This window comes from Glycine soja, chromosome 7 (assembly GCF_004193775.1).
Source record: "Glycine soja cultivar W05 chromosome 7, ASM419377v2, whole genome shotgun sequence".
Taxonomy (NCBI): domain Eukaryota; kingdom Viridiplantae; phylum Streptophyta; class Magnoliopsida; order Fabales; family Fabaceae; genus Glycine; species Glycine soja.
Genome location: NC_041008.1, coordinates 17,107,626 through 17,226,482, shown reverse-complemented (window position 1 = coordinate 17,226,482; position 118,857 = coordinate 17,107,626). Strand labels below are relative to the sequence as shown.

The 118,857-nt window shown below is 31.4% G+C and overlaps 5 protein-coding genes and 3 pseudogenes across 5 annotated transcripts; 3 read left to right on the top strand and 5 right to left on the bottom strand.

The window, feature by feature from the left end:
- Positions 1-863: 863 nt before the first annotated feature.
- On the bottom strand, positions 864-5,055 carry LOC114419019 (E3 ubiquitin-protein ligase HAKAI homolog). Its single transcript, XM_028384592.1, has 3 exons — positions 4,681-5,055; positions 3,096-3,154; positions 864-2,047 (listed from the first exon to the last, which is right to left on the bottom strand). Exons 1-3 carry the CDS (start codon positions 4,933-4,935, stop codon positions 1,042-1,044), a joined length of 1,320 nt encoding a protein of 439 aa, XP_028240393.1. The 5' UTR covers positions 4,936-5,055; the 3' UTR covers positions 864-1,041.
- Positions 5,056-7,380: 2,325 nt separating this feature from the next.
- LOC114419075 (mitochondrial uncoupling protein 1-like) lies at positions 7,381-12,033 on the bottom strand. The gene is made up of 9 exons (XM_028384675.1): positions 11,793-12,033; positions 10,432-10,650; positions 10,252-10,330; positions 9,932-10,065; positions 9,733-9,831; positions 9,536-9,640; positions 9,125-9,199; positions 8,524-8,610; positions 7,381-7,767 (listed from the first exon to the last, which is right to left on the bottom strand). Exons 1-9 carry the CDS (start codon positions 11,874-11,876, stop codon positions 7,732-7,734), a joined length of 918 nt encoding a protein of 305 aa, XP_028240476.1. The 5' UTR covers positions 11,877-12,033; the 3' UTR covers positions 7,381-7,731.
- A 23,822-nt stretch (positions 12,034-35,855) lies between these two features.
- Positions 35,856-64,439, top strand: LOC114419018 (receptor-like protein 15). Its single transcript, XM_028384591.1, has 7 exons — positions 35,856-36,198; positions 36,312-36,452; positions 36,608-36,766; positions 36,899-37,048; positions 37,196-37,510; positions 61,787-61,933; positions 62,089-64,439. Exons 1-7 carry the CDS (start codon positions 35,856-35,858, stop codon positions 64,251-64,253), a joined length of 3,420 nt encoding a protein of 1,139 aa, XP_028240392.1. The 3' UTR covers positions 64,254-64,439.
- A 3,631-nt stretch (positions 64,440-68,070) lies between these two features.
- On the top strand, positions 68,071-69,645 carry LOC114420442 (annotated as a pseudogene).
- Positions 69,646-83,363: 13,718 nt separating this feature from the next.
- LOC114420441 lies at positions 83,364-88,107 on the bottom strand (annotated as a pseudogene).
- Positions 88,108-92,254: 4,147 nt separating this feature from the next.
- Positions 92,255-92,893, top strand: LOC114420440 (Werner Syndrome-like exonuclease). The gene has a single exon (XM_028386335.1). It carries the CDS (start codon positions 92,255-92,257, stop codon positions 92,891-92,893), a length of 639 nt encoding a protein of 212 aa, XP_028242136.1.
- A 10,421-nt stretch (positions 92,894-103,314) lies between these two features.
- Positions 103,315-108,143, bottom strand: LOC114420439 (annotated as a pseudogene).
- A 4,026-nt stretch (positions 108,144-112,169) lies between these two features.
- LOC114419015 (receptor-like protein 13) lies at positions 112,170-117,821 on the bottom strand. Its single transcript, XM_028384588.1, has 6 exons — positions 117,727-117,821; positions 117,450-117,590; positions 117,136-117,294; positions 116,709-117,008; positions 114,734-114,883; positions 112,170-114,588 (listed from the first exon to the last, which is right to left on the bottom strand). The coding sequence occupies exons 3-6, from the start codon at positions 117,164-117,166 to the stop codon at positions 112,418-112,420; spliced, it is 2,652 nt and encodes an 883-aa protein (XP_028240389.1). The 5' UTR covers positions 117,167-117,294; positions 117,450-117,590; positions 117,727-117,821; the 3' UTR covers positions 112,170-112,417.
- Positions 117,822-118,857: the final 1,036 nt, after the last annotated feature.

Genomic DNA, 118,857 nt, shown 5'->3' with positions numbered 1-118,857 from the left:
CGGATATAAGAATGTCTCTGACCAGCATCACTACTGGATAGATTAGAACGGTTAATGTGTGTTTGTATAGTTGTGCTCATCTTCTCCGTACACGTGCCTGCTGTTCCAGTGCCTTCTTTTACTTACTTTTTTAATTATCAAAGTAACAACTTCATAAAAGGCAACTTATACCCACAAGATATCGTAATAAATTGAATTTATTAGCAACATAGATCGTGTTCTCTATTATACTCAGCAAATATTCATATATTGCAACAATGCTTTTAAATTTAAGAAAATATAACATAAATTTAGGGAAATGTTCAGGAAAAAAATATTTATAAGAACTAAAAAGAAGGAAAAACATTTAAAGTTATAATCTCTACATAATTAATTTAATTAAAAATTAAAAAAAATATGAACTAAAAGAAAATATTTAAAAGTATAAAAAGATATGTATTATCAATATGGTTGAGTGTTTATATTGTGTAATGTTTTCTTAAATCGGAAGCTAAGAGAAAAACTTGAACTGATGGGGAAGAAAAAGTTAATGAAAGTCAAAATACGTCGCTATGTTTGGTGGTCTGCTAATTCAGTCTCATTTGAACTGAAACTTCTTAGTTCTTAATGAATTGCAAATATTTTACTAATAATTTAAAAACTATAAACATCCAATTCCAAAGTTTGAAACCTTTAATTTAAAACTTTCTTAAAAACTAATTTAACTAATAAAATATTGTTTTAAATTTTAATAGTAATTTATTGAAAAAATAATTAATGTACCGAATATTGTCTTGGAAAGACATTTCATTCCGATTCTTGTTATCTTATATTGTTATTCTACTACCAAACAAGACATAAAACTTTCCATTACCTAAGGAAAATGATAATGGAAAAACTCAAAAATCGATTGAAATATACAAATAGAAATTGGACCAAAAGTAAAATAGTTTAATAGCTGTTTAGAGATTTGAATGATGCATGAGGACAAATATGCTAGTAAAAACATCCTCGGAAGTAACTAAACCTAATCCAAGAAAGTATCTGTTGGAAACCTCACTACTAGACTTGGTTACCAAAGTTATCACGGTTATCATGCTGCCACCCATAACCCTGACCATCATGCCCAACCTCCCCAGAATAGTAGTTCTGTTTCCCATGTGACATGTGGGATGGAGGTGGAGGTGGCGGTGGGAGGGGCATGGGCTGTGGTGCCAATATACCTTTGCCCTCCCTTGGATCCACGACCATACCACCCTGCGCTTGTTCAAAAGGCACACCACCCATTCCTGAATTCCAGGGCTGGAGATAATTTCCTGGAAAATTTGGGCCACTTGGGACACCTTGTGGGAAACCCAGTAATGAACTTTGGTCCCCACCTATATCAGAACCCGAGTCCTGCCTAGGCATATCATATGGAGCACCATAAAATGGCTGAGCTCGTTCGTTTGGGTATGGGGGATAACCAAATGGCATGGGAGGGTTCAGCATTGGGTTTGAAGTAACCAGTGAGGGAACATTGGAAGGTTGTGCTGGGTGCATTGTTGGATACTCAGGAAATGGGGTCTCTGGACCAACTGCTTGTTGTCTGTCAGCAAACTGGGAAGATTCTTGTGGGGGATGCTGTATGTCAAAACTTTGTTGATGAAAGCCCTGTTGTCCACCTCCAACAGAGCCAGACATGGTATCGGAAGGGTGTTGTTGTTGACTATAATATGGTGGCTTTGGCTGCATGGTTTGCCTTGAAGGTGGTTGCTCTCTAGGTGTCTGTCTACGAGATTTCTCTTCCAGATCATGTTGCTGGGAATTTGAACCAGGAGAAAAAACTGGTCTTTGGGGACCTCGAGCAGTGGAATCTGAGGCTGTCGATTGCCTAACACTCTGTGCCTCCGACTCATTTCCATCTTCTTTATCTGCATTGGGTCGAAGAAGGCTGGCGTGGCTGTCTTGGATATGAGATTCAAAATCAGCTTTCTTCAAGAAAGACTTGAGACAGTGAGGAGCTGCACAAATGAGGATTCCTTCCATCATTTTTATTGTTTGAATCTTCTGGATTCGATCATCACACCTGTGTTCCAAGGAAACCATTTTTTTTACATTAACATTAGATACTATAAAAAAAAGAGAACTTTTATACTTGACACGGGAAGCTATTAATTGACAAACAAATTCCCATGGGTCAATAATAAAGTCTTATGAACCAACCATCACGAAAGCTTAAGCCATTGGGTAAAAAAAGCACACGAACAGTTTTATACCCAACATGCCTCCTCACACACAAGTCTTTGAACTTGAAGTGTAAACTATACACAAGCCCACCTTGACTAGTGTTAAAATTCAATTTTTAATTCAAATAATGGGAGCAGTAAGAACCGAACACTAAACCAATTGGCCATAGAGTTGGTACTACCATGAATGGTTTTATCTAGCAGTGGTTTTATCTAGCAGTGGACATATCTCACTCCTCAAGTTACCAAAATACAAGGCAAACAGTAAAAATGAATAAATAAAGACACTTAGACATCTCTTCCATGCTTATTTAAATATTTCTAGCATCTCTGCTATTGCAAAAGTATTGCTACAAACTGCTTGCATGCACATCATTCAAACCTATTTAAGCTGGCCGAGTTTGAATTATGTGCAGCTGCCCCCACATAAATGTACAAATCAAAATATGCCCGCCTACCAACCCCATATTAGGTGCAAATGATGTGTGAGCAAGAGGTGCTTACAAAATATTTAAACAATGAATTCTTAATTCTAAAATCAGATTCCCATAGAACTTAAAAGTAATATCAAATTCATGAAAATCAAATAAAAAGAATAGGTTTAATGCAACCTTTAGAAATATAACTTTACAATGCACCTCATGCTTGAAAATTGAAAGGCATATGCAGGTCAACTTCAACTTAGTTAATATGTGAAAGACATTTAGTTAGGATGAAACCACTCCTAAAGTAAGTACTAAGCAAATATTAGGATCCAAAGTGAAGTCCTATATGAACCCAAACAATTAGTTAAATGTTAAAACATACAGTTAGTACTAAGCAAACATTATGATCCAAAAGCCACTGGTGTTCTTTGATTTACAGTCTGAAGATAAGAACTATCCTTACAGGTAGCACATTGAATCACTTCTAGCACAATCCAGACAAAAGGCATGCTCACAAGGGCTCTGCAAAACCATAAATCTGTTAAATTTATTGTAAGCAAACCTCAAGATATATTTAACTGGTTCTAGCACATTTTCAGTGGTTAAAATGACTTGGGAGGTAAAAATTAGAAAAAATCTCATAGCTTTCTAAATATTTGTTTTATGTGGTAACAAAGGAAAGACAACTACTATTTAGAATGAGTGATGCCTAAAGCATCGGACAGTAACAGAGAATTCATATCCGATGGGCAAACATCCCATTTCTGAAACTGAGTTGAAGAGGAAGACCATACCTTTCTAAGTATTTGGATCAACATTACAAAATTATGGAGAAATTAATGAACATGTCACACAAAGCATACAAGTTGGGTAGTTAAAACATGCAATGGAGAAAGACATTGAAAGTTATTTGTGACCACAAAGTACCTACCAAGTTCAAAGTATAGTATCATAATGCTAAATGACTAGCTATATTTTATGGTAGTGAAGGTTAGCCTTTGAAGTGACGAGAAAAAAGTAAGAGTAGCAAAAATGATAATGTTAAGATTAATGAATTGCAACAAAAGAAAGGACCAAATTTGGAATGATTGTAAATGAGAAGATATTGGTATGTAGGACAACTATCAAGGCAAATATGACAGAAAATTAGTTAATGTACTTTGTACATGTGCAAAGAAAACTACTGGAGACATTGGTGAAGAGAGCAAATTGTATGGTTTTTATCTCTATGAAAGGGATAGAGGGAGACCAAGGACATTGGAGGGCATTATTAAAAGGGATCTCATGGTGCATAATACCTCAATAGCATGGTGAATAATCTCATGATTCATGTAATCAACCTCCCCTAGTAGGATAAGACTGTTGTTTTAGCACAATTTTGGTGAGAAAAAGACAAACACTATGCAAATTTAAGCATGTCGGCCATGTAACTAAACAGGTCTGTCTCTGAAAGCATGTTTTACATCTAGAACCCTAAAATGCAAACATATTAGATAGGAAAAAATGTCTTTGGATGCATTTATAAGATATTTTTTGTTATTTGCAAGCGATTCCAGATAAAAAAAAAATGCAATGGCATCAATTAATAACCAGAGTGCCATGAAGAAATGCTAAAGAATAAAACCAAAATTACATCACATTATGGGAATATACTAAGAGGTGGATGATAAACCTATATAGCAAAAAAAAGAAGCCCATTCATAATCATAGCAATATAACACAACTTATATTCACATGAAAGATCTGGTCAAAGAATTATATGTATACGAAAAGTTTCCACTTAATAACCATTCAGCATTTCAGCTAGCAAACTCTCTTGAATAATTTCCTTTGCTCTTTCTTGCATTATATTTTTAAAAGAAGACACAGGCTGAGACTACACCAAAAATAATATATATATATATATTATAAAAAAAAAGCACTTTTGAAACAAATCCAAAACGAAAAAGCTAAATCGGAACCAAACAAGTTAGATCCTATCATGATCAAAGGCACCTAACAAGCAGAAATCTCAACTGAAAAACATGCTACCACGCATAAGTAGTTACCAGGCGTCCATAAACAGCGATCGGGAAATCACAGCGAACACAGAAATGGACTCGCTCGCCAAGCTGGCGGCGAGATCTACGGCCCAAAGTCTTAACAAGGGAGGCAACAGTGGCGGCGCCAATGCCCTTTGCAACTGGAAGATCAGCAAGGACAAGATGATCGGGGCACGCAACTGTAACAGTCTCAACCGGCGACAGCTTCAACCCTGCCGAACCTTCTGATGCAGGAGCCTTACTAAGCCGAATCTGAAGCATGTTTCAATCACACTTCTTCTTCTTCCCCCAACTCTCTAAATCTTTCAAATCACTGCTCCCAATTGGATATAGGGTTTTCACAATATATGCCCCCACCTCTTCTAACAAATCAATATCAATAATAATCACAAAAAAAAAAAAACAGATTTATAGTCTATTTATCATAAATAAAATAGAGAAAAATTATTATGCACGGGAAAAAAATTGTTTATTAGATACACTGTAAAATCATTTTTGATAGTTTTAATCTTCTTAGTGTGTAAATATTAAACTTTAATAAGTATACGAATCCAAAAATAAATTCAATATGCTGAAAAAATCAGATTTATAAACTATATAAATATATGCCGAATAATATATGTTAATATGCTGAAAAATATATTTATTCATGTTAAATTTTTCAATAATATATGTTGAAATAAACGGGTTAGTATTTTATTGTGTTCTGGATGAATATATGTTGAACATATATGTGAACAATATATGCTGAATAATTTATTTTTTCACGTAAGTTTTAATAAGAAGGTGAAATAATATTATATTTATTTGATATAATTTTTTTATCGTAGAAATTAAACATAATAATCAAGGTTTGTAACATATATAGTTTGTGTTCAACCAAAAGTTAGATTTTTTTATATATTTAATATAACTTTGGTATATGTATGCACATATATTTTTTATATGCAAACATTTTTTTATATGTAAATAGTAATTTATTAGAATAAAAAATAGATAACTAAATACTGGATTAAGAAATATCATGATTCAGCAAATTAGTCTCTTACATGAACCGCAATTCTGATTACTTTTATTTTTCTCCCAAAATCTTGCCATTGTCGATTATATACTTTTTGAATGATAAAAAAATATCGATTTTATATAGTTTCCTCCAAGATTTTAAAAAATATATTCAAGTGTTTTATAAACAAAGTTGATAAATAAATATTTTAAAATTAGTATTTTTGGGAGGAAAAATGTTTTTTATATAATTAAAATTTGCAACTAATAAATGTTTTTAAGTATATAAATTGTACTATGGTTAAAATTATAATAAGTAAACATTTTTTAAGATACAAATTATATTTAAATTTATAATAAAGGAATTAAATTGTAATATGAAATTATTTTTAAAAAATCATTCAAATTCAATTTAGAGATAAAGATTAAAAAACAAAAAATTAAAAGATCTTAATGCTTATAGAAAAACAAATCATTTTACTTACAAGAGTTCTTATGTATCTATTTTTTTGAAAGATTCTTATATTTTTGCTATTATTACCTTTTAATGAGGGTTTGTTTAAAAATATAAATACAAAGACATTTAATTTTAGGTCCAGGATGAAAAGTAAAGTACAGAGACTAATATCCAACTTTACCGAAAATATAGTGACTGAGAATATATTTTAGTTTAAAATTAAATATGTTTCTAGTCTTTATATTTCTTTTTATTAAAAAATAATATTGGTCTTGATACTTTAACTTTCATCAATTTAATCTTTGAACTTAAGAGTATGCATGACAATTCTTCCCGTAATTCGGGAATCCCGTGGAGATTGTCCCATTGTAGAACATGAGGTAGGGAAAAATTCCCCACACGAAAGGGAATGAAAAACCCCATAGCTAATTCGGGGTCGGGGTTTATGCTTCCTGCCCTGCAGGGTCCCCGCATCCCCGCTATATAAAATTTTACTTATATACCCTCATAACTTATAATATATATAATATAAATATAAAGATTAATATAATATTTTACTAATAAAAAACAAAATAAAATTATCATATATATAAGTAATATCTCATAAGTTATAAAGACAGAAACATTATACAAACCTTAAAACATTACACAAACGTTATCCAAAGATACAAACTTGTATGAAGACTTGTAATACTATGCTAGTTTTATTGTTTTTATTGTGTAATTTAATATGTACTTGGATATTTCTTGGATGCTTTTATGCTTGTGTAATTTTATTATTGTTATTATTGATTTATTTTAATATTTTTAATCATGTTTTAAACTTAGAATTAAACATTAAATTTATTATTGTTAAAAAATTGAGATAAAACAAAAAATTGTATTTTTTTTAATAATTTTTTAACATTTTTTAATGCAAAACTGGATTCTCACTCCGCGGAACGGAGACGAGAAACAGAATATGGTTCGGGGACTGAAAACGGTACTCCCTGCCCTCACCTCGCGCGGGTGCCATGCCTACTTAAGAGAATCATGATTTTCTTATCCCTCCTCACATATGATATTTATGGTGAAAAGGCACAAAAATCATTGTCTTTGTAATACTCAAAAATTAAATTTGATAAAATTTGAATTTTAAAGATTAAAACTAAATTTCACTAAAAAAGGTAAAAATACAGCGAATAGCCGAATAAAATATATTTTATCCAAAAATAAAATTTTGTAACTCAGTCAAACTAAAAGACAACTTTTTTTTTTTTATCAATGTGCCTTGTGCTGTAACGAAAATTTTGCACTAAAAAAAGCATATGCTAAGCTTATTTTCACTTGGATATGGAAACATACTGCTAGGCTTGGACTTTTAAAGGAAGTCCCTATGCCCAAGCCCAAGCCCAACCCCAGAACCAACTAATAAAATTTTAAATTGCAGGGGGATCGCATAGCTCTTCTCATTTATTACTACAAATTCCCCCGCCCCCCCAAAAAAAATTGTTTTGGTACGTTCCAATTAACAAAATGAAGACAAGTTTTTACTTGACAATTTCCATTGCATTTGGGGGAGTCTCCTCAAAAAATTCTACTGATAAGTTTTTTTGAGGTCAAGCTGATTCTAAACTTTTGACGAATTTTTTAGCCTGTCACGAGAAACAAAAGATACAAATGAGATACAAAACAGCCCAATTTAACAGTTTAAAGCAAGACGTGTTTTATGAGAATGTTTGTAGGAACAGAGTCAATCAACAATTTGATTTAATATGTTATAAAATAAATTTACGAAAATAATCATATTTTTTTTTCAAAAACTCAAATTCTTGAATACTAATCTAAACGTATACCTTGTCAAAAAAAATCCAAACGTATACAAAAAATATGCTTTTTTTGTTTCATAATATTAGTTGTTTAAAGAGAAGAAACATTGTTTCATTTTAATTTTCACTTTAAAAATAAAAATAGAGAATACTTTTCTTAAAAAAACTTTTATCCCTGTCACATTGTTAACAAAATTGTTTACTAAATTAAATGACATGTACGTCTAAGTCAAATTTAACACATAATGAAAGTTATAGGATAGGACAACGCAAGTGTGAGGATTTTGAAATATGAAGCCAAAGTTGACCTTAGAAAAGGTTAAGAAGTGAGTTTGGAGAAAGGGTTTTATCTTTGAAAGAAGCAAATAATAGTTTGTCAATATACTTACACTAAACCATTATCAATACATTAGCTATCTTTGATATTAAATAAATAAATAAAAACTGCTTTTGCAAATTTTGGGTTTTCTAACCTCTACCGCAGCAGACAAGTATGGTAAATAAAGTAGAACTCCATGAGATACTTGATAAGATAATAAGATAGGAAAAATGGAAAGCTATCACAAAGTATTCAACTTGTACCTGTTCTAGAGTTAAAAACATGATCACATTCCAAGATCCTAGCCGTCCAAAATTTGGTATGAACCCCATATAAAAGGCAAAAGGTCCCTGCAAATCATTACATTCCATAGCCAATTAGATGCGATCAATGAAATGATACCCACTGACAACATAGTTTCTTGTTTAACAAGTTCATACAAAATAGACAGAGACAAGCTATGTGATCATCTCCTATATTGACACATTCAACAGTATTGAAAGAGTTTTCTTGGATAATGCCTGATGCCTCCCCCTCTCATTCCCCAACAACTAAAGCCAAATAAAGGAAAAAAGGCATATAATGATGATGTCAAAGATCACTTTTGTTTTGGCATATTTGGGTGAAAATGAGAATGTATAATGATATCATCAAAGCTAAAAATTCACAAGGGAGTTTGTTCCGCACGTGCTTGTGGATTATGCATAATATACACCAGTCAACAACAGCTCACAATCAGATATGATCAAATTCTATGATGCATTTTGTTAAAAAACCACAGCAACGATGCTCAGATACAGTTAATATTTATAATTAAGGAAAATGGGGAAGAGAGAAAATAATAATAGTGGAGAACAACCATACATCATTTTTTAATGTCTTAATGAAACAATCAAGGGTGCTTTTGTAACTTGAATCTCCCATCATTCTCGACTTAACCTGTACATAGAAGGAAGATAGCACAATGGATTAAGGGAATGACAAGACTATTGAATAACTAAGATGCTTACTGAGCAGCCAAAAGAAGAAAGAATAACAAAAGATGTCATATAAATCCACCCCAATTGATCTCAAGATCAGCTTGTCAACAAGAAATCCTTATTATTATTAAACATTAGATGTATTTACTAATTCAACCATTTTTTAATATCCCTGGATTTATCAGTTTAATATAGTTGAATAAGAAAGTCTAAAACTTATAGAAAATTGTAGAATATTAGCACACTATGTATAAAATGATGATACAATAAAATGCAATTAACACTAATAATTTACCACATCAACAGGGGAGCCAGCACAGACTGCAAAAAATCCTGCTCCTAGACCAGCAAGAAGGTGAGTTACAACATTGTCGGTGAATCCAGGAATTTTCAAAATAGTCTGCAACAAAAGTAAGTTAGGTTATAAAAAAATAAAAGAGGAAAGATTACAAGGTTTTACTCCAAAATGCAGTCTAGTGTCTTTTTCATTACCTGTTTCACTTGATCATAGCTGGCTAGTTCAGCAGCATTAATAATACCATTCCTTGCTATGTTGGGACCAATCCCAGTCCAAAGTGCTCCAACTCCTTCCTGTGTGTAGGAAGCAGATTGAACAAAACTGATTATAACCTGAAAAGGATTGAATAGATCTTCCCATTTTCACAAATCATATCAAGTCATACGCAAATACCTGTCTCATAATTGTTGAATAAGCATTTAATGATCCAGAGTAGCGCTTGGGCACGCCAGGAGGCAATTTTCCTTCTGCTTGAAGTCTAACTTTCACAAGATCAGTTGGATTTGCCACTGCAATTGCCATAGCACCTGTTGATAACACAAGTTCAAGTGGCTCAATGCAGAGTTTTGCATAATGTATCAAGAATTCTTGACAAAAATAACGTATGCTCCAGCTAGCAAGAAGTTCACACTCCGCACATTAGGAAACAAATTCACATATTGGCATATAGAAAAAACCATCACTACAATACAATGTCCAGAATTGGGCTTTACCAGTTGTAAATCCAGCGAGAATTTTCTTAGACAATGGAACATCTCCAACATGGTCAGCCCCAACATAGAAATTCTTAACCTGTTAAGAACCCCATGAAGTTTAGGCCATCAGATCACAAGTAAATGGTAGAAATGAACTGAAATAAATTAACATTCTTTGATACAAGGTTCCAAACTCACAGGCTCATATAACGCAATTCTTAACCCCCCATTCAAACATTGACGATGTAGCCCTGGCACAATCCCCTTCCAGAGTGCTGAAAAACCTTCTTCCCTGGCAATGGTTCCAACCGTTCCCAGCAAACCCCTATATCTAGGTAAGGTCACTGCATCACCAAGTACTGCCTGTTTTTGAAGCTGAAGCCTAACTTTAGCAGTGTCCAAAGGAAGAGTGCACACCTACAACGAATTGAGATATAATTTCAAACATAGAGTTATATACAAGGATTAAGTACACGTAAAAGCAGTATTACATCTGACAAGTGAACTGAACAAGCAAAACAGTATAGTAAATAGTAAATAGTAAATATATAACAAGCAGAACCAATCTTCACACAGAGCAATTCAGGACCAAAATTCACAGCTTAGGAAAATTTTGGAATAATTCTATAACAGTTTCATATAAGATATTGTATGAAATACTATTTGATTCTTATGCAATATTTCCACTGCTGCCAAAGTTCAAAGACATAACAGGTTACCCTGCGAATACCACAAACAATGCTTTCAGAAATTTCCCAGCCAAACAGGTACTATGATTTTCAAGTACATCTATTTATCCCATACATCATTAACCAAGGAATAATCAAGGTTTTAAATTGCCGTTGCAGTCATGGTTTTGTCGCGATCCATGGCATTGTTGGAAATTGCATACAAATGCAGCTGATGTGGCCACAATTGCGGTCAGAGTCCAAAAAACCTCAACAGTACGGCGAAAATCACAGCCGTCGACCATTTTTTAGAAATCTTGGGAATAATCATCATCCGTGTTGAACCTTGAAAATCAAGAAGCCGATTGTAAAAAGTAAAGGCCTTTCATCTTCATATCAGTGTAAAATACCGTTCCTTTGTGACCATTCTCTATTATACTAGGCACTTATTAACATACAAGAAAATCATATTTTTTCACTAAACACAGTTGCACCACCCCACAATTCAATTGAATTCTGATCGAGCAAGAGGGTATCGAAATCAACGACGCACAAGTTAACCACCACCAAAAAAAAAAAACTCAGTTGCTCATCGCGTGCATGATTTGTCACAACACAAGCACAAACACATTCACCTAGAACTTTAAGAAAATGCATCAAACAAAGTCCATTGCAGTGAACACTGTAGTTGGACCCGTTACTATACGTAACAACAAATAACGGGTCTAAATTCAATACCGAAAAGACGGGGTTTTAACACAAGATCACGCCAAAGAGAGGTTACCCAGAAAACAGAACTTTGAGAAAATGAATGCCCAGATGAGAGTTTTTGAAGAGAGAGAGAGAGAGAGAGAGAGAGAGAGAGATGTTACAGTGACAGGTAATGAATACCTCGGCGAAACATGCAGCGAAAGCACTGCTAGCGTAAGTGCCAGCAAAGGAGATATCGGATTTGGAATTGCCACCCCCCACCATTGCTTCAACGAGGCCAAAAAAATGTTTACTACTAATTGAAGAGAGAGAATTGAAGAAGGAATAGGAAACAAAAAAGGAAGGAAGAAAAAATGGCTTCAGAGGAAGAGAAAAAATGGTGTTTGGCGTAACGGCAGTGAATGAAGCGCTCAAGACAAGGCAGAGGAATTCTTACATACTAACTCTGTAAAATAAGTGAATCTATAATAAAATTTAAATAATATATAAAAAATAATTTAGAATGCAATTTACCACATATCATTATCACGTATACTAATTTGGATAATTTTTTTACTATAATTACTTTAAAGTTCTAATTAGGAAGTCAATATAAAAAAATAGGAAGTCAGAATAATTTTTAATTAATTAACGGTCTAAAAAAATCTTAAGCAGATAGCGCATAAAAAGTAGATATTTGAATCCATGAAGTATATAGAGGTTTGAGCTTCCACTTTTGTGTATAGAGAAAATCTGATTGAATGAGACAGATTTATCTACGAGTGGCCAATTTATCATCTGAACGAGATTAATTAATTTACAAAAAAAACATCTAAAACTTATTAATTATAAGTAAACACTATATTTATTACAAATTGCTTTCTAATCCATTCATTTAGGTAGTATGGGTTGAAAATTTTCTATAAATCTTATAAAATATCAAATAAGCATCATAATATATTACGTCATATTATTAAGAGGTTTTAAGGAATATCTGGATCCATAGAGAGCTTGATCAACACACAGCGAAATATAAAATCTGACAGTGGTCACCAATAATTATTTTAATGATCTTCCTCAACCAAATCATCTTCTTCCTTATGCGACCTTCATTTTCTCTTTAGATGAGGAGAAGAGTAACTGTTTATTGATTTGGTGTATTAGGGACTATAATCATGCCTTATGTTTTAAATCTATTAGGGTTCACATTATCCCCTAATGGGTCAAACTGGTTTCTGCTCATTAAGCCCATATCAATTTTCTGACCGTCTAATGGGTTCACTTAAATAGATCACTTTATATTAAATTCATTTAAATGTAAATAACTAATATAAATGTTATAATATAATATGTAACCCATATTAATTAATTAGGAATTATAAAATTTCTAACAATCTTCCACTTGGGCTTCATATTAACCTTAGACATTTATATCACAAAATTCTTTAGGCGCACAACCGTATGTTATTTATTTTTAGACTTCTTTTATACAACCTGGTCCATCTCATATAACAACAGGAAATCATTGCAGTTTTCATCACAATTTAGCTTGACTAAGCCACAATGATCACCACTGTTACTCATACTCGATGACATAGATAAAATATGGATAAGCGGCATGAAAATTACATACAATGTGATCTTAATCATGTCTACTTCCAACTAGTCCAAACTTTATTCTTTATAGAGATCAATCCAAAATGCAATACAAATATTGCACACAAACAAACTTATAATGAAATGATAAACTTCAACTTTATTTCTGCAGAAAATCCAAATAATAGAATGTTTGCAAATCGTAAGATATAGAATATGAGTAAGACTCCCACTAAACTAAGGTACTATCAAGAATTACACCCATATGAGCAGTGTGCTCGTGAAAAAAAAAACATTAGTATCATACCTTTAGTAAGTGGATCAGCTAGCATGGAATGAGTTCCTATATGTTCTATACAAATCTATATTTTCTGGACAAATACTTTATGTCAACAACCTTTTATTTGGTTGAATCCTTAATAAGACTGCTAAGATATTGTCTCAATAAACACCTGATGGCTACTTAATGTTAGCGACAACAGGCAAACCAGTTACAATAATTTAGCAATAATAAATTCTAGTATGATGTCTCATAACAAAATATTGACTCCACCAACATGGTTAAATGTGGATCCTTATGTAGAGTGATTGCTATTAAGACATTCTGAAAAATCGAAGTCAAAATACCCAATTATCTCTAAACTTCTAGACTTTCGATATGAAAACACGAAGTTTCTTGTTCTCTTCAATTAATGCATAATGCGCTTTACTAATTCTAGTGTTACATACCAAGATTACTCATATATCACCTTAGGACTCCCACAAAATAATTTCAAACTCTAAATTTTATACATGCAGATTTGGGATTCACATATGAGTAATTTAAACCATAGTAGTAACAACAACAATAATTATAGAAGAGAACAATAAACATGTAATGCACAAATAATATTTATGGTAAATTTCAAGACCCAAACAAGATACTTGACACACCATTAATCATCAATCTTTGGATTGAAAAAGACTAACTGCAAGTGGTACTCTCAACGCATTGATCAAACATTGGTGATAAGTCCCGTCAAACAAAGGTTATCTTTGGACACTCCATTGCTCACATGGAAATCTTATATGATGATTATTTCGGTCAAATAATGATTGTCTTTGAACATTTCATTATTCACATGGAAAATCACACTATTTATAATCATCATATGTTTACCATTGCAAGCATATAATTATTCTGTCAAATTGTGTCTTCCTTTGGGCCGAGCACACTTCACATGAATAATTCCATGCAACATTCATGTAAATTCAATCAAATTAACTTACGCAACAGAGGTTACTTTGGCAACATGTTGTTTTAATCAATTTAACCAAAAAATACAAGACAAATTAATATAACAAATGGGAGGTCTTAAAATTACACAATTTAACCAAAAGAATCCTTTGAAGATACTGGAGAAAAGGCTTCTTTATAGTCAATGTCTTCCTTCTGAGTAAAGTCTTTAGCAACTAGAAGAGCCTTATATCTCTCGATATTACCCTTTGAATCCTTCTTGAGGTTGTTGAGGTTGCTCTAAAGGTATTTGAGGGAGAACCTCATTGTTGTCTTGTTCTGGAACAATGTCAATAGTTTGAACATTGTCTTCTATTACTAGAGTTATGTCTTGAACAGTAATAGGTACGAGGACTTGATTACTGCAAATAACAGGTTCTTCCTCAAAGACAACATTCCTTATGTTCTCTTCCGTCCCAAACTCAACTTCCTCAAGAAATCTCGCATTTCCCGTCTCGAAAAAGGATCTTAAGGTGGGATTGTAAAATTTATAGCCCCGAGAGCGTTTAGCATAGCCAACAAAATAACATCTAATTATTCTTGAGTCCAGCTTTCTTTCATATGGCCTATAAGGCCATGCCTCAACTGGACAACCCCAAATGTGCAAATGTTTAATGCTTGGCCTTTTACCAGTCCAAAGTTCATAAGGGGTTTTATTAACTGCTTTACTTGGCACCCTATTAAGGATGTAAACTGCGGTCTTTAAGGCTTCTTCCCAAAGTGACTCTGGAAAAGAGGAATGACTAATCATACTTCTCACCATATCCTTAAGAGTTTGGTTTCTTCGTTCTGCTACACCATTCATGTTGGGTTTGCCCAACATAGTGTATTGCGGAACAATTCCACACTCTTTGAGAAAAAACACAAAAGGTCCTGGACGTTGTTCTCTTGATCCATCATATCTGCCATTGTACTCACCACCACGGTCAGATTTGACAGCCTCAGCCTTGAAAGTCTTAAAAACGTCTAGGGATTGGGATTTCTCATGGGTCAAATATAGGTAACCGTATCTAGAGTAGTCATCTATGAACGTAATGAAATATTGTTGTCCATTCCAAGAAGTTGTAGGAAAAGGACCATAAATGTCTATATGCACTAGTTCTAAGACGTCTTTAGCTCTTTTGGCACCCAATTTCCTTATGTTTGTTCATTTTCCCTTTATGCATTCAATACAGACTTCAAAGTCTGATAAATCCAAAGGGTCAAGAATTTCATCCAACACAAGTCTCTGAATTCTTTGTTTAGAGATATGGCCTAAACGCTTATGCCATAAGGTGGCTAAATTCTCATTCAATTTTCGTTTTGTACCATGTGAACTTATTTGCAGTATTTCATTATAGGAACTAACAACATCAAGCATGTAAAGATTATCAATTAAAGAACCAAAATCAACCATATTTGAATTTTGGTAAAGACTAACTTTATTATTTCCAAAATGAACAAGAAAATCCAAATTTGTCCAAACTAGAAATAGAAATCAAATTCCGTCTAAAAGACGGCACAACAAAAGTCTCAAATAAATCCAAATAAAATCCAATTTTTAATTGTAATCTAAAAGTTCCAATAGCTGCCACTACAACCTTCTTGCCATCACCAACAAAGATGAATCTTTCATCATCACTTGGTGGTCGACTCCACAGGCAACCTTGCATAGTCATACTTATGTGAGTAGTAGCACCAGAATCTACCCACCAAGTATCTTTAGGTACAAAAGCCAAATTAACTTCTGAACAAACTAGAGTAAGAAATTTACCTTTCTTCACACGCTATGCGGCATACTTGGGACATTCTTTCTTCATGTGTCCCGACTTCTTGCAGAAGTAACAGGCAAATTCCTCATCCTTATTCTGTTTCTTTTGCTGAGAAGTCCCTTCCGCAGCACCCTTAGTCTTCTTCCTTTTCTTATTCTAAGAGGTCGAAGTCAAGTGAGCACTTTCAGTACTATCTCTTTGGAGCCTCTCCTCCTCTTGCACACAGTGAGATATAAGCTCATTCAGGGACAATTTGTCCTTCTGAGTGTTATAGCTCACTTTGAATTGTCCAAAGTGTGCACGAAGCGAGATCAAAACCAAGTGCACTAGCAGGTCTTCACTAAGCTCTAACTTAAGTGACTTGAGTTTTGATGCGAGATTGGACATCTCCATAATGTACTTCCTTATGTTTCCTTTGCCTTTATACTTCATGGAGATGATTTTAGCCAAAAGGTTACTCGTCTTCGCCTTTTCATTTTTGGCAAAGTATTGCTCAATTTCTTTAAGGAATTTCTTTGCACTTTGACCCTCAGAAATAGAGCCCTGAAATGCCTCTGGAATAGAGCACTTCATGATCATAAGAAACATTCGGTTGGATCAATCCCACTTCTCAATTTTTACCTCATTAGAGGTTTTCGAAGTGAAAATGGGTCGTTCCGTTCTCAATGCCAAGTCCAAATCCATACAGCCAAGAACAATTTCTACGACTTCCTTTCAGACCTTAAAATTTTTCCCATTTAGCATTGGGATAGAATTCACTTGGGCAGCATTTGCAACACTGATAATATTAACTAAAGAGAGAACAAAAAATAATAACATGTCCACAAATAATCGAGCAAGTCATATAAAGTATATATAACAAGACATGCAAATATTTCCCATATCAGATCCATCACAAGATACTTATCACAACATCAATTCTAATCTTTGGGTAGAGAAATTAATTTATAATTAGTACTCTTAACGCAATGATCAAATATTGACAATTAGTTCTGACAAATAATAGTCTTTCTTTGGACTGACTATTATTCTCATGAAACAAAAAATTTAATAATTGTCACATATTTATCATCACAGGTATGTTATTATTTGGCCAAATTGTGTCTTCCTTTGGGCCGAACACAATTCGCATAAATAATTTCATACTAACATTCATGCTATTTAATTAAATCAATTTACACAACAGAGGTTACTTTGGCAAGATAATGGTTTAATCAATTTAATTAAAATTACAAGACACACAAATAAATGGAAAGGATCCGTAATGGTTAAATTTGCACCCAATTGTGATAGCAGTAAATGCTTGAAAAACTACATCATGGTAAACTAATTACACACCTAAAACAAACATATCACGGTACTATTACAAATTTATACTAACCACATGAATAACATAAATTATCAGTTTATCACCGTTTCATAAAAAAAAACAGTTGGTAAAAAAATAATAAATTATTCATATAAGACAAAAGACCATTGTCTTATTACAGATTCATATAAACAAAAATATATATTTATGAAATTGTGCTACGTATTAAATGTCAATACCAGATACGTAGAACATTTATCCCAAATAGAATAATATGCCAGCAAATGCAACACAAAAAAAAAAAAATTGTACAATCCCGTAAATCAAATGCAGAGCCTTTTATTAATTCTAAAGAGGAGAAAAACTTTATGGCCATAACACATAAATTTAGGAGTTTTACAATTTTATTGATCAAAATAGTTTCTCCCCAAAATAAAAATTAGGGTTCATATAACTAAAAGGATCTAGATATAATAAATATCAAACAAAACTTTAAATTCCAATAATCTAACAGTAATGGTAGCTCTGATATCACTTGTTGGAAATTTTCTATAAACCTCATAAAATACCAAATGAGCATCATAACACATTACACCAGATTATCAATAGATTTTAAGGAATACCTGAATCCATAAAGAGCTTGATCAACCAATTGGTTTAATGACCTTCCTCAACCAAATCATATTCTTTCTTATGGGACCTTCGTTTTCTCTTCAGATGGGAGGAGGAAAAACTGTTTATTGATTTGGTGTATTGAGGACCATAACCATACCTTATGTTTTAAACCTATTAGGATTCCTATTATCCTCTAATGAGCTAAATTGGTTTCCACTCATTAAGTTCATATCAATTTTCTAGCCGTCTAATGAGCTTACTTAAATAAATCACTTTATATTAAACTTATTTAAATATAAATAACTAATATAAATGGTATAATATAATATGTTACCCATATTAATTAATTAGGAATATTATGAAAACCATATAGACATATTGATAGGATTTAGTGATCTACCACTTAACAGGAACGCAGGAGTATATCTCCAAATGTTGGCCGAAGCATCATTCGTTGTTGCAAGCATTTTTCAATTTACAACTTATAACCCTCTTTCGCTTACAGTAAAAAAATAAATAAAATTATACTCATTTACACATGTACACATCCATTATTACCCTTATATGAGTTTCATTGAACCCACATATTAAACCTATGTTTTATTATTATTATTATGATTAGTAGTAATTTGACCCATCTCTCCATGTTTTAAGCATGGTCATATTTTGTATGACAAGCTAGAAAATCCTTGATTTCTTTTACTTATTTTAGACAGAGAGATATGGATAAGGATACACTCATATTTGAATCAGATTATTCTAATTCCCTATATTTGCTTATGCATGTCCATCTGTCTACAGATAGGGGTTAAGAGGCATAAGTAAGATCGCCTGAATGTTTGACCCTCTAAAATTGAGAGGATGATGACAGCACACAACACAAGACACGTTCTAAAGAGTTTATTTATCCTTTTTAGCTAATTCATGATAAGGTTTAATTTTCAACAAAAGCGTGCTAAAGTTTTAGTGGGGCGAAGTGTTAGAAATTGCAAGTGACGGAATTTCACAGAGGTAAAAAGTAAATTAAGTGAGAATTATAAAACTCGTAGTAATCCTTCCAAAAAAAAAAAAAAAAAACTCATAGCAATGTTAGACATGTATTTATACCTACATAATCTTACGTTTTGTATAGATTTCTTTTTTGTTATTTTATTCATTTTGGCTCTTCTCATTCTCTTAACATATTTATATTTTTTTATTTCTATCTATAGAATAATTAAAAAAATGAGTGCATTATTATTGTGTAATGGACATTTTTTCGGTAAATTACAAAGTTATATATAGTTCTACTTAAAGATCAAATGACACTATCGTGTGTTAAACATTGTAGCTTTTTACTACAACTTTTTTTTTTTTCAATCCAATCATTAAATCGATCATGTAATGTTATATAAATTTAATTATCGTGTAATGATAGTATACTTTTTTATACTATATTTAATTATAGATTGAACTGTATCGTAAGATTGTTCCACTTATGTAATAATTTCTCAAAATTTTTTAGACTAAGAATGTATAAAAATTAAAGTCACATTATATATCATAACGATCATATATAAAATTTATATAATTTAGATATTTGTAGATATGAGTTAAATATTATCAACTACTTCATAATATAAGAAGAGTTTCAGTCAAACCCATATATATTTCAAATTTTTTAATTTAGTGGCTTTTGGGCAAAAATAAAAAATTAATTCGTCTCACTATAACACGTGTTCTAATATAAAATTATATGATCGAAAGTAATTTATGCACACATTCTAAATATTTAATAATTTAAATTAATTTAATAAAAAAAATTATCTATAAAAATTGGATATGGTACCAACAAATTTATAACATTCAATTCAATTAATTAAGTTAGATTCTTTTGTATCAATTTTTTTTATCAATCTTTAAATTATTTAATTATCAATAAAATCGATAAATATTGTTAATATATTAATAATATGATTATCCAAAAACTTTAAATTACAAATGTGTTGTTAAACTACTTTAATTATGTAAAATATTTAGATGAAAAACTTTATTACTTATAATAATATTATTTGATTTGAATATAGTTATCTTCTGTGAAGGATACATGTTATTTATGAAAAAAAAAAATATCTTGCATACAACTAATCCACACGTTTATTCAAATTAAGAAATAGATTAGCAAATAAAAAAGTTTGATTTCAATTACCAGCAATCTCTCATACGTCTAGCAACAGCATTATACCCTAATGTTAGAAGTGTGGTTAACCATACTTTAGGTACCAAAATGATCCCCTTAAGATATATTTTATTCCCATGATGAGAGCATCAGATCCAAAATGATTCCCTTAAAGGTAAAATTCCCATACGTTTAGAGAGCATTAGATACTGCAAGGACTAGACCTTTTCTCTAAAAATTGGGACATTATCGGCTTTTACATGAAGCTATTCCAATTAACGAAAGGAAAGGGTACGATTTGGTTTCAGCAAAACAAACAAATCGGAACCGCAGAAGAAAGAACATGGCATCCACATGCACTACTTGCAAGGAGGCAGCTAGTGAGTCGTGACGTGTGTCAATGTTTCAAATATTAGAAGAAGAAAAAAACTCAAATCTCACGTTAATTTTATTAAAAAAATATTTAATTGATTAATATATTTTTTTTGTTTTTGCAACGTCATTTTCCATTATTGTCATGCTTTTAATTTTCATAGCATTTTGATTTTCGCGCCAAAATTACCTATTTATAGGAGCAAAGGCCATGGAGATGAAGGCATGGTTCGATGAGGGAGAGAAGGAAGAGAGGCAATGGCCATGGATATTGAGAGTGGTTGGGATCGTTCGGATCTGACAGAGAAAGAAAATGTAAGTTCAAATTTCACCTGACATGTGTCCAATATATACTATTTACTGAACAAACATTATACAGGTAGATTTAGATTTATATCTTTCTAACTCTCAATAAAAAATAACACATTTTGATTTTTTTTTTTACATAAACTAAAAATGATTTATGAGTATTTTACTGGAATAAAAAATATATTTTAGCATATTTGATTATGTGTAAGACTCTGCATATGGTGCAAATATGTTGTTATTTTCCAATGATAATGCCTACTTGGTTTTATTATAATTTTATAAACTTGTTATTCTATATGTTATATTTATAAGACTTAAATCTTATTTTTTTTTAAAAAGTTATAACTAAAATAAATTTATTGATATCCAACTTGGGATGTACAAATGTGAACTTGACATCCAACATTATTATCATGAAGATGAAAACGAAGAGCCTACGAGTGATTTTAATGATTTTTGTTTCAATAGAAGTGATGCACTGTGAAGGGTGTTGGAAGGAACAGACAGATGCTCTTTTGGGCTTAGATCTCCGTTTTGAGTCTGACACAGATTGTTGTCAATGGGAACGAATCAAGTGCGACTCCTCCACAGGGAGAGTGGCCAGACTCAATCTTTATCACTTGTTGCTTGATGGGTATCTAATAAATTACTCAGATTTTTTTGCCTTCAAAGATTTGAAGAGTCTCAACTGGGGATAGCTGGTTGCGCATACAATGAAGGTTATTCTCGCACAAATTCCATGTCTTGATTATTGTTTACTTGGTAATCCTTTTTTTTTCGTCACCAAACGTTAGTTGCTAGTTTTATTAGAATGTTAGTAGGAAAAATTAGAACACAACCTTTTCTTTTCTTCTTTTCCAATTTTGATCAACCAACAAACCAACCTTATAATAACTCCATCTACTTTGTGAGCATGAGATCTGTTATATATATGTCATAATCATTGATTCCGCTTTAATTTACATACTTTGCAGGCTTGGAAAATCTGGAAGTCTCTACTTGAGTGTTAGGGGATAAAGGAGGATGCAGTGCTGACTTCGAGGACACCAACCTCCAGCAGAAAGAAGAAAAAGACAGAGGTAAGAAAAGGAAAATATCATTTCTCATATCCTCCTTCATTATTTACATAGCTATATATATATATAGGAATTCCTCTTAACAAAATTGTAAATTCTATCCAAAAGGAATCTAATAACGGTTTCTATTTTCATATGATTGCCTACGAGGGAGCAACCACTACAAGCAGGATTTGGGGATGATTCTTGCAATTCCATCTTCCAATTCTGTCCCTTACACGTAGTCAGCCAGGTAAGCCAGCTTTACCACTATTCTCTTGGTCCCTTCTCCTCTCTACACCATTGATGCTGGTGCTTCTTGTGTTTCTGGCATTCTATCATGCTTCCCTATCACTCCCTGCCCCATCAAAAATACCTTGTCCTCAAGGTGTTGGGCATTCAAACTGCAGCTTCCAAAAATAATACCGGGGTCCCAAGGCTTATTCCGATGAACCTGCAATTCCACAAAGTACCCGTAAGGAAGGAATTTCATGCGGAAAAGAGTTGGAGCGGTCTGACAAGGTAAGCGTAGAGAGATCGATAGTGGAAGCTGGAAGAAGGTGTGGGGACTTCTCCCATCAACAAGGAGGACTACTCGAATGCCGGAGAGAAGGCCGGTAAGGTGCAAAATCCCCGGCGTTAGATCTGCTGATAAAGAGTTCAAACCAATTTGGGCCGGGTCCGGTTTGGGTGTGGGGTTTGTGTCCGGGTCGTGTGTGGGTTTTGGCCTTGGGTCAGGTGTGGGTTTTGGGTCTGGGTCAGGTATGGGTTTTGGGTCTGGGTCAAGTGTGGGTTTTGGGTCAGGTCCTTTGGATACGGGTGTGGGTAGCTTTGGGTCGGGGTGTTCTATATTAGGACCCAATGGGTTTGCGGGTTCCTCATTCTCTGCGATGAAGGGATGAACCCTAGAGGCCTCGCGATGGCCGCTATGGAGCTTCTCCTCGCCTGTGAGGCATAGCCCGTGCTCATGGCGCGGGGCTAACTCCTCCGGGGTGAGACGACTAATGGTCGGGGCCTGTAGTGGTCGCGGCGGGGAGGGCAGCAAAGGGGGCAAGGTTGCGATGGGAGGAGGAACCAAAGGGGCTGACGGTGGAGCTACCCGCGGTGGGGTTCACAGTCGCGGTGGATGCAGAGGAAGGTGCGACGTCTGCTGCTCCTGGAGCTTCGCGAGGCTGGCGGCCTGGTCCACAGTCATAGGCTGATGGGCCTGAACTGTGCGGCGGATCTCTGACTACAAACCTGAGATGAAGCAAGGCAACAGGAAGGGGGCTGGCAAGCCGATAATTCTACTGGCCAAGTCTTCAAACTCCTGTAGGTATGTGAGCGCTGAACTCGTCTGAGTGAGTTTGAACAAGGCACTGACGGGATCCTCAAACGGTGATGGGGCGAATTGACCAGGGTGTTGCAGGAGCAAAAGTGGATTGATGAGGAACCGGTGGGGGTTTGAACATGGTGGAGGAAGGCACAGGAGCATGGCGGATGAAAAATGGGTCCAGGTGGCGGTTCATGGAGTGCATGCCGTTGTCCAGACGAGCACGGGCCTCGTCGAGGTTGGGGGAGGCCATGAGGATCAACGATGAAAGCACCAATTGTTAGGGGATAAAGGAGGATGCAGTGCTGACTTCGAGGGCACCAACCTCCAGCAGAAAGAAGAAGAAGACATAGAGGTAAGAAAAGGGAAATATCATTTCTCATATCCTCCTTCATTATTTACATAGCTATATATATATAGGAATTCCTCTTAACAGAATTGTAAATTCTATCCAAAAGGAATCTAATAACGGTTTCTGTTTTCATATGATTGCCTACGAGGGAGCAACCACTACAAGTAGGATTTGGGGCTGATTCTTGCAATTCCATCTTCCAATTCTGCCCCTTACACGTAGTCAGCCAGGTAAGCCAGCTTTGCCACTCTTCTCTTGGTCTCTTCTCCTCTCTGCACCATTGATGTTGGTGCTTCCTGTGTTTTTGGCATTCTATCATGCTTCCTTGTCATTGAGTTACAATCATCTGCATAATATTGCTGCCAGCATTTAAGACTTATATAATTAACCTGATCAATGCAACTACATTCTACGGTGAGGTTGAAATAATTAATGATAATAGTATTTCTGAATATTATTATTATTATGACGATATTGATGATGTTTATGATTTGAGACAATGTAAGATTTTGTTTTTAAATTTTTGGTACGTACTATATATTTTTTATGAAATTTCTTGGCTTCTTATACACAACCTTGCACTAATACGTACATACCTGAGTCTTTGGTGTATTGGTGCTCAACTTGAGGACTCAAAGTCTTTTCCTTCTCCTCTTAATTTGTTGTCACCTAAGTATAATTATTTTCCACAGTGCACATATCATTATCAAAATGATTTTCATTTAACATCACATAGAGAGGTCTTAACTTTCATGGACAAGAGGCAAATTCCTTTATAGTATGTTTGGATGAAGCAATTCAGTAGGAGAATTTATTTTTTTAAAGAATTTAAAATAATTCATGATAAAATAGCTTGTTTGGATAGAATATTTGAACGAAAATTTAATTTTTGATATTTTTATGAATAATTTTGATTGACTAAAACAGTAAGATTTTAAATTTTCTCAAAAAATATAGAATTTGAAACTTTTTTCCAGAGATGTTCACTCTAACTCACTTTCTTGTTCACAACTCTTTCTTGCTCAACACTTGCAACTACGGGTGACCAAAGTTTTTATGGTGTCTGGTAGGATTTTTTAGAACGACATTGGCTAAAAGTTTGTCTTGGTCAATGTCGTTCAAAAAGACTCTAACCAATGTCAGTCAAACAAACCCTAGCCGACGTTGGTAAAAAAACCTAGCCAACATCGGCTGAAAAATAGACTCAACCAAAGTTAGTTAAAAAATAGTCCCGATTGACGCTAGTTGACAAATATTCCCCGCATACTTTGACAAAAAAATCCTATTTGATGTCGACCAAAAAATAGTCTTGGCTGATGTCGGTTTAAAAATATCACTGGTTATGGTCAGACAAAACAACCATAGTTAAAATTATCAATATTTTATATTTTTAAATTATTAAAAATTGAAAAATATTTTTTAATTAATATTTTAAAATTAGATTGTGTTTGTTTTCTATAAAGTTTAGTATTAAAATTTTATCTATTTAAAATATAAAATTAAAATTTTGCATATGAAGAAAATTAAATTGCTCTATCCAAACAAAGAATTTAAAATGGAAGAAATTTGAATTGATTTATCCAAACAAAACATTTGAAAAATGAAGAAAATTAAAATCAAAGCATATCAAATTCTAGACATTTCAAATTCCTTAAAATTTTGAAATTTCTGATCCAAACACAGGTTAGTTTCACAATTCACATATATAAGGTTATTCTCATTCACCTCTTTCACTCCTACCTGGGTATCCAATGGCTTGCTGTCTCCATCTAAGTTTAGTGATCTTAGCATTATGAAACTTTTCTCCTTTTTTTTTTTCTGAAACTTTTCTCCTTTTTTTTTTCCAGTGACCTTAGTCTTTACATTAAGAAAACTTACAATTTTGTTTAATCTTTAATTTTACATATGTTTTATTTCTGTTATCCTAATCTAATTAAATTCTAGGCTTAACATATTTATTTAAAGTATTTTTAAGAGATAATTTAATTTATTAATAATTAAAATATAAAAAATAAATTATACAAATTGAGAATTGAATTAAAATTATTTTTTAAAATATGAAAACTAAAATGATTGTTTAAAAATTATAAGAAGACAAAAATTATAATTTAGCTTATTGTTTTATCACATTAATAATTTAATGTAATTTTTTTCTTTTACTTTTACTATCAATGGTAAAAATAATTATAGAAAGAGGTATACAAATGTAATTTCTTTGAAATAAAAGATAAGTCTAAATGGATTTCGTGTTTAAGTTTTCTTCACGGTTGTAGCGGCTGGAAATGACTGTCTTTGGGTTGACATGAAGTTGGTCTATGGGTTGACAGAGGCCATTGTTTCCTTTTATTTTTATGTTGTGGGGATTAAAAAGTTGAACATCTTTAGTGGTAGATCTCAACATGAGATTTTGAGACACTTTTTGATGGGTTCCATGATGTCACATGTGATTCAAGATTTTCTCCATGTTTTGCTCTAATGATATATCTCATTTTGAGATCTTAAGTCACTTTTTTAGGCCCCACAACAAATCCCACCACTTTTTTAACTTTTATTTTATTTAATTTTTTAATGTTTTTAATTTTTTTCTCTCAACTCAAATGTCAAGTTTCACAGGGACTTTGTTTTATACTTGAGTTGGATAATTTTCAATTTATAAGAGGAAAAAATAAGATGAGGTATATAAGATGAATTTAAAAGACATGATAATAAATATTAATAGAGAACAAAAGAAAATAATAGGAAATTCAATGAGATGAGAATGTTAGAACCTAACATGTCTTATTTGTCTAAGATGTATTGATTGAAAATTTTCTTTATCAGTTAGGTGAATTTTTTCTACTCAATCTATTAGAATATTTTGCCTTGATGTTTCACGATGACAAGTCTATTTTACCTATTTATCTCCTAAATTTCTTTGCATAGATTCAATAGATAAAATGCATGAAGTTCTAATTCTAAATGCTTGCTTTGATACATGGACATAATGCAATCATTCTATGTCTAACAATGATTTTATTAAGATATTTCTTCTTTTTAGTTTTATTAGAAATTACCCTCTGTCGAGTGACTAATTCCTAAAACAGATGCATGCAAGATCTTCCTTGTATTTCTATTAAAGATTACCCTCTGTTGAACACTTAACCCCCAAAGATGATGCAAAGAGAAATGATGCATGAAATTAAAAGTAAGAGGATAATAGGAAATAAAACACTTATTTGTATTGATAAATATGAAGTACATCATATATCTTTTGACTTTTTAGGCCTTTCAAGCCCTAACTAAGGGTTTAACCTCTTATAGCCATAATGAGTCTTACACTAGAAAAAGGGTATAGGAACTGATGGAAGAGAATGGATGCGAAAAGATAATAGAAAATGATGAGAGAAAAGAAAGAATTCCCTAATGAAAAGTTCTCAGGCTTTAAGTGTGTATTAGAGTGTTCTAAGATTCAATGTATCTTTTCTCCTTGTTCCCTTTTTATAGTTGTTGGAGTGGACTTAAGCCTAATGCCAAAAATCTTCATTGATCATATTTTTAATATTTTATGGATCTTTTTTGTTTTTAATCTTTCATTTTCATATCTACAAGTCATAAATAAGAAAAATATCAATTTTTAACATTTAATTGCTAAATAAATATTTTTAATTATATTTCTAATATATTTTTATTATAAAAAATAACTCATATTTAACTGTTATCATTTGTCCTCAACCACTATGACCTCCTCCTCTTCCTGCGTCCCTAACCACCACGGGCCCCCTATTTTCTTTACTCTTCTCTGCACATCTCAACACCACCACACATCATCTAAACACTGACAAGGGCCATCCCCTCTACCTTGGTGTAGCCACAACCTACATCTCTTCATGTAATGTTTCTTCTTTCCCTTTCCCTTGGTTCCCACCTAGGAGAGAGAGTAAACAAATATTTTATTTATATAAATGTGCAGATCTTCAGGGATCTTGTAAAAGACCTCATTCTCCATGAAAGAGATCTTGGCTCTCCCTTTAATGGAAGATCGGTTGAGGACCAAATGTTGAGTTCAATATCATTGCTCAAGATCTGTTGTTAAAGATTTCCAAGTTAAATTATTTTTTTTTCTTTTTGGTTATTTATTTTATTCAATTAGTTGACAATTTTATTAAATGTTTCAATTTAATCTTGTATTTTTTCAAAAATATTGTAAAATGTTGTCTTTTTCATCCAACAATGTTAATGTGTAAGCGAAGCTTCAAAATTTCTACTATTTAAAATTGAATTTAATCATTTTCAAAAGGTTATGAAATGATAAAATAATTAAAAAATATAATGGTGATTAGACTGTGATAAAACATTAAAAATATAGTAAAAATATTCAATTTCATATTATACTAAAATATTTTGTTATTAAATATAGAAAAAAAATTATATATTAATATTTATATACTAATGTTTTTAATATATTATAGTTATTGTCTTGATCTCAAATCAAAGGTATTGTCTACTTGGGTACTTGGTTGCGGTCGTCTGTCATGATTTTGTTCTTAGTAAAAAATGTTTCAATGAGTTGAGAAAAGATGTTATTTATAAGCAATCTATGACATCAACTCCTAAGCGATATAGGACCTAGTGACTACCAAAACAAACCCCCCAATCGAGATTAAGGGATAAAAGTGGTCTAGACTCTCTTTCTAGCATTAATGTTTCAACCTCAAATCCACATACATCGTTAGGATTCCTATATTTGAGGTATTATCCATTAAGATATTCGATAAACTGTCACATTCTTATTCTTAATAGACAAAATTGTAAATTTGGTCCTCCAGTTTGTCTCCAATTTTGAATTTTGTCACCCAGTAAATTAATTCACAAATTTTATTCTCCTATTTTCTAAAGTCAATTAATGTTTGTCCCCCAGGTCACAATTGGACGTTAACCGTTAGCAAATGATGTTGACTGTCACATGTTACGTTTTTATTGGATGATAACTTTTATGTGTCATGTTCTAATTGGTAAATGAAAACAACAATGCATTTCATCTTTCATGGAGTTGACATTCAATCAGAATATAACACGTGACAGTCATCATTCAATAAGAACGTGACATGTGACAGTCAACGTCACTTGCTAATTGCCAACGTCCAACTGTGGTCTGGGGGACCAACATTGCATGATTTTAGAAAACAAGATGACAAAATTTGTAAATTAATTTACTTGGGGACAAAATGTGAAATTGGAAACAAAATGGAGGACCAAAAATATAATTTTGTCTTCTTAATAAAAAACATCTTGATGATTGAGAGGAAAGAATATTTATAAATGATTTCTAACCTCAACTCCTCGGATGTGAGAAACTTTGTGATTATCAAAACAATTATTATTAAAAAAAATAATAATATTCATTTTTAATTTCATAATTTTACATATAATGAATATAAAATTTTAAATATTAATATTAATAGTGCAATAGATATGATATATATATATATATATATATTAATAAAGTATTTATTTTATTCTAATATATTATTTTTATCATATGTAAAAATTAAAAATAAAAGCAAATATATTTTCTTAGAAGAATCTAATGATTTTTATCTGCATAATTTCTCTCTGGATTTTAGTGAGGATGTTGGAGATACCAAACATGGAATAATTTTTCTTCAATACATGTTAACTTTTAAGAACAGCTTTTTGATGAAATTTTTAAGAATGACTTAACAAAATAGTAAGTGTTATTGTCCAACACTGTTTCACGGCTCCACTATTTGACTATCATGTTTCAAGTGACTCATTCACATACTAGAAAGCAAAGAAATAATAATAGCCAACAATTATGGATAAGCGTGCAATTTGGGACTCATAAATTATATTGTTTAAATTAAAGCGCATAATTTATTCATGAAATATATGATTTAAATTTAAATTAAATTTTGATGTTTATACACACAAATTATCATTTAAATTAATTTAAGATAATTATTTTAAAAATAAATAAATTTATCATACATGATATGATTATAATTATAATTAGATGATGGTATAAAACTTTTTACACTATTAGTGTATAATATTTTTTTCTCTTAAAATTAATATACAATTTTTTGTCTTTCAATGTAATTTGATGTGTTAGGTTTTAAAATAAAATTTCAATTTCAATTAGGATTGATTAAAATAAAAAATAATATTTGATAAAAATAAAAAGATATAGACACAAAAATAAATAGATATTTAGTGCATATAAGGGCACAACAATGAAAGTTGCTTAACAAATTTTATAACTTAAAAATTAATTCTTATGCACTTTTACTATTAGAGTTAATTAGATGAGTAGAGACTAAAGACACATATATTTCTTTTACATGAACCTGTTTTTAATATTAAAATACTTTTTTATTGACAAATTAAAAAGTATAAATGTGTAATAACTTGTGAAACCTATTTTAATTTAGATTTAAAGAGTTTCAATATTATTGAAGTGAAAAGTTGATAAATTTATTAATGTTATATAGAGCTCATAAAAATAAAGTTAAGCGACTCTTATGATCTAATGATGATCAATATTTTAGATGCTCATAATAAAGGAATCATGTCTCTTAATTACTTAAGCTATCCTAACCGATTTGATCCCTCAAAGAATCAATTCACTCAAGAATTTAAACCACATAATATATTAATGTTTGGTGGATATTAGTGGATTGTTTGACTAACTCAACACTTCATAGGACTAACTTGCACATCATCAGCTTAAGCACTTAAGCCCCTCATAGAATTGTAGATGTCTAATCGACTCAACCCCATGAAGGATCAGACTTACCCTTAATCCCCTTTATTTTAAGTGTCGATCATTAATTGACTGACTGACTTTAATAGTTAAGTGACTCTCCCTAAACAAGCTTTATATTATCAATTATATACCCCTAAAATTGTTGAGGAATGACAACAACGTCAAGCAACACACCACGTCTCTTAAACAAATCATTCGTCCTAGTACAAAGCTAACAAAATCATGTGTAAACAAACACATAATCTACAAAAAAAAAATGCTAAGAAGACATATGTAAAGGACTCTTGAGAACATCACATATAAATAGATGTGAGTTTTATGACTCTCCTCAAGTTTATGGTTAGATAGAGTTGGAATGAAGAGGCATTGATGGAAACTAAGCTAGTTAAGGGAACAATTTGTTCTCTCTCCCTAACACCCTCTAAAATATGAAGAACACCCTTTATTTATTTGAGTTTAAATAGAGAAGAAAAGAAATAAAGAACTCACGTTAAATAAAAATATCAAAGTTTCAAAGCTTATTTTGATAAGAGAAATAAGAATGAAGAAAATACATTGTGGGTTCACACAAAAACAAAATATTTTTCCATAATTTGTCACTATGGAAGACATGTAGGTTGCATATTATTATTCTTTTTTTCTGTTTTAAAATAAAAGATATTATTTAAATTAAAAAAAATTAATGCACATTAACATAATCTGATGTGGTAGATTTTAAAATAAAATTTAACATTTAATTTAGAATTAATTAAAAATAAAAAATATTTAAGAAAATAAGAAGATATAAATACAAAAATAAATAGATATTTAATGAGGACGGCCCAATGAAAGTTTGTTAAGAACATTTTAAACTTAATAATTAATTCTTATACACTTTTACTATTAGAGTTAATTAGATGAGTACAGAACTCACATACATTTTCTACATGAACATGTTTTTAATATTAAAATAATTTCTTACTAGACCAATTAAAAAGTATAAATATTTGTAATAATTTGGGAGATCTGTTTTGAGTTAGATTTGAAGAGTTACATTATTGAAAAGTGAAAAGTTGTTAAATTTATTAGAGATGATATATATAATAGAGCTCATAAAAATTGAGTTAAGCAACTCTAATGGTCTAATGATGTTTAACATTGAAGATGCTCATCATAGAGGAATCATGACTCTTAATTATTTAGATTATCCGATCAACTTAATCCCTCAAAGGATCGATTCTCGACTCAAGTATTTTACGTCATATATTATATTATTATTTGGTGGACGCTAATGAATTGTTTGACTGACTTGATCCTTTTAATTGAGGACCATTGTCGCACATAATCAACTTAAGCATTTAAGTCGCTCAAAGGATTGTGAATGTTTGATCGACTCAACCCCTCATAGAATTGAATCTTATCGTTAATCCCCTTTATTCTAAGTGTCAGTCATCAACCTACCATTTTTAATAGTTGAGTGACTTATTCTAAATAGGCTTTATAATACCATGTATATACCTCCCAAAATTATTGGAGTGCGACATGTGGTCTACAAAAACCAATGCTAAGAAGACAGGTGTAAAGGAAGGACTTTTAGGACGTCACTTACAAATCAAGATGTTCTAACATTTTAATAATCCTTTATTTATTTGAATGTAAATAGAGAAGAAAAGAAATAGAGAACTGAGGTAGAATAAAAATATCAAAGTGTCAAAGCTTATAAAGAAATAATGAATGAAGAAAATATTTTTGTCAGTTCCACACACAAAAACAATTTTTTTCTCTCCATAATTTATCACTAAGGAAGACATGTACATTGTATATTATAATTCCTTTTTTATATTTTAAAATTAAATAATTCTATAAAATAGAAAATATTAATTTTTAAGTTAAATTTAATTTTTTAATCAGCATAATTTTTTTTATTTAATTTATTTTTTTCACTCATTCTTCCACTTGTTCAAACAAATGCAAAAAAAAAAAAACATTTTCCATTTCTCTCATTTTTATCCATCCAAATAATAGATCTTATATATTGTATTTCTATTTTACTTTTATGTATCTTTCTTATTTTTTTTATTTTTCTGTATTTCACTTTGAATGCAAACAAATAAAAACACTGAAGAAATTAACAATATATTGGATAGCTGATATATGAAGCGTACAATTTGGGGCTTAGATGAAAAATAAATTATGAAGCAATTCATGACCGTAATGGGAACGCTGCACGTAATTTCCTTGATGTGGAAATCAAGGTGCTGCATTTTAATTTGTATGGTATTGAGAAAAGCAATAACAAGAGATCAAAATTAATTAAGCGCGTCAACCACGCAACTAAAACAGACTGTTTAAAAATTATAAAAAAACTAAAATTATAATTTATCTTATTATTTTATCATATTAATAATTTAATGTAAAATTTTTCTTTTACTTTTACTATTGATGGTAAAAATTATTATAAAATAGTTTTCAGAATGTAATTTCTTTGAAATAGAAAATAAATTTAAATGAATTTTAGGTTTAATTTTTCTCGAGGCCGTTAGAGATGACTTCTTTGGATTGACATGAAGCTGATATATGAGTTGACCTAAGTCAACTCGTCTTCTTTCCTTTTATTTTTATTTCGTCGGACTTAAAATAATTTAATTAATTTAAGTTAAATTTTTTGTTTATTTATTTTATTCAGTTAGTTCACACTTTTATTAAATGTTTCAATTTAATCCCATATTTTTTCAAAATTTCTGTAAAATATTGTCTTTTTCGTCCAATAATGTTGATCTGTAAGCGGAGCTTCAAAGTTGTTACTATTTAAAATTCAATTTAATATTTTTGAAAAAGCTATAAAATGAAAAAATAATTTTAAAAAATATAGTAGTGATTAGAAATATGTCATTATGATAAAAAAATTAAAAAATATAAAATTATAGTATAATTTTTTTTATATTATACTAAAATATTTTATTATTAAATATAGAAAATGATTTATATAATAATATTTATATAATAATATTTTTTAATATATTATAGTTATCATATTTTTATCATGATTATAGTTATCATTTAAAAATTAAAATATTCGCTTTTAATTTCATAATTTTTACACACAATGAATATAAAAGTTTAAATATTAATATTAATAATAAGATAAATATAATAATATATATTATATTAGTAAAGTATTTATTTCGTTTTAAAATATTATTTTTATTATATGTAAAAATTTAAAAATTAAAACTAGTATATTTTCTTAGAAGAATCTAACGATTTACCTACTTCACAAAAAAAAAATCTAACAATTTTTACCTGCATAATTTCCCTCCGGATTTTAGTAAGAATGTTGGGGACATGTAACAGTTTCAACTTTTTGATGAAATTTTTAAGAAGAACTTAACATAATAGAAGGTGTTATTGTCCAACATCGATCCACTATTTGAGCATCATGCAAGTGACGGGTTAATACAAGAAAACAAAGAAATAATAATGGCGAACAATATTGGATAACCGTATAATCTGGGACTCAGAAATTGTATTGTTTAAATTAAAGTACATAATTCATTCTTGAAAGATATTATTTAAATTAAAATTAATGCACATTTTTTTGTCTTTCAATATATCATGACGTGTTCGGTTTCAAAATAAAATTTAGCATTTAATTTAGAAATGATTAAAAATACAAAATAATATTTGAGAAAAAAAGAAGATATAAATACAAAAATAAATAGATATTTAAAACATATAAGGGCACGTCAATGAAAATTTCTTAATTAAGAACTTATTAAACTTAACAATTAATTTTTATACACTTTTACTATTAGAGTTAATTAGATGACAAGAGACTACACATATTCTTCTTTTGCAAGAACCTGTTTTTAATATTAAAATAATTCCTTATTAAAAAAATATAAACATCTACAATAATTTATTAGATCTATTTTAAGTTAGATATGAAGAGTTACATTATTAAAAAGTGAAAAAAGTTGTTAAATTTATTAAAGATGTTATATAATAGAGCTCATAAAAATAAAGTTAGGCAACTCTATTGGTCTAATGATGTTTAATAGCGAAGATATACTAATGTTTAACATTAAAGATGCTCATGACAGAAAAATAATGTCTCTTAATTATTTGGATTGTCTGACTACTTCATCTCTCAAATAATTGATTCTCAACTCAAGTATTTACGCCATAAATTATATTAATATTTAGTGGATAAAATATTGAACGTCGGATCAATTCAACTCCTCAAAGGATCAAGTCTTATCCTTAATCCCCTTCATTCTAAGTTCAGTCATAAGCTTGCATCAATGACAGACCATTTTTAATAAATGAGTGACTTGTTTTAAACAAGCTTTTATACTATCATGTATATACCCCCAAAATTATTAGAGTGTGGCAACAATGTCTTTGATAGTACAAAGTCAACAATATAGATAATATGTAAATAAATATGTTGTCTACAAAAATCAATGCTACGAAGACATGTGTAAATGACTCTTGAGAACATCACATATAAATAGAGATATTCTAACATATTTTTATTTATTTATTTAAGTGTAAATAAAGGAGAAAAGAAATAAATAAGATAAAAATATTATTTTTGGTCCGTCTACACACAAAAACAAAAAAAATTCCCATAATTTATTACTAAGAAAGACATGTAGGTTGTGATTATTATTCTTTTTTCTATTTTAAAAATTAAATAATTCTGTAAAAATATAAACATTAAATAATTTGTTGAAGAACAACAAAAACTTTAAAATTTATAAGTTAAATTTAATTTTTTAATTAGCAGAAAAAGTTTTTTTTATAGTTAATTTGTTTATTTTTTCCACTCATTCTTCCACTTGTTCAAACAAGTGCAATATATATATATATATATATATATATATATATATATATATATATATATATATATATATATATATATATATATATATTTTTTTTTTTTTTTTTTTTCATTTCTCTCATTTTTATCCATCCAAATAATACATCTTATTTATTGTATTTCTATTTTACTTCTATCTATCTTTCTTATTTATTTTATTTTTATATCTTTCTGTATTTCACTTTTAATCCAAATAGAACATTAATGGTAGCTAGCTAGAACACAAACAAATAAAAACACCGAAGAAATTAACAATATATTGGATAGCTGATATATGAAGCGTACAATTTGGGGCTTAGATGGAAAAGAAATTATGAAGCAAGTCATGATTGTAATGCAAACGCTGCACGCAATTTCCTTGATGTGGAAATTAAGGTGCTGCATTTTAATTTGTATGGTATTGAGAAAAGCAATAACAAGAGACAAAAATGAATTAAGCGCCTCAAGCACGTAATGGGAACGAAGGACTTGGTGATTACGCTGGTAATTTTCTTATTTAAAGGAGACCAAATGAATTGTGTTACAGAATATGATTATGATGAGGATAATGAAGAGTACTGTTGGCGTCTGTTTCTTGTTTTTCCTTTTATTGGAAGCCATTCGCTGTGAAGGCTGTTGGAAGGAAGAGAGAGATGCTCTTTTCGGCCTTGATTCCCGCTTAGAGGATCATTACTTCCCCTGGAACGGCCCAGATTGTTGTCAATGGGAAGGAGTCATGTGCAACTCCTCCACTGGGAGAGTGGCCCAACTCAGTTTGCGGTTCAGATGGGCAAACAAACTATATATTAATTACTCGGATTTTGTTGTCTTCAAAGATTTGAAGAACCTCGACTTGTCATTCAATGGCATATCCGGTTGTGCAGGGACTGAAGGTCAATTAATCTCTCATACAAATTCTCAGTCTTGATATATATAAATATGATTCTCGTACAAATTATATGCCATACTCATTATTTCAACTTTGTTTTACATACTTTGCATGCAGCGCCGCTCCAAAATCTGGAAGTCCTTGACTTGAGCAGCAACGATTTGGATAATGCTGCCATTCTATCTTGTTTGGATGGCCTTTCATCTCTTAAGTCTCTGTATTTAAGAGATAGTAGGTTCAATGCATCCTCATTTCACGGTGAGGCTACCTATATTTGTCTTTTTTATTTTAAAGAAATGACAATATAAAATAATATTTCTGATTATTATGATCATGAAGCCTCTTCTAATTTTTGGTACTATTTTCCCTCAATTTGTTGGCTTCTTCCACGTACAACACATGTACTATGTAAGTTTTTGAAACTCTGTCATCAAAGTTGCGTAATCTGAAGGTCCTTGACATAAGTTTTAACCCTTTGACAAATGACATCCTGTCATCCCTCGGGGGATTCACATCTTTGAAGGAACTACATCTGGCTGGTATTGATTTGGACTCAGATCTTCATATTCAAGGTAGGATCATTTGTCCATTTCATTATTAATTAATAAAGCTAAGGCATGCTGTTTTAATCGAGGAATTAGTCCATTGCTTCAGGTTAAGTATGTATACCTGAAATGTAACACTATATATTCAATTCCTTGCAGGTTTATGTTCATCATTGAGGAATCTTGAGATCCTTGACTTATCCAGGAACAATTTCAATAATACTGATATTACTTCTGTCCATAGTGGACTTTCATCTCTCAAGTCTTTAGATTTATCAAATTGTCAATTGATTTCAAGATCAATTTTTAGTAAGTCAAATATATTTTATATTAGAAATTTTCATGATTTGTTTCGGTTGAAAAATATATTTAACTGCTATAATTATGTATACTTATTTCTTTTACTTAATAATTTCATAAGATTTTTACTTTATTTCTTGATTCAATTCCTTGCAGGTTTATGTTCATCATTAAGGAATCTTGAGATCCTTGACTTGTCCGATAACAATTTCAATAATAGTGATATTATTTCTGTTCTTAGTGGACTTTCATCCCTCAAATCTTTAGATTTATCAAATTGTCAATTGACTTCAAGATCAATTTTTAGTACGTCAAATACATTTTATATTAGAAATTTTCATGATTTATTTCGGTTGAAAAATATATTTAACTGCTATAATTATGTATATTTAGATATATCAAGATTTACTTCATTGAAGATCCTCGACTTATCTCATAACTGGTTGGATGAGAGTATTCAGTGGCATCAAGGTTTGTTATCATCATTCCAAAATTATATTAAGATTAGACACTTATTTCTTTTACTTAATAATTACATAAGTTTTTTACTTTATTTCTTGATTTTGCTAAATATTATTTAATTTAATCTTTTTCTATGCATAATGATAATGAGAATAAGATGAAAACGATTAAAATAAATAACTTTTTTTTTTATAAAATTAGGAATTAAAAAAAATCAAAGTTAAGACTAAATAACCGATGATATCCATATATTAGATACTACAGTTAATGAATTACTCAATATAAATATAGCTCCAAGATACCATGCTTTTCATTTATTACTTATAATAAAACAATGTTTGGCTAGAAGAAGTATCATCATCTTATAAAAAAAAATCCTCTAAAACTTCTACTTCTTTCTAACTTTTCTCTCTCTTTCTTTTAACTTTTTTCTTTGTATCTTTTTTCCTTTTATATATATATATATATATATATATATATATATATATATAAAATCTTTATCATTTTATTAGAAAAAATTATTATATGTTATTGTTATAACATTGTATATTTTTATGTACTGTAATAAATATTTATGTACTATATCAAAACAATTATTGTATTATACAACAAGAAAATTAGGTTTTGTTTATAGAACACACATCACAATTTAAGGAAAAAAAATTACTGCTCAATTTTTTCTAACTTTTTTTCTCTTTACTTATCTTTTATTTTTTAAAAAATATTTCTCGCTCTTCTATTTTCTAAGAAACATAACTGCTATCTGGCCCAACTCCTTCTCACTTTTTCCCTCTCTCATTTTTTTTTCATTTCTTTTCCTTTTATTATTTTATTCTTACACATTTTTTTAATAACTACTCATTTATATATATTTTATATCCTTTATTTATAAAAATATATTCAATAATTTCAACTATCATGTATAATCATAAAAATAAAAAATATTATGGTTTTGTTGAAATTATATTTAAATAAATTTTTTAATATAAAAATATGTTATTATTATATTAATTAAACCACATATATTATAAAATTAATAATTTATAGACTATAATTATAATATATTTAAATGCTATTATTATTTAACATTTGAAAATTACAAGAAACTTTAAATTTAACAGAAGTTAAATCCGTTTAAATTTTAAACATCAATTTCTCGTATCATTTTATAAATTTTTAAATAAAATAAGAAATAATTGTGGTGATTATAATTAAATATATTTTCTATCTTTGATTTCTCCTACTATTTCTGTTTTTTAAAGTTTAAGTTGTTAACTATGTTTTCTAAAATTATATTTAATCTTTTTATGAGGACATTTTTTTATTGTAATGGGTTGACTTTATCTTGTAAATCATTGCATGTTTTATGGTTTATTCAATATAATGACATTTAAAATTAATTTTAAATTTTAAAATAGACAAAAAATATCCATAAATTTATTATTTTAATGTAATAGTCATTTTTGTTTTTTGGGGTACTTCTGATAAAATTAGAAGTAATAGTCACTCTTAGTGAAAAAAAATGGACAAGGGACATATATATATATAACCCCGAGAGATCGGGTGCATAAATTTTTTTACCTTTTGATAGAGATGCAGGGCGAAGATAAGAGTGAGGATGGAGATGAAAACGTAGGATGAGATATTTATCATCATGCTCTATTATGCATATTGATAATTATTACTTATAAAAACAGCTGAAACAATTATAAAAACCAAAACAATTAAAATGACTGAAACAAAATAACAATTGTTGTTCAAGGTAGTTTCTAATTTCTCTATATAAATTAATGCCCTTTATCTTAAACTAATTAAGCTTTGTATCATTTTCTCTTTTCTGCAGATTTTCATGGTTTAAGTAACCTAGAACATTTGATATTGGACAACAATTATTACCTGCAAAATGAGTTTTTAAAAAATATCGGGGAATTGACATCTTTAAAAGTTTTGTCTCTTCAACAATGTGATATAAATGGCACCCTTCCTCCCACGGGTAATTGCATGTATATTTGATTTTTACTCTTTTGTTATTCATCACATTTATTGTATACAAGTTTTTCTTAGTTTGGTCAATTATTATCGCCCTTTTTCATTATTTCACAAATAAGATGGATTTATTTATTTATTTGTCAAAATTTCATTTTTCAGATTGGTTTAAGCTAAAGAAGTTGGAGGAGTTAGATCTATCCGAAAACGAATTTGAGGGACCACTTCCCTCATCTTTTGTTAACATGACATCTCTTCGGAAGTTGGAAATTTCTTATAATCACTTTATAGGAAATTTTGATTCTAACCTTGCAAGCCTTACATCACTTGAATATTTTGGTTTCATAGGAAACCAATTTGAAATTCCTGTGTCTTTCACTCCATTTGCCAATCTTTCAAAGATCAAGTTCATCTATGGCCATGGAAACAAATTCTTATTGGACTCGCATCATAGTTTGCAAACATGGATTCCAAAATTTCAATTACAAGAGCTTTTTGTGTCTTCGACAACTGAGACTAAATCTCTTCCTCTCCCAAACTTTCTTCTTTACCAAAACAGTTTAACCAATATAGATTTGAGTGATTGGAAGTTGGAAGGAGAATTTCCTCTTTGGTTGTTGGAAAACAACACAAAAATGACCGAAGCTTTGTTTAGGAATTGCTCTTTCACCGGTACTTTTCAGCTACCAATGAGTCCTCTTCCTAACATACAAGCAATTGATGTGTCTGACAATACCATAAATGGCCAAATTCCTAGCAACAATATCAGTTCAGTTTATCCAAATTTGCAATATCTACACTTGTCTAGAAACAACATCCAAGGATCAATCCCTAGTGAGTTAGGCCAAATGAGCTTACTGTATTCATTAGATCTTTCTGGGAACCAATTGTCAGGAAAAATACCTGAGAGCATATTTGGAGATGGGCACCCACTCCAATTCTTGATACTTTCAAACAATATGTTTGAGGGACCTATTTTGACAATCCCTAATGGTTTGAAGACCTTGTTGTTGAACGATAATGGCTTTATTGGTAGACTCCCAAACAGCATTTTTCATGCATCCATCATTTCATTGGATGTAAGCAATAATCATTTGGTGGGAAAGATTCCAGGTCTAATAAAAAACTTGTCTGGGCTGGAAGAACTTTATTTGTCCAATAACCATTTTGAAGGATCCATTCCATTAGAGTTGGGAGAACTTGAACATCTAACTTATTTAGATCTCAGCCAAAATAATTTGACTGGTCATGTTCCATCATTTGCAAATTCTCCCGTGGAATTTATGCATTTGAGCAACAATCATTTAAGTGGATTGTCAAAAAGAATGTTGAATGAAAACTCTTCTTTAGTGATGTTAGACCTTAGCTACAATGAAATATCCAACAACATTCAAGGTTTGATACAGAACCTTAGTTATACAAGGTTGAATTTTCTCTTTTTGAAAGGTAATCACTTTATTGGAGATATACCAAAGCAGTTATGCCAATTGGCAGATTTAAGCATACTAGACCTTTCTCATAACAATTTTTCTGGTGCAATACCCAATTGTTTGGGTAAAATGCCTTTTGAGGTTGAGGACTCTCCCAGATTGTGGCGATATCTTCATGGTTGGCCAATGGGACGTTACCTGGTCCGTAATAAATATAGCAGATTTCAATTATTACCATATGTTCAAGAGAAAGCCAATTTCACTTCAAAGAAAAGAACATACACTTACATGGGGAGCATCCTTGCTTATATGTCAGGAATTGACTTATCCCACAACAAACTGAAAGGAAATATCCCATCTGAGCTTGGAAACTTGACAAAAATTCATACATTGAACTTATCCCACAATGATTTAACAGGGAAAATTCCAGCTACGTTCTCCCATTTGGTACAAACAGAGAGTTTGGATCTTTCTTTTAACATGTTGAACGGTCAAATTCCTCCTCAACTGACCACGTTAACCTCACTTGCAGTATTTAGTGTGGCACACAATAACTTATCAGGTCCAACACCTGAATTTAAAGGACAATTTTCCACATTTGATGAAAGCAGCTATGAGGGTAACCCGTTCCTTTGTGGACTTCCACTGCCAAAGAGTTGCAACCCTCCACCTACTGTTATCCCAAATGACTCTGACACTGATGGACACTATGATACTTTGGTGGATATGTATTTTTTTTTTGTGAGCTTTGTCGTGTCATACACATCAGCATTGTTGGTAACTGCAGCAGCTTTATACATCAATCCTTATTGGAGACGGGCATGGTTTTACTACATGGAATTGGCAAGCATGAATTGCTACTACTTTATCATGGATAATTGTAGCAAGGTTTTTAAAATTTGAAATGTGTAATATATTAAGTTGTATATCTAGAATGAGTTTCATGTTTGTTTGCTCTAAGTTTGATACAATATAATAAAGGTCACATATATGTCGTATGAAAGTAATATGAATTATAGGGCATTGGACATGTTCATCAATGTTTTTATATCACACTAGAAAGACCTTCTTTAGCAAGAAGTAGAGCTTTTCCTCTTGTCCATCGACTTGAAATCCTTTCACGTAATCTACATAAATATGCTATTTGGGATATGTGATAACCTTTCCCGGGAGATCACATTAACAAATATTAAACTTCTTATTAAATAGATTCAACTTGAAATTTTCAAACAGGTTAATTAATATGATTTCAATTCTGTAGTGGTTTTAAAAGATCTAATCCTAAAAACGTTAAACGATTTTAAACGTCAAATCTCAAAAAGATTAAAATATTGAATTATATATAGAGAGCGATTTTTTTTTTCATTTTAATAGTTTAAAATTTACAATAATTTGTATATTTAATCAAGGATGTGACAAACTAAATGTGAGGCGAACAAGTACACATATTTTATGGTGGTTGAAAGGCTTACAAGTTATAATGGAGAATGGCTGTGAGATTGATTACTTGGTATTGGGTGTGGCAGGCAATGTGGGTTCATGTCCACTCTAGGATGTTGTGATGAAATGATCCCTTTGTGCATTTTTTCATGCTACCATTGTGTGTTGTGCTCTCTCTCTTGATTACTTGGTATTGGTTGTGGCAGGCAATGTGGGTTCATGTTGACTCTAGCATGTTGTGATGAAATGATCCCTTTGTGCATTTTTTCATAGCTTGCCCCTCTTTTGAAGGTATGCGTTGTGTTTTAAATTTTCCGCTCAACCCTACTCTTTGAGCCACTTATGTCCACTGCAAAGAAATCTGGACACTCAAACATTCCAGTATTGGCGGGTCTCTGAAACCCTCCACATGAATTCCACTTTGTGGAATCATGATAGGGTTTTGGGGGACTTTCACCCATTCCCTTAAGAGGGGTCTGATGGATTGTTTGGCATATAGCCAATTTCTAAATTTTTTTGCTTATTATTGTATGTATATGGATATTCCAAACTCTCAGTAATCTCCTATGTTAGTTTTCTACTGCTCTTATATTCTTGTTTTGTTTAATGCCTTGACAACATTCGTTTAAATAAGTAAAACGAGACTTTGAAACTAGCTAAAATATTATTTAAAGAAGTATTATAACCTTTCATCTTTTATTTTCTGTTTGACAGGTCCTTGCCTTTAGGGACATAGATCCACAAGCTCCTACCCATATTCTAATCATTCCTAAAGTTAGGGATGCATGGTTAACTGGTCTGTCCAAGGTATTTGTTAATGACTTTTCTGCGTTGTAGGCATATTATGCTGTCTAAGATGTTCATTTGAAGATCATTTATATACATGTGCTCAGCATGCTCAATAACATTATTTATTAATTATTATATGAATTAAAATATATTTTTAAATTCATGTAAAAATTACATAACAATATAGGAAAGTTCACAATAGTGATAGATTTCCTTCAGTATGAGCATACTGGTAGTAAGAAAGGCTTAATTTTTCTGATGAAAAACATTGTGCAGCTTGTACACTCATTGTGGTTAGTCATACTACAACTACAACTACAATAATACAGCCCTCTGCTTCTTGGGTTGATCCACAAGTATCCAGGTCTTGTTCTTTCTCAAGGATTCCATTTCCTCACTCATTGCCTGAAGCCACAGCTGATTGTCTTCACTTTTAATTGCTTCCCTCCAGGTCTTTGGTTTTGTATTTTGAATCTCCTCAGCAACACTCAAGGCATAGCAGATAATATCAGCATGACCATACCTCTTTGGAGGCTTTATCACCCTTTTTTCTCTATCTCTAGTCAATTGATAATTGGACAAGTCATGTTGAGTAGCCAGCTCTTCATTATCTCCAGCTTCTCCTTGATCAGTGTGATCAATAGTATTTCCACTGTCATGATCTAAAATCTCAGAATGCTCCACCTCAAAATTGGTACTCTCACAACTTGATCTGTTATCCTTCTGTTCCTTACTTAGCATTGTCATTCTGTTCTCATCAAAGGTTATATCCCTGCTGATGATGCATCTTGTCTCACCAGGTTCCAATTTCCATAGCTTGTACCCCTTAACTCCTTCAGGATAGCCAATGAACACACACTTTATACCCCTTGCATCCAGCTTTCCTTGTTTAACATGAGCAAAAGCCAGTGATCCAAACACCTTTAATCCTGAATAATCAGGTGGTTCACCACTCCAAGCTTCCATTAGTGTCTTGAAACCTAAGGCTGATGATGGACATCTATTAATCAAATATGCTGTTGTGTTTGCAGCTTCTCCCCAAAAGGTCTTTGGCAGTCCTGCACTTAGAAGTTATGCACCTCACTCTTTCCAAAATGGTCTTATTCATTCTTTCTGCCAAACCATTCTGTTGTGGTGTGTGAGGGACTATTTTGTGCCTTTTGATGCCTATTTTCCTGCAAAACTCATTGAACTGCTCTGAAACGAACTGCAGGCCATTGTCAGTCCTTAAAACTTTTAATTTTGTACCAAGTTGATTTCCAACAAGAGTATGTCATTCTCTGAATTTTTGAAAAGCTTCTAACTTATTTTTCAAAACATACAACCATACTCTTCTTGAGAAATCATCTATGATGGTGAGAAAGTATGAGCTTCAACCATGAGTTTTCACTCTAGATGGTCCTCATAAATCTGAATGCACATACTCAAAAGGCCTAGATGAAACATGAATACCCGTGCCAAAGCTTATTCTATGTGATTTACCAAGCACACAATGATCACAAAATTCAAGTTTATCTAGTTTATCACCACCTAACAGATTTTGTTTCTCAAGTTCATGCAATCCTCTTTCACTAACATGACCTAATCTCAAATGCCAAAGTTTAGTTTTATCAATCAATGTATTACTAGCTACCGATGCATGTCCAACAATCGTGGAACCTTCAAGAATAAACAAGCCATTACTTTTATTCTTGTTACCCTTAGCTATGATTAAAGATCCATTTGAAATCTTAAGAACACCATTTAAAATTCTAGTTGAATATCCTAGATCATGAAACATGTTTATGGAAATAAGATTTCTTTTGAGTTCTGGAATGTACCTTACATTTTTCAGTAGATACTCTCTGTTATCAAACATCTTTAGTCTCACAGTTCCAATGCCTTGTACCTTGCAGGGGTAGTTGTCTCCTAGCAGTACAACTCTTGCTGGTTTTAGTTCTAGGGTCTCAAAATAGTCCTTTCTCGGGCTGCTGTGATATGAGCATCCAGAATCCATAATTCATTCTGTTTGTGTTTTGGTATTAGAAGCTACTAAAACACCTGCACTCTCATAACCTTCAGAGGCTTCAACTATGTCAGCAGAGTCCAAAGATCCTTTCTTGATCTTGTCCGGGCAGTCTTTCTTGAAATGACCAGTTTTGTGACAATTAAAGCATTTGAACTTTGTTTTCTAACCATTCTTTGAATCCCTTGACCTTGATCTGGACTTCTTTCCTCTTGTTCCCTTCTTTTCACTCCTTACCCTTGAAATGTTCAGGCTTTCACCATTATCCTCATATTTGGAGTCTTGCTGTTTTTGCATCTCCTTGGTCCTTATTGAGGTCTGGACTTCTTCTAGGGTAATGTCTTGATCTTTGCCATAAAGAACTGCATCCTTGAAATGTTCAAAGGTTTTTGGTAAGGAATTCAGAAGCAAAAAAGCTTTATCCTCCTCTTTAAGCTTTACTTCAATATTTTCCAAATCATCAAGAATCTTGTTGAAATAAGCCAATTGTTAAGTGGTTGTTCTTGACTCTGTCATCTTGAAGGCGTACAGTTGTTGCTTCAAGCATAGCCGATTTGCAAGGGACTTTGTCATATACAATGACTCCAGTTTCAACCACATTGAGGCTGCTGTCTTTTCTCTTGCAACTTCTCTTAAAGCTTTATCTCCAAGGCATAGAATGATTGCACTTCTGGCTCTATCAATCATCTCTGATTTCTCCTTTGAGCTTAGAGATTCAGACATCCTTTTTTCTCCTTTAAGAGCTTCTACACAGCCATGTTGAATCAAGATTGCTTCCATCTTGATTCTCCATAACCCGAAGTCATTTTCCCCTGAAAACTTCTCAATATTGTACTTTGTTGTTCCTATTTTTCTTGATCTTGATTCCCCACAGATGGCGCCACTTGTTGGTGGTTGTATAAGTTCTGTTTCTCTTAGAACCTGCACAAGATAAAAAAAAAAAAGAAAACACAGCAAACACGCACAGCAGAGCAAGAACCCAAAGATTTACGTGGTTCGACAATGTGCCTACATCCACGGGAAAGAGCAGCTCATCATCATCACATTGATCATGAAATTACAAGTTCAATACAAGCAACAACTAGCTTTGATCTCTCTTGGTTTCTCCTTTCAAAACCTCTCTCAATCACCTAGCTCACTACCTCCTTTTGAACTCTCTGAATTTTCTGCAACTCCTCTGTTTTGCAGTCTAAAAAAACTCTTTTTCTGCATTACAAGATCAAGAGTATATATACACTCTAAAAACTAGTCCTAGGAACAAAGGCTATACTTTGGTGCCAAAACTAATTCAGTTATAATAATTGAAAACAGTTATGACAACACCACTTAACACCTTTCCACTTGTGTCATTTGTGATTTTGAGTCACACACCACACCAAAAAAGGAAACCATGCAATTGAAATTTCCTTTATTATGTGGAAAATGGAAAGAATGCTTATCAGAGAATGAAAGTTGTAAATCTCTTAGACTATGTTATATGATACTGGCCACGAAGCTCAAGCTCCCTCCAACGTCATTTTCCATTATTGTCATGTTTTCATTTTCATAACATTTTGATTTTTGCGCCAGAATTACCTATTTATAGGAGCAAAGGGCTTCAAGGAGGATGAAGGCCATGGAGATGAAGGCATGGTTCAATGAGGGGGAGAAGGAAGAGAGGCAGTGACCATGGAGATTGAGAGTGGTTGGAGATAATTTTTTTTACATAAACTAAAAATGATTTATGAGTACTTTACTAAAATAAAAAATATATTTTAGCATATTTGATTCTATGTGTAAGACTCTACATATGGTGCAAATATGTTGTTAATTTCCAATGATAATGCCTACTTGGTTTTATTATAATTTTATAAATTTATTATTTTATCTGTTCCTATTTATAAGACTTAAATCTTTTTTTTTTAAAGTTATAATTAAAATAAATTTATTGATATCCAACTTGGAATGTACAAATGTGAACTTGACATCCAATGGTTGACCGTTGATATTATTATCATGAAGTTGAAAACGAAGAGCCTACGAGTGATTTTAATGATTTTTGTTTTAATAGAAGTGATGCACTGTGAAGGGTGTTAGAAGGAAGAGAGAGATGCTCTTTTGGGTTTAAATCCCCGGCCGTTTTGATTCTGACACAGATTTTTGTCAATGGGAACGAATCAAGTGCAACTCCTCCACAGGGAGAGTGGCCAGATTCAATCTTTATCACTTGTTGCTTGATGGGTATCTAGCTAATAAATTACTCAGATTTTTTTGCCTTCAAAGATTTGAAGAGTCTCAACTGGGACAGCTGGTTGCGCATACAATGAAGGTTATTCTCGCACAAATTCCATGTATTGATTATTGTTTACTTGGTAATCCTTTTTTTTTTTTTCATCACCAAATGTTAGTTGCTAGTTTTATTAGAATGGGAAAAATTGGAACACAACCTTTTCTTTTCTTCTTTTCCAATTTTGATCAACCAACAAACCAACCTTATCATAACTACATTTACTTGGTGAGCATGAGATCTGTTGTATATGTCATAATCATTAATTCCGCTTTAATTTGCATACTTTGCAGGCTTGGAAAATCTGGAAGTTCTACTTGAGTTACAATCATCTGCATAATGCTGCCAGCATTTAAGACTTAACCTGATCGATGCAACTACATTCTACGGTGAGGTTGAAATAATTAATGATAATAGTATTTCTGATTATTATTATGACGATATTGATGATGTTTATGATTTGAGACAATGTAAGATTTTGTTTTTAAATTTTTGGTACGTACTATATATTTTTATGAAATTTCTTGGCTTCTTATACACAACCTTGCACTAATACGTACATACCTCAGTCTTTGGTGTATTGGTGCTCAACTAAAGGACTCAAAGTCTCTTCCTTCTCCTCTTAATCTGCTGCCACCTAAATATAATTATTTTCCACAGTGCACATATCATTATCAAAAGGATTTTCACTTAACACCACATCGAGAGGTCTTAACTTTCATGGACAAGAGCCAAATTCCTTTAGTTTCACAATTCACATATATAAGGTTATTCTCATTCACCTCTTTCACTCCTGCCTGGGTATCCAATGGCCTGCTGTCTCCATCTAAGTTTAGTGACCTTTGCATTATGAAACTTTTCTCCTTATTTTTTTTTCTGTGACCTTAGACATCAAGAAAACTTACAATTTTGTTTAATTAATCTTTAATTTTGCTATCTTTTATTTCTGCATATCCTGATCTAATTAAATTATAAATTTAATATTTATTTAAAGTATCTTCAAGATATAGTTTAATTTATGAATAATTAAAATATAAAAAATAAAATATATAAATTGAGAATTGAATCATAATTGCATATTTTTTTTAAATATGAAAACTAAAATGAATGTTTAAAAATTATAAGAAGACTAAAATTATAATTTAGCTTATTGTTTTATCAAATTAATAATTTGATGTAATTTTTTTCTTTTATTTTTACTATCAATGGTAAAAATAATTATAGAAAGAGTTGTAAGAATGTAATTTCTTTGAAATAAAAGATAAGTCTAAATGGATTTTGTGTTTAATTTTTCTTCATGGTTATCATGGTTATCACGGCTAGAAATGACCATCTTTGGGTTGACATGAAGTTGGTCTATGGGTTGACACACACCCCTTGTTTCCTTTTATTTCTATGATGTGGGGATTAAAAAGTTCAATTAATGTGGTGAATCTTAACGTGAGATTTTGAGACATTTTTTGATAAGTCCTATAATGTCACATGTGATTCAAGATTTTTTCCATTTTTGTTCTAATAATAGATCTCATTTTGAGATCTTAAGTCACTTTTTTAGGCCCCACAATAAATTCCACTACTTTTTCAACTTTCATTATATTTAATTTTTTTAATGTTTTTAAATTTTTTTTCTCTCAACTCAAATGTTGATTTTTCACATGGACTTTATTTTGTACTTGCTTTTGATAATTTCCAATTTATAAGTGGAAAAGATAAGATGAGATATAAAAGATGAATTTAAAAGGACATGATAATAAATATTAATAGAGAACAAAAGGAAATAATAGGAAATTCAATGAGATGAGAATGTTAGAACCTAACATGCCTCATTTGTCTAAGATATATTGATTAAGATTTTTCTTTATCAATTAGGTGAATTTTTCCTACTTGCATCTATTAGAATACTTTCCCCCGATGTCTCACAATAACAAACATATTTTACTTATTTATCTCCTAAATGTCTTTGCAAAGATTTAATAGATAAAATGCATAAAGTTCTAATTTTAGATGTTTGCTTTGAGGCATGGGCATGATGCAATCACTCTATGTCTAGCAATGATTTTATTAAGATATTCATTCCTTTTAGTTTTATTAGAGATTATCCTCTATCGAGCGACTAATTCCTAAAACAAATGCAAGCAAGACTTTTCTTTTATTTCTATTAAGGATTACCCTCTGTCAAACACCTAACCCCCAAAGATGATACAAGAATGAATGATACATGAAATTAAAAGTAAGAAATGATAATAGGAAAGAAAACACTTGTTTGCATTGATAAATATGAAGTATACAATATATCTTTTGGTTTTTTAGGTGTGTCAAGCCCTAACTAAGGGTTTAACCTCTCATAGTCATAATGAGTCTTACACTAAAAAAAGGGTATAGGAACTGATGGAAGAGAAGGATGGAAAAACGGAATAGAAAATGATGAGAGGGAAGAAAGAATTCCCTAAGGGGGAGTTCTCAAGGTGTGTACTAGAGTGTTCTGAGACTCGATGTGTCTTTTCTCCTTAGCTTGACTTCTTTTTTATGGTTGTTAGAGTGGACTTAGATCTAATGTAAAAAATCTTCATTATAAAAAATAACTCATATTTCTAATATATTTTTATTATAAAAAATAACTCATATTTAACCGTTATCATTTGGCTCTCTCTTTAATGGAAGATCTATTGAAGACCTTACTCAAGATCTGTTGTTAAAGATTTGTGGTTAAGATCAAAATTCTTACTCAAGATCTATTGTTAAAGATGTTCTATAAGTTAAATTATTTTTTTTTGTCTTTTTGGTTATTTATTTTATTCAATTAGTTGACACTTTTATTAAATGTTTCAATTTACTCTTGTATTTTTTCAAAATTACTGTAAAATGTTGTCTTTTTCATCAAACAATGTTAATGTGTAAGCTAAGCTTCAAAATTGCTACCATTTAAAATTGAATTTAATCATTTTTAAAAGGTTATGAAATGATAAAAGAATTAAAAAATATAATGGTGATTATAAATCAACCATTGTGATAAAAAATTAAAAATATAGTAAAAATATTCAATTTTATATTATACTAAAATATTTTATTATTAAATATAGAAAAAAACAATTTATATATTAATATTTATATACTAATATTTTTAATATATTATAGTTATTGTCTTGATCTCAAATCAAATGTATTGTCTACTTGGGTACTTGGTCGCGGTCATTTGTCATGATTTCGTCCTTAGTAAAAAAATATCTTGATGAGTTGAGAGAATATGATATTGATAAACAATTTGTGACATCAACTCCTAAGTGATATATGACTTAGTGATTACCAAAACAAATCCCCCAATGGAGATTAAAGGATAAGAGTGGTCTAGACCCTCCTTCTAATATCAATGTTTCGACCTCAAATCCACATGCATCGTTAGGATTTCTGTATTTAAGATATTGTCCATTAAAATATTCGATAAACTGTCATAATTTTGTTCTTAATAAAAGACGTCTTGGTGAGTTAGTGGGCTGAGAGGAGAGAATATTTATAAATGATATGTAGCCTTAACTCCTAGCATGTGAGAAACTTTGTGATTATCAAAACAATTATTATTAAAAAATAATAATAATCATTTTTAATTTCATAATTTTACATATAATGAATATAAAAATTTAAATACTAATATTAATAGTGCAATAAATATGATATATATATATATATATTAATAAAGTATTTATTTTATTCTAATATATTATTTTTATCATATGTTAAAATTAAAAATAAAAACAAATATATTTTCTTAGAAGAATATAAGGATTTTTATCTGCATAATTTCCCTCTGGATTTTAGTAAGGATGTTGGAGATATCAAACATGGAATAGTTTTTCTTCAATCCATGTTGACTTTTAAGAACAACTTTTAGATGAAATTTTTAAGAACCACTTAACAAAATAGAAGGTGTTATTGTCCAACACTGTTCCACGGCTCCACTATTTGACGATCATGTTGCAAGTGACTGATTTACATACTAGAAAGCAAAAAAATAATAATAGCGAACAATTATGGATAAGCGTGCAATTTGGGACTCATAAATTATATTGTTTAAATTAAAGCGCATAATTTATTCATGAAAGATATTATTTAAATTAAAATTAAATTTTGATGTTTATACACACAAATTATCGTTTAAATTAGTTTAAGATAGTTATTTCAAAAATAAACAAATTTATCATACATGATATGATTATGAGTAGATGATGATATCATGGTTATCCAACTCTCAAGTTAACTCGCTAACTTTTACGAGCTTACGAGTCCACTTGTCCTCTGCGAGTTGACTCTTGAGCAAACTCTTTTTTTAGTAGAGTAAAATCTATAAACTCTAAGTAAACTCGGTAGACTCTCGAGTTTACCACCGAGTCAACGAGTTAGTAAGTTAAAAAAAATTAGACCAAAATATAAATAATTTTTTATTGTTTTATGTGTGTTTAGCATTCAACATATCTTCATTGAACATGTTATTTTCAAATACAAAATTCTCACCTTTAATAATATCAAACCTCTTGTTCTCTAATAACATCAAACCCTCGATAAGAATGATCTATCACTAGTATAACCTTTACAAGTTATTGTCTACTAGTGATGTATTATTACTAGACTTGGTTTAAATATTCAGAACTTTATGATTTACTGTTTTGCTTTATTATATTGTTGAAATGTTTAATTAGTATGTTTTTTTACAAATATTTTATTATTATTTTTATATGAAGAAGATTCTTACGAGTCTAAGAGTTGAGTCTATAGAACTTTCACGAGTCTGCGTAAATTCTCGAGTTTGATAACCTTGGATGGTATAATTTTTTTTTTACACTATTAGTGTATAATATTTTTTTCTCTTAAAATTAATGCACAGTTTTTTGTCTTTCAATATAATTTGATGTGTTTGGTTTTAAAATAAAATTTCAATTTCAATTTCAATTTAGAATTTGATTAAAATAAAAAATAATATTTGATAAAAATAAAAAGATATAAACCCAAAAGTAAATAGATATTTAACGCATATAAGAGCACAACAATGAAAGTTGCTTAAGAAAGTTTTTAACTTAAAAATTAATTGTTATACACTTTCACTATTAGAGTTAATTAGATGAGTAGAGACTAAAAACACATATACTTCTTCTTCTACATGAACCTGTTTTTAATATTAAAATACTTTCTTACTTGGCAAATTAAAAAATATAAATGTGTAATAACTTGTGAAACTTATTTTAAGGTAGATTTAAAGAGTTACATTATTGAAGTGAAAAGTCATTAAATTTATTAAAGATGTTATATAGAACTCATAAAAACAAAGTTAAGCCACTCTTTTGATCTAATGATGATCAATATTGTAGATGCTCATAACAAAGGAATCATGTCTCTTAATTACTTAAGCTATCCAACAATTTGATCCCTCCCTCAAAGGATCGATTCTCCACTCAAGTATTTAAACCACACAATATATTAATGTTTGGTGGGTATTAGTGGATTGTTTGACTAACTCAACGCCTTAGAGGACTAACTTACACATAATCAACTTAAGCATTTAAGCCCCTCAAAAAATTGTAGATGTCTAATCGACTTAACCCGTTGAAGGATCAGGTCTTACCCTTAATCTCCTATATTCTAAGTGTCGGTCATCAGTCTGCATTGATGACTGACCGACTCTAATAGTTAAGTGACTCTCTCTAAACGGGCTTTATACTATCAAGTATATACCCCCAAAATTGTTGAGGAATGGCAACAACGTCAAGCAACACACCCCGTCTTTTACACAACGCATTCGTCCTAGTACAGAGCTAACAAAATCACGTGTAAACAAATACATAATCTACAAAAAATCAATGCTAAGAAGACATCTGTAAAGAACTCTTGAGAACATCACATATAAATAGAGGTGAGTTTCATGACTTTCCTCAAGTTCATGGTTGGATAGAGTTGGAATGAAGAGACACTAATGGAAACTAGGCTAGTTAAGGGAGCATTTTGTTCTCTCTAACACCCTCTAAAATATGAACATCACCTTTTATTTATTTGAGTTTAAATAGAGAAGAAAAGAAATAAAGAATTCACGTTAAATAAAAATATCTAAGTTTCAAAGCTTATTTTGATAAGAAAAATAAGAATGAAGAAAATATATTGTCGGTTCCACACACAAAAAAAAAAAATTCCCATAATTTGTCACTATGAAAGACATGTAGGTTGTGTATTATTTTTTTCTATTTTAAAATAAAAGATATTATTTAAATTAAAATTAATGCACATTAACATAATATGATGTGTTAGGTTTTAAAATAAAATTTAACGTTTAATTTAGAACTAATTAAAAATAAAAAATATTTAAGAAAAATAAGAAGATATAGATACAAAAATAGATAGATATTTAATGCATATAAGGGCACCCCAATGAAAGTTTCTTAAGAACATTTAAAACTTAATAATTAATTCTTATACACTTTTACTATTAGAGATAATTACATGAATATAGAACACATATACTTTTTCTACAAGAACCTGTTTTTAATATTAAAATAATTTCTTACTAGACCAATTAAAAAATATAAATATTTGTAATAATTTGCGAGATCTATTTTAAGTTAGATTTGAAGAGTTACATTATTGAAAAGTAAAAACCGACATTGGAGTTACATTATTAGAGATGTATATACCTTCCAAAATCATTGGAGTGTGACAACAATGTCAAATAGCATATCACGTCTTTTGACACAACACATTGACTCTAGTACAAAGCCGACATGATCATGTATAAACAAACATGCGGTGTAAAAAACCAATGCTAAGAAGACATGTGTAAAGGACTTTTGAGGATGTCACATACAAATTGAGATGCTCTAACATATTAACCATCCTTTATTTATTTAAGTGTAAATAAAGAAGAAAAGAAATAAAGAATTGACGTGGGATAAAAATATTAAAGTGTCAAAGCTTATAAAGAAATGATGAATAAAGAAAACATTTTCGTCGGTTCCACACACAAAAATAATTTTTTTCTCTCCATAATTTGTCATTAAGGAAGAGATGTACGTTGTGTATTCTAATTCTTTTTTTCTATTTTAAAATTAAATAATTCTGTAAAATAGAAATTAAATAATATTTTGTGAAGAGCAACTGATGATGTAGTAAAACGTTTAAAATTTTTAAGTTAAATTTAATTTTTTAATCAGCATAAAATGTTTTTTATTTTACTTATTTATTTTTTTCCACTTGTTCAAACAAGTGAAAAAAAAACATTTTCCATTTCTCTCATTTTTATCCATCCAAATAATAGATCTTATATATTGTATTTCTATTTTACTTCTATGTATCTTTCTTATTTGTTTTTATTTTATTTCTTTTTCTGTGTTTCACTTTGAATGCAAACAAATAAAAACACTGAAGAAATTAACAATATATTGGATAGCTGATATATGAAGCGCACAATTTGGGGCTTAGATCGAAAAGAAATTATGAAGCAAGTCATGACCGTAATGGGAACGCTGCACGCAATTTCCTTGATGTGGAAGTCAAGGTGCTTTCATTTGTATGGTATTGAGAAAAGCAATAACAAGAGACCAAAATTAATTAAGCGCGTCAACCACGTCTCCACCTAAGTTTAGTAATGCAGAACCTTTGTGCATTATGAAACTTTTCTCCATACTTTTTTTTTCTGTGACTTTAGTCTTTACATTATGAAAATTTGCAGCTTTGTTTAATTTTTCATTTTTATTTCTGTTATGCTAGTTTAATTAATCTTTAGACTTAACATATTTATTTAAAGTATCGTCAAAAGATAATTTAATTAATTAATAATTAAAATATAAAAAACAAAGTATACAAATTGATAATTAAATCAAAATTATATATTTTTTAAAATATGAAAACTAAAATGACGGTTTAAAAAACTTATAATTCATCTTATTATTTTATCATATTAATAATTTAATGTAATTTTTTTCTTCTTTTACTATTGACGGTAAAAATAATTATAAAAGAGTTGTCAGAATGCAATTTCTTTGAAATAGAAGATAAATTTAAATGGATTTTGGATTTAGTTTTTCTTGAGGTGGTCCCTACTAGAAAGGATGTTTTTTGGATTGACATAAAGTTGATGTATGAGTTGACCTAAGTCAACTCGTGTTATTTTCTTTTATTTCTATCACGTCGGACTTAAAACAATTTAATTAATTTAAGTTAAATTTTTTGTTATATTTATTATTTATTTATTTTATTCAGTTAGTTCACAGTTTTATTAAATGTTTTAATTTAATCTCATATTTTTTCAAAATTTCTATAAAATGTTGTCTTTTTCGTTCAATAATATTAATGTGTAAGCGGAGCTTCAAAGTTGTTACTATTTAAAATTCGATTTAATATTTTTTGAAAAAGTTATAAAATGACAAAATAATTAAAAAAATATAGCGGTAATTAGAAATATGCCATTATGATAAAAATTTTTAAAATATATAAAATTATAGTAAAAAATCAATTTTATGTTATACTAAAATATTTTATTATTAAATATAGAAAAGAATTTATATATTAATATTTATATAATAATATTTTTTAATATATTATAGTTATCATATTTTTTATCATGATTATAATTATCATTTAAAAATAAAATTATTCGCTTTTAATTTCATAATTTTTATACACAATGAATATAAAAGTTTTAAATATTAATATTAATAATATGATAAATATAATAATATATATTATATTAGTAAAGTATTTATTTTGTTTTAAAATATTATTTTTATTATATGTAAAAATTTAAAAATTTAAACTAGTATATTTTCTTAGAAGAATCTAACGATCTACCTACTTCACCGAAAAAAAATCTAATAATTTTTACCTGCATAATCTCCCTCCGAATTTCAGTAAGGATGTTGGAGACATGGAATAGTTTATCTTCCATCCATGTTAATTATTAAGAACAACTTTTTGATGAAATTTTTAAGAAGAACTTAACATAATATAGAAGGTGTTATTGTCCAACACTGATCCCCTATTTGAGCATCATGCGGGTTCATACAAGAAAACAAAGAAATAATAATAGCGAACAATATTGGATAAGCGTACATTCTCGGACTCAGAAATTGTATTGTTTAAATTAAAGTACATAATTTATGTTGGGAAAACTCAGACTTTCCCACTTTGTGAATTTAGACACTTAGTAATTAAAGGTAGTAATAAGAACATACGATTGTAATTCTCCAATATCAAGATTCTTCCACTATACAAAAGAATAATAGGATTACAATGATATGTTTACAAAATTGACTCACTCCACGTTGACTCACCCAAGCTTTAGGATAAAGATTTTCCAAACTATTTATCTTCTCTCTCAAAGAGACTTACTAACTTTCTAGCTTTTTCATTCTAAGGAGTGGATTCACTCTTGTCTTGGATGGTTAGGAATGAACGTTTCTACCTTTATTTATACTACTTCACCTCCACAAAATTAATTCTCTAGAATACTTCACACATTCTAGGAGTTTCTATACTCTTCTACTCCCTTCCATATCCTTTCATACTCTTTCATAAAGTTTCAGAAGATTCCACACATCTCCAAAATATTTCAAGAGGTTTTCACATTCTTTCACAAGCCTTTAGAGAGTTCTACACTACTCTAGAGTTCTCCAAAACATTCTAGAAAATTCTACACTTTTCTAAAAAGCTCTAGGATTTTCTAGAATCTCTCCAATTAAAGAGGGATCCCAACAAATTATTCTTGAAAGATATTATTTAAATTAAAATTAATGCACATTTTTTTTGTCTTTTAATATATCATGATGTGTTAGGTTTCAAAATAAAATTTAACATTTAATTTAGAAATAAATAAAAATACAAAATAATATTTGAGAAAAATAAGAAGATATAAATACAAAAATAAATAAATATTTAATGCATATAAGGGCACGTCAATAAAAGTTGCTTAATTAAGAACTTATTAAACTTAACAATTAATTTTTATACACTTTTACTATTAGAGTTAATTAGATGACTAGAGACTATGTACACATATACTTCTTATGCAAGAACTTGTTTTTAATATTAAAATAATTTCTTATTTGGCCAATAAAAAAAATATAAATATCTATAATAATTTTTTAGATCTATTTTAAGTTAGATATGAAGAGTTACATTATTAAAAAGTGAAAAGTTGTTAAATTTATTAAAGATGCTATATAATAGCTCATAAAAATGGAGTTAGACAACTCTATTAGTTTAATGATGTTTAACATTGAAGATGCTCATAACAGAGAAATCATGTTTTTTAATGATTTAGATTATCTGACCTACTCGATCTCTCAAAGAATCGATCCTCAACTTAATTTACGTCATAGATTATATTAATATTTGGTGAATGCTATTGGATTATTTGATTGACTTGGCTCCTCATAAGATTCTAGACGTATGATCGATTCGACCCTTTAAAGGATCAAGTCTTATCCTTAATCCCCTTTATTTTAAGTTCAATCATAACCTTGCATTAATGACGAACCATTTTTAATAATTGAGTGACTTGTTTTAAACAAACTTTATACTATCATGTATATAGCCCCAAAATCATTAGAGTGTGGCAACAACATTAAATAGCATCTCGAGGCTTTAATAGAACACATTTGTCCTAGTACAAAGTCAACAAGATAGATAATATGTAAATAAACATATCGTCTACAAAAACCAATGCTAAGAAGACATGTGTAAATGATTTTTGAGGACATCACATATAAATAGAGGTGTTCTAACATATTTTCTTTATTTATTTGAGTGTAAATAGAGAAGAAAAAAAATAAATAGGATAAAAATATTATTTTTGGTCGGTCTACACAAAAACAAAAAAAAATCCCATAATTTATTACTAAGAAAGACATGTAGGTTGTGATTTTTTCTATTTTAAAAATTAAATAATTCTGTAAAAATATAAATATTAAATAATTTGTTGAAGAACAACAGAAAGTTTAAAATTTATAAGTTAAATTTAATTTTTTAATTAGCAGAAAAAGTTTTTTTATATTTAATTTGTTTATTTTTTCCACTCATTCTTCCACTTGTTCAAACAAGTGCTATATATATATATATTCCATTTCTCTCATTTTTATCCATCCAAATAATACATCTTATTTATTGTATTTCTATTTTACTTCTATCTATCTTTCTTATTTATTTTATTTTTATACAATATATTGGATAGCTGATATATGAAGCGTACAATTTGGGGCTTAGATCGAAAAGAAATTATGAAGCAAGTCATGACCGTAATGCAAACGCTGCACGCAATTTCCTTGATGTGGAAATTAAGGTGCTGCATTTTAATTTGTATGGTATTGAGAAAAGCAATAACAAGAGACAAAAATGAATTAAGCGCCTCAAGCACGTAATGGGAACGAAGGACTTGGTGATTACGCTGTTAGTTTTCTTATTTAAAGGAGACCAAATGAATTGTGTTACAGAATATGATTGTGATGAGGATAATGAAGAGTACTGTTGGCGTCTGTTTCTTGTTTTTCCTTTTATTGGAAGCCATTCGCTGTGAAGGCTGTTGGAAGGAAGAGAGAGATGCTCTTTTGGGCCTTCATTCCCGCTTTGTGAATCCTTACTACACCTCGGACGGTCCAGATTGTTGTCAATGGGGTGGAGTCAAGTGCAACTCCTCCACTGGGAGAGTGGCCCAACTCTATATTTCTTTGCCCGAATATAGAACTCTAAATTACTCGGATTTTGTTGTCTTCAAAGATTTGAAATGCATCCTCATCTCTTAAGTCTCTGTATTTAAGAGATAATAGCTTCAATGCATCCTCATTTCACGGTGAGGCTACCTATATTTGTCTTTTTTATTTTAAAGAAATGACAATATAAAATAATATTTCTGATTATTATGATCATGAAGCCTCTTCTAATTTTTGGTACTATTTTCCCTCAATTTGTTGGCTTCTTCCACGTACAACACATGTACTATGTAAGTTTTTGAAACTCTGTCATCAAAGTTGCGTAATCTGGAGGTCCTTGACATAAGTTTTAACCCTTTGACAAATGACATCCTGCCATCCCTCGGGGGATTCACATCTTTGAAGGAACTATATCTGTCTTATATTGATTTGGACTCAGATCTTCATATTCAAGGTAGGATCATTTGTCCATTTCATTATTAATTAATAAAGCTAAGGCGTGCTGTTTTAATCGAGGAATTAGTCGATTGCTTCAGGTTAAGTATGTATACCTGAAATGTAACACTATATATTCAATTCCTTGCAGGTTTATGTTCATCATTAAGGAATCTTGAGATCCTTGACTTGTCCAGTAACAATTTCAATAATAGTGATATTACTTCTGCTCTTAGTGGACTTTCATCCCTCAAGTTTTTAGATTTATCAATTTGTCAATTGACTTCAAGATCAATTTTTAGTACGTCAAATACATTTCATATTAGAAATTTTTATGATTTGTTTTGGTTAAAAAATATATTTAACTGCTATAATTATGTATATTTAGATATATCAAGATTTACTTCATTGAAGATCCTCGACTTATCTTATAACAAGTTGGATAAAAGTATTCAGTGACATCAAGGTTTGTTATCATCATCCCAAAATTATATTAAGATTAGACACTTATTTCTTTTACTTAATAATTTCATAAGATTTTTACTTTATTTCTTGATTTTGCTAAATATTATTTAATTTAATCTTTTTCTATGCATAATGATAATGAGAATAAGATGAAAACGATTAAAATAAATAACTTTTTTTTTATAAAATTAGGAATTAAAAAAAATCAAAGTTAAGACTAAATAACCGATGATATCCATATATTAGATACTACAGTTAATGAATTACTCAATATAAATATAGCTCCAAGATACCATGCTTTTCATTTATTACTTATAATAAAACAATGTTTGGCTAGAAGAAGTATCATCATCTTATAAAAAAAATCCTCTAAAACTTCTACTTCTTTCTAACTTTTCTCTCTCTTTCTTTTAACTTTTTTCTTTGTATCTTTTTTCCTTTTTTATATCTATTAGAAAAAATTATTATGTTATTGTTATAACATTGTATATTTTTATGTACTATAATAAATATTTATGTACTATATCAAAACAATTATTGTATTATACAACAAGAAAATTAGGTTTTGTTTATAGAACACATCACAATTTAAGGAAAAAAATTACTGCTCAATTTTCTATAACTTTTTTCTCTTTACTTATCTTTTTATTTTTTAAAAAAATATTTCTCGCTCTTCTATTTTCTAAGAAACATAACTGCTATCTGGCCCAACTCCTTCTCACTTTTTCCCTCTCTCTCATTTTTTTTCATTTCTTTTCCTTTTATTATTTTATTCTTACACAGTTTTTTTTAACAACTACTCATTTATATGATGTTTTATATCCTTTATTTATAAAAAATATATTCAATAATTTCAACTATCATGTATAATCATAAAAATAAAAAAATATTATGGTTTTGTTGAAATTATATTTAAATAAATTTTTTAATATAAAAATATGTTATTATTATATTAATTAAACCACATATATTATAAAATTAATAATTTATAGACTATAATTATAAAATAGTTAAATGCTATTATTATTTAACATTTGAAAATTACAAGAATATTTAAATTTAACAGAAGTTAAATCCGTTTAAATTTTAAACATCAATTTCTCGTATCATTTTATAAATTTTTAAATAAAATAAGAAATAATTGTGGTGATTATAATTAAATATATTTTCTATCTTTGATTTCTCCTACTATTTCTGTTTTTTTAAAGTTTAAGTTGTTAACTATGTTTTCTAAAATTATATTTAATCTTTTTATGAGGACATTTTTTTTTTTATTGTAATGGGTTGACTTTATCTTGTAAATCATTGCATGTTTTATGGTTTATTCAATATAATGACATTTAAAATTAATTTTAAATTTTAAATTAGACAAAAAAATATTCATAAATTTATTATTTTAATGTTATAGTCATTTTTGTTTCTTGGGGTACTTCCGATAAAATTAGAAGTAATAGTCACTCTGAGTGAAACAGAATGGACATGGGACATATATATATAAACCCGAGAGATCGGGTGTATAAATTTTTTTACCTTTGATAGAGATGCAGGGCGAAGATAAGAGTGAGGATGGAGATGAAAACGTGGGATGAGATATTTATCATCATGCTCTATTATGCATATTGATAATTATTACTTATAAAAACAGCTGAAACAATTATAAAAACCAAAACAATTAAAATGACTGAAACAAAATAACAATTGTTGTTCAAGGTAGTTTCTAATTTCTCTATATAAATTAATGCCCTTTATCTTACACTAATTAAGCTTTGTATCATTTTCTCTTTTATGCAGATTTTCATGATTTAAGTAACCTAGAACATTTGATATTGGACTACAATAACCTGGAAAATGAGTTTTTAAAAAATATCGGGGAATTGACATCTTTAAAAGTTTTGTCTCTTCAACAATGTGATATAAATGGCACCCTTCCTCCCACGGGTAATTGCATGTATATTTGATTTTTACTCTTTTGTTATTCATCACATTTATTGTATACAAGTTTTTCTTAGTTTGGTCAATTATTATCGCCCTTTTTCATTATTTCACAAATAAGATGGATTTATTTATTTATTTGTCAAAATTTTATTTTTCAGATTGGTTTAAGCTAAAGAAGTTGGAGGAGTTATATCTATCCAGAAACGAATTTGAGGGACCACTTCCCTCATCTTTTGTTAACATGACATCTCTACGGAATTTGGAAATTTCTGGAAATCACTTCATTGGAAATTTTGATTCTAACCTTGCAAGCCTTACATCACTTGAATATTTTGATTTCACGGGAAACCAATTTGAAGTTCCTGTGTCTTTCACTCCATTTGCCAATCTTTCAAAGATCAAGTTCATCTATGGTGAAGGAAACAGAGTCGTATTGGACTCACAACATAGTTTGCAAACATGGATTCCAAAATTTAAGTTACAAAAGCTTATTGTGTCTTCGACAACTGAGACTAAATCTCTTCCTCTCCCAAATTTTCTTCTTTACCAAAACAATTTAACCTATATAGATTTGAGTGGTTGGAAGTTGGAAGGAGACTTTCCTCATTGGTTGTTGGAAAACAACACAAAAATGACCGATGCTCTATTTAGGAATTGTTCTTTCACTGGTACTTTCCAGCTACCAATGAGCCCCCTTCCTAACATACAAACAATTGACGTGTCGGACAATACCGTATATGGCCAAATTCCTAGCAACAATATCAGTTCAATTTATCCAAATTTGCAATATCTAAACTTGTCTGGGAACAACATCCAAGGATCAATTCCTAGTGAGTTAGGCCAAATGAGCTTATTGTATTTATTGGATCTTTCCGAGAACCAATTGTCTGGAAAAATACCTGAGAACATATTAGCAGATGGACACCCACTCCAATTCTTGAAACTTTCAAACAATATGCTTGAGGGACCTATTTTGAATATCCCTAATGGTTTGGAGACCTTGATATTGAGCCATAATAGATTTACTGGTAGACTCCCAAGCAACATTTTTAACTCATCAGTCGTTTTATTGGATGTAAGCAATAATCATTTGGTGGGAAAGCTTCCAAGTTATGTAGAAAAATTCTCAAGGTTGCAGGGGCTTTATATGTCCAATAACCATTTTGAAGGATCCATTCCAATAGAATTGGCAGAACCTGAAAATCTAAGTCATTTAGATCTCTCCCAAAATAATTTGACTGGTCATGTTCCATCATTTGCAAATTCTAACTTGCAATTTATCCATTTGAACAACAATCATTTAAGTGGATTGTCAAAAAGAATGTTCAATGAAAACTCTTCTTTAGTGATGCTAGACCTTAGCTACAATGAAATATCAAGCAAGATTCAAGATATGATACAAGACCTTAGTTATACAAGGTTGAATTTTCTCCTTTTGAAAGGTAATCACTTTATTGGAGATATACCAAAGCAGTTATGCCAATTGACAGATTTAAGCATACTAGACCTTTCTCATAACAATTTTTCTGGTGCAATACCCAATTGCTTGGGTAAAATGCCTTTTGAGGTTAAGGACCCTGCCGAATTGTTGCAAGATTTTTATCATTTGATTCCTGAACCTGATAACAGAGATGGAACTGAAAGATATGAACTACCAAATGTTCAAGAGAAATCCAATTTCACTGCAAAGAAAAGAACAGACACTTACATGGGGAGCATCCTTGTTTATATGTCAGGAATTGACTTATCCCACAACAAATTGAAGGGAAATATCCCATCTGAGCTTGGAAACTTGACAAAAATTCGTACATTGAACTTATCCCACAATGATTTAACTGGGCAAATTCCAGCTACATTCTCCCATTTGGTACAAACAGAGAGTTTGGATCTTTCTTTTAACATGTTGAACGGTCGAATTCCTCCTCAACTGACCACGTTAACCTCACTTGAAGTATTTAGTGTGGCACACAATAACTTATCATGTCCAACACCTGAATTTAAAGAACAATTTTCCACATTTGATGAAAGCAGCTATGAGGGTAACCCGTTGCTTTGTGGACTTCCACTGCCAAAGAGTTGCAACCCTCCACCTATTGTTATACCAAATGACTCTGACACTGATGAACACTATGATAGTTTGGTGGACATGAATTTTTTTTGTGTGAGCTTTGTCGTGTCATACACATCAGCATTGTTGGTGATTGCAACAGCTTTATACATCAATCCTTACTGGAGGCAGGCATGGTTTTACTACATGGAATTGGTGAGCATGAATTGCTACTACTTTATCATGGATAATTGTAGCAAGGTTTTCAAAATTTGAAATATGTAATATATTAAGTTGTATATCTAGAATGAGTTGCATGTTTGTTTGCTCTAAGTTTGATACAATATAATAAAGGTCACATATATGCCGTATGAAAATAATATGAATTGTAGGACATTGAACATGTTCATCAATGTTGTTATATCACACCAGAAAGGCCTTCTTTAGCAATTAGTAGAGCTTTTCCTCTTGTCCATTGACTTGAAATCCTTACACGTTATCTACATGAATCTGCTATTTGGGATGTGATAACCTTTCCTGGGACATCACATTAACAAATATTAAACTTCTTATTAAATAGATTCAACTTAAAATTTTCAAACAGGTTAATTAATTTCATTTCATAAATCGTAAATTTATTCATTTCTCTTACAAATAAAATGTAAATAAATATCACATGAGAACAAGCATTAGGTGAAAAGGCAAAAACAAGGATATTGCACCATTAGTCATTAATTCTTAATGGAGTCTCACATGCTCCTGAAATAAAATAAAAAAAAGTGTAATAGATAAAACAAAATAGTATAGGTTTCTTGGCAAAATGCACAATATGAGCAAAATGGACATAATTAACCAGTAATCAGCCAACTAAGGTATCTATCTCACTGGCTCATGAAACACTACTCTAATCATATCATAATCTCAAAAGTCTTGACCCATTGAGATTCAAAAACTGAAGCTACAGCTACTTCCCCAACCGGGGAAGATAATGCTTTATCTCCCTCTCTTTAAAATTGCACATAATTAACTGATTGATTAATATTCACTTGTTGTGTGCATGATGATAATGGATCATTTTCACTGCAAATAGAGTTGGGGTGTTGGAAAATATAAATATTGACCAATTTATTTTGATTTCGGTTTTACTTGCGTGAAACATATTTGCAATGTTGAGCCATAAATCTCAAATTTTTCATTCACTCGTTAATTGCTTTTAAGCAACTTGCACAATGATTTGATTTTATGATAACTGTTCTCCATGCCACTTAATCTTTTAAATAATTTGCCTAACTGTTTTTAAGCATGTTGTGTGGGATTGATTTACTGATTCTAGTAAACCAAAGACAACCTTCAATTAGAACCATTCTGTCTAAAATTAAGATTTTCTTTTTCTTTTCCATTTCCTAATGTATAAACCACCTAAGTATTTGCAAATCTAGAAAATAATTGTAGGACAATAGAACATTTTTAATTCTCAAGGCAAGTCAAAGGACTATAAGTAACTATCCTGCTAAATATAGCATTTGTCCATGATGTGTCCTAAATACAGAACAATATTATTAATTACTCAGTTCTCCTCCTTAACGTGGGGTTAATAAGTGGCCGAGACCAACTGATAGGACTGATGTAGATGTCAAAGATGCTTGTAGTATGAGGACACCCTGCACCAACACAGCAATTCTAGAAAGTCTATTGGCAAATCAAGCTAAGGTAATACAAATTTCAAAAAAATAAAAAACATAAAAGGGATGTGATGTTTTTTTTTTTTTTTACTCTTCTTACAACGTTGATGCCAATGTTTACCACTTTCTCTTCCAAGTCATTAACATGAATGCACACACTGCTTAGTAAAGATATGACAGAAATGGAGGACATGAGTGTCACTACCAAATCATCTGTTGCCATGTACATTATTGGTCCTTTAACATATCCTTTACTATTAGCTGTCTCAGATATGCTATCAACAAACTCCAAAGCCGTACAGCTTCCTTAGCTGTTGTCAATTTTCCTTTGTAGAAGTTAGATAGCAAACAGTAAGGTTTGTTACGTGATTACAGCTCGGATATAATGAGCGTGGCTAAGATTTGTGTAGCTGTTCTCAGTGTAACAAAAATATTTTGAAACATCCTTATAAATTGATGTCATGAGGTTGCTTAATTTGAACTGTGGAGCAAGAACACGATCAACAAGATTATTCTTTACTTCCTTTGAAGTCCAATAACTTCTTCAAAATCAACAACACTCTTATACAATCCTTCAACGCTGCCCAAAGAAGAACAACCTTCTGTCAAGTGTAGCATTCCTCCTAAAGGAATAGTCAGCAAACTAGAAATAAAGTCAGCAAAATCTTCTTTTCCTTGAGCAAACACTATCTGGCCATTTGACTTTCTGTTTATTATTTCCATGTTGGTTTTGCTACTATCACTTGCATTAAAATCACTTTGACTCTATTTTTAATGAATTTTCTGGAAATATTTATATAAAAAATGTAAAGATTCTCCACACTCTGATAGAGTGAACTCAGTGATGCAACTTCAATTGGCTGCACATTTGGCTCCTTAAGCACAAGTCTTGCAACGGTTCTCAAAGGTAATTTTAGAAAGCTAAACAGAGCATCCACAAAGTCCTTCCCTGCCTCCACAAAGAGAACTTCATTTCTACCTATGATTACCACAAGCTTCAAGGTAACCTCAGTTTTAACATCAGCCATGGTAAAGCAGGCAATAGTTAAGTTTCTAAGAGAGTACAAATTATTTTATTCAAGAGTTGAAAATAACTTTCTTGTGTTGCCAAGAGCTTTTCCAGGCACCTCAAATATTTATATCGAAATGTAAAGTCACTTTGACTCTATTTTTAATGAATTTTCTGGAAATGTGCATCGTGAAGAGAGATTCAAGGATAGGAATTGGGAAATGAAGGAAGAAAATTAACGGAGTGTTTCAATTTCAACCGTGTCCTTTGACTTTTCAATTCGTATTTAATCTTGAAAATCTCGTGCCATTTAAGTCACTTGTACAATGAAACGATTTGATTAGGAATGTGCATTGATAGTCGTTTCCAAGAAAGGGAACTGGTAAAGGTTTGATCCTTATTTAAAATACTCTGCCCAATGGTGGTTAGATATAATAACATTACTCCTAAGGGATAATTTTTTAACAAATGGACGAGTAATGGTGTTAATAGTTCAATAAATATATCAATTTTAATTAAGAAAATTAATATATTTTTTCTGATCTGTGTTTTATTAGAACTTAATATCACAAATAAAAAAATCTGAAAATAAAATTAGAATTAAACAAATGATCTTTGAGAATTACATAATTAAATAGGATGAAATTAATTATATTTTCTTATATTTATATTCACTTCATGACATTTTTTAAATTATAATTTAAGTCTATAGTAGTGTTGATACTTCTTTCAAAACACGAATATAAGCAACAAAAAAATTCTTATATTTTGGTTTTAAATAAATACAAATCTCAAAATTAATTGTGCCTTATTTAGTCGAAATTCATTTGTAACAAAATATATTTGTCTCCTTCATAGTTGAGACTAATCTACTTTTTTAGCAGGAAGAGACTACTTATCTACTTTGTCACAATCTGCCTAATTAAAATTTATTTACATTTTTTTAGTTATTTCACATTACATTTTTCGGCTCAAAAAGTCTATGCAGATCGAAAGCCCTTTATTTAGATGAGAATATGATTGATGGAAACTAGCGAAGGAAGTAATTGCAAGTTTTATCATCTTTTAGGGTGTTTTCTATGAGGAGCAATGAATTTCTCTGGATAATAATATTTATGAATTTCTCTGGATAAAAATTTTGTCACATTTAGGCTCATAGTAAAATTTGTTTTGTATTATTGTAGATTTTCATGATTTAAGTAACCTAGAAACATTTGACACTGGACAACAATAGTAAATGACATCCTTCCTCTTGCCGATAATTACATGTATTTATTGATTTATTTTTTAGTTATTCATCAAATTTATATTTTATACATTTTTTTCTTTAGTTTGGTCAAACATTATCATCTTTTTCTTTATGTCACTAATAAGGTGCATTTTTTCCTTTTAAAATATTTGTTTCTCAGATTGGTCAAAGCTAAAGAAGCTGGAGGAGTTAGATTTATCCAGAAATGAATTTGAGAGACCCCTTCTCTCATCTTTTGTTAACATGAAATCTCTCAAGAAGTTGGAAATTTCTTATAATCACTTCATTGAAAATTTCAATTCTAACCTTGCAATCCTTCTTAAATCACTTGAATATTTTGGTTTTATAGAAAACCAATTTTAATTTCATGTTTCTTTAGCAACATTTGCCAATAATTCAAAGATAAAGTTCATCTATGGTGGAGGAAACAAAGTCGTATTGGACCCACAACATAGTTTGAAAACATGGATTCCAAAATTTCAGTTACAAGTGCTTAGTGTGTCTTGACAATTCAGACAAATTCTCTTCATCTCCCCAATTTTCTTCTTTAGCAAAACAGTTTAACTAGTCTAAATTTGAGTAGTTGGAAGGAAAATTTCCTCTCTGGTTGTTGGAAAACAACACAAAAATGAAGCTCTTTTTAGAAATTGCTCTTTCACCGGTGCTTTTCGGCTACCATTGTGTCCCTTTCCTAACGTAAGGACAATTGATGTGGCTGACAATACCATAAATGGCCAAATATCTAGCAACATAAGTTCAATTTATTCAAATTTGCAATATCTTAACTTTTCTAGAAACAACATCCAAGGTTCAATTCCTTGTGACCTAAGCCAAACGAACTTATTGGATAAATGAGATCTATCTGACAACCAATTGTCTGGAAAAGTACCTGAGTTGGTTGTCAGACAATTGGTTGAAGTTAAAGATCTAACTTATTTAAATCCCTGCCAAAATAATTTTATTGGTCGTGTTCCATCATTTGCAAATTCTCCCGTGGCATTTATGCATTGGAATAACAATCATTTAAGTGGATTGTTCAAAAGCATGTGCAATGGAAACTCTTTGGTGATGATAGACCTTAGCTACAATGAAATATCTAACTTCAAGATCTGATACAGAACCTTAGTTATAAAAGGTTGAGTTTTCTCCTTTTAAAACGTAATATCTTTATCGGGGATATACCAGAGCAGTTATGTCAAATGGTAGATTTAAACATAGTAGAACTTTCTAATAACAATTTTTATGGTGCTATACCCAATTGCTTTGGTAAAATGCCTTTTGAGAATAAGCACCGGATTGAATTGTTGGAAATGTTTTCTGGCTATGATGTAGATTTCAGTGATAGTATTTCGGTTGTTTCCCCAAGCGTGGCCCAACTATCAATTCTGCACGAGAAAGCAAATTTCACTTCAAAGAAAATAATAGACACTTACAAGGGGACCATCCTTGCTTATATGTGAGGAATTGACTTATCCTACAATAAACTGAAGGGAAATATCCCATATGAGCTTGGAAACTTGATAAGAATTTGAGTATTGAACTTATCTCATAATGATTTAACTGGGCAAATTCCAGCTACATTTTTCCATTTGGTACAAATAGAGTTTAGATCTTTCTTTTAACATGTTGAAGTGTCAAATTCCTCCAATCCTCAACCGAGTGTCATTTTCCCATTAACTTATGAGGCCCAACACCTGAATTGAAAAGACAATTTAAACAAGATGCTCAGTTTAGTCCAATTATAAGTTGTTTAGCTAGGAGGTTTTAAACAAATATCAATTAATATTAATTTGTTATAACATTTAAATTAAATTAGAGTTTAATATGTATAATGTAATATAATTTTATATCAATAATCATTTTACATTGTATAATTATTATTTTTTAAATTAATTGTTTCAAAATTATTTTATATATATATATATATATATATATATATAAATTAATTTTCAGATCACATCAATCGAATTTTACATATTTTAAATCTTCAAATCATTTGTACTGTTATTTAACGTACGCCAGAAACCTGTCAATTCAATACCACTTTATGATTAATTAATTTACAAATTAATATTATAATGACAGACTTTCTTAATTGATAAGGATCAATTTAATTGTTAACAAATTGAAAAATCATTTATAACTACAAAGAAATTATGATAACAAAAATGATATTCAAGATAAGATAAAGTACCTCTCTTTTGGTGATATCCACAGTTTGGTGCTCAATAGCATCATGTCTTTGATTCTGTTAGCAGCAGCAGTGAGAAGGGAACCCCACCACCTGCAACAACTCACGAAGACAGGCCAAGAAGGAACACTACGCGACCTAAGTATCTAGAAGAATACGTGAGCACGTGACTCCATGCATGCATAGAGTTAAGCCACGTGTTGATAAGCCACGCTTTGTATAAACAAGGGGTTAGTTGGTTAGGCCGTTGGGTAGTTAGTTACGAAACCGTTAGAGTCTGTAACTGTTATCATCGTTAAACTCCATTGTATAAAAGCTTGCTCGGGAATGAGAATAAACAAGGAATATACTTTCAAAAACTAATAGCTTAGCAAGGAGGCCCTTGACCTCGAATCAAGGAAAGTCTATCTCTCCCCATGACCTTCATCTTCTTCTTCCACTCTCTCTCTCTAAAACCAACGCATATCAATTGGTCCGACCTGCCATGGCGGAACATGGCACCAGGCGTACCATTACCGATCGTCTGGAAGAGGCCATTGTCGCCCTTTCAGAAAGACATTCAGACCTCGCTCACAAGGTTGAGGCTATGTGTGAACGACTCTCGCAGTTCACCACCCCCACGCCGCCGGCAACTCAACCTTCCTACCCCTCGAGACCACCAGTCAAACTCGACGTACCTCGATTTGGCGGCCACGATCCGCTTGGGTGGATCTTTAAAATCTCACAATTCTTTGAGTACCAAGGAACACTGGAAGAGGAACGTATTACCGTGGTCTCCTTCTACCTCGACGGACCGGCGTTAAGTTGGTTCCAGTGGATGTTCCAAAACGGCTTCATTACGTCATGGTCGGCGCTGCTTCAGGCAGTTGAAGCTCGTTTTGCCCCCTCCTTTTACGATGATCCACGAGGCACATTATTCAAGCTTGTTCAATGGAGCTCCGTCACAGAGTACCTCACTGCATTTGAGAAGCTAGCTAACCGAATCATCGGCCTCTCCCCTTCGATCCTATTAAGCTGCTTCATCTCCGGCCTAAGTCCAGAAATCCGACGAGAGGTATAGGCTTTTCAACCCATTTCATTACCCCAAGCTACTTCATTGTCACGTCTCCAGGAAGACAAAATAAACGATCGAAGGAGATACCATTCCAGAACCTCACCTTCCCTCCCACCCTCACAATCATCTCTTCCTCCTACCCACACGAGCCAACCACCCAAACATAAACCTCCCTTCATCCAAAGAACCCAGGAAGACATGGCCTACCGGCGCGAAAAAGGCCTATGCTACAATTGCGATGAGAAATGGAGCTCATCTCACCGCTGCAAGGGACGCGTCTTGTTCCTCATCGCAGACTCTGAGGAACCCCTTCCATCAGAAATAACCCTCGAGGACCCACCACGAACCTACCCACTTGAACCTCAACCCGATATCCACGAACCTGAACCCACCTTCGATCCTTCCACACTCCAACCCCACGTTAGCCTTCACGCCATGGCAGGTGTGCCAGCCACAAATACTTTCCGCCTTTATGGGTTCATTAATAAGACACGCGTCACTATCCTGATAGATAGCGGGAGCACGCATAATTTTGTCCAGCCCCGCGTTGCTAAGTTCCTAAATTTACCTGTTGAAGACACCTTGCCCCTTAGGGTAATGGTGGGTAATGGTTCAGTAATGACTTGCAACCAATTGTGCTCCGATACGAAGCTTCTCATCCAAGACCATACGTTCACGGTGACCTTGCGCATCCTTCCTCTCAGTGGAGCTGAAGTGGTTCTAAGAGTGGAATGGCTTCGAACCTTGGGACCCGTCATCACCAACTACGCTTCCTTCACCATGCAATTCTCATACTCAGGCAAGTCCATCAACCTTCACGCGGATGTTCAATCGGACCCCAACCCAGCCTCAGCAAACCAGGTAAAACGAATGCTCTCCACTAGTTCTACCTCAGGTTTATTCCATCTCTCTCTCCTCCCTGCAGACTCCCCTACACCATCGTCACCACCCCTCCATCATATCCCAGCCATTAACACCCTTCTTCACAAATACCAATCCTTATTCCAACAGCCTTCGTCCCTACCCCCTTCCCAACAACACGACCACCACATCAACCTCCTCCCCACAGCAAACCCCATTAACGTAAGACCATACAGATACCCTCACTTCCAAAAGACAGAAATCGAACGCCAAGTCTCTGCCTTACTCGACGCTGGTTTGATCTGGCTAAGCCGAAGTCCATTTTCCTCTCTGGTACTACTGGTTAAGAAAAAAGATGGGACTTGGCGGATGTGTATCGACTATAGGGCGCTCAATGCAATAACAGTCTGAGATCGATTCCCTCTTCCAACTATAGATGAACTCCTCGATGAGCTAGGAAAAGCATCATGGTTCTCTAAGTTGGACCTTTGGCAGGGATTTCACCAGATATTAATGGCAGAAGAGGACACTCCCAAGACAGCGTTCCGCACTCACCACTGTCACTATGAGTATCGGGTGATGCTGTTTGGGCTCTGCAACACACCCTTAACGTTTCAGGCCGCCATGAACTCCCTTCTCTGGCCCTTTCTGCGCAAGTTTGCGGCAGTTTTTTTTTTACGGCATCTTAATCTACAGCGAGACTTTCAGTGATCACCTTCATCATCTCGAGTGCGTCTTCAACTCTCTCTTACAGGCTCGTTATTACTTGAAGCAATCAAAATACTTCATTGGCCAGCAACAGCTTAACTACTTGGGTCACGTCGTCTCTGGAAGTGGCGTGCGACCGAATCCAACAAAGATTCAAGCCATCGTTGAATGGATCATGCCTCGTTCCCCTAAAGACCTTCGCGCATTCCTCGGTCTCGCCGGATTTTATAGAAAGTTCGTGCGGGGGTATGCCGCCATTGCAGCCCCACTCACGAAGCTTCTTTGCAAGAACACTTTCCAGTGGTCCTCGGAATCTCAAACTGCCTTCGAAAAATTGAAGACCGTCTTGACTGCAGCTCCGATATTGGCCCTTCCTGACTTTTCAATCTCGTTTATACTAGAGACGGACGCATCAAACATAGCCATGGGCGCGATCCTGCAACAAAACGGCCACCCCATAGCTTATTTCAGCAAACCGTTTTGTCCACGCCTCTAACACGCTTCAGCCTACGTTCGTGAGTTGCATGCTATTGTCACCGCCGTCCGAAAGTGGTGGCAATATCTCCTGGGACACAAGTTTACCATCTACACAGACCATCGGAGCCTCCGTGAGCTCATGTCTCAGGTCGTGCAAACACCGGAACAACAATTCTATCTAGCTAAGTTGCTGGGCTATGACTACGAGATTCAATATAAAGCAGGATCCTCGAATATAATGGCCAATTCCCTCTCTCGTATCGACCTTTCCCCCCTGCTCAATACCTCATTCTTTCAGCCCCTCACTCCGAGTTCATGGTCCAACTAAAGGCCACACTATTAGCTAACCCAGAATTCCAGAAGCTGCGAGAAGCCATACGTTCCCATCCTCACGAGTACCCCAAGTTCTCCATCTCGGTTGACCTTATCATCTTCAAAGGCGTGATATGGGTAGACTCTAAGAACCCATTCATCCCATCCTTGTTACATGAATATCACGCGACACCTATTGGAGGCCATTTCGGGATGAAGAAGACCTTGCATCGTCTCCGACTTTCGATGGCACAACATGGTCGCAGATGTTAAAAATTTCGTTCATCGTTGCACGGTGTGTCAACAAGTAAAGCACCTCACACGTAGAAGTGCTGGGTTACTCCAACCAATTCCGATTCCCACGGGCACTTGGGAAAACATCTCCATGGACTTCGTAACCCATCTCCCCGCCTCCCATGGGTTCACCGCAGTCATGGTCGTGGTGGATCGCTTCTCTAAAAGTGTTCACCTAGGTGCTCTACCCACTCACTTTACCGCCTTCAAGATAGCTACCCTTTTCATGGATACCGTGTGCAAACACCATGGTTTCCCTCGAAGCATAATTTTGGACCGAGACCCCATTTTTATCAGTTCATTCTGGCGCGAACTCTTCAAGATGACTGGTACAACCTTACGCATGAGTACCACCTACCACCCACAAACGAATGGTCAGACGGAGGTGATGAACCGGACGCTCGAGCAATACCTCTGCTCCTTCGTACATCACCAACCAGCTACTTGGTACAAGCTTCTCGCACTCATGGAGTGGTCCTATAATACCTCGCGGCACACGGGCACCGGTATGACCCCATACGAAGTCGTCTACGGCAAACCTCCCCCTTCTCTTCCAACGTATCTTCAAGGTTCATCCTGCAACGACGCCGTCGACACCGTACTTCGTACACGCGAAGAGACCCACGCAATCCTCCAACGTAAGCTTGTCAAAGCGCAAGAGGCTATGAAACATTTCGCGGATCAGAAGCACCGTGATGTGGTTTATGAGGTAGACCAACTCGTCCATGTCAAGCTTAGACCCCATCGCCAGTCTTCCCTGCGATCCCAGCCAACCAGCAAACTGACCAAGCACTATTTCGGACCTTACCCTGTCGTGGAACAAATAGGTAATGTTGCATATCGTCTGAAGTTACCCGAGGGATCCAAGATCCACCCCGTATTCCACTCCTCCCTGCTTCGACCCCACTGCCCCCGGACGCACTTAACAACCACCCCATAATGGAGCCCTTAGCCATTCTCGACTCACGTGTTGACTCCTCCCCACAGCCACCCACACGTCTCGTACTCGTGCAGTGGAAGGGCTTGGCCCCCGAAGACTCCACCTAGGAAAATTGGATTGACGTTTGCCACGCCCACCACCTTGAGGACAAGGTGGTTTTCCCAGGGGCGGATAATGCTAGCAGCAGCAGTGAGAAGGGAACCCCACCACCTGCAACAACTCACGAAGATAGGCCAAGAAGGAATACTACGTGACCTAAGTATCTAGAAGAATACGTGAGCACGTGACTGCATGCATGCATAGAGTTGAGCCACATGTTGATAAGCCACGCTTTGTATAAACTAGGGGTTAGTTGGTTAGGCCGTTGGGTAGTTAGTTACGAAACTGTTAGAGTCTGTAACTGCTATCATCGTTAAACTCCTTGTATAAAAGCTTGCTCGGGAATGAGAATAAACAAGGAATATACTTTCAGAAACTAATAGCTTAGCAAGGAGGCCCTTGACCTCGAATCAAGGAAAGTCTATCTCTCCCCGTGACCTTCATCTTCTTCTTCCACTCTCTCTCTCTAAAACCAGCGCATATCAGATTCCAAGCCGCCGAAGCAATTCCCACACTTGTTCCAAGAACATTAGGCACATAGGCATATCATCGTAAATTATAAAACTAGCAGTTTTATTGACAAAGCCATTTTCTAATGTAAAATTTGCTGGGGATATTACTCTGCTCATTACTTTTCCACAATGGCATCTTTGATTCCTGAACATGCTCAAAAGGCTCCCACTGTCCTTTCTAATGCATTCCTGGCTCTGGCAGAGAAAATACTTTGTGCTATTCCAGCAGCTGGCAATAGGATTCCATAGGGTTTCTTGGATGCAGTAGCATTTCTTTGCTTGTCTGTGTCCTCAGATACTCTTCTTCAAGATCTGACACACTTTCATACAATGAACTTAGGCTACCAAAACTTTAAATGGTGGAATATTGGAGTCCTTGGCCACGAGTCTAGTAATAGTCCCCAAAGGCATTGTTAAGAAACTCAAATAGAGCGTCAACGAAATCCTTCCTTGCCTCAGCAAACAATACTTTGTTTTTCTCTTTGTCCACCAAAACTTTTAGGGCAACTTTGTGAACTTGCTCATCTGATGGAGTTGCTGTTGCTGCAGCCATTGTAGAAAACCACACAGAACACCACCAAGTCACGTACACTAAACAATCACAGATAACCTTAGCCAAAATCTACTTATAAATGGTTAACTTCTTGAAGTGAACTACTTTTTAACTGGCCGTTTGTTTGTTTTCATTTCATGGAGTACCCGTATACCGAAAATCAGTCATAGTATTTGGTCAGAAGTTAGAAAAAATAACTTTTACAAAAATAGTAACTTTAAGAAAATTAGTAATTATTTTTCCTTTATTGCTAGCTATTACGTACTGGTATAAACTGTAATCGTTTGGTTTTTAATGGTTTATTAATTTATGGTTTTTATTAGAGTCTGCTCATGTTATGGAAGCTCTGCAGCTTCTCATGCCTCGGGGGAACGGAGTGGATGCTTCATTAATTAAAACCTGAAAAGAATAACAATGAGTATACTTTTGTCCAAATCCCAGTGATAAAATTTTATTGCATAAGAAAACTAAGAAAAGAAATAAAAGCTAACTCTTCGTTTTCTGTTTATCTTTCTGTTTTCGTAAAATTTAAAAATTACTCTTCGAGTTTTTTTATAATTTCTCTCTAATATTCACATTTTCTTCCATTCATTTACTTTGAAAAACTCAGGTAGACGGGGGAGTAAGATAGTATTGGCTTCCCTAAAGTAGGAGTAGGATTGGTAAAATGGGTCTATCCGGCCGCCCGATGTGTAGGTTGCTATTTTGATCGGTAGATTGTCATATTTTTATTATGATTGATAACTAATTGTAATTTGTAGTTGACTATAACCTTAATTGATTGGCAGATTACAATTATTAAGCATTAAGAAATTGTATCTGTTTTATTCTTAAATATAGCGGATAGGATATTTTAAATTTTTTTATATAGAATTGTTACTTTAATTTTTTTATTCGTATATACTTTCTTTTTGTCTATATTTTAAAAAGTGGATAATTGATGTCAAATTAAATCATTAAAGTAGATACAAATAATATCAACATATAATTCTTTTTCCCCTATTTTATCATTTTATTATTATTTTATTTACTTTTTCTATTTTTAAAAATATAATCATTTTTTTATTATTCATTTCTACATTAACTTGAATAGGTCCAATGGCCCAATAACTCAATCAAGAAAAGAATTACAATAGCTAAATGATGGTGTATAATGTCGATCAGTCATAGACCTCCAGGATTTAATCCTCCACGAAAAGTCAGAAATTCTGCGTATTTTGACCAATTCAAGGTAAAAAAGGGAGTTCCTCCCTCGACAAAACTCGGATAAAGTTGAGTCAAAAGATCCCGATTCAAGATAAATTCATGAGGAAGTGGAATCTCTTTGGGATCTATTGCAACATTTAGAAATTGGTTAATTGGTAAAGATACATGTATTTGATGTCCTGCCCAAGAAAGAGATCCCAACCCCAAGAGCCCTGTCAAATGGTGATTCAACATAGATTCTACATCTTGGAACCAAGCCAATTTTGGAGTAGCTTTTTGATAATAAAACCAACCAGTAAAAAGCATTAAGGCTACAAAGACCAATGCACCAATTGCGGTACATGTAGTGCTAGAGTAGGCTTAAAAAATTCCAATTCATAAGAATATGGATTGAACCTAGGCCACTCCAATTACATTGTTTGGCTTGATGGGCCAGGTGAGGCTAGCCAGGGCCATCCATTTTACTAGCCCTAAACAGGAGTAATGTAGTTAGTCCATGAAGGTCTGAGTCGGATTGATTGTCATTGCTCTCTCTCCTTTTGGATTTATTCATAGAACCTTCAAATTAGCTTGTCAATGTCAGGTTCCTAATGCATTGATGAATTTTGGGACTTGATTTGCATGCACTAAAAACAAAAGGTGAAGATCAAACACAATGAGAAATAAAAATAGTAAAGTAACAAGAAATAATAGAAAATTAAATAAATAATAAAAGAAATTCTATAAACAAAAATTATTTGGGAATTCCACCACTAGTCTCGGGCAACGGTGTCAAAAATTTGATGTATGTGTAAAAATAATACTCACACAAGGGAAAATGTATCATACGCAATAGTAACAATGAATTAAAAATATGGTTATCGAACCCTAAATTGTATTTTCAAATAGTCAAAATTATTAAACTAACTAGTTAGAATAATTAAAAAGAGATTGAAGTATTTTTTTGTTTTTTATTTAAGAGAAAACATATAAACTATCACAAGAACAAGATTTGAGTGATATTAAAAGCAACTGAGATTATAATTCCAATTCCTATGAAATTTCTGCCACAATTCATTATCAATTCCCAAAATCAATCAAAAGCATGTGATCAAGGTCTAATGATGTTCTTTACCTTAAATCAATACTGCAATAATCATAAATATATTGATTCAAGTCAAAAGATATAATTAGAACAAAGGATAATCAATTAAGGAATAATTAATTTATCAGAGATTATTCAAAAAAATTGATTATACAATTTGGTATAAAATATTCTCTACCTAAATTTATCAAACAGGCAGATAGTTGTCATAATATATTTGATTAACATAAAAATGATTAATTTTCAATTAAACAATAAAAATAAGAAAGATAATTAATTGACATAAAACATTATAAAATTTCATTAAAAACAAAAAAAAATATACAATTGAACAACTACGTGATAACCTCCGAACAGGTTAGCAAGATCTTTTCTTTAATTTTCATTTCATCAATTCTTATCCCAGCATAATGTAAGAGGAAGGAAAGTTTATATAGAAACAAAAAAAAAAAGTAAAGAGAGAGAGAACTAAAGCGTATTAAATGATCCCTTTGTGCATGTTTTTATGCTACCAGTCTCTCTGTTGGGTTCTCTCTATCTCTTTTTTATTTTTTCTTTGAGGATATGCAGGCGTACCTAATGTTTTGCTTATAAGAGGAAAAGATACAAAGAAAAAACGAAAATATCCAAGAAAGCAATTTATCCTCTTTCACGCTATGGGATGCACCGGATGCATGCATATACATGATTTTTCCTCACGTACATCTACAGTTTTATGTACTGAATGATATATGATATATATAGGTACGATTGTAAAATCCATGAGTTATTAGTATATATATGTAAGTATGGAACGATGCCAATTAAAATAGAAAACCCGTAAGAAAAATAATTAATTAAAGATTCAGTTTTTTTTTGTGTGTGTGTGTGAATAATTAAAGACTCAATTAGTGAAGAATTGGGTAACAAATTCAAATGTAACTAAATATTGGCCCGAGGCAAGCGAGCCAAATCAATCACACACTTTAGGAAACTTACAAGAGAATACACTACTACACTACAGTACTTACCAAAATTCATATAAAAAAAAGTCATGTTTATCATCAAAATATTGAACAGAAAGGTTAATTAGGTTTTTAGTTCTTAAATTATGGGATTTTCAATTTTCGGTTTTTAAATTATTTTTTTCAAAAAATTAGTCTCTAAAGAATTTATCATTATTAAAAATAGTTTTTATCGTTAATATTTTCTATTAAATGATAAAATGTCATGTGTATGTCACATACATTAGGTAAATAATTAAAATATTATGTTATTAAAATGCAAAAGGAAAAGCGAAGTTATTGATGAACCCTAATGCTCTAAGAACTTATGAACGTACAAGAATCACCCATGAGGAGATATGTGGTGCAGAGCAACAGTTCATTCTCTTCTTCTACAATCTATGGTGATATTCATGGTCACTTAAGTAAACAATTCAACACTTAACAGAGGAAATTAATGACAAAGACTATTTTTTAATAATGACAATTTCTTTAGGGACTAAATTAAAAAGAAATAGTTTAGGGACCAAAATTTCAAAACCCCATAGTTTGAGGACTAAAAACGTAATTAAACCTTGAAAAGAATTAGTAAACTAAGCCAAAATCGTATGATCCTCACTCACCCACACTCGATCAAAAACTGAAATTCGACAAGCTCAGTAGAAATACAATTTCTCCATGCATCCCACATAACACACCACACCAAACCAAGATCAAAACCACCTTCTCTCTCCCCCCCCCCCCCCCCCCCCGTCTCTCAATTTTCTCCAATCCACAACGATGTCGACAATAACACTGATAGAAGAAAACATCAACGAAACCCACAACTACAAGCTCTATGAAGTCACTGTGGATGACATTGACACCATCCAAATTAATCCTTGTCACCTCTTCCCCCTCCCAAGTCAACTCTTGGCTTTCCACCAACACACCCACTACCAGTCAGGCCTCAATGTGGGCCTCATCACGAAATTGAGGTCTGTCATACCCTAATTTCGTCTGGGGACCATGGTTTGTTGGCATGAGACCTCCGTTTGACCACTTCAAAATTTTTAATACCCATTGCCGTGAAATCCATAAAGTTTTGGGACGTTTCGAAAAGAAAATAGCCACAACCACAAAATGGGGGTGAACTTATCAAACATCAGGGTGCGCTCAGGAAACTTCATACAAAACATCCTAGAAGGGGGTGAACTTATTAATTCTCAGGTGCACTAAAAAATCTTCTTCAAAAAGCCTCTGGGTGGCAACCACCTCCATTTTGTTAAAAAATGACATCCGGGGCTTCCGTAAAATTTCTGAAAACCTTGGGTTAGCATATTTCACTTAACATTGGTGAAAGGGAGGAGAAAAAGAGGAAAATCAAATCCGAAACGCTTCCGTAATACTTCCATAATTTTTCGTAAAGCACGAAAAAGGGTAAACTTAGTAATTGGGGTGCACTCAGAAATCTTCCTCAAGAAGCCTTGGGCGGCAAGGACCTCCCCATTTTGGCTATAAATAGGGTAAGGGGGCTGTGTAAATTTATCCCTGACCCCTATGCTATGCATTTAAGCTATTTTGGGTGATTAAATGTGTTTCCGTGAAGAAAATCCAAGTCGAGATGCTTCTGTAATGCTTCCAAGACGTTTCTGTGATCAAATCCGTGAAGATTTTCCGTTGTTATTCACCGTTCTTAGTTCGTTCTTCGGTCTTCAACCGGTAAGTTTTTGAATCCGAGGCTTTCAATTCATTCTTGTTTTGTTCGCTTTCATTCCTCATTTCGCTTACTATCGGTATTCTTTTCTTCCACTTTTAATGAGCTTTCAACCGTTTATTTAAGCCGTTATCTCACCAAATAATTGATAAACTGAATTTCAACCGATCATTTGTGTTGTAATCTTGTTTAATCACTGTTAAAATAAAATTCAACTGATTGTTCATGCTATAACTTCGGTTAAATAAAAAAAGGCAAAAATAATAATAAAATAATCAAAATATCTAGAAAAAATAATAATAAAATAATTAAAAAAATCAATCAAACGTTTTTCTTTGAAAGTTTCCTTGAATGAATTGACTAATAATCAAAGTGAAACTAAGGCTAAAATCAACTCACAAACCAAGCTTTGTCTCAAAACCGTTTTAAGGTCCAACGTCTTAAAACGGTCATCTTTGTTTTTATTGGTTAAAATGGACCATTCAAAACATAAAATCAACACATAACTTTATCGCTTTTGCAAGAACTACGTAGGTCTGATTTCCTCATCGCAATTGAGGATACGTAGGAGCAAAAGCCCCGCTTTTGTCAACCACCCCAAGAGATCGTTAATGGTTCAACGTCTTAACGTTTCTCTCCTTTCAAAAACCAAGAGATCGTTAATGGTCCAACGCCTTAACATTTCTCTCCTTTCAAAATCAAGAGATCGTTAATGGTCCAATGCCTTAACGTTTCTCTCCTTTCCAAAAATCAAAAGATTTTTTAATGGTCCAACGCCTTAAATGAATTTTGTTTGATTAAAATATATCTTGCGAAAAAAGATAAAAAAAAACTTAACCAACATTTAGTTCTGAAAGAACTACGTAGGTCTAATTTCCTCATCACAATTGAGGAATACGTAGGAGCGAGAGAAACACCCTTGTCGATCACAAAAAGATAAGAAACACAAAAAGACCCATAAAAAGCTAAAAAAAAAACATAAAAAAGGAAAAATACATAATTTTGAAGTCATGTCTTGCACACTCGATTAAAGGTTGTCGTCCTTTGTGACGGACGCGTGGGGTGCTAATACCTTCACCGTGCGTAAAAATAACTCCCAAATCTTTCACACTTAAAGTTTGTAGACCACACATTTGGTTTTTTTGACGTTTTCCTCGAATAAACGTTGGTGGCGACTTTGCGCGCCTTCCTCCCTTGGAAGACGCACCCGTGAGCCCCGCGTCGCCCTTCCGCCGAAGGGTAGGTTGCGACAAGGCCCAACACCCAGCCTAACATGAACAATCTCGTGACCACCTTCCACCTCTACGTGGATTAGCACTGCCTCATCTTCTATATCCTCCATATGCCCTCATCTCCTTTCTCGCCAGAACCAATGTCACCTTCTTCGGGGTCTAAGATGACATGGACAAGCTTTTCAAAGACTACAATCTTCGTGTGGCCAATGTTTGCGACCTTCACTCCCTCATCGCGGAGGAGCTTGACGTGTCAAAACTGCATTAGGTCGGGCTCGACACGTTGGGCCTTTGCACAGTAGGATCTAAGGTTAGCAAGCACCACTATATCACCATGAGTCGTTGGGATGATTGCTCCCTCACTGGGGAGCAAGTTAAGTATGTTGTTGTTGATGCCTTTGTCTCATGTGGAATTGCTTTCACATGTCTAATTTCAATGTTTAGGATTAATCAACTACGTTTCCATGGATTTATGCTTTTTTTCTATTGTTGATGTGCATGTGGTTGTTGGTTACTATATTCATATTTTGTTTTTGCGTCTTACTTGTGATTGTGATGGATGACGTTGACTATTGGGTTTTAATGAATATTCATGATGTATGGAATAGAAATCGGTAATGTTCTTTTCGTTTTTGATTTTCTTTTTCTATCTTCAAGAAAGGAATGAAAAAGATTCTATAGTGATAATTGAACTGGTTACTTTCACTACTACAAAAAGTGCTTTCAAAGATGGTACTTTGTGACTTTTCATGATGGTTTTCAACTGTCTTTGAGTATGATGTCGTGAAAAGTCAAAACTTTTCATGCCGATTTCTAAATCCTTTTAGAATCTTGGTTTCTACATCGGTTTTCTTCAAAACCGTCTTAGAATGTGTTTTTTTAATTTAAAAATGTTAAACAATTAATGTTTCTAACATGATTCTTTCAGACAATCGTTTTAGAATGTAAATTTTCTAAGTTAATTTTCCTGACAACTGTCTTAGAAAGTAGCATTTTTATGACAATTTTCTAGTGCATGCACTGCACCATATTTGATAGTTTTCTAATGATTTTCCTTATAATTTTCCTATCATTCCTTAGCAATAGGGATATCATTTTGTAACAATAAATACTACCCAACTTTCTTTCCAATGCATTCATTCCTAATCTCATTTTGTGTATATAACAAAATAGGAATGATAATAAAGAAATAAATGTTTAATTAGTATCAAATTCATCAAACAAAATGAATAGATAAAAGCATATATAGACATGATTTCCCAAAAAAATATCATGATCCTTGTAGAAAAACTTATTTTTCTCAGTCAAATAAAATAGCACATTCCTCCCAAGACCATTACAACAAGTAAGAGTTTCCCCATGAACAAAAAAAAAAGGCATGAATAATGTAACTTCAATTACTAAAGAGTTCCCTAGAGAAAAATTGTAAATTAATGCAATCACCACTAAACATTAGTTATTAAAGAAGCATACCTTCCCACCAAATAATTCTCGGTTGGCAAAATAATTTGTGCATTCGGACAATCATATACCCACTATGGTTTAACATGTTCTCTTGTGAGAAACTGATGTCCTTGTGCTTCCTTGTCAAAAATCTAGCACATGAAAGCAATAGCTAAGAAAACCTAAACTGAAGATATAAAATAGAAGGACACCTAAATGGTATGCTTAGTCACAAACCTCATAAGAAATGCTCTAATCAAATTCCCTTAAAGGTGTCGTTCTCCCTCCCAGGAAACTATGCCACCAAAAGCAGGAATAACAAAAGGCATTGATTCCCTTGGTACTTGAATCATTAGACCGAAACAAATACAAATAATGTCAAATAATACACAACCACGAGGAAATTACCAAGATTTTTAACATGGAGTTAAAAAAAAAAGCAACACTTTTTTTTATAACAAAAGTGCAATAAGATGTATTGTGTGATGTGACATCAATGTAAACAATATAAATAAGTTGAAAATTTCTATAAATTATTCATGTCACAACAGTACACAAATTCACATTATAAATAACAAATTACAAATAATAGCAACTGCAACATTTACAAAACATTAAAATAATCAACTAATTATGTCAAAGTATTTGACTTATACCTCTATGGTTTTCCACAAAAATAAAACTAATTCTCTTTAAAAGAATTTTTCTTCTTCGTATAAACAGGTTTAGGAGAGAGGAAAAGCTTTAACAAGCATTTACAATGGGTACCAACATATAAGTAAATAACTTTACACTAAAAGTCTACCATTAAGAATCAAACCAAAGACCTTGTGAACAATATTCAATCTTAAAGATTGAGGTAGTTTGAGCCAACAATTTAATTGCCTATTTAAGATAATATTTACATATCAACCAAAACCATCTAGCAAAAATTCAACAACCTTTCATATTCTAAGAGAAATATACATATTCAGACAATATCCCTAGACTTTATTATAGTAAAAAAATGAGAAAAATGAATATACACAATTCGATTTTATTTGAGTGGTCAAGATTAAAAGTTAAATGAACTTGAATTTTCTAAATGATCATGTGATTACAAACTTTGAAGTTTGACCATCTATGTATAATTGTATAGTGCAAATTTAAAGTTCTTGCATTCTTAAAATGAGAATCATTGTCACTATAGTAAGTCCCATATATATACATGTTATTAGCTCTAATTTTAATTCTTTAAAACATGCTCCTACTTATTATCATCACTAATCCCTATCTCTTACTTTTCTTAAAAAACAATGAAATATGACTTAGGAAATACTATGAGCACAAATTCCCAACTATTGACTGACAATACTTTCAAAATAGTGATGATATAACCATCATAAGGTCTTGCCTCCCTGCTTACGAAGAATTTCATATTTTTAAAGAGCTTTTTACATTCCTTTGTATCCTAGTCCTCTTCATCTTCACCAGTAACTTCATCAACAAGGTGAATTAGTGCACCAGGTTCATTAGAAGGAAGTTGAGCAAGTCTTAGTTCAGAGATATTTCATTTCCAGTCTCTACCTCTTTTTGCTTGGTCTCCACTTGTTCAGATTTAGCTTGAGGAACTTTAGAAATCAGTACAGAGGGTTTGATATTGGTACTAGCATACCTTGACAAAGCATATAAATCTGCATGAGTTAAAAAGAAATTTAATCACGAGATACATAAAATATTTGTAGAGAAACAAATCTTTAAAGTTCCATTTGAGTTCGGAAAAATAGTACTCAAAGCTTCCAATCAAGGATCAAGTAAGGAGGGATACTTCAAATTTATAGAATGGTAGAGGCAAAAATTGACAAAACTAACAAGAAGTTCTATCGTTATAGAAGATTAAGAAATTAATAAAAAGTCAGCAATCAAAATAATGTTGTTGAATATGAAGGATTAGGAGATGTGCGTCTAATAAGACAACCGAGGGGGTAGGTAGCTAAATTACTTACATGATTAAAGTATACAGATCTATAATCCTATTAATTGGGATGACAATAATGTGGGCATATCATCGAATGGAAACATTAAATACAACATGAATATGAAACTAACCTCATACAATTGCAGAAAGTTTAGCATGGTAGTGATGTCAACATCATCATATACAACCTGTTGTGATGAATAAGGAGTTAGCCATGTTATTCTTTGGCCCTCAACCACAGCTTGCACAAACAACAAAAATCAATATATCTATTGATAGCATATATAGTTAAGATTACTGAACATTTAAAAATGTCAAATCGGTACCTAGTAGTATATGTCTTTCACAGATTCAAAAGTTTTTCTTAACTTGTGAGTGCGAGATACAAATGATTGTCATTCATGTGCTAATCTAGATGAATATATAGAAGATGAAAATCATATCAGCGTGAAAATTTTCATATTTTTTTATAAAAAATGCAAGATAATACCAATGAGATTTTACCAAAACATGTTTAACTCCTTATTTTCAAAGGAAATATAAATCCACAAAGTTGATTTTCTCATTACATATTAATCCAAAGTTATTCAAATTCCACGAATATACCTTGGACATTTATGGACACACTCCACATCAACTTTTTACTCTCCGATGTAGGTAATGCTGCAAAAAGATGAACCATTGTAAGGCAGTCATCCAATCTCTAAGTGCATCCACAAATCTCGGGTACCCGTAAATTCAAAGAATAATCAATTAAATTGGAAATTCATCACCGGTTACTATACATAAACTATAATGAAAAAATTAAAAAAAAAACCTTTGTCGAATAATCCTATCGATCTTGGGTTTGGGTGTTTTCTCACACAACCTATTTGCACGTTCAAGGTTTTTCTTTGCCTTGACTTTCTTAATTTTTCTCTCATGCACTCTTATTGCTCTACATATTTCAACCAAAGGATCATGACGAAGGAAGGAAACATTCTTGACACGGTAATAAGTCTGATGAGTTCCCTTGAACTTTTTCTTGGGCTCCCGGGGAATTACACCTTTCAAAATACGTAGTTTCCTAAAATTTCTAAAAGGAAATATAAGAATCAGTCTTTACCAAAATGTTTTAGAGTCACTAAAGATATGCAAATTCCTTCCAAAATTATATCAGACATGTATAATTCAACCAATCGAATTTCAACCCAAAGGAACCCACTTTTTTCCTTATATCCTTATTTTTAACCTGACATTTATGTAGAAAACAAACAAATAAACAATTAATTAAAAGCTAAACCAATAGCAAAATTGGGAAAAGTTTGGGTGGTGGCATGTGTGCATAATGCAGGTTTTGATGATGCTGAGAAGAATTCAATTGATAATGATTGTCATCATAAAAAAGGGAGAGATTGTGAATGTATTAATACATAAATTTGATGATGTCAATGAATAATCAAACAAGGTTGCTTTCAAGATCACTTCAACAAACATTCAAAGGTTAAGCATTGCTTCAAGAATAAGACAAATTTGCTTCAACAAACAAACATTGCTTCAAGATTCATTCAAGATCAGCTTTTGTCTCGAAACACATTGTTTTCAACATGTCAAGGCTCTGGTAATCAATTACCAGGCAGTGTAATCGATTACCAAAAGACAAGTTTGCAAATCAGCTTCTTAAAAGGGTTTGAAATTTGAATTTTGAATGTGTAATCGATTTCCATTGATGTGTAATCGATTACCAGCAACGGAACTCTTGAAATTCAATTTGAAAGTCATGACCCTTCAAAATATAAATGTGTAATCAATTACCAGAAACCTGTAATCGATTACCAGTGAAAAATTTCAGAAAAAGCTTTTTGAAAAGACACATCTCTGCAAACCATTTTGAAAAGGCACGAAGGGCCTATATATGTGTGTGTCTGACTTCAAAAAGTATGAGAGAGATATTCCAAGAGAACTTCATTATCGAATGATCTCTCAATAACTCTTAGTCAAACACTTGCAAATCTATTAAGAGTTCATCCAAGAACATAAAATTGTATTATCCACTCTAAATGAGAGAAATCGTTCTGTTCATCTCAGAAAGTAAATTGTAATCAAGAGACTGATTGTCTCTTGAATTATGAGTTTCCTGAACACAAGGAAAAGGGATTGCTTAGGTGTTCAGAAGTTGTAAAAAGGTTTTTTTTTACAAATTTAGTGAAAATCTCAAGTGAGTTGCTTGAAGACTGGACATAGGCACGGGAAGTGGCCGAATCAGTATAAATCAAGTTTGCATTTCTCTCTTCCCTTATCTCATTTATGTTATTACAATCAATTTTGTCTTGCATGTTTAACGAACATCATTAAATTGATTGTTGCTTCTTTTTCTGCATTCTGAGCCTATCATTTAGAAGGGGGGTTAAAAGTTTGTTAGTGGAAAATTTTGAAACTCACCCTCCTCTTAAGTTACTAAGGCCACTTGTTTAACAACATGTGCATATAGAAAGGGCATACCTAATTAATAAGAGTGCAAGACCTAGAAACAAGCTCAATGTCGTTTCCATCCAAAATCAACTCATCCTTTACCTTTCAGATCGAACAACGGAAATACCCTTAAGCATGTCAACTTTCCTCACCTAATGATAATACATATAGTAACTAAGCCTAATAACACAAATTTTTCCTAGTAGCAAATGACAGAGAAATTAAATAAATAAATTGAAAATGAAAAATTATCTTATTCTCGCTAAGGAAGTTTCAGATTTCAATAGACTTGTTGTTGTAGCCAATGCTAGCATTGATTGGAAAGTGAGCATACATAAACCTCATCTTATAACGGTAGCCCTTGGTGACGTCGATGACAAATTCTCAACATGGCTTAGGGTGGTGTGAATGGCAGCAAATGTTTTTTAAGAACAAAACCAGGCATCGATCTTTAGCTTCCTTTTACCATTTTTGTTAGTAATGAGCTAAAAATCGAGATTGAGATGTTTCAAGTTTCGCAGAAATTTTCCACGAAGTCCCTCATAAACCTAAGACCTTGGAGTGTTGAGATTTAAATAGAAGCTAATGTAAAAGTAGCATTGGAATCAGTTAAGGGAAAAAGTGGAAACAAAGATGATGAGTGATGATAGATACCTTGTTTGTGACTGACACCTTTGTCGATGGTGTGCACTGAGAGCACTTGGTCTTCTCGGTGTTCTTTGAGTTTTCAAGAGGAGCTTCATCGAACAATGGAGGTTGAAAGCAATAGAGGGCACGAGAAGCGAAATTGCATAGTAAAGGACACGAGACTAGAAATATAATTTTGTAGTAAGCTTAAAGAGGATTTTCATAAAATCGTTGTTGTCAGCTTAAAATCAAATACGTTTTTTTAAAAAAATTATCGTGATAACCTACAAATCAGAGACGATTTTATGAAAACCGTTGTTAACACCATCTAGCAAATATGATTTTTATAAAATCGTCTTAAAAGTTGGACTTAATTTAAAAAATGTAACTGTTTATTTTTTCTACATCGATTTTTCTAAAACCGACTTAAATTCAATGGCATTAAAACATGTTTTTTTAATAGTGTTTGGTGTGATGGTATAGTTGCTCTGCTCATACTATTGTTTGGACCACATTTGATGAACAATGAAAGTAAGGATTTTGGACCACATTTGATGAACAATGAAAGTAAGGATTTTGGACCACATTTGATGAACAATGAAAGTAAGGATTAGACTACAGAATAAATCCTAAAAGAATAATTAATTTTGGTTATAAAAAATGTGAATATGGTTATAATTAGCTTCTCACAATGAAGAACTTTGTTTTTGTTGCAGCCATGGTAGAAGCCACTGAAAACCGAGTCACTAAGTAATCACAGAACACCCAATTCAAAATCCAAATATGGGGCAAAGCGTTGGTCTCTTGAAATGGATGCTTCATTTCCTCTTTTTCATTTTTTTAACACTTCCCGTTTTGTTCGTATTAATTTTTTGAAAAAAAAATAAAAATATGTTAAAACCTTTTAATTAAATAGATTTTTTAAGAATATTATAACTAATTTATCATAAATTATAATACAAAAAATGAGTTATAGTATCTTATAATTCTTCTCAAAATACCGTGAATTTTGGTGAATGTATAGAGTATATATTTCTAAAATTATTAGGTTTAATGTCATTTTTTATTCTCAATTTTTTTTATTTTTTTACCCAACAAATTAATTTGGTCCATTTTTATCTCAAATTTTTTTAAAAAAAAACTTGCAGATTTTACATTTTGTCATTGAATTGGGTGTGGATGTTGACATTAACATGTGTAAAAGTTGAAGGTAAAATTTGATAATAAAAAAAGATTAAGGATAAAATTTACTAAAAATTACAAAAACCGATTGAAATCTTCAAAGAAAAGTAAAACATTTGGAGTAAAAAAATATAATTATGTAAACATATCACATCAATTTTTTAATAATAAAAGTTAAATTTATAAAATATTAAAATTAAAATACATTAAATTAATTTGTTGAAATTAAAATCCTATAAAAAATAAGAAGTTAAAGATAAAAAGTTAAACTAAGTCAAATTATTATTAATTTTTGTACCAAATAAAAATATTAGTATTAGTTTACACTTTTCATAACCAAGAACGTACGGTAGGTTTCACTTTTCCCCAATTCCAAAATAAACTATTACAAATCTTTTTTTTTTTACCAATCGTTTTGTAATTTAAAAATGATTAAATATTATGTTGATCTCTTAATTTTAACAATTTTCTTTTTTAATCTTTAAAATATAAAATATCTCATTTTAAATTTTGTAGTTGCAATTTTTTAAACTCTGTTGATTCTCACTATCTAAAATCACCTAACCTTATTATATTAAGATCCTTTAAAACTTCTATATAACTGAATTTGATGGTGAAAAATCACAAAAAAATTAGACATACAATTTCAATTCTGTAGTGGTTTTAAAAGATCTAATCGTGAAAACGTTAAACGATTTCAAACGTCAAGTCTCAAAAAGATTAAAATATTAAATTTATAGAGACCAATTTTTTTTTTTTCATTTTAATAGTTCAAAATTTACAATAATTTGTATATTTAATCAAGGATGTGACAAACTAAAACGTGAGGTGAACAAGTACACATATTTTATGGTGGATGAAAGGCTTACAAGTTACAATGGAGAATGGCAGTGAGATTGATTACTTGGTATTGGGTGTGGCAAATTGGGTTCATGTCTTCAAGGTGATTAAAACATAAGGGAATGTCATTGAAATTTTGGTAGAAAAGATGATGAACAAAAGCATCGTTATGCTCTCCACTCTAGCATGTTGTGATGAAATCTTTGTGCATTTTTTCATGCTACCATTGTGTGTTGTATTCTCTCTCTCTCTCCTTCATTTGAGGATATGTATGAGACAAAAATACTGCTACACTGAATTGGTTATATTGTTGGTGGAGTGCAGAAATGTATCATGCACGTACGGAGGGCTATGCATGTCGTACCTAATGATATAGATACATACATCTGTTCCTCTTTTCCTATGTTTGTTTTTGAATTTCTTTTTTGTTTTTTGTGACCTTTTATAAAATAAACTTTAGTAATAATTTTTATTTTTTCATATCCCCTTATTTTTTGTTATGTTTTTTTTAAAAGGATTAAATAGATTAAAGTACAAAGAATGCCAAAACCAGAATTGGGTGTTGGCATGGTAATTTTTGTTTACATAGAGGAAAAAAAACCGAGGATTTCATATATTACTTTTAGTGTCGAAAAATTAATTTGATTTTTTTTCTACTTTTCGCTTAATTATAAAATGGTCAGATTCTAAAGGACCAAACTTTGTGGGAGATAAAAAATGATGGAAGAAAAGAAATAAAAAAAGTAAATAAAGATGCAGTACTAGAAGAGCATGATAATCCAAAATGGATAAACTTTTACAATATCAAGATAAAATTTAATCAAAATTTAAAATGAAGATTAACAATAATATACTATTGTTGAAACAATATTAATCATCACATAAATCTACATTTTTATGTACTGAATGATGCGCACTTGTATGAAACGAGATGTATGAAGTAAAAAAAAAAGTATATGAAACGATATCAACTAAACTAGAAACCAGTAGGTTTATAAAGAAAAATAATTAATTAAAGACTTTTTTTTGGTGAAGAATTAAAGACTCAATTAGCTGAAAATTTTTAAAGTTTAATAAATCAAATTTTAATAGTTTTAAAAAAAATACTAAATACATTAAAAATAAATTTACACGACAAATATATTTATCATAAATTTTAATTATCAAATATAAGAGAAAATTAAGTTAAAAAATCCACAATCTTATAAACAACACACTAAATAAAAATCAAAAGATTGATCGAATCATTAAATTAATTTGAATTAAAAAAAATAAAGCCAAAAGCCAAATCCATCAAATCAATTCCATCCTATGATCCTACCAGCAACACCGTAAACTTACATGTAAGAGATACACATACACTATTACAATACTCGTCCAAAAAAAAAAAAAAAACTACAATGTACTCTCACTCCCAAAACTCACACAAAAAGTTCATTATTTATTTATCCCTAAAAAATTGAAAAGAATTAGCAAACTAAAATCCAAAATCGTACGATCCTCACTCACCCACACTGATCAAAAACCAAAATTTCCACAGGCTCGGTAGAAATACGGTTTCTCCATGCATCACGCATAACACACACACCAAGACCAAAACCCTCTCTCTCTCTCTCTGTCTCTCTCTCAACCACAATGATTACGACGGCAATACTGATAGAAGAAAACGGCACCGGCACCAACAACTACAAACGCTACGAAGTCACCATGGGTAACTACACCATCCAAACCCTCGTCACCGCTTCCCCCTCCCAAGTCGGCTCCTGGCTCTCCTCCAACATCCGCAACAACGCGGATGACCTCATGATTGTGGGCCTGGACGTGGAATGGAAGCCCAACACCCGGCCCAACATGCAGCCGCCCAACCCCGTCGCCACCCTCCAGCTCTGCATCGGCCACAACTGCCTCATCTTCCAGATCCTCTACGCGCCCCTTATCCCACGCGCCCTCTCCTCCTTCCTCAACAACCCCGACGTCATCTTCGTCGGGGTCGGCATCCAAGAAGACGCCGACAAGCTTCTGAGAGACTACAATCTCCGCGTCACCAATGTCGGAGAGCTTCGCTCCCTCGCCGCGGAGGAGCTTCAGGTGTTTCAGCTGCAATGGGCCGGGCTCGCCGCGTTGGGCCACTACGTCCTGGGCTTTGAGATTGACAAGCCCGAAAACGTCACCATGAGCCGCTGGGACAATCGCTACCTCACTGACGAGCAGGTTGCGTATGCTGCTATTGATGCCTTTGTCTCCGGTGAGATTGGACGCGCTTTGATTGATTAGTAAAAATAATAACTAATGACTTTTTTCACTCAGTTGCATGCGCTTGTTTTCGTGTCATTTGATAATTTTGTCATTTCTTTAGCATCCGAATGCTTAATCTGATGTTTCAGTACTGTTTAGGGCGACTATATACAGTTGATGACTAGTATTCTGTAATTAGCTACGTTTCCACGGATTTATGCCTTTTTAGTATTGTTTTTGGGTCTTATTTGTTGTGATTGTGATGGATAATGCTGGGTTTTATTGAATATTAATGAAGTGGATAGAAATTGGTAATGTTTTCGTTTTCAATTTTTTTGGTCTTTAAGAAAGGAATAATGAAAAAGATTCTAGTTCGTTATGGTGATGGATAATTGAACTTGTTTTTTCTTCTTCTACAAATGGTTTGTTGAACTTTTTGCTTTGGTGGCATAGCTGCTAGCTTATTAGATTATCGTCTGGACCACATTTGATGAATAATGAAAAGAATTTGGCTTCTTTACTGGTTTTTTCCTGAGTTCTCCTTTAAAATTATATAATTTTCATGATTTTTAAAATTAAATATCACCATTAAATATTAATACAATTATTATACATTGTTATTTTAATACAATAATACAAAAACAATATGAAAAAAGATAACAGAAAAATAATAAAAAATCAGGTCCTAATGAAAATTGGTTGATTGACATTGACTTGTATGAAGACTGTGTAAATGTTCATGCACAAATGTTATTGTATTAAAAATGTAAGGAGTCAAATGGCTGAATGTAGGTCCGCTAATGAACTATGAAGGGGCATTCGGAGTTATAATCAGTAATGATTATATTAGAGAATAAGTCCTAAATGAGTAACTAATTTTGATTATGAAAAGTGTGAATATAGTGTTGCAATTTGGTAGTTACGTACAATTAAGAGCTTTGTTTTTTTCTTTTTGTTCACCAAAACTTTCAAGGAAACTTTGTGAACTTGCTCATCTGATATGGTAGAACCCACTCAACACAGAGTCACTAAGCAATCACAGAGCACCCGATTCAAAATCTACTTATAAAGGTAAGGGTTAATTTCTTGAATGGAGGCTTTTTTTCCATCTTTTTTTTTTCCAACACTTCCCGTTTTGTTCGTTTTAATTTTTAGAAAAAAAATAATTCAAAAGATCGACGTTAAAATCGTGGCATGATATTTAGTTAATCACATAGTCTTTTTAAAATAATTATAAATTATAATACAAAATTAGTTATAGTGTGCCTTATAATTCTTTTTCTAAAAATACCCTGAATTTTGATAAAAGGGTAAAGTATTTAATTTTAAAATTATTGTTAGTTTACATGATCAAGTTAAGATGAAGAAAGAAAAATCAAGATAACTACCGAAGATTTCACCTGTCCCAATTCCAAAATACTACATTTCTTTTGTTTCTAATTTCAGACCAATCTTTTTGTAATTTAAAAAATGAAACATCTTTTGTGTCTATTGTTATAACAACTTCCATTTTTAATCCTTATAATTAAAACATTTCATCTTGATCCTATTTATACCCATTTTTTTAACCCTTGGTTGTTGTTGTCAATCACCTAACAATATCTTCAATGTTTTATGCTTATTTTTAGATATTGTTGCTTAATTTTTTTTACCATTAATTGAAAGTGATATATGTGTCATATTCGATTGCTTAAAATTAATTTAAAGAATTATTTGAGTAAAAAAAATATTTTGTTTCTGTTTATGGATCATTTAGGGGACATAATCAAGAGTTGCTTAAAATCATACCCGAACAAAAAATATGAGTTGTTAAATTATAATGTGATATTATAGGAATCCATTAATATAAAATAAATAATTCAAAATGAATTGTTTAAATTACACTAATTAGAAATGCTCTAATGCATTTATATCCGAATCCTTTACAACCGCTACAAAACTGAAACTGGTTGTGAAAAAGCACTAAAATACTACTAATTAGTTTCAATTTTGTAATGCTAAAATAGTTATGCGATTTTAAACGGTAATTATGACCAAAAAAATTATAAAATTTACAATTTACAATTATAGAAACCAACACAGAGTATTTTAAACTATAAGAATTCAAAAACATGATTGCACTCAAGGAGTTCTAGCTCAATTGAAATTAGAAAAAAAAAATTGTTTCAATTAGATTGGCCAAGAAGATAATTAAAATGATAGGAAAGGTTTACGCAGGATAGAAAATTAACGCTGGGTTCGTTTTAGATGGTTATTTTTTTTATAAAAAAAATCCGCTAAAATTAATTTAGTGAAATTTGAACCTTTTACTTGATCCTCTAAGAAAAAAAAAGGCCTTAATGGTGAAGCTGCTGAGAATGATAATCGCTTGGACCGCATTTCTTCAATATTGAAATTACGTAGATTGGCATTGACTTATATTAATTAAAAATCTAAAAGAAAATTATGGACACATCCCAATACTATTTAAGACCCAGGTTTAAATGTATGAGTATAAATAATTAGTTAAATTATGAGTATTAAGAAAATGTTTAATGTTTAATGTATACTTGTAGATGATTACTCTTAGTAACTATTAGTTATATTATGAATTATGAAATATGCTAATAGTCAATAGATCTAGTATCGAGGTTCCGTAATACATATAAACATGATCTGAATATATGCATTCTATTAAAAAAAATCATTTAAAAAATACATGAGCTCAAAGGCCATTGTATTTTTTATGCGCCCAATGTAAATGTTTTTTATCCTAAAGTTTTTTTTTTTTTAATTTTATCTTCTTATTGCGTATTTATTATAGACACGCAATAAGAAAATTTGAATTTTTTATATAGCATTTATATTTTACATTATAAATTACTTGCACTGTATTTATTAGTTTAAGTATAGTGGTTTTGTGGCTATTAACTATTATTTTATGTTTTGTTGGACAAAAGCAATTACTTGAATTTTGAAAAATTGATAAAAAAAAAAAACTTGAATGTTAAAAAATTAACTTGAAATTTGATTTAAAGATTAATGTCAACTAGCTCTAAAGTCTTAAACATGATATGTGGGACTTTCCATTTAAAAGGTGTAGCCACGTGATTTTCATAAATTGATTTCTTTTATTCTTTTGTTTTGAATAAAATAGATGTTTTTATTTTTTATTTTTTTGGTATGCTAAGAAAACGTTTTTATTTTACTTTTTTTTTTTATATAAAAAAAAATTAACGCAACAAGTTATAACATTCCTTATATATTATAAGGGTTTACACATAGTTAGATTATCATAGATTTTATGCAAGATATAACCACTAGTGTTGAAAGACCTAGTGGTTGTCGTATATGTATGAGGATTTGACTTTGATGTTTATTATTATATGCAAGGAGAATTAATTTTTAAGAAGCTAAAAAATTGCTTTCCCCTTTTAAGAAAAGTTATTGTAATAATTTATCCTGCCAAGTAACTAAAAAAAATTAACATTATTTAGAAATTCAAGTAAATTAGTATATAAATTCATTATTTGATATAAAAAATTACTTAATCTGTTGACGATGTGAAATAATGCACATTAGCATTACCTGAGCCCCCAATTGGCTCACTTAAAACAAAAATAGACCAAAATTGTACAATTACAACACCTGAAATATTAAAAGTGTAATTAAGCTTTTTCTTTTCTCAAACTTGTCATTCTTCAACTAGTATTTTCAAACTAATAGCATCAATATCTCCTTAACGTACTTCTAATTTTTTGTTACAAATTCTGTTTAGACAAACGTAATGCATTCCTTTTAAATACACTCTTTAATTAAGTGATATTCTTTGTATAGTTTTAATTTACTCTTAAATTTTCAGTATAGGTCCGTAAACAGCTTTTTTTAATTGGATGCTGATTTTTTTTTTTTTTGAAAGAAGTGTCTCGAACATCTATTTCTATTTTAAGAGTTATGGACTCTATTAAAGACAAAGACCTAATTACAAAATAAATAATCCAATTAAAATTAAAAATAATTCAAGGACTTAACTATATAGTTGTCAAATAGATTATTAGGACCTATATATTTATATAACCAGATTTAAAATATCATCTTAAATTCATATTTTATTAATATTTTTAAAAATATGTATCTAAGAGAGAGATCGGCAATAGTTATGATAAATGATAATAGTTTATGTTTTTTAATAAATATTTTAAGATTTATGTTTATTTAATTTGGATATAAAATAAATTATATTAAAAAAATAGTTAATAATAATAATAATAATAATAAAACAACTGTACTGTGGGAGGAGGATACATACCCGCAAAGTAGTAAACCGTCAGAAACCGCATGAATTAGTTCCAAATCTTCACGCCTACCACACTCACTATAAATACGGTTTCTCCCATCCATCATCACACATAACCAATACTCCAAAATCAAAACACCAAAAGCCCAAGTGATGGCTTAAGAAAGGGAGTTACTTGGTGCATTTAGCATTTTTGTTGGGGCATTCAACACGTAGGTTGAAATGTCAAAAATATCCTTCATTCTAATAATATAAATAAAGTTATAGTATTTGTTCATACGACCTTCTTTTTCCTTTTGTTCCTATTCTGGCTAGCCACTGCACGCGCATCCTTCTTCTTCCCATTCTTACAGTCGGCCATCGCGCATATCCTTCTTCTTCCTATTCCTACAGCCATTGTTGACCCATTCATCTTCTTCTTCCTCTTCCTATGGGCTTCTTCTTCTTCTTCCTACGACACTTCTTCTTTCTGTCACCGTTCGTGCTCATGGTTGTTCCTTGCGGTTCTTCTTCTTCCTCCATTTCCCGCATCATCGTGATTCTTCTTCTTCGTCTCCAACAAAAAAAATGACATTTTTCTGAAAAAAAAAAAAAACACACGGATCAACAATCTATATGGTTTTTTTTTTGTTGAATAATTTTTTTTCCAATTTTTTCTTCTTCTAAATTTGTTTTTTTGGAAATTTTTTATTTGTCAACTATTACTTAAATTGTTTCAGTGTAATGTTGTTTTGTAATGTTAATGAAATTTTATAATTTTTTCTTATTTGTATGTTAAGTATTGATTTTGTTTATAAAAAATATATTAATTATTACTAAGATTAGATTAGATTGTCAAAATTAAGATTAGATTGGTGAAATAATTAATTTTTAATAGTTATATTATATTTGTCTAACTTTAAAAAAATTGAAATAAATATTTAAAAGATATTAACTTTTTTACTTATGAAAATATTGAAATCATAATTAAAAATAATTTAAATTTTTTAGTTACAATAAATATTTAAATGAAAATTTTTAATAATTAAAATTTGTTATAAAAATATTGAAACATAATTTTTAATTGTATAATAAATCTGTTAGTTATAAAAATTATGAAACCAAAATTTAAATATGATAAAATTTTTAGTTTAAGATAATGATTGAAATGAAATTTAAAAATATATTAAATTTGTTAGTTGTAAAAAATATGAAATCCAAAATTTAAAATATGATAAAATTGTTAGTTTAAGATAATGAGTGAAATCAAATTTAAAAATATATCTGATTATGTAGTTATAAAAAATATTGAAATCAAAATTTAAAATTTAAAACATCATAAGATTGTTAACTTAATATAATGATTGAAATCAAATTAAAAAATATATTAAATTTTTTAGTGATAAGAAATATGAAAACCAAAATTTAAGATATGATAAGATTGTTAGTTTAAGGTAATGATTGAAATTAAATTTAAAAAATATTTGATTTTGTAGTTATAAAAAATATTGAAATAACAATTTAAAATTTAAGATATGATAAGATTGTTAGTTTAAGCTAATGATTGAAATCAAATTTAAATTAAATTTGGTAGTTATAAAAAATATTGAAACCAAAATTTAAGATTTAAAATTTATTTATTAATCCATATGTTTTAATTTTAAAAAAAAATTTAGAAATTTTTATTCATTTATTTTATTTACAAAATTTGATAATTAAAAAAATTTGATATTTAATTGATTGATGTATTTAGATGTTTATTATAATGATTAAAATTAAATAAATATGATATTTAATTGAATGATGTATTTAGATATTTTTTTATAGCAATTGGTAATTAAATAAATTTGATATTTTTTTACATCTCTAAATACTTATTAAACCTATCATTAGTCTTATATATAGGGAGACTATTTGTTTATAACATGATGTGTCTATTAGATCAGTTGGTTCGAGTGTTTATTAATAATGCAGGAGACACAAGTTTGATCTTTGCTTGGATTAATAATTTTAAATTAAATCATAAATTATATTTTTGAAAAAAAAATATAAAAAATCCTATGATCCATGTAGGGATTGGGAAATTGTAGGCCCAATACGGATTGACAATCTCTACAAAAAAAACTCATTCGTATGAGTAGTGATCCGTGAAAAAGTGAAGAACATTTTCGCCCTTTCACTGTTTTGCTAGGTGTCCCAGCAAAAATGCTGGGTGCCCCTAGAAATTCCCCTTAAGAAATTGGGACAGCACGTGATGGGCTTGGAGGTTCAAAAGCCCAAGTGGATCACCATGAGTAAATGGGATAATCGCTGCCTCACCGCCGAACAGGTTCAGTATGCCACCGTTGATGCCTTTCTCTCTTACGAGATTAGACGTAAGTTGACGGACCCTTCTGTAACTCTGTAATTTCTCAATGTCACCTGTTGTTATGTTAGCATCCGAATGCGTTTGGTTTCATAGGGTTTAGTAGTTTTGCGATTTCTAGTTCTCACTGTTACTTGTTACGTTATAGTGTCATGTTTCAGAATTTATGACCTTAAACTTATCACGACCACTTTACACTTTTTATGTAAATGCAGTCTCACTTTCAACATGAATTCGGATTGGATTTCATGAGTGAGAAATAAAAATTAAACACATGTAATATAGTTATACACTTGGTGTGTTTTGTCAATTTTAAAAAAGCTTATAATATGGTGTTTTATGACTATATTACACTTAAATCATCTCTAATGTCACCTAATTTTATTGAAATATCTAAGGTAAGTAAAACTGTCGCAATATACGTTATATGTTAAGCCTACATGCTAGGCAACATCTATATATTAGTATTAGTTAAATTATGAAATATGCCAGTAAGTCAATAGATGTAGGACCCTGATCGCGCGTGCCCTTGCTGAGGAGCATTATATACTTTGGAGTTGAGTTGAGTGTTGAGATTTTACAGATACATGATCTGAATATATACATTTTATTAAAAAATACACGTGTGTTTAACTACTGTTATATTTTTTATGTAATTGTAAATATATATTTTTTTAAGTAAATTACATCAATCTCCTGTGAGATTTACTTAATTACATCTGCCATCCTTGCTTTTTGGACATGACTTTTATCTTCCTTGATATGTCTATTTTGTCCCTTTCATTAGAGAGGTAAAATTAGATTTTTGGGGTATTATTACCCTCTTTCCATAACACCGTTCAACTCTCCTCGTTCTCATCATCACCGCTGTAAATGGCCACACTCCGCGATGCACATTTTCTAATTAACAAAATTGTTAAGATCTCTTTACATTTATATTCTCAACAGAAGTTAACTTGTTAGACACAAAAAAGGTCGTGCTACCACTACTAGCTCCTAAATTCTACAATTAGAAAAGATAAAGATAGAATTGATATTCTTCATTGATAATTGTTGTCCTTGGCATTCAAATTCACGGTGAATCACGAACCATGAACCGACCATATTTTCTGACCATATTTTAACACAATCTACAAATAAATATGACCATAAACAAATTAAACATAAGACATTTGTTAGACATATTATCCTTAAAGACTTATCAGCATAATATATTGAAATTAAGACAAAAAAATGTGCATTAATTTTAATTTAAATAATATATTTCATAAATAAATTATGTGATTTAATTTAAATAATATAATTTTCAAGTCCCAAATTGCACGCTTATCCAATATTATTCGTTATTATTATTTCTTTATTTTCGTATATGAACCCCTCACTTGCATTCTTGCAACATGATCATCAAATGGTGGAGCCGTGGAAAAGTGTTGAACAATAACACCTTCTATTTTTTTAAGTTGTTCTTAAAAATTTCATCAAAAAGTTGTTCTTAACGGTTATCATGGATCAAAGATAAACTATTTCATGTCTCCAACATCCTTACTAAAATCCGGAAGAAAATTCTGCAGTTAAAAATTGTTAGATTTTTTTTTCCGCTGAAGTTGGTAAATGATTAGATTCTTCTAAAAAAATATGTTAGTTTTAATTTTTTAATTTTTACATATAATAAAAGTAATATTTCAAAATATAATAAATACTTTATTAATATAAATATATATTATTATATTTATTGTATTATTAATATTAATATTTAAACTTTTATATTCATTATATGTAAAAATTATGAAATTAAAAACGAATATTTTTATTTTTAAATGATAACTATAATCATGATAAAAAAATGATAACTGTTATATATTAAAAATATTATTATATGAATATTAATATATAAATTATTTTCTATATTTAATAGTAAAATATTTTAGTATAATATAAAATCGATTTTTTTTACTATAATTTATATATTTTTATTTTTTTATAATAGTGTTAGATTTCTAATCACCGCTATATTTTAAAATTATTTTATAACTTTTTAAAGATTAATAAATTTAATTTTAAATAGTAGCAATTTTGAAGCTCTGCTTACGCATTAACATTGTTGGACGAAAAAGACAACATTAGAGAGTAATTTTTAAAAACTGCGAGACTAAATTTAAACATCTAATAAAAAAAGTGTGAACTAAATGAAAAAATAAATAATAAAAAAGACAAAAGAATAATTTAACAAAGAAAATATTTAACAATAGATCTTGAACAAGAATATTAAATTCAAGATCTAAGTTTTCTAAGATCTTCCACTCACTAAAGGAGTAGCCACGATCTCAAGAGAATAATATCTCTTCTCTAAGAGAGAATCATCTTTTTATGATTAAAAATTAAAGATCATATAATAATGTGTATTAAAGATAATTAATCAAATATATTTAGTAATTAATCAGAAAAATTAATTCAATTAAAAAACATAATAATTCCAATTAAAGCAAGGCATTAATTCACATTAAAATGGATGATATAATTAATTAAAAGGATGTATTAACTTTTGAAATATACTAAAATATACAACAATAATTCCTTACACAATGCATACCCTATTCCCTATTAAATAAGAATTTACAAACAATATCAATCACAAGTAATGCAATTCTTTCAAAAAGAAAAAAAAATACAAGTAGGACAATATAGTATTTTCTTAGAAAAATAAAGTAAAACTAACCAATATAAAAGATTAATATTTAAATCTTCTATCCTAGACCTATTTGGACTCTCTAGGTTCATTTCTATCATAACCCTTTATAAGTAAATTTTTGCTTATTAGGTGTTCTGTGATTGCTTAGTGACTGGGTGTTCTGCGATTGGTACCATGGCAGCAGCAGTCCGTTGTATGAAAGTGTGTGAAATTTTCAAGAAAAGCATATACGGACACAAACGTGCAAAGAAATGCTACTGCACGCAAGGACTTCTATGGAATCTTATTGCCAGCAGATGAAACCGAACATCGACCACGACACTGAACCAACAAAGTACTTTCTTTGTGAAAAAGTGGGTGTAGTAGAAGGGGAAGTGGGAGCCTCTTGTCCATTTTCAGAAATCAAAGATGCAGTTGTGGAAAACTAATGAACAGAGAAGTGCCCCCAGAAAATTTGATTCTTGAAAATGACTTTGTTAAGGAAACTGCTTCTTTTATAATTTGTGATGACCTTTCCGTGTTGCCCAATGTTCTTGTAACAAGTGTAAATCTGCTCCAGAAGCTTGGAATTAAAGACATGAATGCTCTTGAGGAACAAACTGTTGATATCCGCAAGAGGGAGAGGTACGTTATCTTATCTTGAATATCATTTTTGTTATTATATTTTCATTGCAGTTATAAATGATTTTTCAATTTGTTTCTTTAATAAATAAAAACAATTAAATTGGTCCTTATCAATTAAGAAAGTCTGTCATTATAATATTTGTAAATTAAGTAGCCTTTTAATCAAAAAGAGGTATTGAATTGACAGGTTTCTGGCATATGTTAAATAACAATGCAAATGATATGTTAAATAACAATGCAAATGATTTGAAGATTTAAAATATGTAAAATTCGATTGGTGTGATCTGAAAATTAATTTATTGATGTAAATATATATATACACTGTAAAATAATTTAAAATGGTTATTAATGTAAAATTATTTTATATTATCAATACATAAATATTAAATTCTTAAATGTTATAACAAATTAATATTAATTGATATTTGTTTAAAATGTCCTTGCTAAACAACTATAATCAGAGTAAACTGGAATGTGTCACACTGAATACTTTAAGCATGATTAACCTGCTCAACATGTTAAAAGATCTAAACTGTATTTGTACCAAACTCTATTTGTATAGTTGGAATTTTCCTGGTTAAATCATTACGAGACAAGTTCAATACTCGAATTCTTATCAAGTTTCCAAGCTCATATGGGATATTCCCCTTCAGTTTATTGTGGGATAAGTAAATTCCTGACATATAAGCAAGGAGGCTCCCTTGTAAGTGTTAGTTCTTTTCTTTGAAGTGAAATTTGCTTTCTCATGCAGAATTATATTGGTAGTTGGGCCACGCTTGGGGCAACAACCAAAATACTATCTCTGAAATCTACATCATAGCCAAAAATCATTTTCAACAATTTCATCCAGTGCTTATTCTCGAAAGGCATTTTACCATAGCAATTGAGTATAGCACCATAAAAACTGTTATTAGAAAGGTCTAGTATGTTTAAATCTACCATCTGACATAGCTACTCAGGTATATACCCAGTAAAGATATTACATTTTAAAGTGAGAAAACTCAACCTTTCAAAACTAAGGTTCTGTATCAGATCTTGAAGGTTGTTAGATGTTTCATTGTAGCTAAGGTCTATCATCACCAAAGAGTTTCCATTGAAGATTTTTTGGACAATCCACTTAAATGATTGTTGTTCCAATGCATAAATTCCACGGGAGAATTTGCAAATGATGTAACAAGACCAATAAAATTATTTTGGCCGAGATCTAAATAAGTTAGATCTTCTAGTTCTCCCAACTCTAATGGAATGGATCCTTCAAAATGGTCATTGGATAAATAAAGTTCCTTCAATCCTGACAAGTTTTTTATAAGACATGGAATCTTTCCCATCAAATGATTACTACTTATATCCATCGAAGTGATGGGAGCATGAAAAATGTTGTTTGGGAGTCTACCAATAAAGCTATTATGGTTCAACAACAAGGTTTCCAAACCACTAGGGATTGTCAAAATAAGTCCCTCAAACTTATTGTTTGAATGTTTCTAGAATTTGAGTGGGTGTCCATCTCCAAATATGTTCTCGGTTATTTTTTCAAACAATTGATTGTCATATCCAATAAATTCATTTGGTCCAAGTCACAAGGAATTGAAGTTTCGATGTTGTTTCTAGACAAGTTAAGATATTGCAAATTTGGATAAATTGAACTTATGTTGCTAGAGATTTGGCCATTTATGACATTGTCTGACACGTCAATTCTCCTTATGTTAGGAAAGTAATGCAATCGTAGTAGAAAAGTATCTGTGAAAGAGCAATTTCTAAAAAGAGCTTCAATCATTTTTGTGTTGTTTTCCAACAACAAGAGAGGAAATTTTCCTTTCAACTTCCAACAACTCAAATCTAGACTAGTTAAATTGTTTTGCTAAAGAAGAAGATTTGGGAGAGGAAGAGAATTTGTCTCTAGTGTTGAAGACACACTAAGCACTTGTAAATCAAATTTTGGAATCCATTATGTTGTGAGTCCAATACGATTTTGTTTTTCTTCCACCATAGATGAACTTTATCTTTGAATTATTGGCAAATGGTGCTAAAGAAACATGAAACTCAGACTGGTTTTCTGTAAAACCAAAATATTCAAGTGATTTTGTTGAGAAAAACTCAAGTCCTACCTCGGCTAAAAATAAAGCCACATTAGAATATATAAATGAGGAGCAACTCTCACCCCTTGAGTTAGCTTTTGGGGTTGGGTTAGGCCCAAACTCACATTCTAAGAAATTTAAAAAGGCTTGCAAGGTTATAATCGAAATTTCCATGAAATGATTATAAGAAATTTCCAATTTCTCAAGAGATTTCATGTTAACAAAAGATGAGGGAAGTGGTCCCTCAAATTCATTTTCGTAGAGATCTAACTCTTCCACCTTCTTTAGCTTTGACCAATTTGAGAAAAATCCCTTGAACGAGTAACCAACAAACTCATTTTGGCGTGACATGTTCCACCTCCCATTGTAATATAACAGGGCATCATGAGTAGGGGTCATCAATCGGACCAATACATGAAAATTGATGATTACACATTAACATTGTGTTAACATCATCATCATTTTTCAATTGCATACATTGAAAGCGAAGATGGTTACCTGTATCTGTGAATGGCTGCCGGTAGTAAATTTCATCCAAATATTGTTCGTCAGTTAGTTGAAGGGTATTGTGTATTCTGGGTTTTAATGTTTGAAAATCACAAATGTTAGGTACTCGAAAAGGTACTGGAGTGGAGGTTTGAAAATAAACACCATTGTCTTTGTGAACAATGGAACCATTTGGATAAATAAAAGCTAATGTGGAATTCACAATTGTCTGACTGCTTGTTTCTCCCAAGAATGTCATACTTTATTCAAAGAGTTTTGTTAGGAATAAAAGTTTGATTTTTTACAGTGTTCGAATGTGTGATATATATAGATGAGTTTCAGGATCATTGATTCAATTTTTAAAATAAATACATACACGTGCACATGGTTTCTGTCTGTGTTGTGAACTCACGCCAATGATGTGACATGGTAACACGCTTTATGTTAACATAGTTGCATTTTCCAATGTGTAGTAAAGTCTTACAGTGTCCTGTCACGCTTTATGTTAACACAGTTGCATTTCCCAATGTGTAGTCAAGTCTTACAGTGTCCTGTCACGTAGTCAAGTCTTATAGTGTCCTGTCACGTTTTATGATAACATGCTTACATTTCCCAATGTATTGTCAACTTAGACAATGATTTATCATAAATGCATTAGATAATGTATTGTTAACATAACAAATAAACAAAGACAAATAATTTTAATGTCAGATTCAAATTCAAAACGATCAGTCATTCAAAGGTACATTTTCAATCATCATTTAAGTCAACATAGTCTCTTTTGTACATCGTGAAGCTTCTACAGTGTTGCATTCTACTAATATATGGTGTTGGTCACTACCTCACCTGAGGATGACAATTGCTAGACCATAACAGTGCTACCGGCGGTAAAGGACAATGGTCTTTTAAATAAATCTGTGGACATTAAAAAAATATTAAATCAATCGTACATAATTGATTGCATAAATATAAAAAAGAAACTTTATATCTACAATGTACCTGAACAAAATGATTGTCATAGACGTGACCGATACAAATTATGCGATGCACCGAAGAATTTCCCGGTGGTTAACTTCTAAGAGGAAAGAACGTCATGCTTTGTTGGTGAGACAAGGATACAAGGATTACATTATACCTCGATGCAATCACATATCCCATGTCAGTTGTATCCATCCACTTATCCATAGTGGCCTGAATGAAACAAATATAGACGTCAAAGTTAATTTTAAAGCTAAGCCTTAAAAATCAAAAAACATAAATTAAATACCTGGGTTAACCCATCAACATGTAGTGACATCCTTAATTCCTCAAATCTGTCTGTGCCACCAAAGAGCTTGATATAGTCTTATGAGAATGTGCCAAGTTCTACAAGCAGATGGATGCGGATCAACAACCAAGAGTCTTCACCCATACCTAATAAACTGGCAACCGACCGATATCCATAATTTCCATCAGCTTCGACATCAACAATATTATCAATGAAGTCATGGATAAATGACTAAAATTGATCCAACATAGGCATCATCCTTCTTGGATTGGGTTGGTCAGAAGATGATGCACTATGCCTCACTGATGAATTGCTACTTTGTTGAGAATGAAAAGCATCTACATACTCCTAGTAAGATGGATCACACTTTGTTGACCTTGGGTTTCTATTCATCGGTTTCTTCGGTGCACCTTTTGTGTTAACCTTTGCTGGAGGAGGACACATCGAATTTTGATCAGGGTATGCAATCTCCCAAAGCTTAGTCTTCAGAGTAAACTTACCACAAACATCAAGTTCTTCAAATCTTTTGGATATAGTTTTCATTACTTCCTTGATGCTCACCTCGGGCTCAGATAACCCTTGGTCTGAAAAACTGAGTCTCCTCCAGAACATATGGATTGAATCCAGTGGGATGCAACTAACAACATATTTGGATAGCTCACAAACACAAGGAAGACCGTGCGTGGTTCTCATCACACAATCACAAGTGAAAGGATTCTTGTCAGCATAGTGAACACATTAAAATTCAGCAACAATTTGATTTAAAGCATACCTTGAAACCATTCTAAGAAGCCTTTTGTATAAGGTTTTTTTGAAGACATGTCCAACAACATGTGTACTTATTTCTAATGATGCTCTAATTTTCGTGTGTTGTAGCGTCATCATGTTGTTCATGGCATCCCAGACACTGCATAAGTCTCCAAGGCTATTTTGTAACACTTTTTTTAAAGCCCAGTGAGTAGATTAACCCTACATTTCAAATACACAAATAACAATAAACATATACAACAATAAAAATTCATCAATTCATCAACGTTAATAGAAATAAGTGAACAATTTCATACCTGTTTGTTATTGTGTTCCCTAAGTGCATCACCTTATTCGTCCACGCGGTAACAAACTTTTCCTTGTGTAGGATTATCCATGTATCCTTGACATAATCAACAAATATTGGCCAAGGTGAACAAACCATTTCAAACCTCTTTAGGCACTCATCAAACTGCTGCTCCGAAGGACAATCAACAAGAGTTCCTTAGGCATTCATGACATATTTCCAAGCATTTCTTTGACCAATTAATGATTTACATTTGGCCTTCACGTTCTTGTTTATGTGAAAGCTGCACAACAAATTTGTACACTCAGGAAATACAGTTTTCTCTGCATTCATCAATGCTAGGTCTCTGTCAGTGACAATAACTCCAAGGAGGACATCACATCTTAAAAATATACCTCGGAAGCGTTCTAAAGCCAAAACCACATTATTAAGACGTTCACCCTCCAGATATGTAAAACCGACAGAGAATGTCATCCCAGTTGGTGTCACCCCAACAAAATCGAGCAGTGGGAGTCTGTACCTGTTTGTTTTGTAGGTATTGTCTATCAAAAATACCAAATTACATGTGTTGACTAACTTCACTGCATCAGGGTGACACCAAAAGATATCACGAATCACGTCTTAATCCTTTAATCTGTGCCAATGAATATATTGATCCCGTTTAAGAAGCTTCATTAGATGTTGAACGGTATGCACTTCTTGCATTGTATATTTGTTTGATGGTCGTACAACTATTGGCATTGTGCTCCTTTAGAGTAAGAAAAATGTTTCTTGGTTTGACCATTGACTTCCTCATATCAGCAATAAGTGTCTTTTCATCTTTACTCTATCGCTCGGCATATGGATGTCCAACTAATGACTTGGCCAATTCATGATTATGAATCCCACAAATCAACTTCACCATTCAGTCTTGTCTTCCAACCACTGGCTTGCCACGAAGCTTGAAGGGACACTCACATTTCCTAGTCCCAGTGTCTCTTCTAACAAATTCTTTCTTCCTACACCTATACTCGTCACTCATTTCACAACCAATTAACACAAACGAAGCCCTTCCTTTACTACCTGTGTTTGTGTTAGACCTTACAATTACTGCCACAAATCCAGTTTCATAAGCAACGGATCAAGCCCACCTCAAAGCATCCTCTCGGCTGTCAAACACCTACAAACCGATCCAGATAATTTCAGTTTCCTACAACATATTCATTTTATTAAATCACTCACAATCATGAACATTATTACCTGAGAAGTATTGAACGGATTCGAACAATCAACATGTGGTTCATTCACACCACATTCTTCTTCATTTTCATAATCCATATCCACTTCTTCAGGCATTATACCTTCATACATCCACTGATCTTCGTCCATCTTAACAATAAATCAAAATTTTTAACACAAGCATAGAAAAACCCTATTCAAATAAAAATACGCAAATAACATAGTAATAATTTAAAAACAAATACACAAATAACATAGTAAAAAGCCAAAATCCTATTTCATTCTACACGTATAAACAATTCAATTAAAAAATGACAATACAAACAAAGTAATAATTTAAAAACAAAATTAAACTTTAAAATTTCAAAAAACAGAGCCTGGATCAACTTGATCTATGAATGACTTACGGATCAAGTTTATCCGTAACTATCAACTTGATCCGCAACAATGAAACCTACATGCGGATTAAGTTGATCCGTAAACTTCTTACGGATCAACTTGATCTGGACGAACTGCCGTACACCAAAACACACTCAACATTGCATACCTCGTATGTTGCCGACGACCACCGCAACACCTTCACCTTCACGGAACCTAACAGTTCACTGAACCAAACCGATCGCAAGGAAACGAACAAACTATGGGGAAGCACTGTACACTGAAGAGAGAAATGAAGGAGAGAATGCGCAAATGGAAGCATTGTGTCGTTTAAAAATGTTGGGTGCTGGGTGGAAGCACTATTCATGGAGGCACTGTTCGTGGAAAAGAAAGAAAGAAGCAGCAGTAGGGGCAGGGGCAGTTTGGGTATTTTTAAAAGTTGCTGGGTGCACCTAGCAACTCCCCTTTGACAAGTGAAAAAAAAAAGAATAGAGAAGTGATATTTTGATGTTTTCAATGTGCAACCTAAGGCTCTATTTATAGTTTAAGGATACAAAATTTCTTATCAAATCAAAATCATTATTGATAGTATCCTTTTTTAAGCTATATTATTTCTTGTTACCTTTTATTGCTAACCATTTAGCAATTAAAAATGAAATAATAATTGACCAAGTCAAACTTGTATCTAGCCGTCTTTTCAACCCAAATTCCAAATACAAAATTATACATGGTTGTTTCTCTTTTTTCACCAAATCTTTCATATTATTTATACTTTCAGTGCTAGCAAAAATACAATAATATTTCACCTTTTTGAAATCAATTAATCATTTGATCATATTAAATTTTCTAATTTAATTAATCATCAAATATTAAAATAATTTCTTTAACAGATATTAGAACATTTGTTTGTGTGTGACCCCGTAAGTTCAATACTAAGTCGGTAATATATCAATCAAATTAATATAGTAATCAAGGTAGGCGTCTAGCAACACTCCTTAACGTTCAGATAGCATGAAGTAGCATTTTACTTTAAAGAACCATTAGATGAGTAGTATAATAATTTATTCCATATTTACAGCTCTAGGTTAACTCTAGAATATGTTATTACTGTCAAACCCTTCTGAGTTAACTCATAATGACTTAAGAAAATCATTTTTTCTTTCATTTAATTTTCTTGGTCAGGATATAATTTTATTCATAGAACTCAAACTCATTATCAAGAGTTGATGGATTCCTTCTTGATTAATCATTAATTCTACAAGTATTTAATCATATCTAATATCCATTCAACAAGTGTTCTAAAGCATTAGGTGTCTGGAATCAAAATACAACAAAAAATCTATTAATTACTATGACAATCTCAATTCAAAGAAAGCTATTATACTTCTTCTTGAGAATTTTCTATTGACAGTTTATGGTAAATTTTAATCATTAGAAAATTTTCATTGAGTCAGTTCAATGATCACATCAAATGTGACTCATCTATATATGCAAATTAATAAATGATATCTATTAATATTTATCTAATAAATACTATCACATATATATATTAATCTATCCGGATTATTGATATCTTATTTATAATAATTCTATGGTAAAAAACGATTTAGATTAAAATTAGAACAAACTTGTTTCTCATTATCATAATCTCTATTATAATAAAAAGTCTTTAATTTTAGTCAAGAACATTATCAAATGGATCATTTAATTAAATAGTGAAATATAATAATAAAAATAAAATAATACTTTATTATTAAAATTAGAATTGATTACATGATGACTTGGATCATGTTACATACAAATTTATTCTCAATACAAATTTATTCTCAATATTATTAACCCAACGTCAAGGAGGAGAACTGAGTAATTAATAATATTGTTCTGTGTTTAGCACACATCATGGACAAATGCTATTTTTAGCAGGATAGTTACTTGTACTCCTTTGAAATTGTTTTCTTTTTCGTTTATTGTACATTCTCATTTTAGGTTTAATTGATATTGTGAAGTAATTGACTTGCCTTGAGAATTAAAAGTGTTCTATATATTGTCCTACAATGATCTTGCAGATTTCCAAATACTTGGGTATTTTATACATAAGGAAATGGAAAAGAAAAAGAAAATCTTAATTTTAGACAAAATGGTTCTAATTGAAGGTTGTCTTTGGTTTACTAGAATTAGTAAATCAATCTTACACAATATGCTTAAAAACAGTTAAGCAAATTATTTAAAAGATTAAGTGGCATGGAGAACAGTTATCATAAAATCAAATCATTGTGCAAGCTGCTTAAAAGCAATTAACGAGTGAATGAAAAATTTGAGAATCATGCCTCAACATTGTAAATATGTTTCACGCAAGTAAAACTGAGATCAAAATAAATCGATTATAACTCTATTTGCAGTGAAAATGATCCATTATCATTATGTACAAAACAGGTGAATATTGATCAATCAGTTAATTATGTGCAATTTTAAAGAGAGGGAGATAAAACATTCTCTTCCCTGGTGTTGGGGAAGTAGTTGTAGCTTCAGTTTTTGAATGTCAATGAGTCAAGACTTTTGAGATTATGATATGATTAGTGTAGTGTTGAGCCAGTTTTTGAATCATATTGTTGGGCATTTTGCCAAGAAACCTAACTATTTTGTTTATCTATTACACTTTTTTTATTTGAGCATGTGAGATTCCATTAAGAATTAATGACTAATGGTGCAATATCCTTGTTTTTGCCTTTTCACCTAATACGTGTTCTCATGTAATATTTATTTACATTTTATTTGTTAGAGAAATAAATAAATTCATGATTTATGAAATCAAATTAATTAACTTGTTTGAAAATTTTAAGTTGAATCTATATAATAAGAAGTTTAATATTTGTTATGTGATGTCCCAGGAAAGGTTATCACATATCCCAAATAAGCAGATTTCTGTAGATTACGTGAAAGGATTTCAAGTCAATGAACAAGAGGAAAAACTCTACTAATTGCTAAAGAAGGCCTTTCTAGTGTGATATAAAAACATTGATGAACATGTTCAATGCCCTACAATTCATATTACTTTCATACGGCATATATGTGACCTTTATTATATTGTATCAAACTTAGAGCAAACAAACATGCAACTCATTCTAGATATACAACTTAATATATTACACATTTCAAATTTTAAAAACCTTGCTACAATTATCCACGATAAAGTAGTAGCAATTCATGCTTGCCAATTCCATGTAGTAAAACCATGCATGTCTCCAGTAAGGATTGATGTATAAAGCTGCTGCAGTTACCAACAATGCTGATGTGTATGACACGACAAAGCTCACACAAAAAAAATACATGTCCACCAAAGTATCATAGTGTCCATCAGTGTTAGAGTCATTTGGGATAACAGTAGGTGGAGGGTTGCAACTCTTTGGCAGTGGAAGTCCACAAAGGAATGGGTTACCCTCATAGCTGCTTTCATCAAATGTGGAAAATTGTTCTTTAAATTCAGGTGTTGGACCTGATAAGTTATTGTGTGCCACACTAAATACTTCAAGTGAGGTTAACATGGTCAGTTGAGGAGGAACTTGACCGTTCAACATGTTAAAAGAAAGATCCAAACTCTCTGTTTGTACCAAATGGGAGAACGTAGCTGGAATTTGCCCAGTTAAATCATTGTGGGATAAGTTCAATGTACGAATTTTTGTCAAGTTTCCAAGCTCAGATGGGATATTTCCCTTCAGTTTGTTGTGGGATAAGTCAATTCCTGACATATAAACAAGGATGCTCCCCATGTAAGTATCTGTTCTTTTCTTTGAAGTGAAATTGGTTTTCTCTTGAACATTTGGTAAATGTAGGGTCCCATTTGTACTATAGGACCAATAATGTCTATTACCTAACCAACCAGAAAAATATCCCAACAATAAGTCAAAGTCCTCAACCTCAAAAGGCATTTTACCCAAGCAATTGGGTATTACACCAGAAAAATTGTTATGAGAAAGGTCTAGTATGCTTAAATCTGTCAATCGGCATAACTGCTTTGGTATATCCCCAATAAAGTGATTACCTTTCAAAAGGAGAAAATTCAACCTTGTATAACTAAGGTCCTGTATCATATCTTGAATGTTGTTAGATATTTCATTGTAGCTAAGGTCTAGCATCACTAGAGAAGAGTTTTCATTGAACATTCTTTTCGACAATCCACTTAAATGGTTGTTGTTCAAATGCATAAATTTCACGGGAGAATTTGCAAATGATGGAACATGACCAGTCAAATTATTTTGGGAAAGATCTAAATAAGTTAGATCTTCATGTTCTGCCAATTCTATTGGAATCGATCCTTCAAAATGGTTATTGGACATATAAAGTTCCTTCAGCCTTGATGAGTTTTTTATACGACTTGGAATCTTTCCCACCAAATGATTATTGCTTACATCCAATGAAACGAGTGATGAGTTAAAAATGTTGCTTGGGAGTCTACCAGTAAATCTATTATGGCTCAATATCAAGGTCTCCAAACCATTAGGGATATTCAAAATAGGTCCCTCAAGCATGTTGTTTGAAAGTTTCAAGAATTGGAGTGGGTGACCATCTGCTAATATGTTCTCAGGTATTTTTCCAGACAATTGGTTCTCAGAAAGATCCAATGAATACATTAAACTCAATTGGCTTAACTCACTAGGAATTGATCCTTGGATGTTGTTCCCAGACAAGTTTAGATGTTGCAAATTTGGATAAATTGAATTGAAATTGTTGCTAGGAATTTGACCATTTATGGTATTGTCAGACACGTCAATTGTTTGTATGTTAGGAAGGGGACTCATTGGTAGCTGGAAAGTACCAGTGAAAGAGCAATTCCTAAACAGAGCTTCAACCATTTTTGTGTTGTTTTCCAACAACCAATGAGGAAAGTCTCCTTCCAACTTCCAACCACTCAAATCTATATTGGTTAAATTGTTTTGGTAAAGAAGAAAATTTGGGAGAGGAAGAGATTTAGTCTCAGTTGTCGAAGACACAATAAGCTCTTGTAACTTAAATTTTGGAATCCATGTTTGCAAACTATGTTGCGAGTCCAATACGACTTTGTTTCCTTCACCATAGATGAACTTGATCTTTGAAAGATTGGCAAATGGAGTGAAAGACACAGGAACTTCAAATTGGTTCCCTATGAAACCAAAATATTCAAGTGATGTAAGGCTTGCAAGGTTAGAATCAAAATTTCCAATGAAGTGATTATAAGAAATTTCCAACTTTCGGAGAGATGTCATGTTAACAAAAGATGAGGGAAGTGGTCCCTCAAATTTGTTGTTGGATAGATCTAACTCCTCCAACTTCTTTAGCTTAAACCAATCTGAAAAATGAAATTTTGACAAATAAATAAATAAATCCATCTTATTTGTGAAATAATGAAAAAGGGCGATAATAGTTGACCAAACTAAGAAAAACTTGTATACAATAAATGTGATGAATAACAAAAGAGTAAAAATCAAATATACCTGTAGGAGGAAGGGTGCCATTTATATCACAATATTGAAGAGACAAAACTTTTAAAGATGTCAATTCCCCGATATTTTTTAAAAACTCATTTTCCAGGTTTCTATTGTCATCCAATATCAAATGTTCTAGGTTACTTAAACGATGAAAATCTGCACAAAAGAGAAAATGATACAAAGCTTAATTAGTGTAAGATAAAGGGCATTAATTTATATAGAGAAATTAGAAACTACCTTGAACAACAATTGTTATTTTGTTTCAGTCATTTTAATTGTTTTGGTTTTTATAATTGTTTCAGCTGTTTTTATAAGTAATAATTATCAATATGCATAATAGAGCATGATGATAAATATCTCATCCCACGTTTTCATCTCCATCCTCACTCTTATCTTCGCCCTGCATCTCTATCAAAGGTAAAAAAATTTTATGCACCTGATCTCTCGGGGTTATGTATATATGTCCCGTGTCCATTCTTTTTCACTAAGAGTGACTATTACTTCTAATTTTATCGGAAGTACCCCAAGAAACAAAAATGACTATTATATTAAAATAATAAATTTATAGATGTTTTTTTGTCTAATTTAAAATTTAAAATTAATTTTAAATGCCATTATATTGAATAAACCATAAAACATGCAATGATTTATAAGATAAAGTCAACCCATTACAATAAAAAAAATGTCCACATAAAAAGATTAAATATAATTTTAGAAAACATAGTTAACAACTTAAACTTTAAAAAACAGAAATAGTAGGAGAAATCAAAGACAGAAAATATATTTAATTATAATCACACAATTATTTCTTATTTTATTTAAAAATTTATAAAATGATACGAGAAATTGATGTTTAAAATTTAAACGGATTTAACTTCTGTTAAATTAAAATATTCTTGTGATTTTCAAATGTTAAATAATAATAGCATTTAAATATTTTATAATTATAGTCTAGAAATTATTAATTTTATAATATATATGGTTTAATTAATATAATAATAACATATTTTTATATTAAAAATTTTATTTAAATATAATTTCAACAAAACCATAATATTTTTTATTTTTATGATTATACATGATAGTTGAAATTATTGAATATATTTTTATAAATAAAGGATATAAAATATAATATAAATGAGTAGTTATTAAAAAAAAACTGTGTAAGAATAAAATAATAAAAGGAAAAGAAATGAAAAAAAAATGAGAGAGGGAAAGAGTGAGAAGGAGTTGGGTCAGATAGCAGTTGCGTTTCTTAGAAAATAGAAGAGAGAGAAATATTTAAAAAAAAATAAAAGATAAGTAAAGAGAAAAAAGTTAGAGAAAATTGAGCAGTAATTTTTTTCCCTTAAATTGTGATATGTGTTCTATAAACAAAACCTAATTTTCTTGTTGTATAATACAATAATTGTTTTGATATAGTACATAAATATTTATTATAGTACATAAAAATATACAATGTTATAACAATAATATATAATATTTTTTTCTAATAAAATGATAAAGATTATATATATAGAGAGAGAGAGACAGAGAGAGAGATAAAAAAAGGAAAAAAGATACAAAGAAAAAAGTTAAAAGAAAGAGAGAGAAAAGTTAGAAAGAAGTAGAAGTTTTAGAGGAATTTTTTTTATAAGATGATGATACTTCTAGCCAAACCTTGTTTTATTACAAGTAATAAATGAAAAGCATGGTATCTTGGAGCTATATTTATATTGAGTAATTCATTAACTTTAGTAACTAATAGATAGATATCATCGGTCATTTACTCTTAACTTTGATTTTTTTTAATTTCTAATTTTATAAAAAGTTATTTATTTTAATCTTTTTCATCTTATTTTCATTATCTTTATGCATAAAAAAGGATTAAAGTAAATAATGTTTTGCAAAATCAAAAAATAAAATAAAAATCTTATGAATTTATTAACTAAAAGAAATAAATGTCTAATCTTAATATAATTTTGGAATGATAATAACAAACCTTGATGCCACGGGATACGCTCATTCAACTGGTTAGAAGATAAGTCGAGAATTTCCAATGAAGTAAATCTTGATATATCTAAATATACATAACTATAGCAGTTAAATATATTTTTCAACCGAAACAAATAATGAAAATTTCTAATATGAAATGTATTTGACGTACTAAAAATTGATTTTGAAGTCAATTGACAATTTGATAAATATAAAGATTTGAGGGATGAAAGTCCACTGGGAACAGAAGTAATATCATTAGCGGACAAATCAAGGATCTCAAGATTCTTTAATGATAAACATAAACCTGCAAGGAATTGAATATATAGTGTTACATTTCAGGTATACGTACTTTGAAGCAATGACTAATTCCTCGATTAAAACAGCACGCCTTAGCTTTATTAATTAATAATGAAATGGACAAATGATCCTACCTTGAATATGAAGATCTGAGACCAAATCCATATCAGACAGATATAGTTCCTTTAAAGATGTGAATCCCCCAAGGGATGGCAGGATGTCATTTGTCAAAGAGTTGACACTTATGTCAAGGAGCTCCAGATAACGCAACTTTGATGACAGAGTTTCAAAAGCTTACATAGTACATGTGTTGTACGTGGAGAAGCCAACAAATTGAGGGAAAATAGTACCAAGTATTAGAAGAGGCTTACATCATCACAATAATCAGAAATACAATTTTGTATTATCATTTCTTTAAAATGAAAAAGACAAATATAGGTAGCCTCACCGTGAAATGAAGATGTATTGAAGATATTAATTCCTAAATACAGAGACTTAAGAGATGAAAGGCCATCCAAACAAGATAGAATGGCAGCATTATCCAAATCGTTGCGGCTCAAGTCAAGGACTTCCAGATTTTGGAGCCGCGCTGCATGCAAAGTATGTAAAACAAAGTTGAAATAATGAGTATGCCATATAATTAACAAGGTTCATTTTCACTAAGTAGATCCACAATGATATTTATATATTTCAAGACAGAGAATTTGTACTAGAGATGAATTAACCTTCAGTTCCTGCACAACCGGATATTCCATTTTCTGACAAGTTGAGGTTCTTCAAATCTTTGAAGACAACAAAATCCGAGTAATTTAGAGTACTATATTTGTTTCGCCTAACAGACCACAAACCGAGTTGGGCCACTCTCCCAGTGGAGGAGTTGCACATGACTCCTTTCCATTGACAACAATCTGGGCCGTCCCAAGAGTAAGGGAGGTCAAAGCGGGAATGAAGGCCCAAAAGAGCATCTCTCTCTTCCTTCCAACAGCCTTCACAGCGAATGGCTTCCGATAAAAGGAAAAACAAGAAACAGACGCCAACAGTACTCTTCATTATCCTCATCACAATCATATTCTGTAACACAATTCATTTGGTCTCCTTTAAATAAGAAAACTAACAGCGTAATCACCAAGTCCTTCGTTCCCATTACGTGCTTGACGCGCTTAATTCATTTTTCTCTCTTGTTATTGCTTTTCTCAATACCATACAAATTAAAATGCAGCACCTTAATTTCCTCATCAAGGAAATTGCGTGCAGCGTTTGCATTACGATCATGACTTGCTTCATAATTTCTTTTCGATCTAAGCCCCAAATTGTACGCTTCATATATCAGCTATCCAATATATTGTATAAAAATAAAATAAATAAGATAGATAGAAGTAAAATAGAAATACAATAAATAAGATGTATTGTTTGGATGGATAAAAATGAGAGAAATGGAATATATATTCCAATATATTGCACTTGTTTGAACAAGTGGAAGAATGAGTGGAAAAAATAAACAAATTAAATATAAAAAAAAAACTTTTTCTGCTAATTAAAAAATTAAATTTAACTTATAAATTTTAAACTTTCTGTTGTTCTTCAACAAATTATTTAATATTTATATTTTTACAGAATTATTTAATTTTTAAAATAGAAAAATCACAACCTACATGTCTTTCTTAGTAACAAATTATGGGAATTTTTTTGTTTTTGTGTGTAGACCGACCAAAAATAATATTTTTATCTTATTTTTTTTTCTTCTCTATTTACACTCAAATAAATACTTTAATATTTAAAATTTTATAATCATGATCAAAAAAGGATAACTATAATATATTAAAAATATTATTATATAAATATTAATATATAAATTA

Bases quoted from the DNA above. Each gene is read 5' to 3' on its own strand.
- LOC114419075 (XM_028384675.1), bottom strand. From the start codon at position 11,876: ATGGTGGGGGGTGGCAATTCCAAATCCGATATCTCCTTTGCTGGCACT. The intron at 9,200-9,535 runs GTAAATTATTAG...TTCTATGTACAG, and splicing joins CTGGCTCCCCTGTTGATGTG to GTTAAGTCGAGAATGATGGG. The intron at 8,611-9,124 runs GTATGGTTGTTC...AATGATTTGCAG, and splicing joins TTAAGACATTAAAAAATGAT to GGACCTTTTGCCTTTTATAT.
- LOC114419018 (XM_028384591.1), top strand. From the start codon at position 35,856: ATGATTATGATGAGGATAATGAAGAGTACTGTTGGCGTCTGTTTCTTG. The intron at 36,199-36,311 runs GTCAATTAATCT...CTTTGCATGCAG, and splicing joins CGGTTGTGCAGGGACTGAAG to CGCCGCTCCAAAATCTGGAA. The intron at 37,511-61,786 runs GTTTGTTATCAT...TCTTTTATGCAG, and splicing joins GAGTATTCAGTGGCATCAAG to ATTTTCATGATTTAAGTAAC.
- LOC114419019 (XM_028384592.1), bottom strand. From the start codon at position 4,935: ATGCTTCAGATTCGGCTTAGTAAGGCTCCTGCATCAGAAGGTTCGGCA. The intron at 3,155-4,680 runs GTAACTACTTAT...ATGGTTTTGCAG, and splicing joins TCGCTGTTTATGGACGCCTG to AGCCCTTGTGAGCATGCCTT. The intron at 2,048-3,095 runs GTAAGGATAGTT...CTTGGAACACAG, and splicing joins AGTGATTCAATGTGCTACCT to GTGTGATGATCGAATCCAGA.
- LOC114419015 (XM_028384588.1), bottom strand. From the start codon at position 117,166: ATGGATTTGGTCTCAGATCTTCATATTCAAG. The intron at 114,884-116,708 runs GTTTGTTATTAT...TCTTTTGTGCAG, and splicing joins GCGTATCCCGTGGCATCAAG to ATTTTCATCGTTTAAGTAAC. The intron at 114,589-114,733 runs GTATATTTGATT...TTCATTTTTCAG, and splicing joins TGGCACCCTTCCTCCTACAG to ATTGGTTTAAGCTAAAGAAG.
- LOC114420440 (XM_028386335.1), top strand. From the start codon at position 92,255: ATGATTACGACGGCAATACTGATAGAAGAAAACGGCACCGGCACCAAC.